The sequence below is a fragment of the Cervus elaphus genome, chromosome 19, assembly GCF_910594005.1.
Source record: "Cervus elaphus chromosome 19, mCerEla1.1, whole genome shotgun sequence".
NCBI lineage: Eukaryota > Metazoa > Chordata > Mammalia > Artiodactyla > Cervidae > Cervus > Cervus elaphus.
The window spans coordinates 89798959-89943137 of NC_057833.1; the positions used below are offsets into that span (position 1 = coordinate 89798959).

Genomic DNA, 144179 nt, shown 5'->3' on the forward strand with positions numbered 1-144179 from the left:
GAGAAATGTAACAGGTAAGAATTGGAGTTGACAGGGAAGAGCTGCTCCGGCATACCTAGGTGTGTTATGTTCTCTGTTTCTCTAAAATCAAATTAAGCTTGGCTTTAGATTTCTCACTCTCCAAGGTTGTGGAAGAGACCCAATAATCATCATTATTGGGTCTCTCAGGGTCTCACAGGCCCAGGAAAGAGGAATATCCTGATTCATAGGCCATGGTGGGTGCCGTGGTTATACCTCTCCTTCTTCTATGCGATGTGCTGCACTTTTTGGTCTTGAGGGACCACAGAGAGGCTTCTTGATGCTACATTCCTCTTTCCACTGACCACAGATATCCGTGAGAACCCCCGTACCCACTGGCTTTCAGGTAACCCCTCATCTGAGTGTCTGCCGGGGTGGTGGGACACTGCCCCCTGCCACTTGGAAACCTGCCCCCCCACCCCATACACATACAAGCACACACAGACTTCTCCATCTCAGGGAAGCCACCGACAAGGCTGGGCTAAATATCCTCTCTTTAAAAAAGCAGCACCTTCTCCGCCATCCTGAAGAATTCTTAATATGTATTAGTTTCCAACCAAAGACCTGAGTCAAGGGGCCTTAACCCGGGGCCTAGAAACTTCTCTGTTTAAGACTCTGAAGCACAAAGGACTATTTCTTTTCCCCCGAGGAAAGGAAGCCCAGAACTTAAAACTCAAGGCCAAGAAGAAAATTATCTTATCATTCTTTTTTGCTGATAAGGGGGCAGCAGTAAAAAAAACAAAAAGGATAAGACACCGATTAATTTCTCCCGTCACTCACTCTTTTCTTGGGTGAACACTGAGCTGTGGGGTGTGTGTTTGTGTGTGTGGTGGGGGTGGGGAGTTGGTGGCTAAAAACATTAACACAGGAGACTTTCACCCCTGATGAAATCTCAAAGGGCAGCTTAGCAGGAGAAGCCGAGGAAAGAAACCCAAGCCACGTGTCTGCAGCATTAACTGTAGCAGGTGCCACTGTGTCCTGTGACCATGTGAAGTGAGGAAACGGCAATTTGCAAAGACTTCCGGTGCAGTCATTGGTCTAGGGCTGGTGTGAGGAGCAGGGCTGATGGCATAGTGGCTCAGGATTCAGGAGGGCCTGAAGACCCCTTTTGCTCCACTCACAGAGCCCTGAATCCTGGTGGGGGTGCTGTGCCTGAAGGGACACCTTTTTCTAACTCATCAAATCTGTGGTCCCCAACCTTTTTGGCACCAGGGATCGGTTTTGTGGAAGACAATCTTTCCACAGACTGGGTGGGGTGGGGGATGGTTTCAGGATAATTCAAGCTCATTACATTTATTGTGCACTTTATTTCTATTATTATTACATCAGCTCCACCTCAGATCATCAGGTATTAGATCTCAGAGGCTGGGGACCCCTGGGTTATAAGACTGATATGACCCTATTTAGGGAGGACAGGGGATAAGGGAATATACGAGGCTTGGGAAAAATCTGCATATTTGATAGACTGTAAAGATTATAAGGGTGGCTCAGTGGTAAAGAATCTGCCTGCCAATGCAGGAGATAGTTTGATCCCTGGGTCAGGAAGATCCTCTGGAGAAGGAAATAGCAACCCACTCCAGTATTCTTGCCTGGAGAATCCCATGGACAGAGGAGTCTGGATGGCTACAGTCCATGGGATCGCAGAGTCGGTCACAACTTAGCAACTAAGCAACAAGAAAGATTATAAAACTCTAACCTGAGACCCAACATTATATTAAAGCAGGGAAACCAACAGCAGAAAAATGAAAAGCATTCATTCAACTGACCCTTGATCAAGGGAGGCCAGGCGGAAGGGAATCAGGACATAGTTGCTCCCCCCATCCACCCCTCCCTTTCTCCTTCACTCCCTGCCCCCCATCTACCCCCCATCTCCCGCACCAGCCCTTGCCCCTGCTCGTAGAGTCAGTCAGTTGGTCCTGCACAATGTTAAGAAATAACCAGGGAATATGGCTGATATCAGTTCAGGCAAACAAAGGAGAATTTTAAAATTAGATTCTCACTTAAAGAGATAGAGTAGGGCTTTTAAAGACAGTATTCCTGACAGACTGTCAGGGTTCCTTATTCAGTTGTAAGCAACAGAAAATTCTCTTTAAAAGTGTGCTCTAGGGGACTTCCCTGGCAATCTGATGGTTAAGATTTGCTTCCAGCTCAGGGGGAATGAGTTTGATCCTTGGTCAGGAAGTTAAGATCCCACATGCCTCCTGGCCAAAAAAAAAAAAAAAAAAAAAGATGAAACAGAAACAATGTAACAAACTTGACAAAGACTTTAAAAATGGTTCACATTTAAAAAAAAAGTGTTCTCTATAAGCCTCTTAGAATGGGGAAACTGGGATAGGAAGGATCTGAGATTCCCTTCATTAGTCATCAAGAATGACTTTTTAAAAGTTGATTGTGGAATTATGAATAATACCTGTTCAGGGCAGAAATAATTAGATCCTACCGAATTGCTCTTTAAAAATTATATGTATTAAAATATATGTATGCAACACTTCTATATGTTTGATCTTTTCTCTATACACCTGACAGTTTTGGGTGGTCTCAATCTTTTCCATGTTGGTCCATCTGACAGGCAAATGACCCTCATGCATTCATTGTCTCCATTTCCCTGATGCTGATGATGTTAAGCATATTTCATATTCTATTTGCTACTTCTATCTTTTCTATGAATCATTTGTTCATATTCTCTGCCCTTTTTTCATGCATTTTTTTAATAGCTAGTACTGATATACATCTTTTAACTAGTATAGCTCTTGAAAATATCTTCTCAGGGTCTGTCATTTGTCTAACTTTTTATGGTGTCTTTTGCCATCCCGAAGGCTTGGGTTTTCATAGAAAGTCATCACTGACTTTCTTCATGGTATCTGGGATTTTACGATTTATATATTTAGAAAGGTCTCCTGCATCTTATGGAGAAGGGAATGGCAACCCACTCCAATATTCTTGCCTGGAGAATCCCATGGACAGAGGCACCTGGCGGGCTTCAGTCCATGGGGTCACAAAGAGTGAGACACGATTGTGTGATTACCACCATCACCACCTGCATCATAGGGTTTATAAAAATATCTTTTTTATTTTTTTTAATTTTTTTCTACTTTCATAGTCTTTAAAAATGTTTGTATCTTCAATCTAGCTTTTATTTATTTGGCATATAACATAGGGGTCACTAATCACCAGACCATTCTTTGACACAGACCACTCATTATAAGCACCTAACTCCATTTTTCTGTGCATCGTGAAGCAAAAGGGAAACCAAGCTCTCTCATCCACCTGAGAGACATCCACTCTGCAAAGGGGGAAACGGATGAGCAGCGTCTATGTCCAGCAAAGATCATCCACTCTAGTGGGAAGACTATTATGGCAATCCCATAATTTAAACTTCCTAAAATGGTCCTGATTTGCAGTATTCTTTCTTTCTTTTTTTTAAAGAGTCTTTATTTATTTTTTATAAAAAAAAAAAATAGTATTGATTGATTTGGCTGTGCTGGATCTTTGTTGCTCCTCGGGCTTTTCTTTAGTCATGATGAGCTGGGGCTGCTCTCTGGTTGCTGTGCTTGACTTTTCATTGCCGTGACTTCTCTTGTCACGGAGCATGGGGCTCCAGAGCGCTCAGGCTTCAGGAGTTGTGGCTCCCAGGCTCTAGAGCACAGGCTCAGTAGTTGTGGCACATGGGTTTAGTTGTGGGCTCTTCCTAGGCCAGAGATCAAACCCATGTTTCCTGCACTGGCAGGCGGATTCTTTACCACTGAGCCACCAGGGAAGCCCGCAGTACACTTTCTTACCAAGAGAGTATTTCCACCCAACTTTTGATTTGGAAACTGTGGTGCTAATACAGTCAGTAAGGTTGTGTGTCCATAAGCCTGGAAATGAGACAGATAAACACCACATGAAGTATATTGAATTCTGTGAATTCAGAGGAGCAAGGGGCATTTCTGCCTGGGAAAATGAGGGAAAACATTTGAACCGGACCTTGAAAGCAAGTTAAACTTTAAGAGACCAGGGTGATGAGAAAGGCTGTTCTAGGCCAAAGGAACACAGGAGAAAAGACAGAGAAGCAGAAAAGCACAGGTCGCTTTTCAGGAACCACTCATGATCTGTTTAATAGTCTAGCTTACATGAAAGTGGCAAAGGATTAAGTTAAACTGTAGTTTGAGCCTGCAGGGTGAAGGGCCTGGAATGCTAGGGTAACGAATTTGTGCTTTATACTCTCTAAGTAATGGATCACTACTAATGGCTGTTTTTTTGTTTTTTTTTTTTTCTAATAGCTTTATTGAGATACAATTCATATACCATACAATTCATCTATTTAAAAATGTATAATTCAGTGGTTTTCAATACATTCACGGATATGTCCAACCAGCATCACAGTCAATTTTAGAACATTTGCATCACTTCAGAAAGAAACCTTAGGGACTTCCCTGGTGGTCCAGTGGTTAAGGCTTCACACTTCCAATGCAAGAGGCACAGGTTTGAACCTTGGTCAGGGAGTCAAGACCCCACAAATCTTGCAATGCGGCAAGAAATAAGAAAAGAAAAAAGAAGAAACATCATACTCTTTGCCTGTCACCTCTTAACCCTCCATCCCCATTCCAGGCCTAAGAAACCACTGATCTCTGTTCTGGACATTTCATATGAAAGGAATCATATAATATGTGGTCTTCAGTAACTGGCTTTTTCTGCTTGGCATTGATGGTTTGAGCCACAGAATTCTCCTATCAAAGTGGCTCTTTAGAGAGAATGTTCTAGATGCAGATAGTGGAAAGGGGCTGGAAGGTCAAGGAGAGCCAATTGAATGAGTAGCTGTTTCTGGGTCATGTGAGCACTCAATAAGGAAATTTTAGCTTCAAGCAGAAGACATGGAGCTATAAACAACTTAAATAACAGGGACATATTATCTTACTCACAGGAAATCTGGAGATGGGTGTTTCTAGATTGGTTCATGGCTTACCAGTGTTGCCAAGGACCCACATTCTTCTATCTTTCTATCATTTTAGAATAGTAGCTTTTATGCTCTGACTTTTCTCCTCATTGTTGCAGGACATCTTGTTGCTTTTCAAGCTATCACTTCTTCATATAGTTGCTTACAGAAGCATGCATTTTGGTTTTTAAAGAGAGCAAACTTTTCCCCTGTAGCCTACCCCACAGACTTTCACTCATGGACCACTGTCAGGACCACAGCACATATCCATGCCTTAGCTTGGTTATGCTGAAAATGTGCTTGTCTGACATTGTCATCTTCTATGATGGGTGGTGGTCTCTGCCATCAAGAAGGAAGAGAGAGGGGGATACTTTGGGGCAGGCAAACAACAATGGTTGCTACAAGGGCCAAAGAAGACTCAGGATGGAACAGCATTCTTAGTCCAACAAAGGACAGTCTTTCCTGAAGATGGCAGTGACCAGGACAGTCAAGTGGCACAGTGAGGTCAAGAAGGACGAAGACCAAGAAAAAGGTGATGGCATTGGTTCTTGGTTACTGAAAGTGAAAAAGTGAAAGTGAAAGTCACTCAGTCGTGTCCAACTCTTTGCAACCCCATGGACTGTAGCCTGCTGGGTTCCTCTGTCCATGGAATTCTCCAGGCAAGAACACTGGAGTGGGTAGCCTATCCCTTCTCCAGGGGATCTTCTTGACCTAGGGATCAAACTGGGGTCTCCTGCATTGCAGGTAGATTCTTTTTTTTTTTTTTTTGCAGGTAGATTCTTTACCAGCTGAGCAACCAGAGAAGCCCTTTAATTATGTCGTATATCTTTAATTATCATCTTCTAGAGAGAGGTCAGAAGAAGGTAGTAGATTGCAGAGCTTTGAGAAAAGAGATAGATGGTAAAAAATAACAAAAGAAAAAGTACAAAACCTTTTAAACAGAAAGCAGGAGAGAGATTGGGCAACAAGATCAAATGAAAAGTGTTCTTCAAGACGCAAAGACTCTTGTGGATAGCAGGATAACTTATTAGATATTCATTTGTGGCTTTTGTTCTCACTACCATAGGTCATAATCATGGAGATTTAAATAATGGAGTAAAAATAATTGAAAATATATTTCAAAATTAGGAGTGCATTTGTTTTTCTGTTTGTTTGTTTCTAATTTTATTTATTTATTCCTGGCTGTGCTGGGTCTTTGTTGCTGTGCACAGGCTTTTCTCTGGTTGCGACGAGTGGGGACTACCCCCCAGTCATGATGCGAGGGCCTCTCGTTGCCGTGGCTTCTCTTGTGGAGCACAGGCTCCACAGCACAGGCTCAGTAGTTGTGGCACATGGGCTTACTTTCTCCACTGCGTGTGGGGTCTTCCTGGATCAGAGATGGAACCCGTGTCTCCTGCATTGGCAGGCAGATTCTTTACCACTGAGCCACCAGGGAAGCCCAGTGGTACATTTGCTTAACATTAAAAATCAAAGAGATCTTAGAGAAGACAAAAAGCACAAAAGCCATAAGAGAAAGCATTTGGTGACAGATTTAAATGTGTTGGATATGTTAAAATACACTACACATAGCATCACAAGATCAATGATAAGGTAGAGAAAAGTATGTATTTGCAACACACAGCTAATATGTGCCTAAAATACCTGATATAAAAGAGCACCTGCAAATTGATAAGAAAAGAACAAATCAACAGAAAAATAGGCAAAGGATACAGAAAGGCAATTCACTAAGGAGACATACAAATGATCAATAAAATTACTAAAAGGTATTCACACTCACCCATAATACTAATACCTATATAGTTATCACTATAATCCAGTCACTGTTCATAGAGCTTTACATCTACTTACTTATGTAATCTTCATAGCAACCCTGTGACGGGTACTTTATCTCCGTTTGACAAATGTGAAAAGAATTAAGAATCTTAGTTAGGGAAATATAGCCATTAAGTGTCAGCATTTTGGCTTCAGACTCTGTGCTCTTAACAACTATACTTAGAGTCAAGAAAACGCGAATTAAAACAAAAACAAGATGCCAAATTTTACCCATCAGATGGGTAAAACCTAAAAAGTGTGATAATACCCAATGATGGCAAAGGCGTGAGAGGATATTTCATCTCATATGTTGCTGGTAGGAGTATGACTTGCTTCAGCTTTTTAAAAAACAATCTGTAAATATCTATTAAACTTAAAAATACACACAAAACATTTGAGTCAACAATCTCATTTGGACAACCTATTCCACAGGAGTAAAAGTATGGCAGTATAAACGGAAGGATATTTATTGCAGCATTGCTCTAGTGGCAAAACAAACAGAAATACCTGGGGGAAAGCTCAGTCTACCAGAATGATTGAGCAACATGTGATTGGCCATACCAAGAATGAGTTAGATTACGCTTTCCCAAGCTTGAACGCACCTCATGCCATTAAAACATTCTTTTAAAAAAAAAATTTATTTATTTATTTGGCTGCGTGGGGTCTTAGTTGTGGCACTCTCATTGCATCATGCTGATCTTTCATTGTAGTTCACAGACTCGGGTGCCATGCACTGGCTTAGTTCCTCCATGGTATGTGGGATTTTAGCTCCCTCACCAGGGATCGAACCCAAGTCCTGCATTGCAAGGTGGATTCCAGTGGACCACCAGAGAAGTCTCTCATTAAAACAATCTTATTTGAGTTGGCTCCGGAAAAATAGAACTAATAGGAGATATATCTGTGTGTGTGTGTATATGTATACACACACACACACACACACACACACGTGTATATATATATACATAGGTGCACACACATATATATACACATATATAGACAGAGAGACAGAAAGAGACAGAGAACCAGACAGAGACAGAGAGGATTTATTATAAGGAATTGGCCACACAATTACAGGGGCCAAGAAGTCCCCTACATCATCTTTAAAGTGTAGCCCAAGGAAAGCCAGTGGCATAGTCCTGAGAACAAGGAGAGCCCCTAATGCACATCTCAGTCCAAGGGCAGGAGAATACTGATGGCTCAACTCAAGCAGGAAGACGAGAGAGGCCAGATTCTCCCTGTCTCCACCCTGATGTAGCAGTCACGCCCTCAACTGATTGACACTCAATCACACTGCCCATGAACCACACCAGGGAAGTCCATCTACTTCACTCAGTCTACCAACTGAAATGCTAATCTCATCTAAAACATACTCGGAGACACACTCGGAAATATTGTTTAGCCAGATATCTGGGCACCCTGGTGATCCAGTCAAGTTGGCATATAAAACTGACCAGTACATTTTGGAATTTGCTAGGAAATAAAGTTTTATTGCACCACAATCAATTGAAAACCAGTATTACCTGCTATAACTAGAAAGTATCTGTAATAATTAATACAACAACAAAAGGACGTTATTTATTTCTAGTTAGATAGCATGTTACAGAAGATCCTAATCCTGAACCAGACTCCACAAGAGTGAACTTGCTACCATCAGAGAGAGATTAAAGCCCTGCCATGTGAGGCAGGGTCATTTTTGTTGTTGTTGTCCAGTCACCCAGTAGAATCCAACTCTTTGTGACTCCATGGACTGCAGCATGCCAGGCTCCCTGTCCCTTACCATCATCTCTTGGAGTTTGCCCAAGTTCATGTCCATTGCATCGGTGATGCCATCCAACTGTCTCATCCTCTGTTATAGGCCATCTAAATTACTTGAATGGGATTTCTCTGATAGCCCAGTTGGTAAAGAATCAGCCTTCAATGCAGGAGATCCTGGTTCGATTCCTGGGTTGGGAAGACCAGTTGGAGAAGGGATAGGCTACCCACTTCAGTATTCTCGGGCTTCTCTTGTGGCTCAGCCGGTAAAGAATCCGCTGCAATGCAGGAGACCTGGGTTCAATCCCTGGGTTGGGAAGATCCCCTGGAAAAGGAAAAGGCTACCCACTCCAATATTCTGGCCTGGAGAATTCTATGGACTGTATAGTCCATGGGGTTGCAAAGAGTCAGACACAACTGAGCGACTTTCACTTTACTTCACTTCAAGTTTCTTGGAGTCCGTGGTTACTCAGCATCCCCAACTTCTGGAAACAAACAGGAGATTATTACAATATATATAATATGACATATACAATAATATATTATAAATGGATTATTTCCATTTACTTATTTTTGTGGTGTGCCACGTGGCATACAGCATCTTAGTTCCCCAACCAGGGATTGAACCTGTGCCCCTTGCAGTGGAAGAGAGGAGTCTTAACCATTGGATGACCAGGGAAGTCTCCAGGAGATCCTTATTTTTGATCTGAAGAGAGATTCAGAATTTACTAAATTACAAAAGCAAGTTGTGAAGCAACCCAGCTTTTGTATACAACAAGCAGATTTAAAAGAATCCTCCGTATGTGGATTGAGGCTTGTCTTGATGAGCACATGGAGAAGTGGATGAATATTAAGTATTACCATAGGACATTGCCATTTTTGTAACTCAGAAGTGATCTGAAGTTGGCATTTTAATATAGTCCCTCCTAATAAACCACCAAGGATGTTAACATTGATTATGTGAAAGAATGATGCAAAGTCTTTTATTACTTTGCTTTTAATTATAAGCGTGTATTGCTCTTGTATTTCTCTCTATTCTAATTTTTAAAATACCTTAAAAAAATGAAAGAGAGCAATTAGCCTAAGCTGCTGAAAACTGTGAATAAACTACAAGTCTTTGTTTACATGTTCAATTATATCTTAATAAAGTGGGGGAAGCTGCAAGTTCTTGGGAGGGTCACACCATATCTCTGATCCACCTCAGCACTACTGACATTTGGGACTAGATGATTCTTTGTTGGGGGAGGTGGGGAGCTGTCCTGTGTATTATAGGATTTTTAGCAGCATCCCTGGCTTCTACATATCCATGACAGTAGCATCCCCCTAACCCCAAACAAAAGACAGCCAAAAACGTCTACAGACGCTGCCGAATGTTTCCTGGGGGCAGAATCACCCCAGTTGAGAACCACTGCTCTAGTCCTCAATTTCTCATCATTGAAGGGAGACCCTGAAACAAGCGCTGTCCATGCTCCCACTAAACACCAGCATTCTCTGATCACAACAAAGTGGAATCTATAAACACGCTTTCCAGCAGCTGTTTTCTCCAGCGCCACTAGAGGGAGCACTCTGCAATTCAAAGGACAAAACGGAGCACACAGGGAAACTTGTTTTCTCCTCGGAGGACTTTGCTGTGTCCCTTCTCAACGCCCCAGTCTCTAATAAATAGCCTTTGATGTCGAGAGTGATAACCCTTAACCACGAGGCATGAAGAGCTATTTGTCTTTTCCTTTGTGCGATAAAAGTCGTGTTGTTAGATATGGTGGAAGAGTGCAAAATGTTCTTTGCTTTTCCCACGTTGTTTGTAAGGCAGTTAGATGAATCACATCACTAAAAAGAAATTATGTGTCTCGGTGAGGAGAGTCTATGGGACAAGGAGACTAAGAGGTGAAAGATCTAGTTCTCTTCCTGGTCCTGCCACTTCCAGGCTGTGTGATGTTGGCCAAGTCTCTTAACCTTTCTGGTTACATGTAAGAAAGCTGAGGAGATAGCCTGAGAAGTGACTTGCTTTAGGTTCCGTACTAAGGTCAAGTATGGATTGGATCTGACCTGCCAACTTCATGGGATGGTTGTAAGAATCGAATGAGATGGAGTAAATGAAAGAGTTTTGAAAATAGAAACACCCATGCAAGTTCAGGGTGTGGATTTGCCCATACTGTGGGAGTGAGAAGAGGTGATGGCTAAGAGGTAGCCTGCTGGGGAGGTAGGTGGTTGCAGGGAAAGAGCCAGGTGACAGCAGGTCACACAGGCTACTGAAGATACTCCTCCACCAAAGTGTCATAAATTACAGGAAAAGGCTTCAAGGTCTCCAAATCCTTTACTGCTGATGGAACATAGGGTTACAATCCCCGTCAAAATGGACAGGCTACTTGGAAGGGTGTTACTTTATGCTCTTAGGAGACAATAAATACCTTCATGAAAGTGAAAGATCTTACTCCAATACTGTTTTAAACTTAAAAAAAAAAAAAAAACCTGAACCACAATAAGAAATACATTTCACAGAGTGACCGAACTCACACACATTATAAAACTGAAACAAAATTCTGATGTGTGATACACTTGGAAATTTTCTGTTTTCTTTCATTCTGTCACTTGAGACCAATGCTAGTTGTGACACAGTAGATAATGCGTCCTGACTTACAGTTTTAGAAATATTACACCAGAAGTTTTCATGGGAGGAGGGGAGGAAACAGAGGGCCCTGGTGCTAGGGGAGGGAGGAAACAGAGAGATGACTCCCAAACATGACTGAGGGAGCCTCAAAGGTGAACTTTTTGCCTTCTCCTAGGGGCTGATTCTTTGAGGAGGAAGGAAAAATGAGCAACAATTTCAAATTCACCTCCATGAGTGAGGATGGGCCCTGGTCCTTAGAGTCCAGGCTGGATTCTCAGAGGTCCTGATCGAAATCCTGCACCATCATCATAAAGTATAGGTGGGCATGATGTAACCTCCACCACAACAAAAAGTAAAAACCCTACGTTTATTGAGCCCTTCTGATACATTAGACTTTGCGCCAAGCACTTCATATGAATGGTGGGACATAAATTAAGCTTAGTGCTCACTGATTTTCCTTTCTTCCCACTCACTAAAAAGAGTTCTGGCTTTGCCTGTCCAGTTTCTTTTCCAGCCCCATCAGAAAGAGAACTGGACAGAAGCAGAGGGACTGGAGGAATGTTGGTTAGGGCCGGAGAAAAAGCTTTGTACGGAGCTTGGGAGAGAGAAGGGGAGGCTGAAGCTGTGTGGTATAAGGGGCTTGAATACAAGGAGAAAAAGGATATTAAGAAGAATTTCAGGGGGATCTGTATGCTGTTAGAGAAATGCAAGTATTGAATATAAATTAATCTAAATTTCTTTGTGGTGACGAGTCTGGATATCTCAGACTCTAACATCATCCTGAGACTGGCCCAGATAGGTAATGGTTTCAGTAGGGTTGCATAAGCATTATCTCTTTTAATCTTCATTAAAGACACATGAGATTTTTTTTTTTCAGATTAGAAAAGGTGGCTGATATAGGCTAAGTAAACTTAAAGGCATGCAGCTAATAAATTTGGACAAATACTCCCCAAATTGATCTATAGGTGGAATATACAGTCTCCATCAAAATCCCAGCTGGATATTTTCCAGAAATTGAGAAGATAATCCTGAAAATTATATGGAAATGCCAAAGATTCAGAATAGCCAAAATCATCACGAAAAAGAACAAAGTTGTAGACTCACACTTACTAATTTCCAAACTTTTTATGAAGCTACAGTAAATAAAACAGTGTGCTGCTGGTGTAAGAATACACATCTAGATCCATGGACTAGAATGAAGAGTCCGGAGATAAACTAATACTTATGGTCAGTTGATTTTTGACAAAGGTCAAGAAAATTCAATGGGGGAAAGAATAGACTATTTTTAAAATAACTTTTTAGAATTTTAGATCAGTTTTAGATGTGCAGAATTCTGGTGATAGTAGTCTTTTCAACAAATGGTTCTGGAACAAATAGACATCCATGTGAAAAGAATGAATTTGGATCTCTACCTTACATAAAAAATAAAGTGAATCATAGATCTAGAGGGCTTCACCGGTGGCTCAGCACTAAAGAATCTGCCCTCCAAGGCAGGAGATGCAGGAGATGTGGGTTCCATCCCTACGTCTGGAAGATTCCCTGGAGGACAGCATGGCAACACACCCCAATATTCTTGCTGGAGAACCCCATGGACAGAGGACCCTGGCGGGCTACTGCCCACAGGGTCGCAAAGAGCTGGACATGACTGAGGCAACCAAGCACATGCATGTGCACATAGACCCAGAGGTAAGAACTAAGACTCTTAGAAAACTCAGGTGTAAATCTTCATGACCTTAGGTTAGACAATAGTTTCTCAGGTATGACATCAAAAGCACAAATGATAAAAGAGTAGATAAGTTAGATCTCATCAAAGTTAAAATATTTTTCTCCTTCAAAGACCATAAAGAAAAAGAAATAACTACAGACAGGGATATGTATTTGTAGAACATATGTCTGATAAAAATTTTGTATCCAGAATATATTAAGAATTCCTATACATAAAATATTAATTAAAAAGACAAATAATTTAATTTAAAAATCAATAAAATATTGGTATAGACAATTCTTCAAAGAAGTTATACAAATGGCCAATAAATTCATGAAAAGATGCTCAACATTATTAGTTATTAGGGTGAGTCAGTCAGTTCAGTCACTCAGTCATGTCTGATTCTTTGCGACTTCATGGCCTGCAGCACGCCAGGCTTCCCTGTCCATCACCAACTCCTGGAGCTTGCTCAAAATCATGTCCATCTAGTCAGTTGATGCCATCCAACCATCTCATCCCCTGTCGTCCCATTCACCTCCTGCCTTCAATCTTTTCAAGCATCAGGGTGTTTTCCAGTCAGTCAGTTCTTCAAATCAGGTGGCCGAAGTACTGAAGTTTCAGCTTCAGCATTAGTCCTTCCAATGAATATTCAGGATTGATTTCCTTTAGGACTGACTGGTTGGATCTCCTTGCTGTCCAAGGGACTCTCAAGAGTCTTCTCCAATACCACATTCCTAAAGCATCAATTCTTTGGTGCTCAGCTTTCTATACAGTCAAACTCTCACATCCATACATGACCACTGGAAAAACCATAGCCTTGACCAGATGGACCTTTGTTGGCAAAGTGATGTCTCTGCTTTTTAATATGCTATCTAGGTTGGTCATAGCTTTTCTTTCAAGGAGCAAGCATCTATTAATTTCATGGCTGCAGTCACCATCTGCAGTGATTTTGGGGCCCCAAAAAATAAAGTTTGTCACTGTTTCCATTGTTTCCCCATCTATCTGCCATGAAGTGATGGGACCGGATGTCATAATCTTTGTTTTCTAAATGTTGAGCTTTAAGCCAGGTTTTTCACGCTCTTCTTTCACTTTCATGAAGAGGCTTTTTAGTTCTTCTTTGCTTTCTGCCATAGCGTGGTATCATCTGCATATCTGAGGTTGTTGATATTTCTCCCATCAATCTTGATTCCAGTTTGTGCTTCATCCAGCCCAGCATTTCGCATGATGTACTCTGCATGTAAGTTAAATAAGCAGGGTGACAATATACAGCTTTGACGTACTCCTTTCCCAATTTGGAACCAGCCTGTTGTTCCATGTCCAGTTCTAACTGTTGCTTCTTGACCTGCACACAGATTTCTCAGGAGGCAGGTAAGGTGGTCTGGTATTGTCATCTCTTTAAGAATTTTCCACACTTTGTTGTGATCCACACAGTCAAAGGCTTTGGTGTAATCAATATAGAAGAAGTAGATGTTTTTTTGGAACTCTCTTGCTTTTTTGATGATCCAACAGATGTTGGTAATTTGATCTCTGGTTCCTCTGCCTTTTCTAAATCCAACTTGAACATCTGGAAGTTCACAGTTCACATACTCTTGAAGACTGGCTTGGAGAATTTTGAGCATTACTTTGCTATCATGTAAATGAGTGCAATTGTGCAGTAGTTTGAATATACTTTGGCCTTTCCTTTCTTTGGGATTGGAATGAAAAGTGACCTTTTCCTGTCCTGTGGCCACTGCTGGGTTTTCCAAATTTGCTGGCATATTGAATGCAACACTTTCACAGCATCATCTTTTAGGATTTGAAATAGCTCAACTGGAATTCCATCATCTCCACTAGCTTTGTTCGTAGTGATGCTTCCTAAGGCCCACTTGACCTCACATTCCAGGATATCTGGCTCTAGGTGATTGATCACACAATCATGGTTATCTGGGCCATGAAGATCTTTTTCTGTATAATTCTTCTGTGTATTCTTGCCACCTCTTCTTAATATCTTCTGCTTCTATTAGGTCCATACCATTTTTGTCCTTTACTGTGCCCATTTTGCATGAAATGTTCCCTTGGTATCTCTAATTTTCTTGAAGAGATCTCATTGTTTTTGTTTCCCATTCTATTGTTTTCCTCTATTTCTTTGCATTGATCACTGAGGAAGGCTTTCTTATCTCTCCTTGCTATTCTTTGGAACTCTACATTCAAATGGTTATATCTTTCCTTTTTTCCTTTGCCTTTAGCTTCTCTTCTTTTCTCAGCTATTTGTAAGGCCTCCTCAGACAACCATTTTGCCTTTTTGCATTTCTTTTTCTTGGGGATGGTCTTGATCACTGCCTCCTGTACAATGTTACGAACCTCCATCCATAGTTCTTCAGGCACTCTGCCTATCAGATCTAATCCCTTGAATCTATTTGTCACTTCCACTGTATAATTGTAAGGGATTTGATTTAGGTCATACCTGAATGGTCTAGTGGTTTTCCATATTTCTTCAATTTAAGTCTGAATTTGGCCATAAGGAGTTCATGATCTGAGCCACAGTCTGCTCCCAATCTTATTTTTGCTGACTGTATAGAGCTTCTCCATCTTTGGCTGCAAAGAATATAATCAATGTGATTTCAGTACTGACCATCTGGTGATGTCCATGTGTAGAGTCTTCTCTTGTATTGTTGGAAGAGGGTGTTTGCTATGATGAGTGCGTTCCCTTGGCAAAACTCTGTTATTAGGGTAATACAAATCAAAACCGAAATGAGATACTACATCATACCTAGTAGGATGGCTAAAATCCAGAAAAAAAGACAATAAGATTTTTGGTGTGGATGTGGAGTAGCAGAGTTCTCACACATCACTGATGGGAATGTTAAATGGTACAGCTCTTTGGGAAACACTTTAACAGTTCCTCAAAATGTTAAACATAGAGTTATCTTATGACTCAGGAATTCTACTCTTTGGTATGCACCCAAGAAACATGAAAACATATATCCACATTAAAACTTGTACTCAGATGTTCTTGGCAACATTATTTGTAACAACTCAAAATGTGTTCATAAGCTGATATATGGATAAACAAAACGTAATGTAATCACACAATGGAATATTATTTGGGCATGAAAAGGAATGGAGTACTGATATAGTCTACAATATGGGCGAACCTCAAGAACACTATGCTGAATGAAAGATGCCAAACACAAAAGGTCACATATTGCATGATTCCATGTGTACAAAATGTCCAGAAGAGACACATCTATAGAGACAGAAGGTTAGTGTTTGCCCAGTGCTGGGATTTGAGGCAGATAAGGAATGACTGCTACTGCGCACAAGTGTTCTTTTGGGGATGATAAAAATGTTCTCAAATGAGGTTATATGGACTTCCCTGGTGGTCCAGTGGCTAAGACTCCATGCTTCCATTGCAGGGGGCCCAGGTTTGATCTCTGGTAAGGAAACTAGATCCCACATGCTGCAACTAAGAGTTTTGGATGCTGCAGCTAAGACCCAGCACAGCCAAGCAAATTAAGTAAATAAATAAATACTTTTAAAAAATGAGGTTATGGATCACACACTTCTGTGAATAGACTAAAATCCATTGATGTGTACACTGTAAGTGGGTTAACTTTTTGACATAAAAATTATACTGTAATCATAAAAAAAATGTTTTTAAAAAGGTATTGAGATGAGAGAAATTGGAGGCAGTAAGTATAGATGAGTCTTCTCAGTCTTTGCTTTTGTTTTTTAATTCCCAGTATATGACTGCATTTATTGCACTGAAGAGGAGGGCTCTCCAGATGGGATAGAGGTTAGGGGTGTCACTGTACTTACACCTCTGTGTCCCCAAATAGATGTTTGGCCCAATTCTCTGATTTAATCCTCACTGTTAGAATCAACCCCCACAGCAAACAATGCAAGCGGCATTTCACTTGGTGCCTACTCATCGTTTCTCCATCTTTGCTTTATCTTTCTCTTCACATTTTCTTGATCCCACAAGGTAGACTGAAAAAATAATCAGTCTCTGTTCATCTAATTAGAGACATAAACACCCGTGTATGTGAATCAAGCACGGCCACTGAGCCTTTGAGGAAACAACAGGGAGGTGCCCAGAGACATTTTCTGTAGAGAAGAAAAGAATCAGCAAACCTGTGCCAAAAAATGACTGGAACTTCCAGCGCTTTCCCCGGCCCAAGGTCAGGCTCTGTGCGGACGCTGACAGTGATCCCGGTCCATTGTTGCTATTCCCTCCATCCAAAGCATGTGGCTTTCTCCCTTCTGAAACTCACTTCTGCTAATTCCACCTGCCTGGGGAGTCAGACTCCGCAGCACAGGTGTAATTCCTCAGAGTGGCAACTGGCAGTGGTTCCAGGAACAAGGTAACAACACAACGTCCCCATCGAACAGAGGCATCGATTTCCTGAGCCCAGGAGAGGGATCCCGTGACTGAATGCCCTGCCCCACGGTGGAAGGAAGAGCCACGGAGTGGCTTTACTGAGGCCACCAGCATCTCCCTGCCCACTGCCCACTGGGCTGAAAAGTCCTGGCTTTTGTCTTCCTCTTGGAATAACGGAAAAGTATAAACCACAGCATTATGAGCCACAGCGGGAGAAGGGACCGCCAAGGTCATTCTTATCCAGGGCCCGGACAGCCCCATCATCAGATGTCCTCCTCTTGCCAGCCCTCCTCGCCCTTGCCCAGCACAGCTCCCAACAGGACTCTCACTCCATCTCCGAAGGGCGGCTGATTCCTGGCAGGGCAGCGCTCAGGGCTGTGACTGCCACTGTCAGATCCAGTTCTGGCTCCTGTCACTCCCATCTCCTGGTGCTTTGAAACCAGATGGCCGTTCCAACACGTTCTCCAAGTCTTGCGGTCTTTGAGAATGCTCTCATGTCTTCCCTTTTCTTTTTTAAATTGGATGCACTGGGTGTTAGTTGTGGCATGCAGGATCTTTAGTTGCAGCATGCAAAAGTTGCGAAACGTAGGATCTAGTTCCCTGACCAGAGATTGAACCTGGACCCCCTGCATTGGGAGCACAGGGTCTTAGCCACTGGACCACCAGGGAAAGCCCTTCCCTGTCCTGACGTCTTCCCCAGGCTCGTGCCTTGAGCTGCACTCACCCCCCCTCCTACACCCATGAGGCCGCAGGGCTATTAAGACAAGTCTGGGACTCGGCTCCTGTCCACTGTGATCTCAGACCCTGCAGTCACCACATGCCACCAAACCTCCTGGCTCCTCACTGCCACTTGGACCTGACTGGACTTACCCCCCTGGCCACGCTGGGTATCCCACCAAGCCTCAGAAGTGGTGTTGACCCATCAGAAGAGGCTGAGGCCTCCTACCGTAGACAGATGGTACCTAATTGTTCCACTATTTCCCTGTAGGATTAGGTTTCAAGCCCCATCATTACTCCCATTTCCCCTCACCTGGACAGGTTGCTCTTGGTCTATATTCCTTCATTTGCTCAGCCACTCAGCATCATGCTTGAGAACACAGGGTTTGAGATCAGACAACCTAGACTCTGCCACCAACTAGCTGTGAGTCTTCAGAGAAGTGTCTTAATCTCTCTGAGCACCTCATTTGTAGAGCTGGGGATAATAACAGTACCTGCCTCATAGTTTTGTCATGAAAACCATAAATGAAATAATCTTTGTAAAAGCACTTAGCCCAGAAGCGCCAACATTCACTACAAGTACACAATACATGTTCTCTACTATTTTATTTTAAAACTATCATTCATGTATTCACCGTGAGTTTACTGCACCCTGTGGCAGGCACTGGAATATAAATCCCCCTCTTAAAGAGAGGAGTCCCCTTGAATCGGGCAGCACCAACTCACGCTGGCACCCAGAGGTCGGGGTGCAGAGGCGCAGAGTCAGGGCACAAAGGCAGAGAAGAGACACCGAGCACTGTGTGCGGTCCAGGGAGGGTGACAGGCACCTTCCACCTTTCCCGCATTCCTTTCGAACCACTGCGATTCCCTGGGTACGGTGGCACCAGAGGGAAGTGGGAGGTGGGGGATGCCGAAGGGTGCAGTGAGAAATCCCCAGAGAAACCCCCTCCCCTGCTTCTTCTTTGGCAGAGAGCGGCCTTGCCTCTGCCATGCAGGAGGGCGATGTCCCCTGAGGAGGCCTTGCTGAATCTGCCTGGGACGGTTCCGGAAGTAGGAAGGGCGGCCGGGGGTGGGGAGGCGGCAGGAATGTTCTGGCCTGCTGCTCGTACAGGCGAGTGTCCCGAGAGGAGGGCCTCTGGACATCAAAGGTTCCTTTTGTCCCCCTCCGAGTGGCAGGGCAGACCGGCCGCTGGCGATGACTCAGGCCTGGCCCTGACGTCACCCACGCCCGGCCACTGGCCTCCCTCTGCAGCCAGGAAACTGGCTGGGGAGTGGCACTCGCAGGCTGCAGCAAATCTCAAAATAAGGAGGCAACTGCCTCTCTCCTCCTCCTCTCCATCGCCCTACAGCACACCTTGCTTTTCTTTTATGCTGCTGCTTTTGTTTTGTTTTGTTTTGTTTTGAAGCCTCACGGAAGGTTTTACTTATAGATCAACTTTCAGAATGTAGGAAGTCAGAATGGGTGACATCATCAGAAAAATATGTGAAGCTGATCTCGACCAGAAGTGAAGAACCCAGAGCAAGAAGGCGGTTAGAACTCCTGAGCCCAGGGAATTGGCAGCGTCTGGGTTTCAGAGGAGCCAGCGCCTCGGAGTAAGTGAAGGCTGCCCCCAGACCCCCTCACACCGCGCCCTTCACTGTGGGGCGCCATCTTGTTCCCTGACACCTGCAGCCTGGCAGGCCCCAGCCCAGGGGGAGGGTGTGGGGACCGCATCTGGGACACCCTCCAAACACGGCACCGAGGGGACGTCTCTGATCTTTCTCTTCTCCACAGGCCCAGACCAGGACGCGTTTCCTCTGAAAAAAAAAAAAAAGACACACACACACACACACACACACACACACACACACACACAGAGTAAGGCCAAATTCTGGTGGAAAGGGCCCACATCGTGCCTTTCCCCGTCACCCCTCTTGTTCTGTTTCCCCTTCGTCCTTCCCCGCTAGTGCTCTGTTTTGGACGGCCAGCATGTTTGTTCAGAGTTCTGAAATGTTTGTTTCCTGGATCTTATACCAAGTCATCAGAAACAAAAATAAACCCCATTCTAGGCAAATATGTGCCCTGTGCTGTCAAGCGGTATTTTTGCACCTAACCTGCTAAAAGTTGGCAGCTCTGGTAAGAAAATGACCGCAACCTGCCATCCATACCCAGCGTGTTTCAGGTTGTCTGTGGTTGTTCCAGTCAGTGCGCCTCCACTGTGTCATCTCCCTGTTTTCAGAGAGCTTGTTTTCATTCCTGCCTGTGCCATTTGCATCTGGGATGATACGAAACACAGAGACTGATGATAATGTATCTTTGATGTCTGTTTTAATTTCACTGAAACAAGCTTAAGTCTTTGTGTAACCTATAATTTTACAAGCTCTGGAAGTTTCTACCCAAGAAAGTTAAGTTCCCACGAGAAAAGTTTTAACATGTTCGTAAGAATTGCAGAGCACACAGACATAGAACTCATACCCAGTTCTCCTGGCATCCAAAGTCATCTCCTGAGTCTTTATCTAGTCTTTGTATAGCTTACTTAGCCAAGTAGAATTGTTCTTTATAAATTCTGTCTTATAACGATGGGGTAAGGGTATGTTAAAATGTATCTTATGTTATAAATGTAATTGAGAAGCTTGTCGCTTACTGGAAAAGAGCGGCAGATTCCTTTGTAAACTGACAACACCCTTTGAAGATTAACCATTGCATGCTAATACATCTGTTTTGTAGATCTTATATTTTAATTTTTATTTTATCTTAATATATCAGGTTGTCTTGAAGTGAGGCTCTGCTAAACCACTCTTCTTCTGGCTATAAGATCTGAACGCTGTGACCATTGATTTGGTGAGTGTCATTTGTCCCTAATGGCTGCTTGCATTTAGTTGACTAAATCTATTCTTTTATTTTGTTGTAAGGTGCAGGGAAAAGGAAGAAGGCACAGGGACTTCTGCACACAACGATAACAGCTGTATCAAAGAGGATAATAGTAATAGTTAAGATAGGCTAATTGCTATAATAGACTGAAAAAGGTATAATCACTCAAACACAATAGAAGTTTATTTCTTGGTCATGGAACAGTAGAGGTCACACATTCATTCAGAGACATAGGTTGAGAGAGGCTCCACCTCCTGCTATATGTTGTTTGAAAGGTCACCTGGGATTGTTTCCACTTCCCAGTGGAGGAGGAAAAAGAGTGTGAAAAAGTGCACATAGAGATTTTTATGGCCCCTGCCTAGAAGTGGCCAGGACACATCTACTCACACTCTATTGGCTAAAATGCTAGTCACGTGACCACATCTAACTGCAAAGGGGTCTGGGAAATGTAGTCCCTGGATGCAGGCAGCCACTTCCCAGTAACACCTCTGGAGTGTTTCTGAAGAAGAGGTTATCCTCTCTGCAAGGCATAATGAGGAACTTAGAGATGCTCAAAGATAGGATAGCAGAATGAAGCAGTGGGGGAAGTAAAAAGAGATCAGATATTTAGAATTATATGAATATAACTGACACTTTTTGGTAAAGAGTGGGCAAAGAGCAGATTTTTCAAGATGCCACTGTCTGTTCTAATGCTGAGCCTTTACATAAGCACCACTAGGCCACCAGTGGCCAGTGAACCACGAAGGGCATTCTTCCCCGGACTTTTTCCCCCTCCAGGGTCCTTTTGATTTAAGACCATTCTGGCTCTGTCATGCTTGTAGGAATTATCCAATAGAATTCTGTTCTCCTAGTGGTCACTAAGAAAGCTCTTTGTGGGTTGTGTTTTTTATGTTTTTTTTTTTTTTAGCTCACAGTTCTGTTTGCTCCTGGGGGCTTTGGGAAGCTACCCTGCTCCAGATCTTGGCATAATTTTTAATATTGGGAGGTAGAGGGGAGAATTCCTGACAAGATGGGATCCTGAAACCAAGTTATAAGAGAACCATGGGAAAGTAGACTAAAAAAGGCTCCAGCTGAGGATATTAATGCTACCCAAAGGATTTGATGTATAGTTCTAGCTTTTTCTTTTCAGGAAAAGTTGCAAAACATTTACTGCAATCATGAGTGGTAAGGTTTTAAGCCCTGTTTGAAGAACCCTGATCTAATTTTATATGTTATGTAGTCTTTTCATCATTGTTGGTCTTGGTGCAGTATCCCCCTTGCTGGAAAATATCAGAAACCATATGGTGGTGCCTTTATGATGGCCACAAGGCATCATAAAGATCTCCAATAAAAATGGACTGCATGTGCTCACTTTAGCAGCACACATACTATAAAAATGGTTTCCAGTCCTTGCCTGAGCTGCCTGGTACCTACTTCTCTAGTTTCATTGTCAATATCTGGCTAGACACTCTGGTTTTGGATTATATTTTACTCCTGGACTTGACATTTCTGGCACTCACGCCCACACCCTGAAGAATACACATTGTCCATTGTGTGGGAAGGCCAGTTACTGACTGACTTAACACAGCTCTCAAAGCCTGGCCTCATCTCCTATTACTGCTGCCTCGCCCCCGCCCAGTCCCCTCACAACAGGAGGAGTGGGATAGAAGAATGAGTTGATTTGTTGCAAAAATGCTTCAACCTTTGAAAGTCCATTTCCTTGGTTTGGTGGGTCCCAAAAGAACCTACTGAGTGGAGAGCTGGCTGGGTTAGAGGAGAAAATTAAAGATAAGACCAGGTTGACTGGGAGAGCCCAGGACCTGCAACTAGGGAGCAGCCACAAGGAGTAAGCTGAGAACAAGTACCAGGTTTCAAAAGCTGGAGTAGAGTGGGAATGATCTGTTGCTACATGTCTAAGCCTAAAGGAGTCTGCCAGGATGGGCGGGGCCAAGACCATGGTCAAGAAGGAAAAGGAGTCAGGGTCTATTCACTGGGGAGACTGTTAGTCACAGGTTGTTAATTTCAACTTCCATGTGAGAATGACTCCTCAAAGCACTTGGTTGCAGGAATTGACATAGGAGTGAGGGAGTGAGCTGGGGTCAACTTGATTTTTAATGTCTAGCTGCCTAGTGTGGCAGAGAGAGGTGTGCCACCACCAAATCAAAATTTCACTGCCATCAACATAAACCCTCCACAGGGTTGGTACAGCATGCTAGGTTAACACTACAGACCCACCAGTGAAGCAGGGGTAATGAGCACACTGTAAATACTTTGATCTTCAACGTTTTAAAAAATGCGTCAAAGTAGATATTATGGGAAAAGTTAGACTTTCTCAAGCTTCCTTAACTTATAATTTTATATTTTATTTTAGTTAAAAATTTTTGTTGAAGTGAGTGAAGTCACTCAGCCACGTCTGACTCTTTGTGACCCCATGGACTGTAGCCCACCTGGCTCCTCCATCCATGGAATTTTCTAGGCAAGAGTGCTGGAGTGGGTTGCCATGAAGTATAGTTGATTTATGCAATGTTGTGTTAGTTTCTGGTGTATAGCAAGGTGATTCAGTTTAATATATATATATAATACGTTTGTTTTTTTTTTCCCATTCTCAAATTCATATGAGGGGTACAATTCAATGTGAGGCTATATAGTCTTTTCAGAGTTTAGGTCATGCCTATTGATTCAGATGGGGGTCTGGGCACAGTTGGCTGATGCAGGCAGTGCTTAGACCAGTTGATTATTTTTAACCCCAGGTTAAAAGTATTATACTTTTCGGGGCATAGAAGTACAGGCCCCCCTCTTGCCCTGGGTCAGCATTATGAATGTTCTGTTACTCCCTTTGGAAGATTTTGCAATCAGGCCACGTCACAGTCACCAAAGCTGAGCATTCATGGTAATGGGGCTTCATGCTTTCTCATGCTGAAATCCCCTGACTTCTTGTCAAGAACGCAGTTGGAAAACACCACACTGAAGACTTCAGGGTTTTGTTTTTAACTCAAGCCTCTGGTTTTCATCAGAACTTTATAGCTTCCTCCCACCTCCGAAATGGTATTTTTAAAAGTGTAAAGCTGAGGTTCTGTCAGAATAAGTAAGGTAATATATGTGAAATGGTTTGGACAACTTAGGAAAATATGTGGCAAGTTAGGTTGATGAAAACAATTACTGTCTTTATGATCAGTATTGGTGTTTGAATTTTGATATTGCTAATAATACTGCAAGTATCATTTTATTTATTTATTGGTCTTTCTAAATTGACTTGCACCTGAAATCCTTAGCACCATTTCCTAACTAGCCAAAGCATGTGGTGTAAAAATTTCAAGGACATTTGGAAAGGTTAGGCCCCCTAGGCCAGGGGCCTAACCAAGAAGCTTCTACTCTTACTCAGGTTTGACCTGGGATTCACTGAGATCCATGAGAGAAGGTAGAGTTGAGCCATCTGTCTGCCAAAAAAAGATTTTTCCTGGCATTCAATGGGGCTCCCAGTGCATTGGCCAGAGGAGGCTTTGAAAGCCTCCATGGAAGGAGGCTGGAAGCTCCATGGAAGCTCTGGCCCTGGGTGTAGTCTCCCAAGCTGGAATGAAGCCAATCATCTGTCCAGAAGCCCCTAAGCAGAGTGCAGTCAGTCTGCGTGGTGTTCTGGGGTGAGGCCACAGGGATTATACACAGAGGCAACAAGCATGAGATCAACCCAAGAGTAGTAAAGATGTTCAAACTGAATTCCCTTCCACGTCCCTGTTCCTATAGTCTGTTATCTTCAAATGTAGCAAGAAAGTAGTATCTAGTGAAAAGGATTTTCTCGTTGACCCAAATTCCTGGGCATTGACTATACCAAGGTATTTTGCAAAAGAGAATGTAGCTTAAAATTCACCCCAGCATCAGACTCAGTCTGTCTTCCAAGTCCTCTTGCAGCAGTAAGGCCATGGCTGGACCAGGCTCCTAAGAGATCTCTCTTCCCTCTCTTTTCATTCCTCATGAATCGAATTCTTTTTCTTTACTTTAAAAAAAAAAATTAGCACTGTTTTTCAAATAAAAAGAGCCATAACTAGTCACTATACAAAATCTGGAAAATAAAGAAAAGTATCAAGAAGAGACCAACAATCTCCAATAATCCAACAACCAAGCAACAATTCAATATTAACATGTTGATGTATTTCTTGTCAGTTTTTTCATATATATTCTTTTCTTCTTTTGAACATTATTGAAATGCTATTTTATATGCCTCTTTTTAAATTTTATATATGTTATAAATATTTTTCCAAGTCACTGAATCATTTCACCCCACTTAACATTATGTTGTAAACATTTTTCCAAGTCACTAAATGATCTTTTGAAATTTTTATTTTTAATGGCTGTGTTTCCATTGCATGGATATATCTTAATTTATCCATTCTTTTTTATGTACATTTTTATTGCCTCTAGTGTTCTGCTATTATAAACGTAAAAACATTCTTATAAATAAATCTTGGTGGACATCTGGGGGAAAATTCCTAGAATTGAATCAGTAGGTCAAATGGCCTATTTTTAAAGTTCCTAATGCATAAATCAACCCCTGAAAAGTTACCAATGTCTATTTCAAAATCTAAGTCCCCTTCAGTTTCTCATGTTAAAATGCATGTTCCCAGGTCCCAGTGGCATGGAAAGCTCTGAAGAGGGGGCCTAGGAATATGTATTTTAATATACTTTCCCAGTCCGTATGCACATTAAGGCCTGAGGACTATTGATAATACTGTGTTCAATTTAATAGACACTCATTTTTCAGCAACACTTGCTAGACAGAAAAGAGTCAAGGAACTGTAAGCTAGTACATCCAAACTAGAATTTACTTAAAGGTGTTTTTTGGCTTCTGAATTTTAGATTTCTCCTTAATCATGATCTGATCCAGTTGAAAGTTTATCAGCTAGGGAGTTTGGAAACTTTACTGTAAATATAAGATAACGGAGCCACAGAATAGTTCATTTACTCCCTTGTGGTTGTTACCCAGAGATCTAGTGGCAGAGGCGCAACTAGAACTTGAGTGATGAAGGGCCTGGATCCACCCAACCCCTGGGTAGCATTACCAAGTCCTAGCTTATACTGCTTACTGCACAACAGGACAATAATAAGAGAGATAAGTTGTTGGGTCAAAGAATCCCAACTTTATTCAGAAAGCCAGCAACCATCTTACCCAAGTTAGAGTTCAGGCTTCTTTTATACTAAAACAGGAACAGATTTGACTGGTTGCTGCAAACATCCCGATGTTGGAATCCTTTGTTCTTGCAGCCTTCCACATAGATCTGGTCACAATGTTCCTATAAACCTCCAGCAAGACAAATGTTATTCTCTATTATGCAACTTTTTATCTCTATATGAATGGAGAAGTGTTACACTTTTAAAGGTCACAGTCTTGAGAATGGGATATCACGTACATTTTGGACTATTGGCAGCATTCTTTTTCACAAAGTGCTAAGCCAGCATGCCTAAGCACGGGCAACAGAGTGCAAGTGTTAGCGCTGGAGGAATAGCTTCAATATGGAGTCAGATTTGTTCTTCTCTGTTACAGTAGTAGAGACAAGGCACTGTGAGAAGACTGATCCCAAAGTGAGCCCCTGGTGCTACCAGAGAATGTTTATCTGCCTTCTGACAGGCAGGGCATATCTCAGGACACGTGTGGGCAGCCCAGACCCTGTGAGGGACACCGTAAGAGACTAACCGGTGCCCTGAGCACCGAGATGATAACACTTAGTCCGAGGAAGACGTAGGGCAGCCATGTGGATCCAAGCCATAAGAGCCAAGTAGGAGGTGGGTTCCAGAGTCAGAAGCCAAGAGAACAGAGCAGGGACAGAGCAAGATTCACACTGTGGGCAAATAGGTCACAGGAGGGCATGAGTGGAAAAACAAAGCCAGAGCTGAGGGGCGCTGCCGTGGTTCAGCCTTAAGGATGGAGTCTCACTACCCAAATTCATGGTCAGGCAAAGTACTGCCCCCATCTCCACCTACCTCATTGTATCTGAAAGGTGCTATGTGCTTGGCTGCCTTCTGATGGGAGGTAAGTAAGAGCACATGACCAAATGGAGCGGTGAGTCAGAGAAGAGGTCCCCAAGAATGGAAACCTGGAAAATGTTCTGTTACACCAGAGAACATAGTGAACAAACAACAACCAAATTCTAAAATTCTCACCACCTTGAAGAGGAAGTGTGGCTATCCATCCCATCTGCATAACGCTTCTCAAAGTCATCAGACTACCATCATTTGGCTTTCAGGTTCAGCCTCAAGTTCAGCCTCCACAGACTGCTCAGCCCCCAACAGTCCCCAGTTCATGATTAGGTTCTGTAAGACACCATCTAGATTCCATCTAGATGCCCAAGTTCACATGCATCTCCTGTGAATGCACCAGATGAAGCACAAGAGCCAGAACCCAGAGGAGCACCTTCACAGCATCCGTCCTCCATACAGAAGCATGAGGGAATCCACCTAGGATCACCAAGCTTCCCTGCTTCTGTGCAGGGTCTCCATTATCTTTTGGCTGTCCTCATGCAGGATCACTGCCCTCCTGATTCTTGATCTCCTGGCCAAATGTGTGGAAGCAGGATCTTGATGGGTATGGGTTCTGGGAAGGCCCACAACCTCCCTTGAATCAGGCGTACAGCAGATGGAGGCTGACTTTCCAGACATGGCTGGGGCAGTTTGAGTTATCCCTATGGGGTTGGCCCTTTTCAAAGCCCATTTCCCTGGTCATCTGAACACCTTCCTTGGCTGAGGCACCTTCTGCTACTCAGATGGAATTCTACTTGCTGGCAGGACCTGGATCCCTAGGTTGGGAAGCTCCCTGTGGTGGTGATAGCATTGCCTCAAATCTAACTCTCGGGAGTTAGAGGAAATCAGAGGTCCATGACATCCAGACAAGGTGTCCACATGCTGCAGGAGAGTCTCGAGCAGTCAACAGAGTAGGAGGTCCAAGGGCAAGAAGTGTTCAGTGGGGCCTCTGACATCCAACAAATGCCACTGGTGGTCCTGTCTTTACCTGTCTGTGCTGCCTCTGTGTCCCACCACCACCCCCCCACCCCATGCTAATAAGGTACTAACTCTGGGAATAAAAAGCACCTACACAGTCTCTGGCTAAAGCTTCTCTGGCTAAAGACCCCAGTCCAGGCAAAGTCTGTCCCGCCCCATGGCTGTTATATCATGGCCTTCATATTACTCCATGGGAGTGAACGTCACTGGTATCAAGTCTGCCTGCTGGGCCAAGAAATACTGCCTTAAAGAAACCCAACACTCCCAGATGATGAAGTCCTACTCCTGATGTCAGGAGCAACTGGACAAACCTGAGGCCTCACCCTCAGGTATCAAGAGCCTCGTTTTCCATCATCAAAATGCCAAACAGCACACATTACTGTGTAAACAGTATTTGGAAAGCTAGAACAGTGAGAGAGACCTGAAGCCACACCAGTCAAGCTCTGAAGGCCCCACAAGTGACTGCCATCTTGACTGGGGACCATCAAAATGAGCCCCGATGAGTCTATCAGGATGGCTAAAATTAAAAAAAATACTGATGTTACCAAATGCTGGCGAGGGTGTAGAGGATCACTCATACATTGCTGGTAGGAGTATAAATGGTGCACTGCTCTGAAAGAGTTTGATAGTTTTTAATAAAGGTTAGCATACACATACCATATATTCCCACTCTTGGATATTTACAGAAGAGAAATGATAACTTCAGTTCAGTTCGGTTCAGTTCAGTCGCTCAGTTGTGTCCGACTCTTTACGACCCCATGAATCACAGCACGCCAGGCCTCCCTGTCCATCACCAACTCCCGGAGTCTACCCAAACCCATGCCCATCGAGTCAGTAGGTTTACACAAATGAACCTAAGTACCTTCGAAAATGGGGCTTCCAGGTGGCACTAATGGTCAAGAACCTGCCTGCCAATGCAGGAGACATGAGACGTGGGTTCGATCCCTGGGTCAGGAAGGTCCCCTGGAGGAGGGCATGGCAACCCACTCCAGTATTCTTGTCTGGAGAATTCAATTGACAGAGGCACCATAGGGTCACAAAGAACTGGACTTCACTGAAGCGACTTAGCAGTCATATGAATATTCATAGCTGTTTTATCTGTTCTAGCTTAAAACTGAATACCCGCCAGATGTCCTTTAGTGGGTGAATGGATAACAAACTGTGATACATTCATATCATGGAATACTATTCAGCAATAAAAAGTCACATCTTCCCATCCAACTTGAATGGCTCATAAGGGAGTTCTGCTGGGTGAGAGAAAGTCAGTCCTAAAGGGTTACAGACTGCAAGATTCCATTTAAATAACATTATCAAAGGGGCAAAATTACAGTGCTGAGAACAGATCAGTGCCAGGGGCTAGGCTTGGGGGAAGGTGTGACTATGGTGGGGTAGTGCAGGGGGTTTCTTTGTGGTGATGGTGTAGTTTTGTATCAGGATTGTGTTGACAGCTACTCCAATCTTCACATGTGATAAAATTTCATGGAACTCTAGACACACACACAAGTGCATGTAAAAACTGCTAAAATCTGAAGTAGTAGTCTGTACCTCAGTTAACAGTGTTGTACCAGTATTAGTATTCCTTTCTTGGTTTAGAGAATGTATTACAGTAGTATTGATACAAGATAAAATCATTCTGAGAAGATAGGTGACATCATACAGCTACTCTACTGTTTTTGCAACTTCTTGTGAATCGTAAACTAGTTCCCCCCAAACTATTAAAGACAACTTTTTAAAAGTTTGTTTAATTAAAGAGGGAGGTTGTTCCTCACCCCCAAAAAAGGGGGATTCAGCCACTGGCTTCTCTTTTGTGAGCAACTCCTATTGTTTATTGCTAATTTATGGTTCAGCTTCTAAGGCGCCGTCCTAGTGGCTTTGGCCTCACCCTCTGCATCTCTGAGTCAATCAGAGTTGGCCCATGTCAGATGCAGTCGAAGCTCAAGTCTTGCAGGGCTACATGTGAAGATCCCCCCTTCCCCCACCCAGAGGCTGTAACTTCAAAGCGAGATGAAGACTCAGATCTAAGAAACGGCCTCACAGTGAAAATCTAGGACGAATCATTCTTCCAGCCCCAGCACAGTAATTTCTTCTCTGGAATGGCTCTTTGTCTTCCCTGCTCTTCATACAGATTATTCTCTTCACCTTCACCAAAGGGCCCCTCCTCTAATGGAAGGAGATTAACCCTTCTCTGCGCCCCCCTCCCACCCGTCTCATTCAGCGGAGGGCTTTCTCTCACCAGCCCCGCTCTCTCCGGGCCTCGTGCCACAGCTGAACGCCCCAGCCTGAGATGGCTGCCTTCCCTCTGAAGCATTTGCGCCTCTGTCAAACACCTTTTTGCCAGACTTGGCCCTGGGAAGACAGTTTTGAAATTAAATTTATCGTGAGCTGCCGGAGTTCGCAGTAGGGAATTGCACAAGTCCCTGGGGCATTTAGGTCAATGGCTCCCCGCTGTGCTCATTCCCTTCAGGGCCTCATCTGAGCGAAATTCTAGCATTATTTACTCACTTGTTTTGTGGAGGGGTCCCCAGCACCATCTGAGATCAAAGCTGTGCCTGTGGGGGCCGCTGTCTACCTGGCATCCTATCCGGATATGACAAGAAACATACACAAGCCACTGTCCCCCCAGGACCGGCCTCAGCCCCTAATTTCCTGTCGCATCTTATTTATTAGGGGCAGTCATCTCAAGAGACCATGGGGAGAGGGGCCTAAGTGTACGTGTCTCGGACCTGGCTATGAGTTGTAATCAGGACGCCGTGCCCGAAAGGGGACTAATTGAGTTGTTGATCTTCAGTAGGCGTTGGTGAATCTTCTAGTTTTGCACCTTTTGGTTTCAAAACCGTACTGAACAACGGAAAATGAAACCTGCAACTTATTTTTAGCTGCTAATGCTAACTCATGAGATTTTTTTTTTTCTTTGCAAACCAAATAGGATAAAGGCTACTTCAGCTGGCTGAGCTTAATCTGATTGACTTAATATAGCAATCAAGTCTGCTTCTCTGATACTTCTCAAATGATACTGGGTCCCAGGTGATATTTTTGCCTAAAATTTACTATTGTTGCTTAAAATTATGTTCTATTGAGCTTTAAAAAAGTTAAATAGCTAAACATTTTCTTCTGGGAGGAACTGGGAAAGAAGTTACAAACCGTCTATACTGCAATCTATTTGTTAACTCACTTATTTTGAGGCATCTGTTTAAGTGAAAGGTGGATTTTTTTTTTTTAATTAGTTGAGCCAGTGTGTTGAACTACAAAGAGCAGAATACTCGTAATTTAGGAATCTGGCTTTTATCCTGGTTGCTGAGGTCTTCAGATATCACACTCCCTGAGTCTGATTTTCTTCTCCCTTCAAGAAAGAGTTTAGATGACATCTTCCCAAGTGCCTTGCCCATCCTGTAATTCCGTGTAACAGGCTCTGCCACTGATAGCGCGGGGAAATGTTGAGGCACATTTTGGAGGCCGTGGTGTTATCATCAGGCCACTCTTAGTTTCTGTCTCCCCTTTCCCTATGCTAGGAGGGACAGATGTAAACATAGCCTGTGGTCTGCTCACCAGACAACTTGTACTCACCCCCCACCTTGGTAAACAAGTAATTAAGAACTTGAAAGACTTCCATAGGTATTTTTAGTCCCCAGATCCGTTCCTTAACTCATGGAAGAAGTTTTCTCATTTTAGGAAGTGGTTTCAGGAGACAAAGCTGAGGATTCCACTGGGAGTGTTGGGAGCAGAGAAAGGACCCCTAATTTGGTCAATTCAGAGCCTACCCGTAGAAGTCCCTCCATCGCGTTAGGCAATACTCTATTTGCTGTGGGAGAGAGACATGAGTAAAGGCAGATAGTTCAATACAACAAAAACGTACTGTGCTTTTATCTTTAGTGCAAAGGAAGTAAAGATTCACTGAGGTTTGTTAAGCTGCTCTGGTGAGAAGAGGTTGATGGTCATGACCTTTCTGAAATACAAAGTCATTTATCTGAGCGAAAAAAAAGCAAATGACTTTGTTCCCAGGTTGTCGTGGAATATTTGTTGCCCAGGATACACATAGATACTAGGAGAGGATTATCCTCTCATATAAGGATAGATTTTCCCCGTCTGTAAGATTTCTTCCTTCTCTATCTTCATGTATATCCCCACCTTCCCTCTTCAACTTAGTTGCCAGTCTCTCTAGAAAGAAGAAATTCAGCCTTCTTGCTGAATGTCTTTGGTCAGTTCAGGATCTAGAAGACCCTGTTGTTCCATTTGCTCTCCATCTGGGGAGTGGCAAACAATGATGACTGCAAACAAATGTGTGACTAAGGATGCAGGAATGCTTTTGGCCTCGGTGGGCAGGCAAAATCCTTTTTAGTGCCACGTTTCCAATACACTGCAGAGTGAAAGCAGGGGCAATCTCCTGCTAGAGCTGAGGTCGTGATATTGAAAATGATGGTGAGCCATGCTGACAGTATTCCCACAGGAGAGTCTGGGCTGGATGAGGGTGAAGTGGGATGTTGTCTACCACAGTCTCCCTGGAAACACAAAGTCAGTCACCACTTTGTCTCAGTCGAAAACCCCATGGTTCACATTCCCTTCTCCCTGCAGCCCTTTCCTTGAGGGTAACCTCAGTTTGGTCCCCAGGGCTTGCTGCCCAGTCCTTGCCATCAAATGTGTGCTCCTTGCTCACATCTTATATAGATGCTGATGGATTAAAGTGAGAAAGCTCATGTCTTGAGCAAACTCCGGGAGATGCTTAAGGACAGGGAAGCCTAGCGTGCTGCCGACGTGGCATCACAAAGAGTCAAACACGACTGAGTGACTCAACAATAGCAACAAAAGAACTGGAGCAGGCTTCTTGGAGCTCAAACTCCTCATGCTCGTCCATTTATCTAACCCTTTGTTCTACTGCCTTCAGAGCGTCAAGAGAGATAATCCTCCTCTTATATTTCTATCCTGAGCAGGCTAGAGCTCATAGAGTTGATTAGAAAGCCCCCTTCGCAAGCTCTCTGGTTGCCATCTAGAATTACTGCCAGTGAGCGAGACAGTCAACTGGCCACATAACTTGAAAGCAGAAGGCTCAGAGTGCAGCTCTTGGACTAACCAACCCAGGAAGCAAGCTAGGCTGGATTTTTTAGAATCCCAAACCTTCAGAGCTGGAAGGGATGTTAAATGGGGGCAAAAGCAGATGTCCACATAAAGAATTAATCGTTAAAATGATGCACTTGAAACACTAAACTTGGTTGAGGAAAATTTCCCATTCAAAAGTTAGACTTTTCAAAAGTTCATTTTAAAAATGTGTTAGGGGAACTTCCCTGGTGGTCCAGTGATTGGGACTTCACCTTCTGATGCAGGGGGTGCAAGTTCAATCCCTGGCCAGGGGTTAAGATCCCACATGCCACACAGTTGAAAAACCAAAACATAAAATGGGAGCAATATTGTAACAAATTCAATAAAGGCTTTAAAAATAGTCTGCATTAAAAAAAAAAATCTTTTAAAAATTAAAAAATAAAATATTTTGGGGGAAGGAACTCATCATACAGACTTAAGTTATCTGTTTAGGACAGAAATACTATTTGTGAGTAGAAACCAGGTCCATCTTGATTGTTATACTGATTTTTCTTTGATAATTTAGATTAGGACCATCTAACAACCAGATAACAGATTTACCCACAAATGCAGGCTTGTAGAAAAATTTTAATACAGGGAATGAGTAAACTCACTTATTAAGTGTGTGATCTTGGGCCAATGACCATATCTCTCATAACCTTGGTTTCCTCATCTGTACCACAGAAAGACAGGACTTCATTATGTGAAGTAGTTTGTTCAGATGGATACATAAGCTTTTCCACTGATTTCGCCTGATAAAACATTTCCAAATGATGACAAATCTCTGACCAAAATTGTTATCCTGGTTTCTACCCTTAATTTTCCAACATGGTCTAGTTAATTCCTCTTCTCTTATTCTTTTCCACTTGCTGGTCCAAACTGTCTGCAGTTGGTACCCACGGTTCCCAGAGCCTGGAGAGTTGAAACTGTTTCATCTAAACAGGGATGATCCTGGCTCCAGGGAGCGGAAGTCTTCTCTACTGCAAGTCTGTGCAGTAACAAGATTCTTACATCAGGGCAGAGTGTGGATGAAGCAGGTTTTATCCTCTTTAGCTTGGTGGAAAGACCCAGACTTTGGAATCAACTGGACTTGGTTTGAATCCTAACTCTGCTGTGTGTGACTGGTAATCTCAATTAGTTCCTCACCTAAAGGTGATGATAACTAATACTCATCTGGCAGGGTTATTGGTTGAGAATTAAATAATATGTGCTGTGCTTAGTTGCTTAGTCATGTCTGACTCTTTGCCACCCCATGCACTGTAGCCCGCCAGGCTCCTCTGTCCATGGGGATTCTCCAGGCAAGAATATTGGAGTGGGTTGCCATGCCCTCCTCAGGTGATCTTCCCAAGCCAGGGATCAAACCCAGGTCTCCCACAGCATGGGCAGATTCTTTACCATCTGAGCCACCAGGGAAACCCATGAATACTGGAGTGAGTAGCCTATCCCTTCTCCAGGGGATCATCCCGACCCAGGAATAGAACCAGGGTCTCCTGCATTGTAGGTGGATTATTTACCAGCTGAGCTACCAGAGATAGCTAAAATATTGAGTACATTATAGGTTTTCAATAAATGGTAGCTACTGTAGACTTAGCTCTGATCAAAGTAGAAAGCAGAAGTTCCCGCCTACATCTTTAGGCAAAAAGTAGATGTTTAAAGTAGCACTGGACTTTCCTAAGAATTTAGGCTAAAATATCATCCAAAGGCATGTTTAGTCACCGGTAAATTGTCACCATGTTGCTTCTGTGAATATCCTACAAACAAAAGTAAAAAGCAACCTCATAAAAATGTTTAAATTCTAAGAACTTAAGCAGAAATGTTACATCTGGTAAACATTTTATTTTTAAAAATTGAGATTAGAATAGCTGAACCTGGTAACAAATTTACCCACAAATGTTGAATATCTATATTAGGTATAAACGGAAACCAGCTGTAGTTTTCAATGCAGTGAGTGGAGCAAAGAAATGTGCAAACCAATCCAAATGTTTATAAACCAAGGATTCCTCTGGGACTCAGTGCCCTGAGTTTATGTTTTGTTTTTTTTTAAACAGAGTCAAACTTTGTTCATACTTGAATTATGTACTTTGCATAAGTCATGCAATTTGACTTGAACCCACAGGACTGAAAATAAAATGAACTCAGACTGTAGAAGGAGACTATAAGCAAGTAAGAGCATTAATCAAAATAAAAGAGGCACCCCTTACTGTTAGCTCTGTCCTTCTCCAGCCTGCTCCTGCCAGATTACTTTGGGTTCCTTGTGCTTGACTCATCAAAGTGGCAAAAACAGGTTAAAATTTTCATCATGGAAAAGGCATTTGCCTGATAAATGAACATTTGTGCCTATGCCCCGAGGAGGTTGACAAGCAGGCAATTTTTAAAAATCATAAGTGAGCGCATACCCTTGCCACTTGTAATCATGACAAAGCTTAAGTAATTTGGGCATGAGCTTGTTGTTTTGTTTTTTTTTTTAAGTGCAAAACAGGATTTACTAGTCGAGAATGTCTGTCTAAACAAGCTCATCCATCTAGGTGCTCTCAACTACAGTTCAGATTTGTTTAATACAAGCAAGTTTGGTAAACGAGCTACATTTGTTCGTTGAAAGTTTTGGAACTTCACAAAATAAACCAATACATGGCTTTTAGACTCGTTTTGACAGAAGACTAGACAGAGAACCCCACAGGGAGGTTTGGAAACCGCTTGCCCTGGCACCTGGCTTCCGAGCAGTAGTCAGGGACCTGCCCATCTTCACCACCCTGCCCCTACAAAGTGGATATAACACTGTGCACTCACCTTGTGGGAGCTGATATGGATTATTGTCCTTGTCACTGTCATTTATTATCTCAGACCAAGGAGGCAGCGACTTCATTTTGTGTGTCCAGAGTAGATTCCATATCGTGTGTATTTAACTTCCATGACAATTTGTGAGTATTTTAATGTGAATGTCTGAGTTATTGCTGAGGAATATCTGGACAGACACCAAGAGCATTAGATGCCTAGGTCTTCGCTTCAACCTCCTCCAACCCCACTCCCAGGACTCTGCTTTATAGATGACCATACATTAAACTGGTAGCTTGTAATTGAGCGCTATAGTCTTTCTAATTCTCATCTGCCATAGTAAAGAAGGAATTAGCCTAAGGACACTCCATTCTAATTTTCTGTCGCTGTCAGTGCTAACCCGAGCTCATAGAGCACTGCCGTGGGGGTGGGGAAGATGGCTCCACCATTGGTATTAGACCAGAAGCTACTGTTTCCGTTAAAGCCACGTTTATTTCTGGAATAGTTGTGGGAGAGAAATGTGCTCCAAAGAGAAGAGGACTCAGTGTGGTTCAGGTATGACCGACCATCTGGCCAGCCCAACTCAGAGACTTTAAAGAGTACAGGTTAGAGGTAGGTTGGGCACTTGCCATACATTGAGCTAAAAATCGCTTGGGTGCTGTGGAAGGAGACAGAATGAGAGTTAGAAACAAAGGATCCGGTTGTGAAACCTAGTACCTAGGTTAAGATGTTCAAATACATTTTCTCCTTTAAAAAAATTACGGGGAACTGGAATGTTTTGCTGATCTGATTATTTGCAGTCAGTCCTTACAGAAAATAGAGGCAACCCCAGAAAAGATGGATTCATTTTTGTACGTGTTGAAATTAATGAGCGTTAGCATATTTAGTGATGCAATAGGCAATTAAAGACTTCTGGAGAAATATGAGGAAGAAAAACATAGTATTATATACTCAAAATCAGTCTCATAGCATTTTATGAAAATGTTGGCTTACATCCAGGATCTAAGGGTGGGGGTGGGTATGGTTTCTTTGTAGCTGAAGAAAGAGTAGAAAAGAATCTGGTCTATTTCCTTAAAAATAAAAGACTTCATGTTTTTTACAGCATGATAAATGAAATGCTTTTCTGATTTTTTACCTGCCGGCAGGATCTGGAGGAAATTTTTCTAGCAGGCTATGCTGTTTTCCTCTCTTTGGGAACATGGTGACACTGGTTTTGTAGCAAAACAGTCTTTGCTTATTAGGCATTTCTTCAAAATCCTGAATAAGCAGCTCTTTCCACATTTTTTGTTCCACATGTTAAACATTTCACTGCAATTTGAGCTTCAATTGTGTGTGTGTGTGTTGATATGAAAGACTGAAAGGGAATGCCTAAGGATTCTTGAAGGTTTTTTCTTTAAAAATTTAATTCCTATGATTATGTATCGGAGCCTCTACAGAAGGTGATTCCAATTTATTACATACAGCCAAAGTAAAGCCCATCAATCTTGAGCAGCGGGGTTAGGGAGGGGATATTGAAGAAGACATGAAATTCGGTGTTTGAGTAGATGAGATTTAATTTTCGGAAAACATCTCACTCATAAAACGGATAGCACCCCAGTGTCAGCTCTGACCTCCATGATGTCAATGTCATCGTGGGAGCTAGCTAAGATAAGCCTCAAAGTAAAACAAAGAAACATCCCGTGTCAGCTCAACACCATTTCTTCCCATACAGTTTGCATGATACATACACACAAAGCCTCTTGGCATTCCTGTGAATGACTTGTTACTTAACAATTTAGCTTTTGGAGGGGGGAAAAAGGAGAAAAATCATTTTGCATTTCCCAGGTTCTGAGCAAGTACAGTATGCTGTTGCAAGACTTAACGTTATTTAGGTCAGTGTCCTAAGGACAGCTTTTATTGTTCGTGATGGTCAGCTAGACATCCAAAGGAACTCAGCATTAATTTATCTTTCTGTAACTGCTTTTATTCTGCTTCTAAGTTTAAGCAAATTCATTCACATTTTCATACCATTCTGATGAAGAGGTATCTGCTGTTCTGCACTGCAGATACATTTAGCAGAATACATTTACACGACTTGTGGTTAGAGGTTATAGCACGGATACAGACAGCTGATCATGCATTCTTCTACAAGCCTGCCGGCACCAGTTAGGATTCTGAAAAATAGTCTAGAAATGCTACACCCTTTATAATACGACTCTTTACTTTGTAATAGCTTTAAAAGGTTTGTTTTTGTTGTTGTTCTTTGCTAGCAATTCTATGAAATCAACAGTCTATAAAATGCATCCCGAGCCAGATACATACTGTATTGAAAGCTTTCTTCAAGAAGAAGATATGACAGTGTTCGTTCCAGCTTATTTTCTTCCTTAGCAAAAAAGGACCGTTTGATTCTCAGAAGCAGAAGGACCCAGTCATTGTGCAGCAGCTCTGCTGAACTGTATGAAATGCCTTCTACTGCCTGGTTGCAGAATTTGGAGTTTGCTAAACAGTGTTTAGTGATTGGGCTCATCTTGCATCACCAGTTGATGACATTTTTCTTTGTTCCCTCCTACTCAGTTGAACCAAGACTCTGAGGCTGATATGCAATGTCACTTACAACATTAATCAGACACCGCATTTAAGGTGAGCTGTCCCCTGCCTCCTCCTTCCCCAGAGCTCGTGTGCTGCATGCAGTGCGTATCTGGCTTCTGTGAGCCTAAGATGGCAGGCAGGATTAGCCGTGCCTGTGCTGTGTGCATGCTGTGTAGAGAATTCATTACACGTTGCCTAGTATTTCAGATGTGAGTATGTAAATGCTCGGGATGCCATATCATCTGGTAGCGAAGACTTGTTTTTGCCTCATTACAGCCTTAGCTATTTCACCATCACCTTTCAGTTCCGATTCATTTGCTTCTGGATGTTTGCTTTTCATCACATTCAAAATAGATTTTTACCTTTTTTTTTTTTTTTTTAACAAAGCCAAAAAAAAAAAACAAACCCTAAAAACAAAAAAACAACAACTAAACTCTGCTACCAGATGGTGTCTCCCCTTTCTTCTTGCATTTGCTGTCTTTTAAATAATGTATGTTGTATTGTTAATTAATGTGAATATCAAATTAAACACTTGAAACTTACATGTTTATTATGCAGGTAGGAGGCAAGGTGGAATCTATTTTTAACTCTGATGCACTCCATGATGTGCAAGCAACTTGGTTCTTGAATTCGTATTTTCAGTGCTTGGTATCAGTGGTTTGATTTTCAGCAAATATGACAGTGGCCTTTGCAGTGGTCAGCTCCGGGCTTTGAACTCTCAGAGGAGGAAGGGAAAAAAATTCAACACACTACCTTCTTGGTTGCAGCCTCAGAGAAACCTTGGATGAGAAACTTGTTTTTTCAAACCTGTTTTCCTGTTGATAAATTCAGTTCTCGTGATCACAGTACATTCAAGCTGTTCTGCGTATGGTTTTGTGTGTGTGTGACAATTGCATCTAAAACTTGAGAGCAAGAAGACGGTGAAATCAGTTGGTCTCCATCGCTTTACATAAAAATGGCTGAGTGTCTTGTCATGCTAGCACTGCATTAAGTGATACAATACAGGTAGGTTGAAATTTGCATGTTTTATAGATTTTTTTTGAGCCATGTAGCAAGAACATTAGATTAAAATATGACTTTTAAAACAAAAATTAAATAAGACAGTTGTAATTGTGGGGTGGGGGTATTCACTTGGATGGCCTTTCCTGTTCAGATTCTATATAAATGTATAACTTTTATAAACTTCTAAGATGATTCTGCTATAAAAGTGAGATGATTCCTTTTAAAAAATCATATATATGATAGGTGTGGCGCCATCAGACAACAAAAGAATTTTTTGAAAAGTCTGTGGATTCAGCTCCATGTTAGCTTGAAACTAAAAATAAATGGGTTTCTGGAGATAATTTTGAACAGCGCAAACAAGCTTAATAAGAAACATTTAAAATATTTAAATTTTAAAAGCGGTCTTTAAACGTGTTATATGAATGATGAAAATAAAACCTAGATGCTTCTAAAGTCAATTTTAAGTGATACACAAGAATAAGTTCATTATTTATATATCTGTTATTTGGGGAGACAAGGAATTAAAATTTTTAAAGGGGGAATTATTAAATATAGATGACTCTGTTAGAAGAAAGAGAGCTTCACTGAATAAAAGAGTCCCTAGAATGGTTCACTGCAGACCAAGCTGTGGTTCTGTAAGTACCAAATTCTGGCACTTTTCAAAATTATTTCATGGGTTCTTTCCTTTGAGTTTAACTTCTCAAATATATTTTGGTTTCAAATTAACACTGGGCCAGAACTTGTTTCCTTAGTAACCACATCTTATTTAAAAATGCAGTAACAGATATGCAAAAGATTGTCTTAAGAAAAACCAAATGTTTCATGAAAATTTTGCAGTTCTTTTCCTCTCTTGGAGAGCCTGAACTGGTTTTAGACGTTTTTAAATGCGGTCTTCAAGCCTTAAAAATTAAGCCATAATTCTGTACATAGAAAGCTTGCACAGTAAGAGCTTTTTCTTTCCTCCTTTGTGCTCAGTACTTTCAAAATTAAGGTTTTTTCTTTGTAATGTGCCACAGAATGCTGGTCAAGGCTTGTGTGCAAAGGTGTAGTTTCATTATCACGAGTTCACCAGCGCCACTGAAACAAAAGGTAACTCAGAAATTCTCAGAATCAGAAAATGCTTATGCTCTTGTTCTGCCTGATCCCTCCATCGGTAACCTCTGAGCTATCGGTAGAGACGGACCCAAACCCGAGCCCACCCCCACAATAAGTGCATACTGAGTCTCTGTGAGAAATAAATGTCTTTGTAGGTGTGTTAGGAGGAAGATGCTGCTAAACCCAAAACCTCCCTGAGGTTTGCTCCAGCGTGTAGAACATTGAGATGCACAACCATCTGTGTAAATAGTAGCTTTATCCTAGCAGTTTGTCTAATATCCCAAAGCACTGTCTGTAAATTCAAACCTCTAATAGACTAAAGATTTGTTGTTGTTGTGTTGTTGTTGTTTTGAGGCCAACTTAAATATCTTGCTTGGAGCTTTTCTATGGTTCAATTGTATTAGAACATGATTCAGCTCACAGTGATTTCGTTCTGTGGGCTTGCCATGAAATATCCTTCCTGTAACACCTTTTTTTCACCTCTTTTTTTTTTTTTTTTTTTTTTTTGCTGTTTGGGAGCCATTTTCCTGCTTGCCTGTGACTTAAAATGACTAAGTACATTTTGCATATAGCATCAATCAGAAAATCGTAAACTGAAGGGAAATGTCAGAGCCCTGATTCCATATTGCCTATTTATTTTAGCATCAGTAGCATTAACAGTTGCAGTAGGACCAGGCTAATTGTCATTCGCTCTTGAGAAAATAATGAGCCTGGCATTTGTAATTAAAACACTATTGCTGTTCAGAAAGATTACAACTCAATGTCTTCTATTTTGATAGGCTGGTACAAATTAATCATTTTGAAACCATTTGAATCTTAATCACAAGATTAGATGGATTCAATGGAATTGTTTTACCCTCCAATTGAATGCCAGAGAGATTCAACAGTGTATTGCTTCTCTGTAAAATGTCGATCCTTTTGTTTTTATCTCAAGCACAGTTGCGTCATCTTGTAGATTTTCATACCTCATGATTTTTTTTTCTGGCATTTTTCATTCTTTTGCTCTTGGTCTCTCCTAAAAGAATTTGAAACACACGTTAAGGAGCTTGAAAGCCAAATAAGACTGATGGGAAGTATACTGTATCATTGTCATTGTAATAAATAGACCAGTGAATGGAAGAATAATTATTATTTATTACTTTGTGTGTTTTGCCTTAATGCTTTGCCTTCATATTTCACAGAAATGTTTACCAGACACAAAGCTTTTCTAAATTTACCCATTTACAATTATCATTGGATTTTCTAAATTAGCCAAAAACACTTCCTGCCAACTGTAGGAAATTGCACTTATTCCTGCTCATTGTTGAAAAGGCAGTGCTTCACCCATTTACACTTTTTGGCTAAGGTGTTAACGCTGGGCAGGCCAAGACAGGTGCGACAGAAAGGATGCGCAAACAACTGCTTGGCTCCCACCAAAACAAAATGGATGAATCTGTGGTTTTCTACCTGAATGATTTGGAGTCTACAATTCTCAAATCTTATAATAATAATAAGATTTGATAATTATTATTATCAAATAATATATTATTATTATTAAATAATAATGATAATATTATTTTAGAGAATAGGATTTTTTTTCCCAAGCCTTAACTCAGTGAGAATACCAAGATTGCATCTCTCGCTACTAGAGTGATGTTGATCTAGGTCAATGATTTCCATGGATTCCCCTCCAGAGGGCCTGGGTACCCAACCACATCTTAGGGCTGGTGGATATGGGGAGATGAATCTAGAAAGTGATCTAGCACTTTTCTCTTTGATACACGAAGCCTTTGAGTTCCTGGTACCATATAGTTCATTCTAGCAGCTCCCTTACATGGGAAATGCTATGCTTCACAGCTTTTTTGGTAATTAAACATTCAACACACATACTGAGTACCTACTACATACCAGTCATATTCCAGAGGCTAGAAATAGAGTAATGAACAAGAGAGATCAGGGCCTGCCTCTCATAGACCCACCCCTAGTGTGGTGAAGGGGTGGGGGGCCAGGGGCACAAAAATAAATATGTAAACAAATAATTATAGAAGACAAGTGCAAGTAAGAAAGAGAAGATAAAATTTACAAAAGCGAGGGTGTCATTTTGGGAGAAGAGCCACTTGAGAAGGGTTGGCCAGGCAAAGCCTTGTAGGAGTGGTATTTAAGGTGGAGACCTAGATGGTGAGATGGATCCAGGCAGGTGAAGATCTGATGGAGAGCATTGCCAGGCAGAGAGGTGTTCATGCTCAGACCGCAGACTTTCCTTCCTAATGAGTTACTGCCGTTGTATCAGAGTCAGGTCTGAGACTTCATGGGTTGAGCCTGGCTTAGGTAAGCTGCCCCTGCAGTGAGACAGTGGCCCAGACCCCCAAATTCCCAGAACTTGGTGCCATCAGAGGCATTGCCTTTGACCCAGCCTCACCCAAGAACTGCTCCAAAGATGCAGTGAAGCTCTGAACATTGCAGTCCTAGGTGTTGTTGAAATTCAGGCCCAGGTTCAGTTTAACCCAAGAAATCCACAAAAGAAAGGAATCCTAGAGCGAGGAAATTTCTGGGAAGCCTCTTGCTTTGTTTTTCTTAAGAACTCCAGAACTTTGACTCATGGCAAAACATTGAGAGAGCCACTTCCTTTAACTTTTTTTTCAAAGGCAAGAAGTGGAAGGGTCTGTCCCATCTTGCCAGTGAATTGCCTTTGTCCTCTAACGCCTCAAACGCTTCTGCAGAACTCTTTGCCTGTTTGTCGGTGGCTTTCTAAAGACCTCGCTGCTTGGACTGATCTTTCTCTATTTGAATAAATAATGCTAAGGAAATTCTTCAGAACCAGAAGTCTTTTGTGCCTTTTAGGTTCATCTGCTAAAGAAGGTCCAAGAACAAAGGGATAGGTTTGCTCTACAAGTTAGAAATAATATGACCCTTCAAAGTCTTCTGAATGTTTCAAAAGCCCCTTCTAAAATTGATTCACAATTTATTGGGCTTTGCTTATCAGAAGTTAGAAGTGGCCTGATTCAGTCCACTTTATTTGGATTTGACCAGCCATGAAACATTCCACTGCATTGAAGAATGTTCTAGCCCTTTAGAGTAGACGATTGTTTGTCAGTGGGGGTGGGGATGGGTGGGAGGGGGCTTCACCAAGTCAGTTCACTTCTTCAAATACTTGTTGAGCATCTCCTGTGTGACAGAGACCACTGCCACCCAAGCAGAATGGAGATGTGACATAAAACTCCTTATGAAGCTCATGTCCAGGTTCGTGTACAAAGCTAGGGCATTGTACGGACAGGTACAATTGTATGTCCTCTCTGTTTCAGAAAGAAATGAATGCATGCTATTCTCTTAGTGGCTTTTTACACTGTTTCCTGAAGGTCAGCCTTCAGTTTGGGGGCATTGCAACCGATGGCAAGGATGGTTCTTCCCCGGGACTCTGTGTCTTATTCTCGGTCACCTCGAAATGTCTTGGCTCCTAATAAGCCACCGTATGTCTGACTGCCCTGCTCCAAGCTGGTCTGCCTGCCTTGCCAGGTGACCTCCATAAGGGCTGCCACTCTTTCGCATTCATGAGCAGATGTTAAGTTGAGAAGCCTTTGAATGCAAAAAATTGAATTTGTGATGCAGGCAAGATGCTTCTGCTTTTTCTACCTTCCCTGACAGGTCGTGGGGGGTCTCCCTGTGGCCCTGTTCTGCTTCTGTGGGAAGCAGGTAAATCAAAGACTAGTTGCCAAAGCCCTTGTCTTTGTTAGGTGAGCCCAGCATGATACTGCCATGCCCCAAACATCTCATTGACCAGAAAATGGCTCTTTTGATCTTGTGATTCATTTTGCATCTTTTCTTTTAATGGTTTTCTTGCTTCTGCAGCTGTTCCAGTTCAGGGTTTGAGACTAGCGTTTGTGTCTATAGTCACTATATTTGGCCTGTGGAGGAAGTTTGTTTTCTGGTTCAATTTTGTTTTTTAAATGCCGGTATAATTTTTTTTTTTTCTGTGTTCATAAAAAGCTGTGAAGTCTTTCATGATTTTCTTTATGTGATTAAATAAACCTCTTCCTTACCCTGTGGTCATTGCTGCCAAATAGATATTTTGAAATTCCTTTTTTTTTTTTTTTTTTGGCCTGCTGAAATCTTCTACCCTGTCTGAGGCCTTGCTCTAATTAAGGCCTCACAGTCCTGCCCATCTTCCCCAGTGCCGAGCGCGACGTGGTGTCCCTGCCCCGAGGGCCTTACAAGCCAGTGAGATGAGAAAACAAAAGCCACCAGCTGAGAATGTGGTTAAATCCCAGAAGGGCAGTGCCCTTGTAATTTTTTTCCCCCCTTTTCTCTTGTTTCTTGAGCTGTGGAAGGGAAGTAGGGGACCTGTAGTAGGGAAACAGAGGGGTTACACTGAAAGATTAGAAAATGCAAGATATTGGGGAAACGATGTGAAAGCGAGTGGGATGGTCATCTGGCCAGCAACGTGGGGAGATGGGACGACTGCCGACCGAGAGGGCAGCTAGGAGGTGGGGAGGGGGTGCAGGAAATCAGGAAGAGGGAACAAAGTGGGCAGTCAGGAGGCAGGCTGCTATGCCGCACCCTGAAGCTGGGGTTGCCGGGAACAGGGGAGAAAGAGACGAGGGGTGGCAAGGAATGAAAAGAGGCTGGGAGAGCCCCTGAGATGCAGGCTGTGTATGGGCTGGGTGCTCCCATGTTCTGTCTGGCTTCAGTCACGATGTTGACCTTGGGACTCCACTGTCCCACCGTGGCTATGGCGAAGAGCCTACCGATTGGCCTCCCTAGGATGATTTCTCCCAGGGTCTAGGAAGTCTCTGTCCCAAGGCTCCTGTTTTCATAGTGGGACCACCCCTAGCCCTGCTGCTGTCACTTGGCTGGATCTGGACTAAATTTTCAATGGGCAGATTTTTACATGTGTTGTGACCAATTGCTTTTCGTTTTCCACAAAGCTCAGCCTGGAGATAGACCCAAAATATGTGTTTTAGGTGGCTTCCCTGGTGGCTCAGATGGTAAAGAATCTGCCTGAAATGTGGGAGACTCAACTTTGAACCTTGGGGTCAGGAAGATCCCCTGGAGAAGGGAAAGGCTATCCACTCCAGGATTCTTGCCTGGAGAATTCCATGGCCATAGATGCATGGAAAATTTTAGAAACTCTTTTGCCCAAATCATGTTGCCCTCAGCAGGCATGCAGCTCAGCTTTTGAAGCTCACAAAGCCTGTCTTTCCTTGCTTTTCACCTGCCTATCCACGCCCTGCTCTGAGTGCCCATTAAGCCATCCGCAGTGGATTCTGATTGTTTGAGTCCCATGGTCTCCAGAAGCACTGCCCATGGCTGGCTCGTCAGCACGTAGAGCTGCCGTCATCCTGTACTTCTTGCTCAGCTCTTATGGGAACATGAACCCCAGACTTCAGTTGCTGTGGGAATGGTATGTTCACTTTATTCTGTCATATTGAGAGAACTGTGGCCCAGAGAAGTTGGGACTTCTTTAGGTCACTCAGAGAGTTAAGTGGCCTCGCTTAACTCCTAGCCCAGTGCTCTTTCTGCTAAATCAAGATGCTTTTAGGTCACATGGGAAACCCGCTTCTAAACTAGAGGTTGGCAGACTTTTTCTGTAAAGGGCCAGATAGTAAATATTTTAGCTCTGTGAGTGGAGGCAAAACTGAGGATGTTATCTGCATATTTACCTAACAACAAAGAAAACAATTTTTCACAAACTATTGATGAAATTAAAAATATACTAATATATAATATGAATTATATATAATGTATATACTGTCATAGATACAAAAATGAATGGCTGTGTCCCAATAAAATTTCACTTATGGGCAGTGAAATTTGATTTTCATGTAACTTTTCATGTCATGAAATATTGTTTTTCTTTTTTTTTCTCAATCATTTAAAGATGTCGAAACAATCCTTAGCTTGTAGGTTATACAAAAACAGTTGGCAGGTGAAATTGGCCTGTAAGATAGAGTTTGTGGACTAATTTTCTAAGTCAAAAGCTGCAAACTGGAGGCCCACTGGTCAGTCCAACCCACATATGTGCTTTGTTTGACTTCTAACAATAGCTTTAATTGAATCCATTGCCAACTTTGTTTTCTGTTTAACAATATTACTCTTTTTCTTCTAATTATAAAAGTAACATATACTTACCTTGAAATAATTTGGAATGTTACCATTTTGACATGCATTCTCTCAGTCCTTTATGTATGCCCAGTGATTATTTTAATAGTTGAGATAATATTTTTATAGACAATTTTGTATCTTTCTATTTACTTACTATACCATAAGCATTGCATATCACTTTAAAGTCTTTCATTAACATAATCTTTTAAAACTTTATTATGAAAATCTTAAACACGTGTACAACATGGAAAAACTACTTCAATGAAATCCTGTATAGTCATGGCTCAGTTTCAACAATTCTCAATAACTGGCCAATCTTGTTTCATGGAAATCCTCATCTGTATTACTTTAAAGCAAATCCCAGATCACATTGCTTTATCTCTAAACATTTTAGTATGAGTCTCTAAAAGATAAAGATACTAAGAGAGAACACTTTTTTAAAGGAAATAAATGCTAAAGTATTTAGGTATAGAAGAGAATAATATTTGCAACTTACAAATGATTCAAGAAAAAAAAATAGATAAAAAGGTAGATATAGGTGTGGTATACATAGGGTTTTTTGTACTGCTCTAGCAAGTCTTCCATAACTTTGAAACAGTTGTAAATGAAAAGTTTTTAAAATGTGGAATACTAAAAAAAACATGAAAAATGTCAACTAGTGAAAAAGAAAAATAACCACAGTATCATTATCATATCAACAAATAACAATAATTCTTTACTAATATCAAATATCACAGTCAGCATTCAAATCTGTCCAGTTAGGTCATTAAAAAAAAGTGTTCAAAGCACAATTCCAAATAAGGTTCATACAGTACAATTAATATTTCCTTAAATTTTATTTAATCAATAGGTTTCCTTCCCTCTCTTCCTGTCATCCTTGCTATCATCATAAAAATTTTGTTGAAGATAAAATTTGTCTGACTCATAGTTTCCCACAGTCAGAAATTTGAGATTGCATTCCTTCATGCTGTTTTACATGTTCCTCTGTCTCAGAGATTTTCTATAAATTAGAGTTACAGCTAAAGGCTTGATAAGATACAAATTCATTTTCTTTTTTTAATGTGGTCAACATTTTATATATTTTATATAAAAATCCTGATTTGGGCTCCATTGGAAAATTCTGCAGATCTGGCATTCTCATCTGACAACAATGAGTCTGGGACTGGGGAGTGACACCCCCATTCCCCACTTAGGTGGGACATGTATGACCCTCTAGGCCCCAGTTCCTACTACTTCCTGCCTGGCTCCCAGGGGTGGGGAGCTGCCACCCCTGTCTACACCCTACCTCTGCAAGGATTTTGGTAGACTTCTCAACATGACATCACAAGAGGCCTCTCAGAAATGTGGCGGGGATTATAGAAGATTTGGACAGGGACTTTCTGAAAATGCTTGAAGGGAAAGAGATAAGTAGCTATAGAAGAGGAAGCCAAGTGACAGAATCTGGTGAGTGCCCAGGAGGAGGGGAAGAGAGAAATAAAACAATAAATTAACAGAGTAGAGGAAGAATGGGAAGCGGAATGACTTCCAGATTCCTAACCCATGATGGAAAACAAAGGAAGCAAGTGGGTTTATGAGACATGCTTTAGACTTTTTATATATGATGAGACTACGGAAACCTTAAAAAAGAGAAAGAAGGGGGGGGGCAGTAAATTGGCCAACAATCTTAAATCAGAAAGCTCAAACAGGCAGTCATAGCAAAATAGAAATCATGCAGGGATTAAACAAAATGAGGTAGAAAACAAGGAAAGCTTCCTACAAAAGGCCACTAGAAAAGGATCAGGAGCCATGCTGGGGAGATACTGAAGAACTACTAAGAGTAGAAATTTAAGACTTTTAAGATTAAAAGTCTTAGGATATTTTTTTATTTGCAAATGCACTGAAATGAAAAGTATTATAAGGATATAAAAATATATCATGCTTAGTTGCTTTGAAAGGAATAAATCTTTATAGAAAAGAATAAATATTATAACAAGTTGGGACGTTCTTGGAAATTTCCAGATAGTTCCCCATACTCAGAAGAATGATTAAGAGAGAGAATATGTAACTGGTTATGAGGAAGGGTGGAAAATTTTGAAGGACAGGATGATTATGTAAGTTTTAGGCTGCAGTGTTTAAAACTGTTGCTGTGATATTTTAGTTATTAATAACAATTTGGGGGAAATCTACTCGCTTCTGGAGAAACATTTGGCCCTAATGAGAAAGAAATGCCACTGTTTGTGAATTCACAAGTGGATGTAAGGAGCCATTCACTTGCTAAGCCTCTTAGGAAAGCCAGAGCTGATTTCACCCTTAACAAGCTGTTGACAGCATCTGATCAAGGTACCACGGGGAACATGTTAGCAGCACAGAAAGTGGACGGTACAGTCAGACCTGTATTTAAATCCCTTTATGTCACTCAGCATGTGACCTTGGCAGCTTACCCACTGAAATTTTCTAGGGTATAGAAGTGGCTTACCACATGGGAACTAAGATTCTTACTGCTTGGATGGTAGAAACTTACAGCTGTGAATACTTGACTTGCAGCACCAATAACCATAATGCAGATGCTTCACACATATTATCCTATTTAACTATCAAAAAGCCCTATGAGTTAAGTGTAATATTAAAATCAGTGCCATTTTACAGATGAGCAAGCTGAGGCTCACGAGGTTAAGTAACTTGCCTAAAGTCAGCGAGTAGCCTTGTAAGTGACAAAGCTAGGCTTTAAACCCAGGCAGGCCAAACTGAATCCAAAGGCCAAACTGCCTCGCTGTGCCACCCTCCCACCTTCCAATCCCAGGAGGGCAGCATGGAGAGCCGTACCTCATACTGGCACTTTCCAACCTGCGGTTCCTAATCCCCATGCCTGGTTTTCCCAAAAGCATCAGTGGAGACACATAAAGTTGCAATCAGACCAGAGATTTCTTCAGTTTGGAGTCCATGATTAACAATGGGTTCGCTCAGGTTTTGAAGTTCTGATGGGCAATGACATACACAAAAACATTCCAGGGTTGTTGTTTTTTTTAAGTGGGAAGATGAACCATTAGTTAATAAATGCAATTTAGTGGAATAGCTCTTTTTGAACGTGACCCACAGAGAAAGAATAAAGGACGCTTGGCTTTGAGGAAGTTAGGAATTGCTAGTGTACATGTGTGTGCACGTTGCCCAACCTATTGGCCTTCAAAACCCTGTCTTTATTTTTAAATTACATGATGCTTTAATTTGACTTTAAGTCAGTATATTTCTCCTTGATTATTAAAATGTTTTACCAACTTTGTATATAATATTGGATTCTACTTTATTCATCAGAATCATCACAATCTTTTCTTCTTTTTGCATTGGGAGTGATTTTTTAAAAATTTTATTGGAGTATAGTTGATTTACAATGTTGTATTAGTTTCAGGGGTACAGCAAAGCAATTTAGTTATACATATATTCATTCTTTTTCCAATTCTCTTCTCTTATAGTTATCACAGAATATTGAGCAGAGTCTCTGTGCTATACAGTAGGTCCATTGTTGCTTATCTGTCTTACAGTAATGTGTGTATATTCATCCCAAGCTCCTGATTTATCCCTGCCGCCCCCACCCCCATGTTTGCCCTTTGGTAACCATAGGTTTTCCGTTAAGAATGTTCACAATCTTAAAACGTGATCAGGAACTAGGTTGCAGAGCGCTGTATTCCAAACTAAAAACAGGATGTTAAGTCATGCAAAGAACAGACTTATCTTTTTAAACTGTAACTTGGGAATGCATCTCTTCAAAAGAAAATTAAAAAAATAAGACTCACACCACCAAAACGCAGACAAGGTGGATGGTTTTGTAGAAAACAAGCAAACAAAACCTGTACAATATAGCTAACTAGGCTGTTAGCTCCTCCAAAAGGCGAGTTTGTGGCAGGCCTCAGTAAATACTTTTTCAATGAGCAGTCCCTGAATCTTTGGAGGAAAGGTCTAGCATAGCAGGCAGTCAGTGCGCTTTATTTCAGGAGGAGGCCTGGGTCTTTTGCGCGAACTAGCTTTCACAGCACTTTGGGAAAGTCTATCTAGGTATCTCCTGTCAGCCATGGGAAAGCGCAGGTGACACTCGATTCCTGATAATTTAAATGAAAACTGCAGTTGACTTTCTCTGAAATCCGCCTCCCTTAAACGGGCAGGGGTTGGATGCTGTCTGGGATCTGGATGCGAACCTGGGGACCCGCCTGCAAACCCAGGCCTGGTTCTGGTACGGACTAGGCTTTGTGGCCGTAGACCCCTAACTGGTTGCCCTTGGGGCGGGTTCTGGGGTCTCCCGAGAGGAGAGAGGCTGAGGCCGCAGCTCCCTTCGTGGCATCTGGGGCCGTTGTGGGCCCCCCCACCTCTCCCCGTCGCGCCCAGGTTGGGTTTGGGGTCTTGCGGGGCCGAGGTGTGTCCCCACCCCCCCCCCCCCCACGTCCCGGGCCTGCCCCTGTCCTCCCGAGGCCTGGTCCTGGGCTCGCTCGTTGGTGCCCCGGAGCCCGGCCCGCGGCTGAGGCCGAGGAGCCCTCTTCCCGGCCGGGTGGCGTCCCCAACCCCGCGCCGGGGGCGGGCCGGGCCGGCCGAGCCGAGCCGCCGGCGTCCATTTTCTGGGCGGTGCTGCGAGACGCCGCGGCCTGAATCGCGGGTCCGGAAGCGCCATGGACCCCCGGGGAACGCGCTCGCGGGGCAGCGGCCGAGCCCTGTAAGTGCCAGCGCAGGGGCCGTGTGCGGGGTGGGCGGGCGAGGCGAGGCCGGCCCGACCCCTGCTCTCCCGGGAAGGAGCCTCAAAACCCGGCCGGGGGACGCTTGCGCGGGACTGGGAGCTCCGCGGACTCTGGAAAGCCGAGGTGTTGCGGGGACCCGGCGCCCGCAGGTGCCCGGACTCCCGGGCCCGCGCCCTGGGAGTCGGGGTCCAACCGCGGAGTCGGGCACGTTGCGCCGCAGCCGTGGCCCATCTGCAAGGCTATGCTGGAGGGCGGGGGTCCGGGGACCAACGCGTACCCAAGGGCGGGGGACGTGACGGGCTCCGGTCCAGCAGGCTCGGGAACGGCGCTGACAGTCGCATCTCCCCTCCCTCGGACCGCGACTGGGACCCCCACCCTGACCCCCCCGGAACCTGAGGATTTCCTTGGTTGAGCACCAAAGCCCCTGGAATTGAATGGGAAGTGCGAAGGCAGGGCCCTGCCCCCCAGGGCTTTGCAATCTCAGCCTCTTACTTCGGCCGTAGTTAGGGCTCCTCTGTTGGTACAACATGACCGCCCGCTGTTAGCCACTTTGCAGGATATATTATAAATCACCTGAGGTTTTAGTCTGTCCGCGGTGCCACTTTATAACTCCTCTCCTATAGGTAAGTGACTAATTCCATTCTGGACTTTGGCCCAAATTAAATATCTCTTCTAAGGATCCATAATGGATGATACGTATTTTGGTGCCTTAGACATATTTTAAAGGTTAGAAACTTTTCTAAGTATGAAGCTCAACTACTCGGTCAGGTTCTCATGGTTAAAAAGCATAGGAGGATTAGGTCCGCGGTTTCTGAGAAACTTCTAGTGAGGTACTATCTCTGAGGGTAGTGTTTTTCCAGCAAGAATGGAGACCCATTAGAGGATTGTGAAATCAGTTTAGTGGGTTGCTACCAGATATTTTTTTAAAGATATAGAATATGTAATGCAATATAAAAAAGAATAGACTAGAAAATATCAGAGTGCATTGCACATAATAAGAGTAAGCGTTGTTTTCAGGCTTTGGACTTTCAGTTTATGTAATATGATTTTTAAAAATGGTGGGTCACTGTCAAAAAGAGTTTTTAAACCCTGACTTACAGGTTAATAACCCAGGATTTGGAATCTGGAGTGAACCTGTGTTTAAGTCCCGGGTCTAACATAGACCTTGAACAGATTTTGTGACCTTGAACAGATTCTGTGACCTTTCAGAGCCTCTTTTGATGCAGCTGTACAATGGGGGGATGTCTCCTGTGTTTTGAGGACTGTATGAGATCACCTATGTCAATTGCTTTACCCAGTGCTGGACTGACAGTAGGTGTTCTGTCCACATGCTTACGGAAGTCACTTTTGTTTCTGATACGTTCAGTTCTGGCACCTAGTCATGAGACGTTATTCTTTTTGTTTTACTTCTTTTTAGATCTAGGTGTGGAGGAAATGGAGGACTCAGAACCAAGGATTTCCAAGTGATTTCTTCCAAAGCTCAAGACACTAACTCTGTTAAAGCTGGTCTGTTCTAACTGAGGTAATCGAATTTGCATCTTTTGTACTCTACTTGAAATAGGCAATGTTTTTTTCTGAGGGACTAAACCGCTCCCAAGGAGCTTATGCTTTGTGGCCAGCAATCCACCAGGTGGGGATTACAAAGTGACAGTGACATTTAGGCAGGCCGTTATTAAGTAGACATGATGTGTGAGGTGCCTGGTGATGAAGGGGGAACGAAAGCCTTCTAGTTCCAGTTCTGCCAGTGACTGTTGTGAGAGCTTCTGTGAGTCTCATCTTCTGGCTTCTTCAGGCCGGAAGGACCCACAGACGTCACCAAGGCCCAGAGAGTTTAAATGACTCTTCAGGGAGACCCAGTGGGCTGGGTTGGGGCAGGCCTGGAGCTTGCATCTCGATTGCTCATTCATGCAGTCAGCTTCTGGGCCTGCTACAGGGGGAGCACTGTGCTAGGCTCTGAGGATACACATACGAAGAGTCCACCCCCAGGAGGCACACTGTTTGCACCGACATGTATTGACAGCCCAGCAGACTAAGCTCCACCTTTGAAACATAGACAGAGCCCCAGATGATGGTGATAACAACTACCATTGACCAAGCACTTTTGTGTGTGAGTGCAAGGCAGTGTGTTAAATGCTTTAAGTGCTGTGTTTTAACTTACTCCTCACAGTACCTCTGCGAAGTAAGGAAGAATAGATGTGAAGGATTGAAAGGTGAAAATGCAGGCAGGTCATGGAGGACTTTGCCTCTCAGACCACGTTTATGATGCACATTCGGTATGCACAGAGCACAGGGCTAGGACCACGAAGTTCAAGGTAGAGTGCTTGCCCTCCAGGAGCTTGAAACCTTAACTCCAGAGAGGCCGAGTCAAGAGGACAGTGCCTGCCAGTAGCCCCCGTCTCCTCCGCCTACTTCTGCAGCAGTTGGAGTGTACCCAGAAGAGACCGGGGTAGTTGATGTATCACAGTTCTGGCCCCTCAATGCAAGTGTTGTTGTTTTTGTTTTTTCAAGTTTAACGTACTTTTCCATCCATCTGTGGAAACTGATGCTTTCAATTTATAAACAATAGTAAGGCCGGCTCTGAATTCATTTATTCATTCAACAAATGTTTATTGAGCTCTTATTTGGGTATTTAAGGCACTTATTTGGGTATTTAAGACCAAACATATTACTCTGTTTTTACAGTCATGATAATGGTCATGTTCATTCTCTTAGTGAGAAATTATTGCTCAACTGTTAGAATTTTTCTGTTACCATGCCAGGATATCAGCTTCCAAGGATGTTGGAGATTGACTTGTAAATAGGATACGGACTGGATAAATAGGAAAAACCGTTTTTAACAATCTTCAGAAAGGAGTTTCTTTTAAATTTTGATTTTGCTGTCACCATCACCTTTATCAGCAGAGAAAAAAGTATTTTGGCAAGGGGGCTCTCTTTGACTTGAAATGCTCTGCTCTTTGAGCTTGTAGGCCACACAAGACACTGAATCTTCAAAAGTAAAGCAATTTAAGAGATGCTTTAATTTACAAGGTTCAAAGTTAGAAGTAGCTCCAGTGGTTGCCTTAAGTAACAGAAATCAGATTGTAAGCCTGGAATGCTACTTGTAATAAACTTAAGCTCCAAATGGAACAAATGAGATGTTGAGTGTGAATGTGCTTTGCAAACTTCTAGGAGTTCTATAAATGTCACAGCAAATATTTATCGAGTACCTACTTTGAAATCAGAAGAAAAGGCAGGGCAGAAACCAGAGACAGGGAGACCAGTTAGAAGGGCACCACAGTCCACCAAGGAAAAGGCAGGGTGGGAGGAACCTGGGGGAGGCTGGAAATGGATGATAGCAGGGAAATGGGAAAGGAACAGACGCAAAGGGAAAAACTGACCCAATCTGACATCTGAGTAGAGAAAAAACAGCTAAAGCTGACACTGAGATTTTCAGAGCAGTGGTACCCATGAAGACAACTTGGAGAAGGGTGAGGCACTGCATTTTCGAGGGCCTGAGTTTGAAGTGTTGAAGTATGAAGTATGATGTCCCCCAGACGATCAGTGGTTTTGCACCCCAGAGGGAGGCCAGGGCTAGTTTAGAATCACTGATATAAAAAAAGTTAAGAGATGAGAGAACAGATTTTCCAGTGAAAAACCGTAGAGAGGCAAAGCTTGAGGAGGGAACCTTCTGAGAAAAGAAGGAGCTCTGGAGGGCCTAGCAAAAAGTCTGACAAGAGAGCAAGGAAGAATGAGAGAACAGGGCTCTGGCTAGCAGTAGAGAGAGTGTGGAGTGTCTGGCTTCTGCTTGGTCGCTTCAGTCACGGTTCCCAGGCAAGAGTACTAGAGTCAGTTGTCAGGCCCTCCTCCAGGGGGTCTTCCCCACTCAGGGAGCGAACCCGGGTCTCCTGCATTGCAGGCAGGTTCTTTACCGCTTGGCCACCAGGGAAGCCCAGATGAAGGAGACAGGGGATATGAGGCCCAAGATGGCCATTGGATTGACAAGTGCTAGATCCCTTATTTGTTGTTTTCCTTTGTAACATGCTGTGACTTGCAGAGTGATATCAAGTGGTTTCATTTCAAAAAAAAAAAATGTGAAGACTCACCACAAAAATTTTATCCTAGCAAGCCCCCAAACACACTTCTGACTACTAAAATTTCAAGATGTTAAATGTGGTTTTGATAGATGTCATCTTCTTTATTCTGTTGTCAACAGACGACCAAAGAATATCCGTTGATAGAAAGTTCTTAAAAACTACATTTCTGTTGATGCAAAGGTTTCTAACAGTAATCAGGTTTGTATTTTGCCTTTTGCCATATGACTGTTGTATGACAGGAGAGAGAGAGAGAGTGTGTGTGTGTGTGTGTGTGTGTGTGTGTGCACGCGCACGCGTGTGTGTATGTGTTTTCATGGGCATATGAGCTTAGTACAATGGAATGAGAAGGCTGGGGTCAGATAAATCTAGTTTCATAACCTAGCTGGGCCATTTTCCAGATTTGTGACTTCAGAAAAGTTATTCTCTAAGCCTAATTTTTTCCATCCATAACTCAAATAGGATTATTTTGGAGATTGAATAATATATAACTTGGTCAGGATCATGCCATAGTAAACAATTAATAAATGCTAATTCCATTCCCCTTACAATTTTTTAGGTATATGTATTTTTGTCTAATATCTGTCTATACCTAAAGGCTTATTTTTATGACTTATTTTAGCATGTTCATTTTGTCATGGCAAGCACATACCTTCCACGATAGCTAGTCTATCCTGTGAGAGTTCAAATGATCTGCAATTTAGTATGGATAAGAATCTACATGGGAAGGAGTTCCCTGGTTGTTCAGTGGTTAAGACTTCACTTTTCAGTGCAGGGGGTGTGGGTTCAATCTGTGGTAGGAGAGAAGATCCCACACACCTCATGGCCAAAAAACCAGAACACTGAATAGAAGCAATATTGTAATAAATATAATAAAGACTTCAAAAATGGTCCACATCAAAAAAAATTTTTTTTTTTTATAAAAGATTACACCTGATGGATTGACTAAAATGTAGGTTCTCAGGTCCTTGGCACAGAGACTCAAATTCAGTAAATTTCAGGCAGACTCCTGAGAATCTTCATTTTAAACAAGTACTGCAGTGATAAAGATTAGCAAACGCCAGTTTTTAGGAAGCAGAGAAAGGAGATAAACCTGAGACTTGTTAGGCTGATTTCAAATCCATAAAGACGTGCCTGTGCTCAAAAGTTTTGTGTTATTCATGTTTGCGAATTATTTTGTAATAAGATAAAGACACATGGATCCCAGATAGTAAAGGAACGGTAGTCTTATCACACCCCACTGTCGCCATCTGCGGTGTATCCATAGCAGTGCTGGGTGACACAGCCCTCATATCAACTTCTTTTCCTGTGGTAACACCCTGTTCCTATGCCCAGAGTTTGCAAAACCAGTGCAACTTTAAATGTTGTTACCAATAATATATTTAATGGCAGTAACAGTGCACAAGCACACCATCAAAATAGTTTGATGCATTTGTCTATCTGACTCTGTCTTCTGGTTGATAAACATCTGTGTCATTATATTTGCTTTTTCTTCACATCTTATAATCATATACTTTTTAGACTAGTTCACATTGTTTCCAACCTCATTTTATAGGTGAGAGAATAATTTATCCTTTTTTCTCCTCCTCTTCCCAGCTCTCTTCTTTATTTATTCACAGGAAAGGATTGAGACATACATACATGTTTGGTGTTAAGCTATTTATGGAGAATATAAAACATATTTGACTCGTGTTTATTAAGTTGCACTTTACATTCCTTGTATGTAATTTAAAAATCAGGTGACTCAATGGGGATATGTTTATTAAAACTCTATTGAGTCATTTTATAACTGTTGTTGGCATTCCACTGATGGCTCACTTCTTTTGGAACAGGATGCCAGTGTCCTGGAACCTTGCTTAGAATTAGGGCTTCTATGTCTAAACCCATAGGCCCTGAGGGGAGAAGACTGAACTGAATTTCGTGAAGACCATTCTGCCTGTTACGTGCATTATCTCAGCCATCTTACTGGAATCTCCAAATAACTGGTGTGGCAGAAATTGAGTCTGAGAGGTTCGGTCTGATGTTGTAGACATGAGTTTTTCACACTCTGGGCTCTTATCTAGCTCCAAAGTCCAGGCTTCTGTCTCCACACCCCAGTAGTTTCCCCAGCCACATACTGAGAGCATGAAATAGCTCATCGTTCCTGATTGTGGCTTAGAGACCCTTGCCCCTGGTATTCCAGTAATCTCAGAATTTTTGACAAGAAGCGAATGGACAGAGGTACTATGCAAACTTGAATTCATTCAACAAATGTGAGCTCGGTGCTAGGTATCATCAGATCAAAACCCTGCCCTTAGGGCCTCCCTATCTTTCTCACCTGTTCTTATCTATCATCCAAGTGCTGCTGCAGGCTTGTCTTTTAAAGAGAAGACACCAGTGGATTGCTGCACTGATAAGGTCAAAGATTTGTGTCTTGCTGTAGCTGTCATTAGACTTCCCTGGTGGCTCAGACGGTAAAGCATCTGCCTATAATGCCGGAGACCCAGGTTTGATCCCTGGGTTGGGAAGATCATCTGGAGAAGGAAATGGCAACCCACTCCAGTACTCTTGCCTGGAAAAATCCCATGGACAGAGGAGCCTGGCAAGCTACAATCCAGGGGTCGCAAAGAGTCAAGACACGACTGAGCGACTTCACTTTCACTTTCACTTTATAGCTGTCACTGTCCCTGTGTGGGACTTTATGTTCCCAGAGTTGCTCTGTCACTTTGAAAGTTTAAAACAGTTCTTCAGGGGATTGCCCTGAGGCCCTAAGGAAGTCTACAGGGGTAAGAACTCAGAGCCCTGCAGTGGGGTTTTGAGGGGGAGGTCAGAGACCATCATGTAAAAGATCAGACTGGAGGCCTTGGACTGGTTCCCGTGACCCACTGTGCTGCCTTGGGAAAGAAAGGCACAGAATTGTGCTGGCTTTATTTCCTCACCTGTAACCTGAGGAAGTTTGGTTCAGTGATGGAAAAGGCTCCTTCCAGCAGTAATTCTACTTCCTCCCTGGTAGAAAAGCAAGCAGATGGTAATTCCACGTCTGAGGTTGGCCAGAGATCCCAGTTGCGAAGCTCCCTCCCACTGTCCTCCAAGGGGTACTTGTACTGGCCAGACCTTGGGTCGGGCCTTTACCCATACACTTTTGAGGAGAGTGCATGGGTTTAAGGGTGGGAGAGATAGTCTGCTCTGGAGGAAATGAGGATTTGTTTCTACTGGTTGGGGAATCAATCAACAGGTGACAAAATGGGAGGTAAGGAATCATGTTTTGAAACTGTATGGCTGGAAAGAACCTGAGAAATAAACTAGCCCAGCCTCTTCATGTTCCAGATAAGAGAATGGAAGTGCAGGGAAGACGTAGGATTTGCTCAGGGTCATACCACTTGTGGCAGACAGGGAACAGAAGCTAGTGTCCCTTGCCTGTCCAGTTTGCTGCAGAAACAGGTAGGTCCTGTCCTAAGGTGGATTATCAGGAGAGCAGGAACGGGCAGTCAGCAAGCCAAGCCTAAGGAAGCACTGGCTCTCTCCAACTGTTCTGTTGATGAGAGCAGCCCGCCATGCCTGCTGGGCTTCTTACAGACGTCACCAGAAAGACACCACAATGCAAACTTCCTGTTCCATCGAAGCTCTTGGATTCTTGTCAATTAAGAGAGTCAAGAAAATTTCCTTTTAATCTAAGAGAGGCAGAAGGCTGTCTCCTATTTTTTAAAGCATTTTTCCTCTCTCATTTAAGTGAAAATTACTAAGGTCTCCAATAATTTAGTTTTGAGAGGAATGTAGCATTTTTTCTAGGAGTATAAAGAGGAAGACCCAGCTCGCACAGACCATGTTGCTGGTCACACTTGTGCGCGTGGTCCTCGTCGCCCCATGGTCCTGAGGAATCCAGTGGCTGTTCAAGTGCTAGAGGAGCATCCTGGGGTTCTTTCGGCCACCCCCTGAAGGCCGGCTTTGTGCCAGGTGAGAACAGATACAAGCTGCCACTTCCTGCTTTGTGCATGGGATGTTGTTTCTAGGTCCCGTTCTGTTTGTGTCATTTTTCCTGTTTGTGTGTTAGAACACTTGTGATTATTTGCAGAGTTGATTATCACTAGATAATAAGACCAGCGATTCAGTAAAAACAGAGCTGAATTTATTATCTCACCAGGCAGAAGACAGAGGCATTTAGAATCCCCAAACGCATAAGCATTTTCATGCAGGCATGGAGATTTCTGATTAGCTCTAATAGAACGCCGATTCACTTCTAGACCAAAGGGAGGATTTTTTTGGTCTCAGAATCTACTCAGCATTCTGATCTGTCCCTGTGTAGACCCGTCTATTCTGGTCCTATAGTCCTTGACCCGAACTCAGAGAGCAGGGATGCCAAGGTCTCGGGTGGTCCTTGGTACTCGTAGGGGAGGCTGTGGCCAGCCTTACTGCATCCCGGGTCCCTGCTGCAAATTTCTTCTGTTGCCTGTTCCACCCTTTCCCTCAGACTAATGCATGTTCCATCTTTGCTTTAAAACGGGAAGGGGTGGGAGGACCACTTTGAGCAAGCCGAAGTCACAGGGATAGACGGAAAAAGGGATGACGTGGCAGTGAAATGAAGCCCCAAATGGGGTTTTACTCAGACATTAGAGAACTGGCCTACCCCGGGTGCTGTGCTAAATCGGGTTTGAAAAAAAAAAGCCTGACCTTTAAGATTTTTTCCTGTCAAGGTCTAGCAATTCTGGAGTTTTCTTTAGCCACTCTACCCTGCAAGTTGACTTTTTTTGCATAGAAGCATTGTAAATTACCTGGGAGAATGTTTTGTTTTTTTCCCTGTAAATGAATATACACTGCAAAGTGAGTTCTGACCTTGTTTGGTTGTTTATTTAAGTCTGAATATTCATTTTTGTTTTTTGACAAGTTTCAGGAAATCACTCAAGAGCTTTGTACCATGTTTGAATGATCTATTTTAAGACTTTCTTTTCTATTGAATGATTGGCATGTCTGATAAGAAGACTGCGCGTCCCTATTTTAGGAAATACTTTTCGAGATCCTTAACTTCTCTTTTTCATGTATGAAGCTTAAACAGGAATCTTACCTCCAATCCTAGCAGCTCCCTTACATTAAAAATGACCTGTTTCCCTCCTATGAGGTTCTCTGGTTCAGAGAGAAAAACAAAAGTCGGGTGATTAGTCATTGTGGCGTTCAGCAAACAAACACTTTGGAGGCCATGTAAATCATGTCGCTGGTGGGGCAAAAAAAAAAACAGGTTATATCTGTCTCTAGCACTGACTCTTGTGAAAGGTAAGTGCCCTGTGTTTCCAGAAGGTCCCCTGAGTGCCCCTGGTTGTTGCGTTCAGGTTTCTGAAACCCGGTGGCCATTTTCTGTGCGTTTGAATCCCTGTGCTAAACCCCTCCCCCTGAGGAGTCCATGAGCATTTGTTTTCTAAAATGAAAGCACAGGCAGAGACTCGAGCCGTTCTACAGAACAGCCTATTTTTAGATTTTTTTTTTTAATCAGTGTATTTAAAGCATAATATTTCTAAACAGTTTATTGTGGGCTTTTATCTACACTGAGTTTAGGTTTGTCTGGGGAATTTTACATTTTTTTTTTTTTAAATGCAGGCAACATATTTATTGATGTAATTGCTCCCTGTTCCCTTCGCCCCCAGATCGTTTCACTCTAAAACAGGTGAGCAGGGGGAACTGTTTGGATACCCACTGCCAGAAACCTTCATTTAGTTTTGATCAGATTTATTTTGAGGGTTAACTTGGCAGAAGCAAACAGGAATTTAGTTCCTTTAATACTTTGCCCTCCCCCCGCCCCACAGTTTTTCCCAGTTTCCTTTGTCTGAACCATTGTGCATCCATGTGTGTGTCTGGCCAGAGTTTTGGTAGCATTTCCGCAATACAGAAAAGCTTCTGAGCCTCTGGTCTTGCGTCAGCCCAGCTGGTGGGCTTGTTTGGGGTCCCTCTAGTCACCCGCACGTCCTGAACTGCAGGGTGAGGTGACAGTCCCACAAGGTCTGTGTCATACCTGGCCTCTTTCCAGAGATTGCGTTATTGCCAGTGGTGGCTTCAAACTGGAAAAATGGAAGGTGGAAGAGAAATGATGGAAAACACTGCGGGGAGAGATTTGTGGAAAACAGAAGAGAAGGCGTGTGTACAAGGAAAGTATCTACGTGGACTCAAATAAATAGCTGACAGCCCAGGGCCATAAAAATCATTTCTGTACATTGGCATTTGGATGCTTAGATTGGTCTCCAGACCAAGGGATTCGCTCTGCACCAGCACCCCCAAAGTCTCTATACCAGGTAGGGTTGCTTCCTTGAAGAGATCGCCACTGTTGCACTGAGAACTCCTCTGAGATTCCCCAAGTGTCTTGCTGGTTAGGCTTTATTGTGTTGACCCTATTGTTTGACATCCGGGCTATGCTTCTCTGATCTAGTTTCTAGAATTGTTGTTGTCTTGGTAATGCAGTGATGGAGCATGATATCAATTCAGAATGCCCTTACCGAGTAAGGAGCTGTGCATCCTCTGTAGTTACTGCTTCCCTTGTTACGTCACCTGCTAATGGTGAATATGGAACCCTCTTTTCCTGGATTTATTTTTTTAGTTAAAAAAATTTTTTTTGGCCATGCTGCATGGGATGCAGGATCTTAGTTTCCCAACAGAGGATCAAACCTGCACCCCCTGCAGTGGAAGCATGGAGTCTTAACCACTGGACCTCCAGGGAAGCCCCTGGAACCCTCTCTAAAAATGGATGCCTCTGAAAGTGTGAGTCTGATTGTGTGGAGGTCTGATGAGGAGTTATCATCCCTTTCTCAGAGCTTGAGCAGACCGTATCGTTAAAATGACTTTAGGGATCATGGTCCAGTGGTTATTACTCTGTCCTTTCACTGCTGGGACCCAGGTTCAATCCCTGGTGAAGGAACTAAGAGCCTGCAAGCTTTGCAGTACAGCCAAAAATAAACAAAAATTTAAAAATAAATAAAATAATTTGAAACAAAGTGGAGAATTTGATATCTACCCTCTTTGTCTCCCAGGACTCATATAGTAGGAGATTTTCCACATGGGAGTGAACAAACTAGAGGGAACCTGAAGAAATATTATGTGACCCAAATATATTCCGGGTTAAGGCTTCTGACCACCTCTTCTTCATTAAAATGGAGTACTTCTGTAGTTTTGAAAGCTTGAATACTGGTATCTCACCATCTAAATTTTAGGAGGCCTGTGAATCACTGTAGGAATCACTGATACGTTACAGGCCTAAGTGATGTATCTCTATGTCATTGTAGTTAGGGTCTAAAATGCTGATATATACAGGGACAGGAAGGTGATACGAATGTTCAGTGTAGGCTGGATTTAAGAAGATAGAATGGTTAGATCATGGCAAACTGGAGGACATGAAAACTTCTAAAGTACTGTAGGGCTGAATGAACCAGGTCTGCAGGCCGATTCAGCCTCTGGACTACTGCTCTGCTCAGCAGTTGTAGAGCTTCACCATCTGACTCAATCCACCAGGCTGGATTTCCTCACTGGCAACCTGCCCAGTCTTTTCCTGCAGAGCGTTGGGCTTGGAGCTCTCCAAGGCCCAGCCCAAGAAAATTTCATGGCCATTGAGCCTTCTCCATGTCACAGCAAAGAAAGGAGCTACTTTGGCTGTGAAGTGTGTCCATCTCATACAGGCAAAGTGATTCGTTGGGAGAACACAGCTTTTGTGTCCAAGGACATCTGGAGAGGCATCAGACAAAGCAGCCTTGATTAAGCCGCTCTGTGCTCAGAGTGCCCATTTCAGGCTGCAACAGGAAGAACCCACCAAAGGAACCCCCATCTTATTTGGCCTTGTCACTCCCAAGGCAGCTAAATGCCAAGGTTGATCTGGATGGTCTTGGGCAATGGGGTGAAAACAGGGGACAGCAGTCATATCTTGATATACCTGGTCTATGATATTGACCTCCTTGGCCCAAGGATGCTTTCTGAAATATCAGGCAGTTAGCTGCTTCCTAACTCATCCTAGGCTGGGACAATGTGAGAGTTGTCCTCCCTTTTTCTGTTGACACTCTATTGACTTTCCGAACATCCTGGAATTTATAATGCCTTCCCTTTTTTCTAAACATCTTTTAATCACTCTCCTTTTCATCAGCTCTCTTGGTGCTAAGTGGGTCATAATGTCTGCAAATAGTCAGCACAAGGCCTGGCATGTAGAAAGTGCTCAGTAAATATTAGTTTTCATCGTCATTGGCACCATCATCATCACCATGATAACTTGTCATCTCGCCAGCAGATATGGAAACTTGGTTTCCTTGAACCTTACACTTGGTTGTGTACCTCCACCATCCCCACCCTGACGTAAAGGAAGGCCCACACATAGATAACCCACTGTGTCAGACATTGCACTTCACATGGTCCTCAGCTGACTCCTGTGTGTTACTGTCCGGGGAGAACCACTCTAGACACCGCAGTGAAGCAGAGACAGCAAATCCTTGTGGATTTGCTAGCTCAGCAGTACTTTGGGACAGTCTCTGGGTGAAGGCTACGGAGAGGTGTGCCTTTTCATATTATGATGGGGTGGTTGTATGATGGGGTGGTTTTGACCACACTGAGAATCTGATCCTGAAGGCTTTGTCCCCTGGCTGCGACTTTAACTTCAGCCAAGTACTGGACTCCTTACTCACCCACCCCCACCACTCACCATCGACCCTCTGGTCATGCGAACCCTGTTGCTGAGAAGGGGAATTCCTTGTTAGAGGGCAGACAGCTTTTGTGCATCAGGGAGCCCATGCAAATAGTAATAATGTAGAACTTTGAAGGTAGAGCATGTATAGATATAAAAATGAGGGCAGTCTGTGAAGATTTTGGGACACTGGTAGGTGATGAGAAGGGAGGTGTAACCAAACCTTCTTCACTGTTGTTGACTGAGAGTATTGCCTGCTCCTTGGAAACACTTTTTTCTTTTTAAGAGTTTTTTGATGTGCACTGTTTTTTAAGGTCTTTATTGAGTTTGTTACATTATTGCTTCTGTGGATTTTTTTTAAATGTTTTTTGGGTTTTTGGCCACAAAGCATATGGGATCTTAGCTCCCCGACCAAGGATCAAACCCGTACCCCCTGACTGCCAGGGAAATCTCTCCTAGGAAATATTTCAGAAAATGGAAAAACTGATGCCATGCTCCCATGGTGACTTATTGTTTGGACTGGAAGTTACTAAGGTGGTGAGGAGAAAATGGCCACAGCATCCTAGAGATGAAATCCTAGCTTCATGTCAAATTCATTTAGTTTAGAAAGTGAATTAAATAAAAGCCTTTTCAGGCCTTCAAAGCGCTCACCTCTATTTTGAGGGTAATGTGGTCTAGTATTTTATCAATTGGTAATTGTGGTGCTTTTTTCTGTTTTCTAAAGTACTTTCAGTTGGAGCCCTGGATACTTAGTGGCCTGGGATCCCTAGGGCTGCACGAGACTTAGAGTGGAGCTGTATACTTAACGGATGACTCTCTCTTGGGTTTTTTTTTTTTTTCCCCCACCTCTTCCTGCTGCTGTTGGAGAACTTAGCTTGGAGTTCTGGACTCCAGTCCTCTCCCTCATCCACCCAGTTGAGTTATTGTCACGGTGTCTGGTAGCCTGCTAGATGATGTTTCTACATCCCCAAAACTGTGAATGTGATCTTTTTTGGGGAAAAAAATGGGTCTTTGCAGATGTAAATTTTTAAGGATCTTGAGATGAATTCATCCTGGATTATCAGGTGGACCCTGAATCCAATGACAAGTGTCCTTATAAAAGACACACAGAAGAGAGATGCAGAAAGGGGAGGGCCATGTGAAGATGAAGGCAGAGATTGGAGTTATGCAGCCACAGGCCAAGGGACCACAGAACCATCACAAGTTGGAAGAGGCAGGAAGGATTCTCCCCCTGGAGGCTTCAGAGAGGGCACGGCCCTGCCTACATCATGGTTTTGGACCTCTGGCCTCCATAGCTGTGAGAGAATAAATCTCTGTTGTTTTAAGTCACCAAGTTTGTGGTAGTTTGTTATGGCAGTGTTAGCAAACTGATACAGTGTCCAGCCTAACCTTGATTCAGAAGTGCCTGGGAACTTAGGAAAAATCAGTTTCTGGGGTCTTACCCCCTGGCTGTTCTGATTCAGTCTGGGGTAGCACCAAGAAACTAAATTTTTAGTAAGAACCTCCAGGTGATCCTGACACATCCAGTCACCTCTCAGTATTGGTATTGATCAAGTTCCTTCTTTTGCCCTATTTCTTTTTCATCTCTCTCATCTGCTTTCCTTGGGCATCATCCATGCTCATGTGTGCAGCCAGCTTATGTGTCAATGCGATGCATGGCTGCATCTTCAGCCCGGCTTCCTCTTAGCATCAAAGTCCATCGTGGATCAAAGTCCACTGTGGAGGCGTCCTGCTTGAAAGTGCCAGCTGCGTCTCCCACGGGCTCCTCAGAGAGCACACTGACTTAATTCTTCTTCTGCCAGACCGTCCCTCTGGTCTGGTTCCCCCTTTCTCTCTCCTTGAGTTTATAACTAGTTGATTCTTCCATTCAAATAGCTTTTACTTATTTCTCTCTTTGCCATCCCCAGCTGTCTCCTTGCCTTCTTTCCAGCCCCCTCCAGACATCCTTCTCATCAGACTACTCCCAGAATGACCTGTCTGCATATTTGTTTAAATGATTCCTGCTTCAGATCTTTTAAAGGACTCACCATTGTCCTGGGTGCACATTAGAATCACCTGGAGAGTTTTTCCTTTTTACCCAAGACCAAATGAATTAGAATCTTGAGATGGAGCCTGAGTGTTTGTGTTCTCAAGTTCCCATAGGTGATTCCAGTATGCAGCGGTAAGGTTTCTCTACCAGGCTAGAGGATCAGATCCAAGGCCCTCCTGATGCTTTCTTCATGACCAGGTCCCTGCCAGTCTCTCTATCTCCATCCCCCGTCCGGCCCTGCCCAGCGTCTGTGGAGCAGACATCCCACCTCTTTGTGTGCTTCGTCACTAAGTCGTGTCTGTCTCTTTGCAACCCACAGGCTGTAGCCCGCCAGGCTCTCTGGCCATAGGATTTCCCAGGCAAGAATACTGGAGTGGGTTGCCATGCGCTTCTCCAGGGGATCTTTCCAATCCAGGGATCCAGCCCGTGTCTCTTGCATCTCCTGCATTGGCAGGCAGATTCGTTAACACTGAGCCGTGTGGGAAACCCCACCTCTTTGCCATTCTCCAAATGTGTCATTCTGTTTCCTGCTCCTTTGCCTTTGCCTGACCTCTTATCAGAATAGCATGCATTTTTTCTTCTTGGATCCCAGAGAAATTCTCCCTGTCTCTCAAGACTCGGTTCCACCTCGTCTTCCCTGACTATCTTTCCCCAAACTCAGTGTAAAGCTGCCTCCTTCAAAGCCCTGGGCGTGCTCATTAGAGCACTTCCGTCATCACGGAGGAGCTGTTTGTCTGCATGTCTGTGTCCTCCATTGGACTGTGGGCTCCAGGAGCTTCCTGAAAAGAAAGAAATGATTAAATAAGGCCAAGGAGACGAAATCATTTTTCTGCTTCTCTGAATCATGGTATCCACACTGCGTTATAGTACATCAGGCACTTTTTAGAAAACAAAAGTCTACTTAAGGGACTTCCCTCGTGGTCCAGTGGCTCAAATTCCACACTCCCAAAGCAGGGGGCCCAAGTTTGATCCCTGGTAAGGAAACTAGATCCCACATTCAGCAACTGAGAGTTCACAGGCCACAACTAAAAAAACCCTGTGTGCCACAAAAAAGGTAGAAGATCCCTAGTGCACAGTCCTGGTGCAACCACATAAATAAATAGTAAAAAAAAAACAAAAAACTCTACTTGGTTTTAGTGAATATAATGAAGTTGTAGCAGTAGAAGCAGTAGTATATAATACCATTAAGTGAAAACCTAGTAAAGGCTAGTCAAATCTAGTCAAAGCTATGGTTTTTCCAGTAGTCATGTATGGATCTGAGAGTTGGACCATAAGGAAGGATGAGTGCCGAAGAATTGATGCTTATGAACTGTGGTGTTGCAGAAGACTCTTGAGTGTCCCTCGGACTGCGAGGAGATCAAACCAGTCAATCCTAAAGGAAATTAGTCCTGAATATTTTTTGGAAGAACTGATGCTGAAGCTGAAACTTCGATATTTTGACCACCTAATGTGAAGAACTGACTCATTGGAAAAGACCCTGATGTTGGGAATGGTTGAAGGCAATAAGAGAAGGGGACGACAGAGGATGAGATGGTTGGATGGCATCACCGACTTGATGGACATGAGTTTGAGTAAGCTTCAGGAGATGGTGATGGACAGGGAAGCTTGGCCTGCTACAGTCCATGGGGTTGCAAAGAGTTGGACACGACTGAGTGACTGAACTGAACTGAAGTGAACACCTGCTAGCTGAGGTCTCTGTAATCATTGCCTCATTTAACTATCAGGATAATCATCTCAGGCATCATTCCTATTTTACAGAATGAATTAAATAAAGCACTATGTGGTCAAGTCATGCAGAATGGCAGAGAATATGAAGTAAAATGCATAAATGATCAGCTAGTCAGCAGTATGTCTGTGGTATATAGGCTGAACAGGAAAAACCAATTTTTTTTGGTAAAAATAGCTAATGATGTGTAGTTTTTTGAATGGCAAGTACACATTTGACACTGAATTTGGCCTACAAAGATACACAGCTACTAAACATATCAATCAGAAGATGAGATGGTGGTTTATATTTACTAATATTTAGAATCACATAAATACAGTCTTCCTTTTAAGTATGCTAGAGGGAATTTGATCCAGAGTCACACAATCAGGGTTGAAAAACCCAACCTTGTCAACTGTAAGCCATGTGGTGTTGTGATTTTGGTTTAATTTTTCTGAGCTTTAACATCATCATCTTTGAAATGAAAATATTATTTCACAGTCCACAGGGGTGTTATGAGAAGGGAGATCAGATGTGTGCAGAAGTGCTTAGTAAAAGTCATTGTTGTTTAGTCGATAAGTCGTGTCCAACTCTTTGCAACCCTATAGACTGTAGCCCCGCCAGACTCCTCTGTTTATGGGATTTCCTAGGGAAGAATACTGGAGTGGGTTGCCATTTCCTTCTCCAGGGGATCTTCCTGACCCAGGGATACAGCCCATGTCTCCTGCTTGGCAGGCAGATTCTTTGCCATTGAGCCACCAGGGAAGCCCACTTTGTAAATGGTAGAGGGCTAAACAGGACTAAGATGAGGTGTTCTTTCTTTTTGTTCTGTGTTTGCTGATCAAGAAAGTTTCGAGAAAGTTGGCATTTGGAAAGACGCAGGATGGGGAAGGCAGTGTTTTTCCGGGTGAGCAGATACGGGCACTGGAACAATTACAGGCTGGCTGTACTCTCCGAAGCAACAGGATCCGAGGATGCTGGGATGGGAGCCCCTGAAAAACAAGTGGCCTGAGCTAGTTAGGATGAGGGAATGAAAAGAATGTTTGGAAAATTAGTCTTGCTGTGCTTGTTGATACAATGGAGCTGCTGCTGCTAAGTCACTTCAGTCGTGTCCGGCTCTGTGCGACCCCATAGACGGCAGCCCACCAGGCTCCCCCGTCCCTGGGATTCTCCAGGCAAGAACACTGGAGTGGGTTGTCATTTCCTTCTCCAATGCATGAAAGGGAAAAGAGAAAGTGAAGTCACTCAGTTGCGTCCGACTCTTAGCGACCCCATGGACTGCAGCCCACCAGACTCGTCCGTCCATGGAATTTTCCAGACAAGAGGACTGGAGTGGGGTGCCAGTGCTTTCTCCAACAATGGAGCTGAGAGAATGCCTATATCCAAGGACCAGCCCGGGACCCACAGATCAGCTCCAGGGCCTTGCCATCTTGTTCTTTAGCTCATAGTCTATTCCCAACAACTTTACCCCCAGCAATTCTGGAGTTTTACAGTCTCAGGGTAAAAGCTCACTTACCCTGAGGTGCCAGTGTCTCCATCCAAACATATTAGTGTATTAACACACCGGAGCTTCTCTTCGCAGAGTCAGGGTCGCTTCCTGATAGCGCGGCTGTAACCTTCCTTCCTCCTTTAGATGAAACTGAGCTTTATCTTTTTTTATTCTAATAAATTGAAGAATATTTTCTAAGTCGTCTTCAGTATAACAGTCCCGATGTTAAAATAAAGTCTGAGTGGGTAAAAAGAATGATCATATTCTGCCAGTCTGGAGGAGAGCAGAGGAGAGCGCCTTTTTTCACAGACTTTATCACCCTAGACTTACCTGGAAGTTTCTGAAGGAGGAGTCAGCATATCGTGTTTAAGGAATCAGTAGGTATATTTTAAGATAGCATTGTCTTTCTGAAATATTCCAACAGACTAGAAATATGGACCAAAGGAACACAATTACATTTCACGAGAATGAGTGAATTTTTGAAAGAAAAGAAAGATAATGCTAAGTCGTATCTGACTCTTGCGACCCCATGAACTGTAGCCCGCCAGGCTCCCTCTGTCCAGGAGATTCTCCAGGCAAGAATACTGGAGTGGGTTGCCATTTCCTTCTCCAGGGGATCTTCCTGACCCAGGAATAGAACTCAGGTCTCCCGCATTGTAGGTAGATTCTTTACTAGCTGAGCTACATGGAAAGCCTACGTGAATTTTTGAGGATCAGTTTAAAAATTCAGCCTTGGAAGTTGGGAAGCCAAGGAAGAAGAAGAACACAAAGGCAGAAAGGAGAACTCCATGCCGAAAAAAGAGTCTGCATATTATAAATAAAATCAATTATCACACACTTACTATTTGCTATGTACTTGCCCTGGCTGGGTGCCTGTGTGTGTGTGTGTGTGTGTGTGTGTGTGAAGTTGCTTCAGTCACAGCTGACGCTTTGCAACCCCATGGACTGTAGCCCACCAGGATCCTCTGTCCATGGCGTTCTCCAGGCAAGAATACTGGAGTGGGTTGCCATTTCCTTCTCCAGGGGATCTTTCCAACTCAGGGATCAAACTCGCATCTCTTACATCTCCTGCGTTGGCAAGTGGGTTCTTTACCACTAGCACCACCTGGTACTCTCATTGAATCCCCCCAGCAGCCCACGAGGTCTGTATGATTTGCTCCAGTTAATATGTGAAGAGACTGAGGCTTGGGGAAGTCAAGTCCTGCGTCAGTGAGCAGGTCTGGTGGCCGCCAGTTGAGGAGTATGGTGATATGCTTAAGGTGTATGGAGCCAGAAATCTGGAAACCTGTTTTAGTGATACCATGAGACCTTACGCAAGTCATTCTACTTCTCTGTGCCTCCATTTTCTCATATCTAAAATGAGAGGGTTGGACCAAACTATCTAAAGTTCCGTGTCTATAAAATTCTCTTTGCGGGGCCCAGTTGAAGGAACTGGAGATGTTTAGCCCTGGGAAGGGACGTGCAAACCGTCCAAGGGCTGTCGCATGCAGAGGTCACAGTTGAGGGTTTCGTGTGAGGACTGCTCCTCTAAGGAGGAAATTCCCACACTGGGTGGGGTGGTCCCCACCCCTGGTCTGAAGAATCTTGAGAATCCATCTGTAGCAAATGAAGAAGGAGTTAGAAGGCATGCTCCACTAAGAAGCTTGTTCTCTACTTTTTGTTATCTAAAACACCCAACGTCTATTTATTTTGAAATGAAATTCTTTCATCTGCCCATTTTGAGAAAGGTTTTGGGGACTGGATCCCCAGTGACTTAGGACCTAAGAGCATCTCTTGGTGTGGACTCAGCACCATCTTGTGGACATGGTACTGGGAACTGGGAATGTAGTCCAATCATCAAGTGGAAAAGAACTTCAGGACACAATCATGAAACAGTTGCTGCCTTGGGAAAGGCTCCTCACGGGTCATGAGGGGCTGATCCCTTAGACAAACTGCCTGCTCTCAGCATGAGGGTCTGCCTTGGGGAATTTACTTTTATGTCTATAACCCTGTTACTATGCCCTTGACACCTGGGAGAGTAGAGTGGGCAGGTTCAGTGACCCAGTAAGCCAGACCTTCCAAGGTGTTGTATACAGCTCCTGGGGTCCTATTTCCTAGCAGGGTAGGAGGCATCAGTACAGAGGCCTCAGGAAGGAGCCCCAGGCCCCTTCCCTCTGGCCTCCCTCTCCCATACCCTGTGTCCAGCCCCACCTCTCCTGGTCCAGGACTCTGCTTTGTCCCCTCTCCTTCTTGCTGGCCTTGATTGCCACTCAGAGCATCACTTGCCCTGTTGTGCTTCAAGGCCCCCTTCTCCACAAGTTGAGGATGGAACAGATTGAAGGTGTATAGGGAACGGAGCACTGGGGCTGAAAAATGCTTTGCCTTCCCCAGCCCTGACTCCTAATAATGGTGAGACTGGCCATCTGGTTGTTCTTGGTATTTCTGTATGTGAAGAAACTGAGTGATAATCTTATTCAGAGCTAAGATGATGGTTGAGAGCAGTGTTGCTCAATGCCTTTACCAGGCTGAAAAGAGCGACCTGTGGCCCTGAAGAGGCCACTCGGCGGGTAGCAGCTCTCCCCGGTTGTTGAGAACCCAACCTCTTTTTCTCTGCTTATTCTTCATAGTTGGGTTGGTAGAAATATGTGTAATAGGCATGCAGGGCTCCCCCAAATAGCAGAATCACTGATTTTGCACCTGTTAACACATAGTTACTGGCTTTATTGATACTATATTATGATACATGTACCTGTTCTTTCAAAGTGTTCTTTTAATTACATTACTATACCCATATTAACAGACTTCCCTGGTGTCTCAGACAGTAAGGAATCTGCCTGTAATGCAGGAGACCCAGGTTCTATCCCTAGGTCAGGAATATCCCCTGGAGAAGGAAATGGCAACCCACTCCAGTATTCTTGCCTGGAGAATTCCATGGACAGAGGAGCCTGGTGGGCTACAGTCCATGGGGTCACAAAGAGTCGGACAAGACTGAGCGACTAACACACAGTATGTTACCCACAGTCCCTTATTTTGCTGAGTATTTATTTTTGTACTTCCTTTCCACAAGTATGTTTTTCTAACTTCCCTACTTTCAGGGTCAGCCTGACCTGAGTCCCATAACTCCTGCCTGTCCGGCCCGCCAGAGCTAAGTTGCCCAGGCTCCCTGGAAGCCCTTGAAGCCGGGGACTCTCCAGGCCACTCATTGCTCCACTTCAGCCCCAGGGAAATCCCCACTTACAAAATGACCCCCTGCTTCCAACACCCTTTCAACCAACAGGCGTTAAATTGGTTGCTATTATCATAATGAGATGAGCTAAAGAAAAGAGTTGCTGGGATTGTTTTGTTTTCTGGAATTTTCATGGAAAATTATCAGGGTGTAAAAGAGCAATAGACTGAGATACTACGGTTTATCTGGATTGTCCCTTCTAATCCTATTAAGAACTAAGTTGCACTATTTTATCCATTTTATAGATTAAAAAAAAAAAAAAAGCCCAAGTCTTGAGATGCTAATTAACTTGTTTAAATTCATGCAGCTACTAAGTGGCAGGACTGGAGTTTGAGCCCAGGAGTGTGTAAGCAGGGGCTCTGCTCTGCCCTCTGAGGATAAAGATGACTCCACAGGAGAAGAAAGGACAGCTCGGGGACCGAGAAAAAGAAAGCTTGGAACAAATGGCTCGTTCTGACAGTTGTCAAAAATTTTAATCAGGGAATTCAATAGCAGCTTGAACCAAAATCCAGAATCAGCACATAAATGTGCAAAACCCCAGATCAAACCCAGATTTTCAAAAAAAATTTCACTGAATCAGCCACAATCTAATGAATCCATTAAACTGAGACATAAACTAAAAAGACTTTTAAATGAAAAATCCAGAACATCAAAATGTTCTCTAAAATAAATCATAACCAAACTGCTGTTATTAGGTTCCTAGTTTAAAGTGAGAGAGAGGAGGTCTTAAGACTTTACCCTTGCAAAAATCCCCTTGGTGTGAGGGCAGAGGAGCAAATGTGGTCTGCCAAGAGACTAAAGAGATAGGAGAGATGATGAAGGGAAGGAAGGCTTTCTTATGAAATAAAAGAATTTCACCATATAAAACAAGCATGTGGGACTTCCCCTACTGTCCAGTGGTTAAAACTCCATGCTTCCACTGCAGGGGATGTGGGTTCAATCCCTGGTTGGAGAACTTAGATCCTATGTGCCAAATGGCCAAGAAATAAAAATAAAACAAGCACATGATCCAATAAACGACCAGTACCAGGCCTTGTTTTTATAGCCAAAAGTTGAGTGGCCTTCTGACTTAAAAAGACAAGTGCACACAAAATAAATGTGTAGATTGTTTGTCTTAAACACATTATTTTAGTTTCCTTCCTATCGAGCTTTTACTAATTGCTAAAAAAAATTGCTAACAGCCAACTTGAATAATTTTTATTTAAGATGCCAATGCTTTCTTCCATAGGTTTAGAAGTGCTAACATATGATGCAACTAAAGAAAAGAAAATCATTTTGATGATACTTGCAACTCAATGCCCACATACGGGCTAAGGCTCAGATGTAATAACTGCTTTTGACATTAGGAAGATGCTTAGTTGATGAGCCCCTCTAGGGTGGTAAGCACTGTGAGGAGGATGGGGGAACTCCGGGTACACAATGAAATAGAGTATTTGTCCCTACCGTTGAAGAATCTCACATTCCCTGTCTTTGGGGCCTGTGGTCAAGACTTGGTAATACTTGTTCCTACTGATATTTACCACTAATAATAATTAATTGGTAATAGTTATACTAATAATAGCTATTGTTTATTAAGCTTGACTTTGTGCCAGACATTAAGCCAACCACTTCATGGTTACTGTCATTTAATCTTCATTTTAACCTGATAAGATGCTATTATTAGCTCCATGTTGCACATGAAGAAGCTGAGGTGCAGAATAAGAAGCTTGCCCAAGGTCATAACCAGAACGTGATGAGAGCCAGACTTGACACTAGAGTTCAGCTTCTTAGCCACATTGCCAGACTGGACATGGTCTGCTGTATCCCACATTATTTTTCAGGAGAACCCTGCTTCATGAGTGGACTAATACAGTGTTCTGGGGTCCCTCAGCTCTCTTAGTCAGTAGCTTTAACTACCCCCCCTATACCCCTTCTGTGCCCACTTCTTGTGGTAGCCGCTTGTGTTATACTCAATAACTGGAGGGTGGTAGACATTTGATAAATATTACCTTGAAATGGAAGTGGACCAAAATGATAATGTTTATTTAATAGTGTCATCTATTACTCTGATGACTTTTTTAAAATGACATTTAAAAAAAAATTTTAAAAATTAAAAAAACTACTTATTTATTTAGCTGCCCCAGGTCTTAGTTGTGACATGCAGGGTCTTTGATCTTTGTGGCAGCATTTGAACTCTTAGTTGCAGCATGTGGGATCTATTTCCCCAAACAGGGATCAAGCCCGGGCCCCCTGCATTGGGAGCATGAGATCTGAGCCACTGGCCCACCAGGGAAGCCCCTGAATCTTACATTATTTAAAGAAAATAAATTAAAAGTAGAAATTTATGGAAAATTCTGAATTACCTGAAGTGTTCACTCCAGGGCCATCTGATAATCTGTATAGAATCATTGTGCATATGGGGGATACAGCCCCTTCTGGCAGGGGGATGGAGCCCTTAGTAGGGTACCTGCCTGGGGCCAAGCAAACTGTGGGCAGGCTATGAGTCCCCCCAAGACCCCCACCCCACAGCATACCATAGGGCATAACCTGTCCCCTTGTAGGTGGTGCCCCGCTCACATCCAGGCTACCAATTGCTAAGCGCCCACACACTGGTTGGTAGGCTGGGGTCATGAGCATAGGAGCTTTTGATACCAGGAAAAGCTAAGTGCTTCATTTTTTGGTGCTCCAAACGTAGAGTGGAGAGTGTAGTTTTTGAGTCATCCTGCTCAGGTTTTAATCCCAGCTTTGCTGCTCACTAACTAAATGACCTTGGTCAAATTACACAGCCTCTCTCATCTCAGTTGTCTCATTTTCAAAATCAGGTTGCTGCGAGGCTTCCTCGGGACGGTGTGTACGGAGTGTGTAGAGCACTGCTGAGCTCAGAGACATGCTCGTGTGGTGTTGGGGGCATAGCACGCGGCTGGCGTGTCTGGGCGAGCTTCCTCCTGTCCCGTGAATGAGTGGGGGACGCTGACACGCGTGTGCTGGAATGTCAATGTCACTTTAAAGCAGCTCTCAGGGAGGCTGCCCAGAGGGCCTCCAACACACACAGGAGGCAGTGACCTGATTCTTCAAAGGGCAGTTAGAAGTCGTGGGCCAGCTTGTGTGCACAACACACCTGGGTAACTTTCAGCAGGATGCAACACCCCCGCCTACCCAGATCCTGTTCCCGAAACAGATTCAGCATCAGCAGTGTCCCCTGGCTCCTGTTCTTTTTGAGATTCCACAGGTGAGTCCGATGGGCAAGTTCTGCATGGGACCACCACTGTAAGCTCACATTATAATGCCCCTTCCGTCTTACTGCTGGTTGCCTGATGGGCAAAGAGGGCTTGTGTATGCCTTTGGGGGTGGGTCACAGATGAGTGTACCAGGAAACACAATCATCCACGGTTATAGGACCCAGAAGCAGGCCACAGACCCAGCTGTGCTTCACTTAGCCCAGACCCTTCTTCTGATCAGCATATCATGAGAGGAGGCTGAGTGAGGGAAGCGACCTTGGAAGGAACTGAAAAGTGGTTACAGAAAGTGGACACCCCTGGGAGTGCTTGCAGGGAGCAGAGATATGGAAATGGAGTCTTTATAAACACCCAACGCTGGACTTTATGCTGCACCCCCGTGTTGATAACTTTCAATTTTTAGCTTTTTTTTTTTTTAAGTTAACTTTTAAAAGTTTGTTGCTAGTTCGTCCAAGCACTCAGGAGACAAAGGCCAAATGCTTAGGGCTTAAAGACAAAATTCAACTGAGTACATTTTAAAGATCTTACTGGCTTTATTTAGTGATTCATGAGTCAGGCAGCATCCAATTTAGCAGACAGAATGGAGCTCCAAAGAGTTACACAAGGTGAGAGGTTTTATTGGCAGAAGGGAACAGAACAAGGAAATTATACTAGGCAAAAAGGTGGGTTGGTTATTGCAAGGTTCCTTTCCTTATAGGGCATGACAGGAATTGTCAGGCAGATTACCTAACTAATGCTTATCAGTCTATTCCAGATTTAAGCTGATATCTAGTTTAGGATTGCATTGCAGAGAGAGCCAAAACTCTTAAGTAAGTTCCAGTTTGATGACATGGGGCATAGCATAAGCAGCTCCATTTTGGGCCTGTTGTTTTGTCTTTAACAGAACAAAGCATGTCATTAGAGCTTAAAGAAATACTCTTTTCCTTTCTTTGAGCCCAAGGAATAATAGTAAGCAGTTTTTTGGTGCTTCAGAGCTGTGTTTCGTTGTTTTAACTTGTGTGAGCAGTAATAACTGTGGCAGTGGACAGCCCTCGCTTGTCTACCCAGCTCCAGTTTTAGACCGGCAGAGTTGATTTTGTGTGTGTGTGTTTTGTTTTTCCTTTTACAGTGTCAGACTTTTTGATTTCTTAATGTTCAACCTTTTAGTATCGGTGACAAGTAGTAGGGCAATTCGTGTTGACCTAACTCTGGATCCAGAAAGCCTGGTTAACAGTGCCAGGTATGATGGGCTCTAGAGAGCTTATTGTCTGGGTGTTTTTTGTTTTTTCATTTACTTCATAAAAGTTTATCAGTGTGTTATATGCTAAATGTGGTGCTGAGAGCTAGAGGAAACTGTGGTAGATAGTGGTAAATAGTTTCAGCCTTCACAGAATTCATACTCTTATGGTAAAGCACACATTTATCAAATAATACATAACTACAACCACAGTGCGTGTGTGCATGCTAAGTCGTTTCAGTCGTGTCTGATTCTTGGTGAGCCTATGTACTGTAGCCCTCCAGGCTCTTCTGTCCATGGGATTCTCCAGGCAAGAATATGGGAGTGGGTTGCCATGCCATCCTCCAGGGGATCTTCCCTACCCAGGGATCAAGAATGTGTTTCCTGCGTTGCAGGAGGATTCTTTACCACTAGCTCCACCTGGGAAGCTTATAACCATAGTATATACTGTGAAAGAAGAGTATGCTGAAGAATATAGCACAGGTAAACCTGATTGAGGGGTAATGGGTTGTTGGATAGAGACCAGGATAGGCTGCTGCCTGGGCTGGAAAGGCATTCTTGGCTTCAGAAGCCGCATGTGCAAAGGCCCCGAGATGGGAAGATCCTCGGCATATTCAAGGAACAGAAGGAGGGCTGGTGAGGGTTAGAGTGGCAGGAAATGAGGTAAAATCACAGAGACCTTCTAAGCCTTGGTAAAGATACTGGAATTTGGGTTCAGGGTTCTAAGGAGCCTCACTAACCGTGTCTCAGCTCCATATTGGCCAGGAGATTCTTTTCACTGTCATGGAAAGGCTCCCTCCCAAAGGCGGCCCATCCCACAGCTTCTCTTCTCCTAACCCTCCCCTGGTGCTTCATCGCCTTGGTTCTCATGCTTTATCCCGACTGACAGGCCGCCAGCCTGAGTCTCATGATCCCTGAGATTGTATCATCCACAGGCCTGTAATGAAAGGATAAGTCTAAATACTCAAGTCGGGGGTGGCGGGAGGCACATGAAAACTCATCTTCCTGATGGATTCAGTCCACATCCTTGGACTGAATTGGCAACAAACTTTTAAAAATCGACTTTTCTTTTTTAATACTAAAAATCTTAAGTTGGCTACATGTGAGTGTGGTGTAACAGCCTTGGCTGTTTAGTAAATTCTGGGCTGGGGGGCAGACACTGACTGATTGTGTGTTCAGCTGGCACCTTGCAGTTGCCTTGTGTCCCATTACAGTACACCCGGGGAAGCCGTGAGAGGTCCCAGGCCTGAGGCTCATCCTCTGGCAATGCGCAGGTTGCCCTGGTAACTCCCATCCATGGTCACGGGTCGGCTTGCCTGAGCTCCAGTCCTCAGCTGGTTTTTCAGGGGACCCCTGTGGCACACTCTGCTTCATGTCAGGCTGCGTTTTTCAGTGACTTCTGGGTGTGGGGCCCAGGCTACCCCCCGAGCAGCCCTAGCTCTTGGAGTCCACCCGGGTCTGTTCCCTGCCTCGGGCTTTTCAGGGGTGAGCCTGCACCACCCGCCTGCAGCTTGGACTTGGTGCAGAGCCATCTTGTGCTCGGAGATGGCGAGTCAGCTGCTCCGACTTCCCTCCGGCTCTGTGCCCATGCGTGATGCAGTAGCCTGCAGAGGGGGGCTGGGCACTGCGCGCATCAGCAGTTACCACTCTGCTGTGAGCAGGGCAGTGCCCTGGGTTCCGTTTCCAATCTGTACCGTGGGCCTGAGATTAGCAGCTTCCGTGTGGTGAGCACTGACTCTGTTCATGCATTTAACCCTGAGTTGGTAGTGGTGTCTCCATTTTATGTGTCTGCCTCACGGGATTATGAAGGGGATTGAATAGATTAATATGTGAAGTGTTTTACAACCTGAAATGTATCAGATGAAAGCAGTTTTATTCAAAATTGATTGGGAAAATTCACGTAGATGAACCTTGTAATTCGAAGTATATACAGTGCCTGTCCATACATAATGCTGATTTAGGACTGTGTAACTGTTTATAGTACAGATCATTCATTTAGTACATGAATATTTTGAGGACTTGTGATGTATCAGGCACTGTTTTAGGTGCCTAAGATACATCAGTGCAGAAAATCAGAGATTTCTGTCCTCATGATGCTTAAATTTCTAGCAGGCGGATGGACAGTCAATAATGAATAAATTCTGCAGTGTATGGGGATGCTGTGAGTGCTGTGGAAAAGAAAAAGCAGAGCAGATAAGTGGGGTCAGGAGTGTAGGTGGCTCTTTCATCAGGGTGAGTCTCTGCTTTCAAATAGTTTCCAAGTGTCCGCCGTGCCCTGTGGCCTGGTGACACAGCCGTGAACGGGACGAACAAGGTCCTTTCCCTCCTGGAGTTTACTTTCTGGCAGACACAGTGGACAGCAAACAAGCAGGCAAATACTTGTGATAATTGTAGGTTGAAGTATATAGCGTGAAGGTGATGTGAGAGCAAGTAGAGGCGGGAGCAGATAGAGAGATGGGGTGGGCCCTCAGAGTTGCCATTTGAGTTGGGCCTAAAGCAGGGGTGAGCCAGCCCCCTGGGCAGGACTGGAATTGGCCTGGGAGAGAGTGGCAGCGAAGGGAGAGTGTGAGCAGAGAGTGGGACCCGTGGACAGTGCAGGGCCTCACAGGCCGCAGCGAGGGATCTTCATTCCACCCGAACATCTGGGGACAGCCACTGAAGGGCTCTAGGCAGGGCCTGACTTGATCTCCTTTGTGCAGTTAAAAGACCACCCTGCGCATTGCATGCCTAAGTGGTTCTGTTCATAGTCACAGGCGCGCAGGACAGGACGTCCCAGCAGAACTGGGACTCAGTCCTCAAGCTGATTCTCACCCGTGTTCTTTGAAGCCCTGCTGTGTGCTGAGCGCTGTGTGTGGTGCTTTTCATGTGCATTACCTGGTTCATTCCTCTCTGCCCAGGTTCTGGTTCATCCAGGAAGAGTCCATGCAAACTGTGATTCATTGTCTTGCAGGAGTCCCTAGAAAGCTGGGGTGCAGGGAGCTAGGGGTGGAGAACAAGGGTGCAATGGCAGGTGGATTTAGATAGTTTTAACACCACGCAACAGTCGGTCTCTGTCCTTTTTTTTAGGATAACCCATCTTGCAATGAGCAGGAAGCTCATTTTTGCTCAGAAGCCAGAATGTATAATAGTTCTTCCCTCCATCCTCCCTGACAGGTCACAGTCAACCGAGAGGAACGGGGCTATTCAATCAGGTAGGCCTTTAAGAAAATGGTATTTGGCTTTTGAAACCAACTGTAGATCATACGCTCACCCGTAAAATGAGAAGTTCCAGGGGATGGGACCCCTGTCCTGGTCATTCTGGTAACTCAGTTCCCACAGCATTCAGAGTTTTAAAATTGCTTTTCACATTAGCACCTCTGAATGTCAGTGGAATTTGGTAGGACAAGAAACGGACACAGCACTTCAGGGCTTTAGAGATAAGAGTCTCCAAGTACATTTGCTAGCTTTCTTAAGCAAACGGGTGTCCGGGCAAGCTCAATCGTGAGAATGAACCCAAGGGCTACCTGCTGTAAACACTGCTGTGTTTCAAAAAGGATTAAAAAAAAAAAAGAAACAAAGGACCTTTTCCCCCTTTCATCTTTCCAAACAAGCAACCTGAAATATTTAACCGGGCACATTGCATCACTCGTTTATCTGATAATACTTGTTCTCACAATCTATATGCACGCAACTACAAGTCTGGAGACCAAATGTTTACCTTTTCACAACAATATATTCAAGAAAGGTGGCTCAAGCCAAGCTTCCTCCCTGTTGAGTGGACTCCAGCAATTCCCTGATGTTACCTTTTCCAACCACCTGAATTTCAGATGAAAAACAAACCTCCCTTGTCATGCTACACCTTCTTGAATCTGATAGCTTAAATGCATGAAAGTCTGATAAATGTCGCTCTTCTCTGCTCCTTTTGGGCTGCATTTAGAAGGCAACGTGAGAGGGTTTTCCTTTTCTTAGACGTAGCTGAACTCCATAAAGGGCTTCTGTTTTGTAATCTGTTTCCGAGATCTGATGCATGTGTTTCTAAGACCCCGTCACGTGAGGAGGTCTGACGTAGTCACCCAACGTGACTGTGAGAAAAGGCACTGCAAAGATGTGTGTGGGATGTGGACCCGGATCACCGAAGTGGTGTCCTTTGTCAGAACACTTTGCGCAGAGAATAGCAGGTCCGTGCAGTAGATTCTACTTCAATATGGGCCTTGCGCTGGCCCCAAATAGACTGTGAATTTGACTTGTGCGTGATTCCAGGTCAGTATCCTAATACAGTGTGTTCTTTTTTTAGTTCGGTTTTATTTCTAAGTGTCTTTTTATAGAAGCACGGCAGTAGAAAGAGGAGAAAGTTGCTCGGTTGATTCAGTTTCATTACTATGTACGTTGGGAATTGAGTGGCCAAGGTGCTGCGAGAGGGCTCCTGGCCTTTTCCTCTGATCAGAAGATACAGAAAAATGGGATTCAGTCTGGCCCTGGAGTGTGGCCTTGAGTAAGTGACTTCAAGTTCTCGCTAAGAATGCAGACTGGACAGGATTACTTCACTCTCCATCTGTGATGTCTTAAAGACTTGCTAATAAAAGTATACCAGATTTTATTAACAAGCTCTATAAAGTTACATAATAGTTACACTGGTTAAACAATTTAAAGAGGTTTTTCAAGATTTTCTTTTTTTTTTGGTTTACGTTGGGAGAGTTAAAATTTTTATGGAAACTCTCATTTTAAGTTTTTGACTTCTCTGTGCCTTAGTAAAATTGCCTTGTCTACCTGGGGAAGGGAAGATTTAATTAGGCTGGAAATACTAGGCTGCTCAGATCATTGCCAAGAATTGTTTTCAAGTTCAAACCCAGAACAGGTATCCAGGATATAATGGGAGGGGGCTAATTTAGTAGATGAATGAATAAACTCTAAGGGCAAACAGAATGCTATGACCAAGCCAGCCTTTGAGACTTGAAGGCAAAGATTCAAGCAATGATAGGTTGTACAAACAATATAGGCAGCAAATCGAGGAGCAGTTTTTACCTGAGTGTAGTGTGAAGGGACTATTGGCCCAACTGCTTTTACAGCCATGCTCACGCTCAAGTGATAGGTAGCAGTCACTTCAGGCTTGGAAAATTAAAGACAGCTGTAAAGCGTGTGTATCTGTGTGACCGTGGGTGTGTCTATCTGTTTCTCTGTGCCTTGGCTTCTCCTGACTCCTGGGTATTTATGCTTTGTATTTTAGCACACTTTGAATCATTTAGTCTTACATGTGATTCATTTTATTGAGTGAAATAATTTCTGAGTCGTCTATTTAAGTATGATTTTGAATATTTTCTTACTGCTTAAAGCAGTGGTTCTCAAACTTTTTATTCCCAGGACCCCCTTACATTCTTATACATCTTTAAGGACCCAAAGAGCTTTTGTTTATCTGAGTTACATTCAAAATTTTAAACGAGAATTTAAAAACTATTTCTTAACTTGCAAAAATTGACTATGGTAAACCCAATTACATGGTAAAATGATACACTTTTATTTTTAAAATAACTATTTTCTAAAGCAAAAATTAGTGAGAAGAGTGGTGTTATTTTTTGCAAATATGGTTGACCCTTGAACAACACAGGAGTTAGATAGAACACAGACTCTGCACTGGGTCAAAAATCCACAAAATCTCCCTTCCTCTATATCCCTTCCTCCAGTTCTGCATCTGTGGGTTCAGCCAACCGTGGATCATGTAGCACTGTAGTACATATTTAGTGGAAAAAATCTGTGTACAAGTGGATCTAAGCAGTTCAAACCTGTACTATTCAAAGGTATACTATATCTTTACTACCTGACTTAATAGAAAGATAGCTGGATTTTCAAATCTGCTTCTGGATTCAGCTGCAATATGTTGTTTTAGGAACTATATGAAAAAAATTCAGCCTCACACAGCTAGGTAATCGGAAAAGGGAAGTTTTTTTTTTTCTTAAATAACCTTTTTAGTTAATTGTGGATATTCTTTGATGCTACTCCAGTATCTACCAGTAGGACCTTCTTAAAGGTTAATTGCAACATGGAATCCATATCAGTGAACTTTCTGTAGTTTTTTACATGTAAATACATGGCTCTCTCTTATACCTTTTAGCTCATGCATGATTTTTTTTTGGTAATATGCATTGGTCATTTGGAAAATATTGGTTACTGAGCCATGTATATCTTCCAAATTCATTACTCAGTATCCAAAAATCATTTTCGTTAACGTCACCACCAACATCATCAGAAAAGTCATTATGTATTGAGGAGTGTTGAGCTCATTGTGGTAGATACAAGTTTTCCAAAATTCTGTTTTTTGCTCCAGTCTGATTTTATTACTGGCAACAAGATGGCTGCTTCCTTGAAATGACAGACTCACTTATTTCATTTTTAAGAAAATGTTTGCCTGAGTACCCATATCTGAATAGCTATGGCTTATCTTATCAGTAATTTTTTTCAAGTAAAAATGATGTTCCATGAAAAAAAATTGGTAAGTTTGACTCAGAGCTCTAGGAAACACCAATGCTTTTTCTCAAGGCAGCCATCATTTTTCATCATGCAGCAGATGTGTTTTGTGTGTCCTTCCGATTTTACACACAGTAATAGAAAGATGTATATTCAAGGGTCCACATTTAATAAAATGATTAATTACTCCTTAATCCGAGTGTTACGGAAGTTTTCCCCATCTTTGGTTTTGTACTGTTAGTGCACATGTTCACACGGTAAAAAAGACACATGACATCTTAGTGTGGTTATGAAAATAGTTTTGACCTCAAGAACTTGCTGAAAGGGTCTTGGGAGACCCAGAGATCCATGAAATATACTTTGAGAACCCTCCAGGTTACAAGGAAGCTAGGGGGAAAAAAAAAAAGAACAGGAATTTATTTTTATTTTCCTAGTAATTTTGCTTTCTCTCGAGTAGAATTTGGGTTCACCCAGGTCTGATTTTTGAAGCTTTAAATCAGGTAGCTTTCTAAGAACAATATGTTATTTAAGCCATTTGCTGCTCGGGGCCTGAGGAGCTAATGCCTCTCTGCTCCCTTACTGTCAGAATCAACAATGCATTGGTACCAAGACTGTCCCTAAACTCAAGGAGCAAATAGGAAAGATAGAAATGTGGACAAATGCACAATATTGCATGCGACAATAAAGACTGGAACCCCAGACTAGAAATTCATGAGGAGGGAGGCTGACCGAAGGAGATGTCACCTGAGATGAGTAAATTATAGGAATTGCCAGGCAGAGGAGCTAAGGGTGAAGACAGAAGAGCCTCAAGAGGAAATGCAGTTTTTCTTCTAAAGCTTCATACAGGCAGAATGTAGAAGTCTTTCTGAGTTATGAGACGAGGACTCATGTAGGGAGTGCGTGAATTGTGTGTGTTGTGCATATACTGGAGTGGAATTGAGGAGCCCAGCGTCGGTGAGGGGCCTTCTGCTTTGTACCTTAATCTGCTTCTGTACTGTTTGCATATTTTACCATCAACATAGATTTTTTTTTTTAAATTTTTTAATACTAGTTAACTCTAAAAGTAAGTGAAGAAGTCATTTTAGGTGGGGTGGGATGAATTGAGAGATTAGAATTAATAGATTTACACTATTGATATTGTGTGTAATATATAGATAACTGATGAGAACCTATTGTACAGCCAGAGAACTCAGGGCTCTGTGGTGACCTAAAGAGGAAGGAAATCCAGAAAAGAGGGGATAAATGTAAACATATAGCTGGTTCACTTTGCTGAATAGTAGAAAGTAGCACAACATTGTAAAGCAACTATACTCCAATAAAAATTAATTTTAAACAAGAAAAGTCATTATTAATCATCAAAAGCATCTTAAGTGCCCATCCTTACGTAATATGAATGTATTATATAAGGTTGGAATAATGCAGGAGACAAAGGCAGCAGCAGATTCTACATATGCTAATTAGGTAGAATTTCCCAATGGCCCTGGTATGAAGTATAATTATTAAGTATGTTTATCATATATTTATAAAATTCTTAAAAGCAATTTAAATACTTATGAAGTATACTTTATCTCAATGTACACATGTAATTATAACTATAATGTAGAATTTTATATTTAGTTTATATAGATATGTATATTTTTTAATATATATAAATAGAGGATGACCCTTCATCCTCCTTTCCCAGGATATAGTCCCCATGTATAGCTGTTTATCTGGCACAGTTATTAGCTGTATCCCCTTCTCTCTCTCAAGTGTCTTCTTGTTTTAGATGCCGAATTATACATTCATCATATTTATTGTGCTTATAAAATCTGTTTCCACTAGCACATGTTCATATATTCATATAATCGTAGATCTATTGGTATGTGCATGTGGATATATATGTATGTGTATTTGTGTGTTTATAAGGTGTATGTTAAAAGCTTTACAGCTAAAAAACAAACTCAAGAAAATAGTAACATAAATCAGATGATCACAGTTATCTAATTACAGATTGATTTATTGGTTTAAAATATTGGCTCACCAAAAATTTTGTAACAATAACATTTTTCATGCTTATTTATTCCATTCTGGTGATACTGCTGAAAATAATGGATATATTATACGAAACTTGCTTTTTAGTACATGTTTCAGAATATTACATATAAATTTAATCTCATCTGCTTTCCAGCTTCTATTTCTTTTTCTGAAGTCTGCTGTGGGCTTTCCATTGGCAAGAACTCCTAAGACTTCTGTTTTCACTTACTCTCGATGAAGAAATATAGCAGAAGAGATCAGTTTATTTTTTTTTTTAAGTCAAAGGATACTATTTTTGGTGGGAATGACTGCCTCCCCCCTGAACTCATTTAAGTCTGAATTCGAGTTTTAGGGATATCCTTAAAGTAAGGATGACTGTTCAAAACTCTGGGTCCAATCACCACCAGACCAGCTGAAGGGGCCAGGCTGGGCTTGGTGCTGAGAGAAGCCGCTTGGCAGGGAGTGCTTGGAAAGGTAGCGGGTGCATGCAGGTGACAGGGACGCAGGGACACGGCTGCTCGGTCGCCAGGCAGGCAGCAGCCCCATTGTTGTCCAGTCTTCCTGTTTCTCAAGAGAAGATACATGGATTTTTATGTTAAATCTTACTGTTCTTTGACATCAGCTTCCCCCCCCCCAAAAAAAACATGGTCCAGATGCCACGTGGGTCAACCACCACTGGTTAGGGACCAGCTGTGTTTGAGGCCCACAGTGGGTCCCCTCTGGTCTTCAGACTTCAAACTCAGTTGCACATTGGACATGTAGAATATGATTTGAAATTGCATCTTCGACAACTGTCACTGCCTTTTCACCTTGCATTGATGGATTTGGTTGCTTTGTTCTAAACTGTGACATGGGCTCCTTGATTACAAGCTTCTTGAGGGCATGAAACTCAACTGTGCCTCATTCCGAGTGAACTTCGTGTTCCTCAGCTTTGTCCCCTTCAGCAGGCAGAGCTGAAGTCAGCGTCACTTGTCCCCGAAAGGGGGTTTGGCGAGGCTTTCCTGCCTTCCCTCACCCCTGCCCCAGGGCCACTCCCCCCTACTCTTTGTCCCAGCACTCCCGATCCTGCACGTTCACTGGGAATCTTGGCTTTACAGCATCATGTGACCACGTCTTACCTTCCCTGCTATACTGCAGACCTTTGGGGGCAGAATTTTTGTTTCTGTAAAAAAACAAAATTGCTGGATTTTGCTGGATTTTAGTGTCAGCTCCCAGACCTGGTTCTGGCTGGTGGATAAAAACCGTGTGAATATCCTCTGAGACGATTTTCCAGTGTTTACTCGTGTGCCTTTCAAATTTGTTATCACAGGGACAAATAGGACGTTCCTTATTCGCTAAATACGGTACAAAAATATATATAGGGTCCAGGGTCTCACCCCAGCTGTTCCAAATGAGAATCTCAGCAGGGGCGGAGTAGGGGGACTCTATAAATTCTGTACTATATTAAAGCTTCCCAGGTGATTCAGATGCATAGCCAGGTTCGAGAACTTCTATCCCAAAGCATAAAGTAGGTATTCAGTAAATCTCTGTTCCAGGGAGAAATGAACTCTTGTCTTCCTATAGCACTCAGCCAATATTCAAGAAATAATGGTCAAGAGAGTAAATTCTGAATTCACATACTAACGCTCCCCATCTCACCTTCTTAGGTGGGGCTGAGGCCATCTACTCCTTCCCAGGTTCTTACACTGTCTGGGGTAGATGGATTAATTCTGACCTGGACTAGAGGACGGTCTGACTAGCTGGTTTGCAACCAGCTGGCCTCCCTCTAATCATCTCCGTGTGCTGAAGCCTCAGTGATCCTGAGTGACTTAACTCAAATCTGATGATAACTTTTAATGATAACTAGTACTTACAATATAAAACTTGCTGTGGGGAGTCCACTAGAGCCTGTTATGATCTGGTCTGACCGTTTCAAGCTTCCCAGGTGGTGCTAGTGGTAAAAAATCCACCTGCCAACGCAGGAGACACAGGGTTTGAGTCCTGGGTCGGGAAGATCCCCTGGAGGAGGAAATAGCAACCCACTCCAGTATTCTTGCCTGAAAAATCCAATGGACAGAGGAGGCTAGCAGGCTGCAATCCATAGGGCCGAAAAGAGTCAGACATGACTGAGCAACTGAGCACACACAACCCTTCCAAACAGGAGAAAAAGATATGAGAAGGGAGAGAAAGTAGATCTCCCAGGGGCCTAGAAAAGAGGGACCTCACGGAAGACCAAAGAGCCACCTGTGAAGTAGGTAGGACATTGATCTGTAAGCCAGTGAAGGATAGACTCTGGCAATCCATTCAGGGATGACCCTTTCTCTCTTCAGGGGTGCAGAGGGGGCCATAAAGATTCCTTTTTATTTAATTTTATTTAAAGACTTAGTCCCCCACATCCCTGGAAAAGATTCATGGAACATTACAGGTAAAGGCAGGTAAAACAAGAGTAGAAGAGCTATCACTAAATAAAGTGAGACAGTGGTCACAGCAGAAACCCAGGCTCACGGTGTCTACAACAGTCGATGGTAAACGTTAGTTCTAAGCTTCCTCATTTCGAGAATTAAGAGAGAAACGTGGTGAGTGCATTGTTCTCATTATCTGGATAATGGAGAATTTGTTAGTAGAAATGCACTTTTTCCAGTGGCTGAATGAAATAAAAGAAGTTATCAAATGGATTCTTGTATAAAGGACACTAACATAATAGGCACAGCTCATAATTGCTTTACAAAAAGGTAAAAGAGAGGCTTTATGTGGCCATCTGGTCTTTCCGACTGAATGAATGCCATGAGCTAAATGTTATACTCCAGTGCTAGGAAGACATGGCCACTGGGGGCTAAAGAGCGGCAAGCTGTATGGGCTTTCTGGACATCACTTGATCAGAGAGACTTGATGAACAGCAGCTGAGTAGTATGTCTTTTAGACCAGAGCGGGTATTTTGGCCAGGGCACTACAGTTAAGTGCAGGAGTGACCTCTTAGTATATAGTAAAATTAGTTTGGTGAGTTGCTGTTAGCATTTTTTAAGTGAAAGATAATAGAACAGGACGGACGGCATCACACCTCTAAAGGGAAGGTTTTAGTTTCACTTTTGTCTCGAGTCCCTATGCACCGTGTATTTTTTACTGTAGGTAGCTATGAAAGCTGGTGCTTTGGACTGTCCCTCACTAGAATAGTAGTGGGTAGGCTCTGGCCAACCCAGGCTCATTATAGAACATAGAGAGTAATAAGACCTGAGTACAACAGGAGTGGGATCCTCAGACCAGAACAAGAGCCACCATGCCTTTAAATTGTGCTAATTTAAGAACCTGTGACTAGACAGTATTATAAACTCAGAAACATACTTCCCTGGTTTTGTGTTTTGTTTCCATTTTGGTTGCCTTTAGTACCTTGCAGAGTTATTTTTGAACATCCCAGTCTACTATGGCTATGATAAAAGGGAAATCAGAGGAATGAGATGAGTCCCCATAAGGGCCAGTAGTGCAGAGGGCAGGGGGCCCCTGGTGGTCAGACTCAGTCATGCAGACCAAGACTTCTCTGAGACCCTTCAGAGCCACAAATGAGGAATGATTCCTCCAGTTCCTTCTTCTTCCCTGAGCAGCCAATAACTTTAGTTACAGATACTGCTTGCTTTGGCTTCCCCAGTGGCTCAGCAGTAAAGCCTCCACCTGCAATGCAGGAGACTCTGGGTGGGGAAGATCCTCTGGAGCAGAAAAGTGCAACCCACTCCAGTATTCTTGCCTGGGAAATCCCATGGACAGAGGAACATGGTGGGCTACAGTCCTTGGGGTCACAAAGAGTCAGACACGACTGAGTGCACACACACACACACTGCTTAGTTAAGGAAAACTTTTAAAAAATAATTTTCTTGCTTCATGAGCTAAATTGAAAATGAAAGTCACTCACTCAGTCGTGTCCGATTCTTTGTGACCCCATGGACTATATAGTCTATGGAATTCTCCAGGCTGGAGTACTGGAATGGGTAGCCTTTCCCTTCTCCAGGGGATCTTCCCAGCACAGGGATAGAACCCAGGTCTCCTGCATTGCAGGCTGTGTTTGGATCAAATCATTAGGGTGGATCATCAGAAATAGACAGGAGTTTTGTGATGGGACCATGACATTGCCTGATTCTAAGAATTCAACACAGCAGCCCTGAGTGATGATGAGACCCTTAACATTTATCGGGGAACCTTCTCCCCCCAAATTTGGACATGTATATGTAGCCTACAACTTTGGAGAAAGTCAGAGAAAAAGTTCTGGGAGGATTTCCAACTATAACAACTATGAGCAATGGTATGAGAAACAGGCTGGGGCAAGATAAAGATTAAGCTTCTAAGGTTGACTCCAAGTCTTTGGAGCAACAACAAGATGAGATTAAAAAGGAACAAAGACCACAAAACCCTGTATTTTCATACAAAAAATAAGTTTTTCAAAGAAATCAAAAATAGCCTATAGACCAAAGAGCTCCTCGTGGAAGGACCTTTATCTCTGACCACTTCTCTCCTCTTCTTTTAGATGACAGTCATGTCCCTTTCCAGGGACCTCAAGGACAATTTACACAGCGATACAGTGCTCTCCATCTTAAATGAACAGCGCATTCGGGGCATTTTGTGTGATGTCACCATCATTGTGGAAGACACCAAGTTTAAAGCCCACAGCAATGTCCTGGCTGCTTCAAGCCTTTATTTCAAAAACATCTTTTGGAGCCATACCATCTGTATTTCCAGCCACGTCCTGGAGCTGGATGATCTCAAAGCTGAAGTGTTTACAGAAATTCTCAATTATATCTACAGCTCCACAGTCGTCGTCAAGAGACAGGAAACTGTCACCGATCTCGCAGCTGCTGGGAAAAAGCTGGGAATATCCTTCTTGGAAGATCTTACTGATCGCAACTTCTCCAGTTCCCCGGGTCCCTATGTATTCTGCATTACCGAAAAGGGAGTGGTCAAGGAAGAAAAAAATGAAAAAAGGCATGAAGAACCAGCCATCACTAACGGGCCAAGGATCACAAATGCATTTTCCATCATTGAAACAGAAAACAGTAATAACATGTTCTCTCCATTGGACTTGAGAGCAAGTTTCAAAAAGGTCTCCGACTCCATGAGAAACACCAGCCTCTGCCTGGAGAGGACTGACGTCTGCCACGAGGTGGAGCCCGTGCGTACCCTCGCCGAGCACTCCTACGCCGTGTCTGCCGTGTCTTCCGTGGCTGAGGCTTACAGAAGCCAGCCTGCCCGGGAACAGGACAGCAGTTCACCTGCAAAAACAGGGAAGGAGAACTCCGAAGCTGTTGCAGCAAAACCGAAAACATGCCGAAAGCCAAAGACACCCTCCGTACCCCAGGAATCAGATTCCACTCCAGAAAATGTACCAGCCCCTCCAGCAAGCAACTTGGAGGTGCCTCAAGAAGAAACTCCACAGCCAGCTGCAGTTCTTTCCCTTTCAAAATCTCCCAGCCACAACGAAGGAGAGGTCCAGTTTCCCAGGGCGGAGGAAAATAAATCCTCGGATGTCCCCGGGCCGCCAGCCGCTGAGGTGCCGCCCCTCGTTTACAACTGCAGCTGTTGTTCCAAATCTTTTGAGAGCAGCACTTTGCTCAGTGCCCACATGCAGCTTCACAAGCCGACCCAGGAGCCCTTGGTGTGCAAACACTGCAACAAGCAGTTCAGCACCCTCAACAGGCTGGACCGGCACGAGCAGATCTGCATGCGGTCAAGCCACATGCCCGTCCCTGGAGGGAATCAGCGCTTCTTAGAAAACTACCCCACCATTGGGCAGAATGGAAGTTCATTCACAGCTCCAGAACCTTTATTAGCTGAGAATAGGATTGGTGACTTTTCCAGTCCCGGGAGCACGCTGCCAGAAACAGAACACATGGTTAAATTTGTTAATGGGCAAATGCTCTATAGCTGCGTGGTGTGCAAACGCAGTTATGTGACTTTATCCAGCCTCCGAAGACATGCAAATGTTCACTCCTGGAGGAGAACATATCCTTGCCATTACTGCAACAAAGTGTTTGCTTTGGCTGAGTACAGGACAAGACATGAGATTTGGCACACAGGGGAAAGGCGGTATCAGTGCATTTTCTGTCTGGAGACGTTCATGACCTACTATATACTCAAAAACCACCAGAAGTCTTTCCATGCCATCGATCATAGACTTTCCATCAGTAAAAAAACGGCAAACGGAGGCTTGAAGCCTAGTGTCTATCCATATAAACTTTACAGGCTCCTGCCCATGAAATGCAAGAGGGCTCCTTACAAGAGCTACCGACATTCTTCCTATGAAAATGCTCGAGAAAACAGTCAGCTGAATGAGCCTGCACCTGGTCCCTATGTTATTCAGAATCCACACAGCTCTGAATTACCTACTCTGAATTTCCAGGACAGTGTAAACACCTTGACCAACAGTCCAGCCATCCCATTGGAAACACCAGCACGTCAGGACGTGCCCACTTCGGCCAGTACACAAAACGCAGAGGGCACCAAATGGGGCGAGAGGGGAGAGTTGAAAGTGGATCTGGACAATAACTTTTATTCCACAGAGGTGTCGGTTTCTTCCACTGAAAACGCTGTCAGTTCGGACCCCCGGGCAGGGGATGTGCCTGCTTTGGCTGTGAGTAGCGGCAGTGAGAACTCCACTTCTGTGATCAGCTACAGTGGCTCGGCCCCCTCGGTCATCGTGCACAGCAGCCAGTTTTCATCGGTGATAATGCACAGCAACGCCGTTGCTGCCATGACCAGCTGCAACCCCAGAGGAGCCCCTTCAGACCAGACTGTCAGTCAGACCCCCAAAGAGGATGGCAAGCCCACTGAGCCAGACAAAGTTGGGAGGGCCATCAGCAGACCCAAGAGCATGAAGGAGAAAAAGAAAGCTGGCCCATGTAACAGGGGAGAAATCCCAGAGGAGTCCAAATTCACTGCTGATCCTGGAGGCTCACTGGGCAAAAGTACAAATACCATGAAAGAAACGAGTAAAATTGAAACCTACATCGCAAAGCCCGCTCTCCCGGGAACCTCCACAAACAGCAACGTCGCGCCCCTTTGTCAAATAACGGTGAAAATCGGGAATGAAGCCATTGTGAAGAGGCACATCCTCGGCTCTAAACTGTTCTATAAGAGAGGGCGGAGACCCAAATACCAAACGCAGGAGGAGACGCTGCCCCAGGAGAGCGACCAGGAAGCCAACGGAGACAACCCTCTCGGGCTCTGCCAGTCCGAGTGCATGGAGATGAATGAGATGTTCGACGATGCCAGTGACCAGGATTCCACGGACAAACCGTGGCGCCCGTACTACAACTACAAACCCAAGAAGAAATCCAGACAGTTGAGAAAAATGAGGAAGGCCAACTGGAGGAAGGAACACGAAAACAGGAGCCCGAGCAGTAAGTGTAGATACCCGGCCGACCTGGACTGTGCGGTGGGCAAGGCTCCGCAGGAGAAGGCCTTCGAGGAAGAGGAAAACAAGGAGATGCCTAAGCTGCAGTGTGAACTCTGCGACGACGGAGACAAAGCCTCGGGGGCCGGGAGCCAAGGGAGGCCCCACCGGCATCTCACGGCCCGGCCTTACGCGTGCGAGCTCTGCGCCAAGCAGTTCCAGAGCCCCTCCACCCTCAAAATGCACATGCGGTGCCACACGGGAGAGAAGCCGTACCAGTGCAAGACCTGTGGCCGGTGCTTCTCTGTGCACGGCAACCTGCAGAAGCATGAGCGCATCCACCTGGGCGTGAAGGAGTTCGTCTGTCAGTACTGCAACAAGGCCTTCACGTTGAACGAGACCCTCAAAATCCACGAAAGGATCCACACGGGAGAAAAACGATACCACTGTCAGTTCTGCTTTCAGAGTTTTTTGTATCTGTCCACGAAAAGGAATCATGAGCAGAGGCATATCAGGGAGCACAATGGGAAGGGCTATGCCTGCTTCCAGTGCCCCAAAATTTGCAAAACAGCTGCTGCCCTGGGAATGCACCAGAAGAAACACTTGTTCAAAAGCCCCAGTCAGCAGGAGAAAGCAGAAGGTGACACAGGCCACGAAAACTCCAGTCCCCTGGAGAATCCACATTTCGTTGATTCAGAAGGCACTGACCAAAAGGATAATGTACAAACCGTTGTTGATAATGTCCTTTGAATGGAGATACTTAGGGAAAAAAAAAAACCTTTGAGAATACAAGTTGGTGGGTTTGTTTTTTTTTTTTTTTTTTTTTTAGTTAGCTGTTTCTTTTGTTTCTGTTTAGTTTTGTTCACTTAACAGTTATGAAGGAGTGAAATGTAACAAAGAAAATCTCTTTTGTTCAAATTCCAGAAGAAGGATCCTAATATCCACTTTGGGTTTTAGCATTAACTTCATGCAAAGTATGCAAAAACAAAATAGCCGAATCTTCCAGTATCCCAAATGTCTTGTGAAAGTTTATGAAGTTCTCAGTTGTGATATTTTTGCCAGTGGGAGAAAAAAAGAGTTTAATTTTAGAGTAATTTAAAACTTTCTGGTGAGTGCTCATAGGAGCTGGCTGCTCAACTGTCTTTAGTAACGAGATATAAGGGTCAGATATCATGAAAATGTCACCTTCATAAATATGTTAAAAGGAAATGAGCTGTGACAGTCATTATTCTCATCCAGCTTCTGCACTATTAAAAATTGTTTAAATTAATGGGTTCATATGAAATAATAGTATAGCTGAAAATACGTGTGAAATGAGTAACCCAAGTAGGACGTTCATATGTTATCTAGAACTACTTTTCTGCAACACAAACCTTGTAAAATACAGATACAAAGCACTATAACTTTTAACTGTCCATGTCCCCTGTAGTGAATTATAATGATGAGCAATAGATCTGCAAATAATGAGAACTGATGTAAAAATCAGTAGGAAGCATTTTGAGTACGACTTCAGAGCATGTGTATGCTTTTAGATGGAATGCTGTTCTCTTGAAGTTATGGCTGAGCTGTTACTAGAACCGGTCTTCTCAAGTCCCAAAAAACATAGGTCATGCCTTATCCACGGGGGAGAACCTTCCCAGAAGTTACTTGTGATTACCTGTACTGTGCTGTGTATTACTTTCTAGTGGCCTCACTTCAGAAATGAAAAAAGGTCAAATTCTTCTGAAACTCCCTGAAGTCTTCCATCCATCACAAGGCCATGGACGTGGAGGTCTTTCCAGATAGATTTAATCATTCTCAAGGGTTCAAGGAAAACCTGGCATCTCCTGTGCCACTGAAGGAGTGTCTTGGAAATTAAGTGCAAGGCGCATGTATGGTGGTGAATTCCCAGGCACTTGAAAGTGACAGAAAGCCTAATCCCTACAGTTGTCAGCCTTCTTGGAAATCATGCAGCCCACGAGCATATACTATTTAAAAAATAAATAAAGGACAACAGAAATACACACACCCCTGTCCCACCCAATAATGACTTGAGTGGGTAGGAAGTGATGACCTTCCTTGCCTCAAATGGAGCTTTGTCTTTGGAGGGTGGAGAGATAGAATGTGGAGTGACAAGGTTCCGTGACTTACTTACATGCTTCAAAAACATATAGAATATATTCACAAGTCAGATGCCTTGTCTTCATGTTTGCAGACAGCTGAGACCCTGGTTCGATTCCTGGGTCGGGAAGATTTGCTGGAGAAGGGATAGGCTACCCATTCCAGTATTCTTGGGCTTCCCTTGTGGCTCAGCTGGTAAAGAATCCACCTGCAATGCAGGAGACCTGGGTTCGATCCCTGGGTTGGGAAGATCCCCCTGGAGAAGGGAAAGGCTACCCACTCCAGTATTCTGGCCTGGAGAATTCCATGGACTGTATAGTCCATGGGGTTGCAGAGTTGGACGTGACTGAGCCACTTTCAGCCCCCTTGCTAAAAACCCACTTCCGTGTTTAATGTTCTTTTTCTTTGACCTGCACCACCAACACGGCCCTCAAAATCTAACCACCCTATAGGATATTCCGTCACATGGACTAGGTTCCTGGGAAGCTGGAAGTCATGATTCTTTAACTTTTTAAGCTGCCAGAATAGGAGGGAGAGAGAAAACATTCTTACCCATTTGATCACCAGAACACCAGTATGAGCAGAGTCTGGAACCCAGTTCAAGGATGACCTGCAGCCATTCATGTTCACAGGATTTGACAGCTGGAAACCCAAGATTACCCAAGGCTGCAAGGATACCATTGTGAAGAAATGGCTTGAAGAACTCCGGGTTCTCTCTTCAAGTGTTGTGATGTCTCCACAAAGAAGACTTCATATGGATTGGGGTGGACCAGAAAGCATCTAAACACCCAGAAAAGGACATAATCAAAGCTGATCTTTTTATACTGTAGTACTTTGCTGTTAAATAACCCTAATATTGTATTTGCATTTATCTTTTGTTCATCTACTTTCACTTACAAACAGTATTATGTAATAGAGGAAAATGGAAAAATGCAAATGAGTTCAACTTTATTTTATACATTGTATATATGTACACCTGAACCATTCATTTGGGTTTTGTTAAAGAGATAGTCACAAAGGGCTTATGCAAATCATTTTGAATTGATAATTAGAAAACTGAATAAGCAATCTTGTGATCTACCAGTTTGTTTTATCTCAATCAGGATTATGAATCAAGAATTACTGTGTATTTCAGTCATTTTGATTTGAAGTAACTCTAAATACAAAATGATTACATGTAATGATGTCTCCCAGCCCTTCCATGTGGATATTTTTTAAGTGGACTTGTATGCTAATAATTCTAGACCAAAGTAAATATGGCAGAATATTTATACATGAAAAAATAATTTTGCAAATATTTTCTATAATTGTATTATTCGTTTAAAATGTTGATAGCTTGTGTTAGTTTCAGGGAGGGGTGTATATTTTGATAAAAAATACTTGACTTTGTAATTCTGTATATTCTATACAATTTATAGCAGAGCCGTTTTAAGACAGCCTTGTCACATTTTTTGTTAATTGTGAAAATTTTATTCGAAGTGATGTTTATGCATTGAGTACATAATGACCAACTAGAGTTAAAGTAAGTGTGAACAGTGAAACATACTGTATGCTGTACAAGATATATTGTAACTTGCTGTTTTAGCATCTGTATTTTGGTTAGGAGATATTATTAAATGCAGATGTTAAGGGTTGGAAAAGTCTAATTTTATTTTTAGAACTAATGGATATAAATTTGTTTTTGCTTGATTAAAATAGCTTATTCTTATGTTGTCTCTTTTTAAACATTTTAGTGTTAATTCTTTTGTGCAGCCAAGCAGCAATTTCATTTGTATGAGTCACAGCGTTGTTTCACATATGATTCATTCAGTATATTTCTGTTTCCTTACTTGTTTACATTCCATGGTACCTGCTTACATGCTTAGGACTCAAATGGAATATGACATTAAAAAAAAAGCAGAATAAAAGAGACTGAAATCTTGTTATCATTTAGTGCTTTCGATAGGCCTGATATTATGATAAACCTGAGTGTTGGAAGTATTCTGCTCCAGTCATCCACAGAAAACAGATTTCACTTATTAACTACCAGATATTTGGCAACGTTCTTGCCACGGTCTATCTCATTCAGTCTTTTCCCAGCGACCCTAGGAAATAGACTTCTTTATCTGCATTTTGTAAGTGACTTTGAGAAGATCCCACAGCCAGACAGCCAGGATCCTAACCCTTGTCTGCCTGACTCCAAAGCCCACGTTTTTGTTCCTTCTCTGCATCTTAGAGGGAAGTGCTTGATGTAAACTGAACAGAGAGTGAGGAAGAGACCTGGCCAAGTAGTGCAGCTTGTGATGATAGCTGTCACATCCTCAGCTGTAAGGAGGCCGGAGTAGGGTCAGCTCCCCGGACTCAACTCTGATTCACTTACTGAGGCCTCAATACTTTGGGCATTTGGTCGCTCTTATATTTGAGGATATTGCTCTATGAAGTCAGTTTGTAAAAGTTTGTAAACTTTTTTTAATGTGGAGTGAAATTATGATTTAATGCTGTTGTAAACTAGCCATTTTTCACATAAAGAAAAAAATCTGTCCTGTCATCACAGATCATACTCCCAACCTCAGCTACTTATCTGCAAATACAGGCAGTTACTCACAATGGGAATTTGACAGGAGAGCCAGAGACTCGGGCAATACAGCCCATCAGCAGCACGGGGAAAATAGCTCAAGTGTCCAGCCCTGATTGCTGGTCCACAGCATCAGTTTTGTGTTTGAATGGCAACCCAAACCAGATTCTCCAAAAATTCTATAACTACTATCTGCTAAAAGGAACTGTCTATCAAAACAGCAGAATTAATATTGAAAGAATTTGTAACAGTTGAGAAACTAGATTAAAACCATAAAAACAAATCACACAAAGCAGTCCTGTTTGTATATATTCTTTTTAAGATTTTTCTTGACATGTACCATTTTTTTAAAATCTATTGAATTTGTTACAGTATTGCTTCTGTTTTATGTTTTGGGTAGTTTTTTTTTTTTTTTTTGCATCGAGGCATGTGAGATCTTAGCTCCGCGACCAGGGATCGAACTCACATGCCCTGCTTTGGAAGGTGAAGTCTTACCACTGAACTGCCAGGGAAGCCCGTTTAATGACTTCAGGTCTCTTTATCCTTATTGCTCACTTCCCTCTTTCTTATCTCCGATTGATTGATTTTGCTTCACTCCCTGTTCCCATCTATTCCTCTTTGCGGGGACAACAGTTCTCCCCATTTCAAGTTCTTTGTATCTGAGAACTCCTCAACTCACACCTGCATTGTGGCCTGTTAATCTAACCCCCTTTAGCTCCTCCTTTTCCTCTTCCCTCCCCAGTTTGCACCCTTTGATCCTGATTATTCAAGCAAGTGAGCAGATGAGTTGGTGTGCAATTTTTAACTAAACTCTCCAAATTTAGATCTGGAAAAACTGTTTATCGCAGAAATGGGATTACGTTTTTATTATTTCCTTCTTGACATCTGAGATACCAACTAATTCTATTTAGTATGTTTTACTGAGAAGTCAAGAGCATCTTTTTCAATAATTTTTAAGGTGATTACTTTCTGTGTAATTATATACTCAGTCATGTCCAACTGTGGCCCTATGAGCTGTAGCCCACCAGGCTCCTCGGTCCATGGAATTTTCCAGGCAAGAATACTGAAGTGAATTGCCACTCCCTTCTCCAGGGTATCTTCCCCCCAGGGATCAAACCTACATCTCCAGCATTGGCAAGATTCTTTACCACTAGCACCACCTGGGAATCATAGGAGTATTTAATTCCAGTTGCAAGACACTTCGTTATATTTAAAAGCTGTAACAGGCTAACTTATGAAGAATTTTATTTCATTTATTCAAAATAAGTTTAATTTTCAGTGTCCAGCATTTTGTCAAGGTTACGGCTACAGAGATATAAGAGGTAACTTGTGACTTCAAGGAATATGAAGCCAGGAAAGGAGGCAATAGATGATTACAAAATAAGCCCTGAGCTCCTAGGGACTCAGAACCAAAGCAGGGAGTGTTGGCACTGAGCTGGGGCTGACAGAGCCTGGGCTTCCTAGTGTGGGCAGGTCCAAGTAGAACTGATTAAAAAGAGCTAAGAGTGAATGTATATTGCCCCAAAAGCCTGGGGTTTGTGGTGGTGAGTCAAGAGAGGCATGCTAAGGGCACATCACTAGGGCCTCATGGGTCTGGTCAGAGTTGTTTGTTTGTTTTTTTCTATCTGAAAGCAGAAGGGCTATGGTGGGGGTTGGAGGAGTCCATGAGGGGCTGAGTGCTAGGAGATGAGGTCAGAGAGATGAATCACAGATCCAAGCAAGATGAGAAGCCATTGCAGGGCTTAAGCGGAGAGGAAACCATCTGATGTGTTTAAAGGCTCCCTCTCCCTGCAGGACAGTGAAGAGACCACAGGACGGGGGTGGGGGTGGGGAGATCAGATGGAGGCTGAGACAGCATACAGGAGAGATGACAGTCTGGACAAGAATGGGAGCAATGAAAACAGACTGGGTCACATTCTGGATAGACATTTTTTAATCTTCAATTTAAAAAATTTCAGACATGCAGAAGTAGATTAGTATGGTGGACTCCCGTGTACCTACCCATCGTCCAGCTCCAACAATCTACCATTCACAGCCAATTTTGTTCTACCTATACCCTCACCTACTTCCCCTCTGTACTGTATTGTTTTGAAGCATATCCCAGACATCATACTATTTTGTCTGTAAATATTTCAGAATATATCCTTTTTTTAAAAAATAAGCATTTCTTATATAACCATACCATTATCACACCTTCAAAAATAATATTCCTAAATATTATCAAATTCATTAAAATTTCTGACTATCTTGTAATTGTCATAATCATTTTTACAAGTTGAATCAGCATCCAAATAAGGTCCCACATTACAATTGGTTGATATAGCTAAGTATCTTTTAATCTTTGGTTCCCCCATCACTTTTCCCCCCTTTGCAATTTATTTATTTTTAACATTTATTTGGTTGCATTGGGTCTTAGTTCTGGTACTCAAGCTGAGTTGCTCTGCAGCATGTGGGATCCTAGTTCCCCAACCAGGGATCAAACCTGAGTTGCCTGCATTGCAAGGTGAATTCTTAAACATTGAACCATAAGGAAAGTCCCTGAAATTTATTTTTGAGGAAATTAGATCCTAAAGAGTTTCTCACTACCTGTGAAGCAGCAAGACAACTTCCTAGACTGTGTTATATTCTTCCATCAGGAGGTTTGTATGGTCCAGCTGAGCTTAGGGATGTACTGAAGATAGGATTTGCAAGTGATTTAAGTCCTAGTGGATGAGGAAAACAGAACAGTCAAGAATGACTCTGAGCTTTGGGCCTGAGCAATTGGAAGGATGGAGTTGCTGAGAGACAACTAGATACACGGATCAGAAGTTCATAGCAGAGGACAGTCTTCAGGTATGTTTCATTCACTTAAAACATATTTGAGCCAAGTAAGGGAATCCAAGAGTGGGCAAAACCAATGGTCCCTGGAGTTTGTGATCTAGTGAAAAACATAAAAAGTTAAATAATTACAACTGCAATAAGTACTGTGAAGGATAGATACATAGTGTTATGGGGACATTTAATGGGGGGACCTAACCAAGTCTGGGAGTTCAAGAGAAGTCATTGAAGTAATTTCTGAGCTGAGCTCTGAGGGATGAATGAGAGTTGAAGTGGGAGAGAGTTTCCAGGTGGAATGCAATACAAAAGTCTGCTTCTAGAGCGAACAGGGTGCCCTGGAACCAGTGGTGGCCAGAAGACAAGAGAGATGGATCTGAGATGAGACTGGAGGACAGAAGCCATGCCATGTGGACTTCCCAGGTCACACTAAGGACTTTGATCTTACACTCAGAGCAGCAGGAAACCACTGATCTATTTCCAGCAGATTGGGACACAAAGAGGTATTGTCATCAGTTTTGTGTTGTGAAAAAGTCACTGTCACTGAAATGTAGAGCACTGGAGGATGGTAGTAAGCAGGAATAGAGCAGTTAGGAAGCTATTGCGGTGGTCCGAGATGGAGATGATGGCATGGATTGCATATAGACAGTAAAGATAGAGAAGGGGAGGAGTTGAGGATTTGAGGGGAGGATTTAGGGACTTCCCTAGTGGCTCAGGTGGTAAAGAATCTGCCTGCAATGCAGGAAACCCAGGTTTGATCCCTGGGTTGGGAAGATCTCAAGGAGAAGGGAGTGGCTACTCACTCCAGTATTCTTGCCTGGGAAATCCCATGGACTGAGGAGCCTGGCAGGCTACAGTCCACGGGGTCTCAAAGAATTGGACACAACTAAGCAACTCACACTTGCATTTAGGTGACAGAATCAGCAGGACTTGTTGGACTGGTCTGGGAGAGAGGGCTAAGAAGGGGATAAGGCTAACCTTTTGAATTCATAATTGTTGAAACTATGGGAATATACGACGTACTCTATACAGCTTCTATAGGAAAAGACAGAATCTCAGAAAACACCAATATTTGAAAGGTGAGTTAAGTAGAGCCTATTATAAGAGGCTGAGGCAAAGATGGTGTCAGAGAAGTCAGAGGAAAGCTGAGGGGAGTGGCAGCTAGGAAGCCAGAGATGAAGAACCTCTAAGAAAGGAGAGCATGGTCAGTTGTGTCGAATGAATATAAAGCCAAGTAGGGGAAGTCTAGGAAGTGCCCTTTCACCCTCAGCAACATGAAGGTGACTGGCAGGGGTGTGCTAGTAAATGGTTAGCCCCAGCTCTTTAGTGGGGAACACTGGATTTATGTGTCAATTTCTGTGGTGTAAATATGCCCACAGTGGATGATTTTAAGCCACCAATATGATGTCACTGGTGGCAGGTATGAGCCTGCTCTAGGGTCTCAACTGGTGATCTTGACATGAGCGGCTCCAGTGTGGTGGCACAGGCAGGAATGAGGGGTGGATGGAGGAATGTGGGTGCAGACAGTGAGTGAGGCTGTTCTGTCAAGATGCTTAGCTCGGGAGGGGAGAAGAAAGACAGGCAAAGGCAACTAAGATTTGGAGGTTGAGACTCCACCTGAGTAGAACAGGGTGGAACAGAGGATGAGGAGGCAAGGGAGTTGAAGGGGCTGGTGAGAGACTGGTTATAGCCAAGAAGAATGGTGGTGGGTCTTATTTAATTGATAAGTCGTGTTTGACTCTTTTGGGACGATAGCATGGACGATAGCATGCCATGGGATTTCCCAGGCAAGAATACCAGAACGGCAAGAATGACATTTCCTTCTCCAAGGCATCTTCCCAACCCAGGGATCAAACCAGCAATTCCTGCATTGGCAGGTGGATTCTTTAACACTGAGCCACCAGGGAAGCCTAGGAACTATGGAGCTGGGGTTTAATCTAAAGAAATACAGACCTCAGTGCCTGATAAACACAAATAGAGAGTCAGACACGAGGTGTCTCAGGAAAGGTTAAAGAATCTATGTTCTACTTAGCGAATGCTTAGAATTGTAAGTTTCCAGGTTCTAATATTTTTCTAGGTGTTTTCTCTGTTTTTTTCACTGCTGTGTCTCCAGTGCTTCGGACATGGTCTAAGACAGTAGATCTTTTTTTTAAGAATTTTTTTCATGTGGACCATTTTAAGTCTTTATTGAATTTATTACAACATTGTTTCTGTTTTATGTTTTGGTTTTTTGACTGTGAGGCATGTGCGGTCTTAGCTCCCCAACCAGGGATTGAAACTTCACCCCTCTGCAATGAAAGGTGAAGTCTTAACCATTGGACTACCACGAAGAAGTCCCAAGAATAGATCTTAAACGTTCTCATCATGAGAAAAAAAATTAACTGTGCATGGAGATGAATGGTAACTAGATTTGTTGTGATGATCATTTTGCAATATGTCCTGTTAGGTGCAGGACAGGCCATCCCAAAATATGCCACAATGACATGTTGATTATTTAGAATTAAAGTTACTTAAGAAACAGCCGAAGCAAGCAGGACATGCTGACCCTTCTCTCTGTCTGCCTGGAAGCAGGAAATAAATCTCTCAAGTGAGAGGTGCACCCCCTGTGTCTGGAGGTAAAATGACAACCTTCTTGCTGGAGACAGGGAACTCCATCCTCGAAGCCTGTGTGTAAGCAAACCTTGTCGCTTCTTAAATTCCCTTCTCCAAGCTGCAACTCCATTTAGATTCTTCACTAACTGAGAACCCAAAGCCCAAGTTTCTTTGTCCTGTATGTAAAAAGTATAAAAGCTGCCGATTTTGGCCATTTCTTTGGTCCTATTTCTATGAGGCCTCTGCGCAGATGAATTGAAATTTGTTTCTTTTTCTCCTATTAATCTTTCTTAGGTCAATTTTATTATCAGTCCTGCCACAAGAACTCAAGAGAGGTGTGTGTGTAGGGGGGGGGAAATTCCCCCTTCCTAATAATATAAATATCTAATAGTTATGTTGTACACCTGAAATTAGTACAATGTTGTACCTCAGTTTAAAATAGAAGGTGACAGTGTTAGTCACTCAGTCGTGTCTGACTCTTTGTGACCCCATGGACTGTAGCCCGTCAGGTTCCTCTGTCCATGGAATTCTCCAGGCAAGAATACTGGAGTGGGTTGCCATTTCCTCCTCCAGTGGATTTTCCCGACCCAGGGATCGAACCCGGGTCTCCTGCATTGCATGCAGATTGTTTACCATCTGAGCCACCAGGGAAGCCCTAAATTAAGGAAGCTGTGGGAACCACTAGCTGAAGATGATGAAGTAAGTTAATTTTAAAAAAGAACAGAGTTTATAGCAAATAACAATGTTTAATAAATATTTGTTGAACAACAGCAAAAAAATCTATGTTGTTCAAAACTCTTTCACAACCATTTTCATATATGTCCTCATATCAGTCCCATTGTGGTAGCTGTGATCACCGTCTTCATTTAAAAGCTGTGGCCGCAGAGGCATAGGGAAAGCCAGCGACTTGTTCAGGCTCCGGGAGACAGGACAAACACTGAGCCCTTGGGCTTTTAAGATACTGTTTACACCATCAACAGACTTGACACTGACTAAGGTATTTTTTGGAAGACCAGGGACTGGAACGGTAACTATTGTGCTTTCCTCAAAAGGGTGTTTATTAGCATGAGACTATAATACATTTCTTCAGGGTCCTATGTCATTCACTTTTTCATTCAGTATGTTCTTATATGGCAATTAGTGTTGCCAGGCACTATTCTGAGCCTCTAACAAATATTAACACATCTAATCCTAATATCCATCCTGTGAGGTAGATGTAATTGTTATTATCTCCATTAATGTTTAGTGTAGTCACTTTTCGCTGCACAGTGCCACCAAACTTAGTGGCTTAAAACAACCATTTATTATAGCCAGTGGAGACAACCCAAATGCCCATCAACAGATGAACAAATAAAGAGCGTGTGGTACATATACAATGGCATATTACTCAGCCATAAAAAAGAATTAAATATGGCCATTTGCAGCACCATGGATGGACCTAGAGATTATCATACTAAGTGAAGTAGGTCAGAGAGAGAAAGACAGATATTATATGATATCACTTTCATGTGGACTCTAAAAATCAAAACAAAACAAAACTATATACAAAATAGAAACAGATTCACATAGGAAACAAACCTATGGTTACCAAAGGGGAAAGGAAGGGATAAATTAGGAGTACGGGATTAATAGATACAAACTACTATACGTAAGGGGTTTCCAAGGTGGCGCTAGTGGTAAAAAAACCTGCCTGCCAATGCAGGAGACATGAGACGCGGGGTTTTTTTTGTTGTTTTTTTTTTTATTTTATTTTTTTATTTTTATTTTTTTTAATTTTTTTATTAGTTGGAGGCTAATTACTTCACAACATTTCAGTGGGTTTTGTCATACATTGACATGAATCAGCCATGGATTTACATGTATTCCCCATCCCGATCCCCCCTCCCACCTCCCTCTCCACCCGATTCCTCTGGGTCTTGCCAGTGCACCAGGCCCGAGCACTTGTCTCATGCATCCCACCTGGGCTGGTGATCTGTTTCACCATAGATAGTATACATGCTGTTCTTTCGAAACATCCCACTCTCACCTTCTCCCACAGAGTCCAAAAGTCTGTTCTGTACATCTGTGTCTCTTTTTCTGTTTTGCATATAGGGTTATCATTACCATCTTTCTAAATTCCCTATATATGTGTTAGTATGCTGTAATGTTCTTTATCTTTCTGGCTTACTTCACTCTGTATAATGGGCTCCAGTTTCATCCATCTCATTAGAACTGACTCAAATGAATTCTTTTTAATGGCTGAGTAATATTCCATGGTGTATATGTACCACTGCTTCCTTATCCATTCGTCTGCTGATGGGCATCTAGGTTGCTTCCATGTCCTGGCTATTATAAACAGTGCTGCGATGAACATTGGGGTGCACGTGAGACGCAGGTTTGATCTCTGCGTCAGTAAGATCTCCTCAAGGAGGGCATGGCAACCCACTCCAGTATTCTTGCCTGGAGAATCGCATGGAGAGAGGAGCCTGGAGGGCTACAGTCCATAAGAGTCAGACACAACTGAAGTGACTTAGCATGCACGCACACACTATATATAAAATAGATAAGCAACAAGTATTTATTATATAACACAGGGAATAATATTCAGTATCTTGCAATAACCTATAGTGGATAATAATCTGAAGAAATATAACTGAATCACTTTGCTATATACCTGAAACTAACACAATATTGTAAATCAACTATACTTCAATTTAAAAAACAACCACTTATTAATGTTTAACATGTTCTGTAGTTTGACTGGGGTCAGCTGAACAGACCTCCCATGCAGTTGTAATCAGATGGTGGTAGGGTGGAGTCAGCTAAGGGCTTGACCTCAGTGGGCATCAAAGAAGTCACAGCCCATCCCAGATCCAAGAGGGTGGAGGACTGGACTCCAGTTCTCAATAGGGAAGTGGCAGTCACGTACAGGGAGGGAAGGAATTGATGGCCCGTGTCTTTAGAGACAAGCTACTGTAAGGGATCATTCCCGGTGAGAAAACCAAGGCACAGAGAAGTTAGATCACTTAGTCAAGGCCGTACAGCTTACCAGCTATGGAGAGACAGTTAGTCCCAGGCAGCTGAATTCCAGAGCCTGCTAGAAGAGGCAAAAGGGGCCCAAGAGCACAGCACAACCTCTCACAAAAAAAGCTGTGGTGGTCAAGAGCACAGAGTTATCCATGGTAGAACCAGAGAGTTCCTGGGGTTCTCTCTCAGGAATTGGGGAGAGAAGAAATTCTAAAAATACTATGAATGGAAAAGAATGAGAGTACAAATTGAGTCAAATTTCAAGGCTCTTTTTATATTGGGGGATGAAAATATGGTCTTGCGTGGCCCAAGGCAAATGGAGGATTTCATACTTCTGCTTGTCTCCCTCTAGTCAGGAAATGGAAATGTGTGTGTGGTGTTTTTCCCTATAAGTAGTTGAAATCTAAAAGTGTTAGATACCAACTCAAAAGAATCAGACATAAAGGGAGCCTACAGCTGGGACCAGAGAGTTAGAATTGAGGTGTAGAGCAGCCAATGCAGGAGACATGAGAGACCCAGATTCAATCCTGGGTCAGGATGATCCCCTGGAGGAGGAAATGGTGACCCACTCCAGTATTCGTGCCTGGGAAATCCCATGGACAGAGGAACCTGGTGGGCTACAGTCCATGGGGTCACAGAGAGTGGGACACAGCTGAGCTTACACACACAGTAGAGGCTTCAGGAAGGCTTCCCGAGCTCCTTCAGCGCCCCCTGCTGTACAATGACGTAGCCCTGAAAATCTGCATCATTGCTTGCTTTAGGTAGGTCGTGGCCCCTCTATGGAAGGACAAGGAAGTGACATCTCTACTTCAAAACGCTTACTCATTTCACTGGAGCAATGGGATGTTGCCAGAGAGAAGCTGATTCGTTCCCAAGTAGCCCGTCTCCCCAGCTCTGACAACCTGAGAGAATGTATTGTTTAGGTCTGTCCTATTAATTTTTAGCTTCTCAGTTTTACTCAGATGGAGAAGGAAATGGCAACCCACTCCAATATTCCTGCCTGGAGAATCCCATGGACGGAGAAGCCCGGCACAAGCCTGGCAGGCTACAGTCCATGGGGTCACAAAGAGTCGGACACAACTGAAGCGACTTCGCTTTCAGTTTTACTTGGTCATAAGGCTAAGTCTGAGACTTCCCTGGCGATCCAGTGGTTAAACTTCTGTGATTCCAATGCAGGGTTCAATCCCTGGTCGGGGAACTAAGATCCCATGTACTGCACAGCACAGCCAAAAAGTAAAAATTAAAAAACAAAAACCGGGTTGTACACATTGACTGGGACATGCTCAGTTCCTGTATACACGTGGTGAGTGGGAAAAGCAGTGGGCCATTTCTTAGGCGTTTTCTGGTATTTTTCCTCCCAAAGACCAAAGGTGAGAATTCCGGGTCACAGTTTCTGTCATCTCTCATCACAGTGGGAACCAGCACAGCTCCTCCTCTGCTGTTGCTCAGGCTGATATGACAACACTCCAGCTACTGGAAAGTGCTCACCATCCCCTCAGCATTGTTCTTATACCAGGCAAGAGGCGCCCTCCCCTTGGGGCAAAGAGGCTGAAGGGCCAGCAGAGATGTGCCAGCCCATAGTCTGAGCCATCCCCCAGACCACACTCTGAACACGCAGGACCTAAGTTTCCCTGTCCCCTCCCAGGATCTGCTCAGGCCTGTTCTCTGCCGATATCACTCACCCAGACCCCAGGGACCAGTAAGGGGCAGCTGTTTGCAGGGCATGTGGACAGAGCTGGGATGTCGTTTCAGGGTCCACATGAGGTCCCCAGCCTTGTGGTAAGGAGCAGAATTGAGGGTAGGAAGCAATGGGAGGAAGACCAGGGCCCAGCCCTTCTTGTGCTGTCTTGTTCCAGCCTGAAACAATAAAGAAACAGGAACTGCAAATTCAAACCTGACCTTTCACGTTGTTAGGAGAGGGTGTTTGTCAAGAGAAGAGAATAGAGTGTATTTAATTAAGTGCTTGTTAGGTTGATTTATAACTTTCAAATATTTTGATATGTAGACCTCCTTTAATTATTTCACAAAGACCCCCTTGAGTCTCTGGTTTCTCTGAAGGACCTTCTGGGGAAGCCAGCTCATCATGCAGCTTCCAGATGCCCTCACAAGGCATTTCATAGAGTCCACTCTAGGAAGCCGTGACAGTCTGACTGAGTTTTCCCAGCCCTCTTCCCGCCCCCAATCCCCATCCCACATCTGTCATTCAAGTGTGGTGGATGGCCTTTCCTGCTGAGTTCTTTTCTGTTTTTAGAGTTAAAGCATCTGAATTTCCTTTAGAAACCACCCCTTAATCCCTCATTCCTCAATCTTGCCTTCAGACCATGGGAGTGGGATGGGGTGGGGGAAGCATGGCCTGGATGGGTGGGAAACACAAGATTTCTGGCACACTGTATTTCTGGACTTCCCAGGTGGTACTGATGGTAAAGAACCTGCCTGCCAATGCAGGAGACGAAAGAGATGTGCACTCAACCACTGGGTCAGGAAGATCCCCTGGAGAAGGGCATGGCAACCCCCTCCAGTATTCTTGCCTGGAGAAGCCCATGGACAGAGGAGCCTGGTGGGCTACAGTAGTCTATAGGGTCTCAAAGAGTTGGACATGACTGAGAGACTTGGCATGCAGGCACACTGTATTTCTATATCTCAACATAAGAACAAGAAAACTGAGTCAACTGCCCTATCCAATTGCCAGTTGGATTTTCTCAATTGCCATAGACAGAATACTTGGCTTTAAGCAAAACTGGATCCAAGGGTTCAAGCGAAATGATATTCTTGCTCTTCCACTCCTCTCACTCTTTCCTCTGTTTCACCCTTTTCTCTCTGCTCTGCCTTCCTCTGACTTTAGTCTCAGGCTGGTTCTCTGTGATTAATGGCAAAGATGTCCATGATGAATGGAATAAGGTTTTCCTCCCCCTAAAAAAGTCTTCAAAAAGAACAAAGGCATTGAGGGGAGAGGGAAGGGGCTGGAGTCGTTTTGAGTACCAGCAAGTTGATATCCATCGAAGCTCCAGGAATTGCCAGCAATCTGGGTTCTCATGTTCTGTGTGGATTCTCATCACTCAGAGAGGTGACAGCTTTGGACTTGGACCTTTCAATTCAGTTCAGTCGCTCAGCCGTGTCTGACTCTTTGCGACCCCATGAACTGCAGCACTCCAGGCCTCCCTGTCCATCACCAACTTCTGGAGTCCACCCAAACCCATGTCCATCGAGTCAGTGATGCCATCCAACCATCTCATCCTCTGTTGTCCCCTTCTCCTCCTGCCCTCAATCTTTCCCAGCATCAGGGTCTTTTCAAATGAGTCAGTTCTTCACGTGAGGTGGCCAAAGTTTTGGAGTTTAAGCTTCAGCATCAGTCCTTTCAATGAACACCCAGGACTGATCTCCTTTAGGATGGACTGGTTGGATCTCCTTGCAGTCCAAGGGACTCTCAAGAGTCTTCTCCAACACCACAGTTCAAAAGCATCAATTCTTCGGTGCTCAGCTTTCTTTATAGTCCAACTTTCACATCCATACGTGACCACTGGAAAAACCATAGCCTTGACTAGACGGACCTTTGTTGGCAAAGTAATGTCTCTGCTTTTTAATATGCTGTCTAGGTTGGTCATAACTTTCCTTCCAAGGAGTAAGTGTCTTTTAATTTCATTGCTGCAATCACTGTCTGCAGAGATTTTGGTGACAGCTTTGGACTTGGACCTTTTGCATCTATTAAACGATGAAAACAATACCTTCTTTTCAGCTTCTTCTGAGGAATAGAGACGAAAGCATATGGCACAGTCACCAGCTCAGTCTTCGCTGAATGCTGTGTGTTTCATGGTCCTTTTGACTGACTCTTCTACAATATGTCCTAGAAGGACGTGCGTAGTCTCTACTAGTAGAGATTGAGTGTCAGCCATGATACTGGAAATTCCTGCTTTGAAACCAAGAGAAGCTACCACAATGAATGCTGACGCACCGCAACTCGAGAGTAGCCCCCACTTGCCACAATCACAGAAAAGGCTGCACAGCAAGAAAAACCCAGGCCAGCCATAAATAAATAAATAAGTAAATAAAATTACTAAAAAAAAAGAGAAGATATTAAAAAATATATATATATACATAATGGAGAAACTTCCATGGTGGGACATACGGGTCTGTCTTTTTTTTTTTATTTTTTTTTATTTTTTTATTTTTTTTATTTTTTTTTTTTGGGTCTGTCTTATTCTTTTAAGGCCTGCATGATACTCTTCCCCTACATGAATCTCTAACCAGTCTCCTGATAGACATTTAAGTTGTTTCCAATCTTTTCTTTACACATGCATTTTAGGCAGATTTTTATAACAAAGGTTGGAGACACACAGAAAAGGAGTTTTTTGCTTACCTCTCATTTACCTGGAAAATCCAATTAATAAGAGACCTCATTCTGTCCTAAGGGTTCCTGGTGGTTTGAATCAACATAATTCAAATTCCAGGCTCTCAAGCAAAAGTTTTCAGAATTATTTTGCTCTGAATTGATTGCAAATTAAACAGAAGTGCACGTGTCTTACAGGTCTTTTGTTGTTCAAACAAAATGGTACGTGGGAGGAAGACAAAGGTATAAGACAGAATTGAAGGGAGGATGGATGAAAACTGTAATCAGGAAGTAGAAGCCTTCTCTCTGCTTGCCGCCCTATATCTGTGCCTGCTTCAGTTCACCTTTATTAAGCCCTCTCTGAGCTGACTGGCCTTCTCTGCCTCTCCCTGCCGGCAGTGGAAGATGCTGGCCATCTATGCAGGACAGGCAGAGTCTCCATCAGAGACTGTCTGCTGTCCCTGTGTTCTAATTGCCAGTTTCTGGAAATGGAAATCTGATTCCAGCCCTCCCCTGCTCCCCACTGAAGGGCTTGGTTCACCTCCTCAGTTAACTTTTGATGGAATGAACTCTGGTTAAAGGGATGGAGTTCTATTAGAAGATGGCTGCAGAGGCCCAACCCTGAGAGCAAACCATGATCCATAGTCAGAGAAAGTGGGTTGACTGGGAGGGGCCCTCAAGTGCCCAGCATGTCCCATGGGGACAAGAGCTGCTTAGTCCATCACTGTATCAGTGTATCTCACAAAAATGTATCATGGGGACCTCCCTGGTGGTCCAGAGGCTAAGACTCCGAGGTCCCAGTGTAAGTGGCCTGGGTTCAATCCTTGGTCAGGGAACTAGACCCTGCATGCCACAACTAAGACCCAGTGCAGCCAAATAAATAAATAATAATTTTTTAAAAAAACTGTCATGATTGCTTCAACTTTGCTGCCCAGCTTTTTTTTTTTTTTGCTAACAATTTTTTGTTGAGATATAATTGCTGTGTAAGATTGTATATGCTTAAGGTATACAATGTGTTAATTTGATGCATTTATATACTGCAATATGATCTTCACTGTAGCATTAGCTAACACCTCTATTATATTATTATATTTCTTTTTTGTGGTGAGAACAACTAAGACCTACTTTCTTGGCAACTTTGAGGTTTCTAATTCAGAATTGTTGATATAATCATTATACTGTGCATTAAATCTCCAGAACTTATCTATTAGTTGAAAGTTTGTACTCTAAACAACATCTCCCCACTTACTACCATCCCAATCCCTGGTGAAACCATTTTACTCTGTTTTTTATGCTAATTTATGAGGCTGCATCAGGTCTTAGCATGCAGCACACAGGCTCGTTATTGCTTTGGATCTTCTGTTGTGGCGCGGATTCTCTACCTGTGGTGCACGGGCTCTGGAGAGCGCGGGCTCGGTAGTTTTAGCATGCAGGCTTAGTTGCTCCGCAGCATGTGAGATTTTAGTTCCCTGACCAGAGATCAGACCTGCATCCCCTGCATCATGAGGCACGTTCTTAACCCCTGGGCCACCAGAGAAGTCCTTCTACTCTCAAGTATGAGTTCTTATGAGTTTGCTGCCCAGCTCTCTACTCCAGTCTTCCAATATAGATATACAGTTATTAAAATGTCAGCCTGGCTAGAGGTAGGCTCAGGCCTCATCCGGCAGTAGCATTTCACAGGTCTTTGTGGGTGAGATGACACATGGCAAGGTGAAGTGAGGGATTGATGGAGGTGTTTGTAAAAAACGCCTTTCTTTACCTAAACAAGTGAACTTATTTTGACAGAGTGTTTTCACCTCACTTTGTCAAATGCAAGCATGTTATTCTTAAGACATTTTATACAGTTTTTAATGTGGAACTTGTGTTTTTAATAGGTTGTTTTGGGGGAAGGTATTTTTTAAAACACTTAACACATCTTTTATTTGTCAATCAATAAGTATGTATGCTACACCAAAATATTTAGACAATCAAGAGTGCATTAGTAATGCATGTGTCTGGTGAATGAAACTGCACCAATTTGAATGTTTTGCAAATAGCATAATCATTGAATAATACACCTTGAATGTACAGCTGTCCCTCATTATGCATGGGGGATTGGTTCCAAGATTTCCCCCGCTCCACCCCTAGGATACCAAAATCTGCGGATGCTCAAGTCCCTTATATAAAATGGTATGGTTTTGCACATAACCTATGCATATCCTCCCATATACTTTAAATCTCTAGATTACTTATAATACGCATTCTCAGTCACATCTGACTCTTTGTGACCCCATGGACTATACAGCCTGCCAGGCTCCACTGTCCCCGAGACTCTCCAGAAAAGAATACTGGAGTGGGGAAAAGTATTTTAAAAAAAGAAAACATACTTGTATCTGGGAAATGAGTTGTGTAAATAAGCCAACCTCATCAGAGAAAGTTGATGGAGGCAGGAATAGGATCTGTGTTTAAATTCCTGACTGTGTCACCTCTGACCCACTAGTAAAAGTTTTAGCATGAAAGCCCAGTCTACCCTACCTACTCTAAGATCAATCTTGCAGCATCACTTTGAACACTGAACCAGACACACAGACCTGAAGGAGATGCTAACACCGTGAGGACCAGAGAGGAAAATCCTACCAGCAGAGGTCACTGATGCTCCAGCTGCGACTCGGCAGGACAGCACACTCCAATAATGCTGTGCCTGCCCCTCCTACAGCCCCTGTCCGTTAACCTGCTCCCTGCTTAGTCTATTGAAGGGAATAAATGTCGCTGGTGTGCCCCAAGTGTGTGCATGCTAACAGCAACTTTTCTCAGTAGTACCTCCCTTGATATCCTGAACCTCAGAGGTTTTAGATTAACATTAATACAGTCTGCTTCCCAGGTGGTGCAGTGGTAAAGAATTCACCTGCCAATGCAGAAGATGCAAGAGATGCAGGTTCGATATCTGAGTCAGGAAGATCCCCTGGAGAAGGAAGTGGCAACCCACACCAGTACTGTTGCCTGGAGAATCCCAGGGACAGAGGAGCCTGGCAGAATGAGACAAACAATAACAGGACATCAGGTTCCGCTTCAACCTTGGGTTGTACTTGACCAAGTGTTTCCCATTCTAGAAACAAGTTATACTTACTTCTCACCTGGAATACTGGGAGGTGACCCCACCGCACACATGCACATACAGACACACACACACACACACACACAGACATACACACACACAGGGTGAGGTTACATGCAAAAACCCCTATAGCAAGGCTAGACGCCATGGTGTGGTATGGCATGGTACTCCCAGAAGGGTAAAACGAGAGGTGTTTGTGGATGGCCTGCAAAGAATGAGAAGCATCTATGAGCCACATGTGGGCCAAAAGCTAGCCATGGACAGTTGCTACAGACCATGGACCAGCTTGCCTGCATTCTTAAGTGGCCACCAACAGAACAAAGAGATCCTACCAAGGTTCATCTACCCATAAAGGGTGGAAAAGCAGAAACTGCATTTGCAGGATCGGGGAGGAAGGAATGTAGCACCTGAAAACCACTGAATTGCTAAACGGTAGAACCTACTTTGCATATTGGGCTTCCCAGGTGGCACTAGAGTTAAAGAACACTGCCTGCCAATGCAGACAATGTAAGAGATGCAAGTTCAATCCCTGGGTCAGGAAGATACCCTGGAAGAAAGCATAGCAACCCACCCCAGTATTCTTGCCTGGAGAATCCAATGGACAGAGGAGCCTGGCCTCCTATGGTCCATAGGGTCACAAAGAATCAGACATGCACGTTGCATACTGGCCAAGGGTAAGATACTGCCAGCCTCTGAGGCCAGGTAAGAATACCAACTTTGTAAGCCATTAGGATATGTGGTCTGTTTCCCATGCAGGCAGTCTGGTAATTGCACCTCACAGTCACTGGGCAATCGATGTGTGATGGTCCCATGAAACCAGAAGGAAATATAGAGGTACCTGTGGCAGTAGGAAGCCTTAAGGGAATGGGAGGAAGCTGTCCATTTGGAAAGAGTTCAAAGGAAGAAGCACATGAGCTAGGCCTACACCAATCAATGCATGGCATTTTCATGGTCACGGTGATTGGATCAGCAATGTGCACACGACCCACTCAGAGCCAATGAGACTTAGTGACTCCTGGAAATGCTGTAAATGAGAAGAGGTGATTCTCTCCTGACTGGACTTGGAGCTGAGGAGATAGAATCTGGAGATACTGCCTCCTCCTGGCCTGGAGCTGAGCGTGGCCACCTTGAGCTCCTGAGATCATGACTGTCTCAATGGAAGAACCTCAAGATGGCGGGAAATTGAGTCCTGATGACATTGATTGAGCCCTGAGTCTAGCCACACCTGAAGTCAGTGCTACTCCTGGGTTTCCAGCGAGGTAATAAACTCCCCTTGTACCCATTAGGACTGCACTCCTGTTTCTCCTGGTGTGGGAAAGAGGAGACGGGTGTTCTCTGAGCAAGTTCAGACATCTAAGGATTCCTGATATGCAGGTGGAACTGAGATAAATCCAGGCGGCTGAGGCAAGCTGTTCAGCCTCGAAAAGTCACCGGAAGTTGTTCTCTTACAAACATCCATGCCATTCTCAATCTTGATCAATATCCCTGACCCCAGAGTGGGAGCCAACAACTTCCAGGTATGAATTTGAACTCTAAGATCAACACCAAGATACCAGCATTTCTATTGAGTATCTCCCACAGAAAACAGCATATATTTAGAAGCATCTCACTGAAACTGAAATGGAAACTTCAGCTCAAGATTTAGAAGAGCTTCCAGCTGGAGACAAATGATAAATTAATTGGCTCACTCCCATGATTACTAATTTAAATGTGTAAAGTCTCTCACATTTAAAAAAATGTGTGAGGGAAAGTCTCTGGTTTTCCCTTTATTCAAAATTCTGCCTTTATCCCTTTCTTTGAGTGGTGGTTTAAAAAAATACATATGGAGGGTCATTTTTTTCTTCTGTTCTTTTCTGCTTTTTTTTTTTTTTTAAGAAAAAACATACACAAACTAAAGTGCAAATTTCAAGTGTACAGTAGCTTGATGGATTTAACATGTAAAACAAGCAACTCCTCCTCTCTTGGTCTGTGTCCTCTTCTACCAAGAAAGTGAGGGAGTATTTCCTAAGTCTCTCCTCAGAGACCTCTTCCAAGCCAGTGACACCCATTCTCTATGCAACAGCACCTCTATCTTGACGGCAGTATGTCTTTCACCCCACACCTGATGCAGGGGCCCTGTGTGATTGGCCCCAGATAAATCTCTGTTAGGGTGAGGTCCCCCCAAGAGCCACCTTGACACTCCCTCCAGAAGGGCCCAGCTTCAGGAGCAGGAGCCTGTTGACCTAAAAGGCCTTGGCCCATAGGACTGCCACACTTGTCATAGTGCACACAGCGCCTGGCTAAAGGGGGCCAGGCACCCCAGTCACAGCCATGCTAGCAAATGCTCACACACGGATTTAATAGATAATTACCAGGTGGATGGATGAATCTCTGTTCCAAATCCTTCAGGGAGAGGAAAAGGACTAAACAAAGAAGAAAGACCATCCTGAGGTAAGCAGGCTGTTGTCTTGATAGGAAATGGATTCCCTAGCCATCTCACCTGATGTTTACTTTCAAATCAATTTCCAGTTCCTCTGCAGTTTGTAACTGTGCAATCAAACTCCCTGGAAATTCTCTGGAGTCCAGCATCTTGCTTTAAGCCATAATGAAACCAGAGTGTTTATAAATTGTTTGCTGAAGGGTTTGCTTTATGCCTAATAATGTTGGCTCCCTTGTGGTGGGGGGATATATGTCAGTTAAGATGCTTTGGAAAGCTATCTACAGAAAAACCAACTCAACAAGAAATTCTGAAACTTGGTTGTGTCAACAAGGACTCAGGCCTTGATTCACATCTGTCGGCACTGTAGTGTGTACCCTCACAGAGAGAAGATGGCCAAAGCCAGTGCAAGCATCGGGCCCTTACACCAAGAGCCAGAGAAAGGGCAGCGTGATAGGGCCTTTCTCCCTTCTTCCAAGTCTCTCAGTAGTGCACAAGTTAGACTAATCCTTGGTAAAGAGGAAACAGATGGTTGTGATAAGTGTTATCCTGCAAACTGGGCTCATGGTCACCAAATGGCTGCAGGAAACCTGAGCTCTTTGAGCACAGAAGGAGAAGAAATGAGTTATGAGTGAGCAACCAACCTGTTTGCCACAGCACAGCCACATGGGCAGTTGTTGGCGATCATCCAGATCAAGCCAAATAGAACTAAATAAATTATTTTTTAACTTTAAATAATCCATTTCCATAGTAAAATTGGATGACAGCCAATGGACCAGGCAGCCAAGGGCTCTGTGCAAAATGCCCTGGTGGCTTCTGAAGGCCTTCAGTGACAATGAGGGCCTTCTTGCTCTGTTTACCACAGATCATCTCCAGCAAATGCAGAGACTCAGTAAGTGTGCTTGGCCTCTTCCTGGGTAAAGGTCACAGCTCTGGGAGAAAGCCGCTCATTGTATGGCCTCACAGAACACTCATCATTTGTTCCTTCTCAGTGAAACTCAGCAGCCTGGGAACAGAGCGGAGCGCCCTTCAACTTCCCTGGCGAGCTCTGCCTCAAGAGCACACCCACAGGAGCCGGGATAAATGGCCCCATGAAGGAGGCATGGGGGTGGGGTGGGCAATGACCCTGGGAGGGCCAGAGGTTGAGGGCAAGGGGTGATTTCCCAGGAAGTACCCAAAATGTCACCTAAGAGGCTCATGTAATAACAATTCGCCTTTTATTTCCACCGTTTCTCTGCAGTTATGGAGGCAGGACCAAGGCTACTCTGACTGCAGTGTGTGTGTGTGTGTGTGTGTATGTGTGTGTGTCTTAGAGATCAGGAGCTGGGTATGTGTGTGTGAGTGGGAGGGAGGTAAGCAGGACCAGAGGGCCAGAGAGCAAGTGGCACCTGTTGTAATTAACCCACCCCACCCACTGGGATCACCCTGGGTCCACAGGGTACCACACTTTATCCTGCTTCCCAGGGTTGGGAGGAGCCCATGAGATCATCTGGGCAGAAGAACAGGTACATGCAGGATCATGGATCATTGTCGTGTGATCTCTGTGCCTCTTTTTAAACTTCGTCCACTTCCTGCTTCTACTCTCATCCTTTCTCCTTGTTTCTAGACATGGCTGCAGAAGTCAGGAGCCCACTTCCTCCAAAAACAGGATATAACCACTAGAGGCACCCAAGATTTTTCAGGATAAATGAACATTTTGTGGTTTAATAGACATGCATTTGTAAAACGTTTTCAGTCAGTTCAGTCACTCATTCATGTCTGACTCTTCACGATGCCAGGCTTCCCAGTCCATCACCAACTCCCAGAGCTTGCTCAAACTCATGTCCATCGAGTTGATGATGCCATCCAACCATCTCATCTGTCATCCCCTTCTCCTCCTGCCTTCAATCTTTCCCAGCATCAGGGTCTTTTCCAAGGAGTCAGTTCTTTGCGTCAGGTGGCCAACGTATTGGAGCTTCAGCTTCAGCATCAGTCCTTCCAATGAATATTCAGGACTGATTTTCTTTAGGATTGATTGGTTTGATCTCCTTGCAGTCCAAGGGACTCTCCAGAGTCTTCTCCAACACCTCAGTTCAAAAGCGTCAATTCTTCAGCACTCAGCTTTCTTTATGGTCCAACTCTCACATCCATACATGACCACTGGTGATGGGCCTCTGTCGGCAAAGTAAAAACTAAAACTTTTTACTACAAAAAAAATTGTGAGTTGTATGGTGGTCATGAGATTTCCTTTGGTTCTTGAATTATTCCTTCAGGAAAAGAATGTTGAACTCCCCGTAGTGCTAGAGGAAAATGAGGCCTGGATGGAGGGAATTTGAATGGATGGCATCTTGGAAATAAAAGTAGTGATTTCAGTATTAAAAAATCAAGTCTTCGGGCTCCTCCACATCATATCCCTATTACATATATGTCTCATCTGGAGCACTTTCTCTTTGTACATTAACAAAAATCCTCCTGTAAATTACTCAATGGAAATAGCTGCTTTTTAGGGAACAATATAGGGTGTTGATAATTTTTTGATTGTACCCTGATTTCTTTTTTTTTTTTAATCTCTCAAGTTTTTATAAAATGTGCAAAATACAAGCCTCATTTGCCCACAGGCACAACTTACACCTGTTATTCACCGTTGCTGAGAGAGAAGAGATCTATACCCTACATACTCACGCACACGTGCACTCGTACACAAGCGTACCCTGATTTCTAATTCTACTTTCATCTAAGTCTTTTAATAAACCTCTAAATATCTTTCTTTTTATTTCTTCATCTAGGAAATTATAGACCATTTCTGATGTTTCAGTGAGTGTTTAGTTAAGAATTTTAAAGGTAATGACTATAGTCTTTCAAGGGCTTCTCTGGTGGCTCAATAGCAAAGAATCTGCCTGCCAAGCAGGAGACATGAGTTCGATCCCTAGGTTGGGAAGATCACCTGGAGAAGGAAATGGCAGCCCACTCTAGTATTCTTGCCTGGGAAATGCCATGGACAGAGGAGCCTAGAGGGCTACAGTCTATGGGGTCGCAAGAGTTGGACATGACTTAGCAACTAAACAATAGCAATATAGTCTTTCAAAGAAAGTTTAACTGAAATTAAATTTCAGTACCCTAGAGGCTTCGCTGGTGGTTCAGTGGTTACTGCTCCACACTTCCATTGCCGAGGGCATGGGTTCAATCCCTGGTCGTGGGAACTAAGATCCCACATGACATGTGGCCAAAAAAATTTTAGTACCCCAAATAAGAAGCTGCTTCATATACAAGATTACATAGCTCACATTTCTGTGCCATTCTTTTTAATAAATTCTTCTTTTCTTGCTACAGACTCAATGTAACTGAGACATCTACTGTCCAATCCTAAGAAAAAACAAATTTCAACTGATTTTTGGTTTAAAGAATTCACCTAGTCAGTTTTATACCTGTGAATAAAACTGTTTTTCCCCTACCCTGCCCTAATCTTGGAAAATCTCTTCATGGTGCTTCCTGGACTTAATACTTTCCCAGATGAAAAATATTTTCATATCACAGAAGCTCAAGAAATGTTTCCCACATTTAGTGTTCTTATTCTAGTGAGTATTGCCATCTCCTCAGTCCCACTTCATCGTCCTCCCGCTTTTAGGACAAATGTCTCAGATAGAAAATGCCTCTCGGGTGTTCCCTGGCAGTCCAGTAAGGACTCTTCCACTGTCGTGGTCCTGGGGCCTGGGTTCAATCCCTGGTCAGGGAAATAAGATCCCATAAGCCTCATGGCTCAGCCTTTAAAAAAAAAAAAAAAAAAACTAGAAAGAGACAAAGGAGAGAAAATGCCTATCTTCTTCAATGGAATTTGAACCTAGGGTTACATCTTGTTTTCTGGACCTCCAGTCACTAAGAACGTGCATATAAGCTTAAGGTATTTAAATTACTGTACACAAACATACAAAACTAACATCTGTTTTCATATCATGATAACTTTTTAAAATGAACTATATCTTAAATAGGAGAGCAAAAGCAACAAAGGAGAAAAATAGATAAATTGGACATTATCAAAATGAAAAACTTTTTGCTTCAAAGGACATCATTTGAAAATGAAATACACCCCTCAAAATGGTAGAAAGCATTTGAAAATCATTTATCTGATAACAGACTTATATCCAGAATATATAAAATACAATGGTAACTCAATAATAAAAAGATAAATAACCCAATTTAAAAATAGAAAAATGATCTAAATAGACATTTTCTCAAAGAAGGCACACAAATGGCTGGCAAGTACCTGAAAAGATGCTCAATACCATTAATCATCAGGGAAATGCAAATCAAAACCACAATACAGTACCACTTCACACCCAGTAGAGTAGCTATTATAAAGAAAGAAAGATAACAGCAAGTGTTAGGAAGAAGGATGAGAAACTGGAACCCCCATACACAGTTTGTGACAGTGTGGAATGTTGCAGCCTCTTTGAAAGCAATCTGGCAATTCCTCAAAAGATTAAACACAGAATAACTATACAACCCAGTGATTCCACTCCTAGGTATGTACCCAAAGAAATGAAAGTATATGTCTACATAGACTTGTACACAAGTGTTCATAGCAGCATCTGGCCATTCATAATGTCCACAAGGTATAAACAACCTAAATACCCATCAACTGATGAAAGGATAACTAAAATGTGGTATATCCACACTGCGGAATATTATTTGGCCATAAGGAGGAATGAAGTACTAATACATACTACAACATGTATGAACCTTAAAAACATACTAATAAGTTTAAAAAAATCCAGACACAGAAGATCCCATGCCGCATGACTCCATTTATATAAAATTTCCAGAATAGGCAAATCTATAAAGATGTAGATTATCCATAATCACCGAGGGCTGGCTGGAGGGAAGTGGAGAGTGACTCCTCATAGGCTTGGAGCTTCTTTTTGGGGTGAGGAAAACATGGTAAAATTAATTATGATGATGGTTGTATGAGTCTGTGAATATATTAGAAACCATTGAGATGTACACTTTCAATGAGTGAGTGGTATGATGTGTGAATTTCACTGTTACTAAAAAGTGAATTATAAGTAGTGACACATTTTAAATAATCAGTGAAAAGATTTTCCCCTCTTTACAGCTGCCTTAATTGTCTTGTGTTCAAGTATTCTGAAAGACCTTGATGAATAATATGAAAGGAGATACTCTTTAAAATATTTAAAGCATCTTGCAAACATAAGGAAGTACACACAAATGTTGATGCCATTGTTATTTCGCCAATATGTATCAGTTCCTTCATATCAATGCTCAATAAATACTTGTTGAATAAGATGGAAAGGGGTGAATCAAAGTTCTAAAGTTGTATTTGGGGAAAGAGCAAGATCATTTGAATAGTTCATTTGGAAGAGAAAACAAGAATAGGTAATCACAATTCCACAGGGAATAGTAATAAAGAAGATTTAGATGTTGAAAGTTATTAGTTATTGGGAGTTAAATATGTGTGGTATTGACATAATAATTGACAAACTGCTTGAAGAAACAGAAATAAGTCACAAACTGATTTTTACCCATAAGATTATGCAGTTTATAATAAAAGAAGGAACAGAAACCAATGAAAAGAAATTGGCCTGTTAAACAAATGGTGTTGAGATTACTGCCTATTTGGAAGAAATATGTAAAACTTGGCTCAAACGATACACTCAATGTCAAATGAATTAAGGAGTGCAATGGAAAATATAAAATCAGAAAAAACAGAGCATCCCTGGTGGCTCAGTGGTAAAGAATCTGCCTGCCGATGCAGGAGACATGGGTTTGATTCTTGGTCCAGGAAGACCCCATATGCCATGGAGCAACTAAGCCCATGTGCCACCACTACTGACGTCTGCATGCCCTAGAGCCTGTGCTCCACAACAGGAGAAGCCACTGCGATCAGAAGCCCGCGCACCGCAACTAGTGAGTAGCCCCTGCTCGCTGCAACTAGAGAAAACCTGCGCACAGCAACGACAACCCAGCACAATCAAAAATAAATAAATAAAAAATTTTTAAAAATAAATAAAATCAGAAAAAAAACAAAAACTAAATGCATATATATCTAGTCTCTGGACAGAAAAGATATTCTGAGCACAAAAGTGGTGATAAAAATTATCACAAAGGAAAAGATTGAATTTGGATCCATAAAAATTGACAATTTCTGTGAAAATATTACAGAGAAGGCTATACACGCACTCATACACACAAACACACACACACAGACTGGGAGAAAATAGCAGCACATCACATATACATATAAACGGTTCGTATCGTGGCAGTCCAAGCATTGGTTGGAAAAGAATTTCCAGACACAGAGTATTTCAGAAAGGGGTGAGTTTATTAAGAGCAGGGAGCAGAGATAATGAGGGCACTGCAAATGCAGCGGGCTGACCTCCTGATAGGCCGGGGAGAGCCAACCATTAAAACAGCAGGCTGGCTTAAGGGAGAGCCAGCCCCTTTTGTGTGTTTGTAGCCAATTTTTATAGCCTCCAGACAAAGAAAATCACTGCTGAAAGGATGGCATCAGGTGATTGGTTAGGGTGCTGTATGGTGAGTACCTGGGTGGGCATTTTTGCCCAATTTACGGTCAGGAAACTGGCTGGTAAGGGTTGAGGGGCTTTTGGCCACAGTTACAATGGGGCTCAATCAGTTCCAGAGGTGACTGGGCTCTTCATCTGTGGCCTTGGTACAAGGGCTCACACCTGTGACCTTGGGATAGGACTCCACAGTTCTGTTGTATACATAGTTCAGATCTGTTGTATATAACTATTTTCTAGAAATCAGTGAGAAGAAAACATGCTTCTCCTCCCACCTCCCCAAATAAAAGAATCATAAAGAGGTTCCACGTCTGATATGGAACCTGGAATCAGGAAAGCAAATAAAAGATAAAAGGCTGTTGTTCAGTTGCTCAGTCACGTCTGACTCTTTGCAGCCCCACAGACTGCAGCATGCCAAGCTTCTCTGTCCATCACCAACTCCCAGAGCTTGCTCAAACTCATGTCCATTGAGGTGGTGATGCCATTCAACCATCTCATCCTCTGTTATCCCCTTCTCCTCCTGCCTTCAATCTTTCCCGGCATCAGGGGACTTTTCCAATGAGTCAGCTCTTCACATCAGAGGGCCAAAGTATTGGAGCTTTGACTTCAGCATCAGTCTTCCCAGTGAATATCAGGGTTGATTTTCTTTAGAATTGACTGATTTGATCTCCTTGCAGACCAAGGGACTCTCAAGAGTCTTCTCCAGCACTAGTTCAAAGGCATCAGCTCTTTGGTGCTCAGCCTCTTTTATTGTCCAGCTCTCACATCCATACATGACTACTGGAAAAACTTTGACTAGACAGACTTTTGTAGGAAAAGTAATGTCTCTGCTTTTTAATACACTGTCTAGGTTTAATACACTAATACAATGTCTAATACATTGCTTTCCTTCCAAGGAGCATCTTTTGATTTCATGGCTTCAGTCATCATCCACAGTGGTTTTGGAGCCCAAGAAAATAAAGTCTGTCATTGTTTCCATTGTTTCCCCATCTATTTGCCATGAAGTGATGGGACCAGATGTCATGATCTTTGTTTTTTGAATGTTGAGTTTTAAGCTAGCTTTTTCAGTCTCCTCTTTCACCTTCATCAAGAGGCTCTTTAATTCCTCTTTAGTTTCTGCCATAAGTGTGATGTCATCTGCATACCTGAGGTTATTGATATTTCTCCCCACAAGTTTGATTCCAGTTTGTGCTCGGTCCATGGGAGAAGGGAATGGCAAAATATTTCAGCATTCTTCCCTTGAGAACCCTGTGAAAAAGCAAAAGAAAAAGATAAAATATCAAATACCAAAACACTGGACTTTAAAAGAGAGTTAGGATATCTGTCCAGACTGGCAAGTGAACATTTCCTCTTCAACACTGATGTGATAAAACCACTGACAGGAGACCCTGGGAACGCAGCATCATTTAAGTCATACATTTCTCCTAAAACGGACAAATAGGCCAAGATGTGCACATGTGTTTGACATATAATGTTTGAAAATATATGTGTCCCTGTAAAGTATAATTAGTTACATCTTTGTCTGGAATTCAGTTAACTATTATGTTTGTGCTGTTCCAGTTTAATAACAGGTGTTTATAATAATGACCAAGGCACTGCATGTTTTTGAAGTTTCCTTTCAATAATCCTTCATCAACAAAAGTGCTGTCACACCATTGTTCTAGAATGTATTGCTATCACAGATATCTGTGTCTTAAAGTCACTAATGCATGCACTGTTTTTTCTACTATACACTCCTTATGTGTAGTGGAAATTTTACTATTTACTATAGAAGATTTCTTGCTCTGAAATGTGGTGAATGGAATTAAACAAAGCTACTATTTAATAGAGAAAGAGTTAAAAATGGCGAGTTTTGCTGAGGAAATGAAGCCAAATTTCTTAAATGTATAAGAAGAAAATGTGAATGACAGAGAAGATCCTCAATCAGCAATAATTAGATGAGACTTCAATGTGTTTATTTTAAAGAAATAAAATGATTGAGCAAAAAACTAGACTTTTTGTTTTCTCCAACAGGTGGCGCTATTCTAGCACCCCGCCGCCTGAACGCAGGCTGGGGAAAGGCCACCAGAAACCACCAAGCCCATTTCCGGTAGGGCGATCATGGGATCCATTATTTACGTTTGACTGTGGCCCTCAAGAACCTCCGTCTGTCACAAAGCATAACCTAGCACAGGCCCACACATAGAAAGGCACTTCGTAAGTGTATTTGTGTATTTGTGGAGGATGATTCCAATCATTCTTCCTAAATTCACTCATTTGTTCACTCATTTACAAAGTCAATAAATATTTATTGTGTGCCTCTCAAATATCAGGTGGGCCCTATGCTTAGGGCTGGAGATATAATTATGAAGAAAATACATGGACCCTATTCCTATGGTTTCGTGGAGGACACGGACATTACTGAAACGCTCACTTTAATGAAATCATCGCAAATTATGATAAGTGATCCAAAGGAAAAGTACAAGTCATATAACAGTACAGACACCAGAATAAGATGAATTAAGGCAGAAAGGCTGCACAAATATGGATGAAATTCTGTACAGAATGAAACAGGAATTGTTTAAAATGTTCAAATCTATCCTGTGATGATCTATTAAGTTATATGAGTATAAATAGCATTCTTCAGAATCATCCACCACCCTTGCCATGGTAACCAGTAGACACAATAACCAACAGGCACAGAAAACTGTCCTGTTCATCTCCCACTAAAGACTGCACTTCAGCCAAAGTCTGGGATAGTTCCATATCAGTATCAGTTCAGTCGCTCAGTCGTGTCTGACTCTTTACAACCCCATGAACCACAGCACCCCAGGCCTCCCTGTCCATCACAAACTCCCGGAGTCTACCCAAACCCATGTCCATCGAGTCAGTGATGCCATCCAACCATCTCATCCTCTGTTGTCCCCTTCTCCTCCTGCCCTCAATCTTTCCCAGCATCAGGGTCTTTTCAAATGAGTTAGCTCTTCACATCAGGTGGCCAAAGTATTGGAGTTTCAGCTTCAGCATCAGTCCTACCAATGAACACCCAGGACTGATCTCCTTTAGGATGGACTGGTTGGATCTCCTTGCAGTCCAAGGGACTCTCAAGAGTCTTCTCCAGCACCACAGTTCAAAAGCATCAATTCCTCAGCGCTCAGCTTTCTTTATAGTCCAACACTCACATCCATACATGACCACTGGAAAAACCATAGCCTTGACTAGATGGACCTTTGTTGGCAAAGTAATGTCTCTGCTTTTTAATATGCTGTCTAGGTTGGTCATAACTTTCCTTCCAAGGAGTGTCTTTTAATTTCATTGTTGCAATCACCAACTGCAGTGATTTTGGAGCCCAGAAAAATAAAGTCAGCCACTGTTTCCACTGTTTCCCCATCTATTTGCCATAAAGTGATGGGACCAGATGCCACGATCTTAGTTTTCTGAGTGTTGAGCTTTAAGCCAATTTTTTCATTCTCCTCTTTCACTTTCATCAAGAGGCTCTTTAGTTCTTCTTCACCTTCTGCCATAAGGGTGGTATCATCTGCATATCTGAGGTTATTGATATTTCTCCCGGCAATCTTGATTCCAGCTTGTGCTTCCTCCAGCTCAACATTTCTCATGAGTTCCATATGTTCTCTCCTAAATGGCTTTCCTTCCTCTAGCTTCTCTCCCTTTAAATATAGTAATTCCATCAGAGGCTACGCATAACCTACAACTTAAATTTCCCCAACATGGTTTTCTTAATATTGGTTCTCTTCTCATGAAAGAGTCAAAAGCTCTGACTCCCTCAAAGCTGACATTCCAGTTTCTCATCACTTCACAGAAGAATCTCCATGACATTCTCTAACTTCCCATTGGTCTGCTTCCCACTGGTCCCTCTACAAATCTTGTGGGCATTTCTTAGTATACCTATCACTGTGGAATAGACATTGCCTCTCTCTGTCCCCCACCTCTGTTCCATGCCTTTGCTCCATACCATGCCAGGCATCTCTGTAGTTTTCTTTCTTATCGATAAATGATGTCTTCCTTAAAATAAAACCACCAGCTTTTTAGGTGTTGAAAGTCCTTTTTAAAAAGAAATAAATAGACATTGGAGTAGAAAATGGCAACCCACTCCAATATTCTTGCCTGGAAAATTACATGGACAAAAGAGCCTGGTGGGCTACAGTCCGTGGGGTCACAAAGAGTCAAACACAACTTGGCAAGCACACAATGTACAGTATATAATTTTTACTGTTGTATAAAGCAAATAAAGATCTTTCTCAAAATATTATAACTTAATACAAAATCTTGAACACACACACACACAAAGAAAGAAGGAAGCATGATGATAGGAATAGGGGGTTTGTTTTAAACATACTTGCTTGGCAAAGAACAAGTTGATAACTCACATTGGAATCTAAATATGACACAAACAAACCTATCTATAAAACAGAAACAGACTTACAGATATAAAGAACAGAATTATGGTTGCCAAAGGGGAGGCAGAGAGGAAAGGGATGGATTGCAAGTTTGGGGTTAGCAGATGTAAATTTTTATATTCAAGATGGATAAACAACAAGATCCTACTGTATAACACAGGGAACTATATTCAATATCCTGTGATAAACAATAATGGAAAAGAACTTGAAAAAGAATGTGTATATATGTATACCTGAGTCACTTTGCTATACAGTAGAAATTAACCCAACATAATAAATCAACTATATTTCAACAAATATATTTTTTTTAAGTGGTAACTCTATGCTAGTCGTCTCATTAAAAATATTTTATTACACTGATCTTTTGAATTGTAGAGTCTGGGAAGCACAGCCCTATAAAGAAGTCTCCCTTGGCAGGCTCTGGCCCGATTTCATTTGGGAGAGAAAATTATCTCACACATGAGGCCCTGTGATTCCAGGCCAGGAGAACTTACGGATGGTAAACAGATCTCCTTTCTGTTAAGATTTGCCCTCAGAGTTCTGGTTTCCTGTCTGAGGACCTACATCTTCTTCCAGCCACTCACTGGACAGACGCGGTCTACCCACAGGCTGCGGTCTTGGCCTTACAGGCCTCTATGGAACAACCACATTAGAACATGACATGTGATAGAAAAAATTATCAAGTTCATAATGGTGATAATTCCATTTTGAAATATCCAAATATACTGATTCTTTTTTTTAAATTTCCTTACGCTGCCCTTCCTCCTGCCTCATATTTCCAGTGGTTTGTACTTGCCTTAGGGAGGTTTAGGGTTGTTACAGGAGAGAACAAAGAGAAAGAGAGAGGAAAAAAAAAAAAATTAAGTATCAGCTTCCAAATAGGATTTTAGGATTTTTCCACCAGATAATCTTGAAAGCTAGGTTTCATAAGAGAAAGAAAAGATGTTCTAGATTCCTTGATTTCTCTTGTTGGCATAGCTTGCAAGGCCTCCTCTGTCCGTGTAGGCTCTGGGGTCCTGAGAGCCACCTATCCCAAAGCCTTCTTGGGAATCAGCCCTGGGCCCCCCTGCCTGAGATGGGAATTCGCCAGTGCTGGTGGAGGCTGCGTATTGAAGCTCTCAGGTGAAGAGAACAGATCTGTGCTGGTGTAGACAGTGCTAAAGCTCTCAGATTGAGAGCACATCTGAGGAAATGACCACTGTTGGCTGTTCAGATAGCACAGAGGAGACAGGAGTGAGGGGCTCCATGGCCAGGAATACCCCTAGAGGAAGCATGGTCTGCCTAGGAAATGAGGTTCCAGTGCTGAGTGACACACAAGGAGGGGGCCACCCCCACCCCTACACACCAGACCCTGCCTCCACAGGCTCTGGAAGGGGACTCCCACCAGAGCAAGCAAGCTCCAGTTTGCTCCAACTGCCTGCGGCTCTCTGCTGCCTCAGACGCTTTGTGCATACCCCAGTGTGGCCACCGTACCCCTCCCTGGCCTGAGTGAGCAAGTGTGTCCCAATCGGCCACTTCTTTTACTCCCTCTCGCCTGGGCAGAGAACAGATGCCTGAGGGTGGCACACACACAGAAGTGGGGTTGAAACCAAAGCTGAGCCCCAGGGGCAGTGCAACTAGGGAAGAGGAATGGAAATCTCTCTGTGCAGCTGCACACGCCGTGGATTAAATCCCCGCCATCAGCATTCTAAGTCCTGCGTCTGGAATATCTGAATAGACAGCAAGCATTCCCACAACTGAGAATGGTCTAGCTTCAGCAGGAGTGGACTTTGTGAGCAAGTACACACAGGAGCTGGACCAGCTCAGAGTCTGATCTGGCCCCACAGTGCCCACATCAGGTCCAGATACCTACCTTGAGGGTCTTCTGGGGAGGCAGGGGTTGGCTGTGACTCACTGTGGGAGCATGGACCCTGATAGCAGAGGCCCCAGGAAAATACTCTTATTACAATTCTTTTTGTTCTGTTTTGCTTTGCTTTCTTCAATTGTTAGTGTTGTTTTTATTATTTTGCTTTTATTTTTTAAATATTTTTTATTTTTCTATTTTAACTTTACTTTATGGTTGTTTTTTGTTTTTATTCTTGCTTTTGTACTTTTTATTATTATTTTTATGAGTTTGTATTATGTTTTGTTTGATTTTTTTTTTTTTTTTTGGTTTGCTTTCTGCTTTTGTTCTCTTTTTCATTTTTGTGTTTTTATTAGTTTCGTCCTTATTGATTATTTCCATTTTTTAAATTCTTTGTTCTAGTGTTTTTCCTTTTTTAAATTTTCTTTGTGTGTTTTTGTTGTTTATTGTTTTTGCTATTTGTCTTGGGTTTTATTTGTTTGGGTTTTTTTCCCTCTTTTTTCCTTTTTTCTCTGGCTGCACTGTGTAGGCTCTTGATTCCCCAGCCAGAAAGAGGTCAGGCCTGGGCCACTGGAGGGGGAGTGCCAAGTCCAGGACATTGGACTGCCAGAGAACTCCTAGATCCAGGGAATATTAACTGATGTGCACATTCCTGGAGGTATTCATCTCAGCACCAAGAACTGGCTCCTCCAAACTGACTACAGGCTCCAATGTGGGACATCCCATACCAAACAACTAGCAAGATAGGAATACAGCCCCATCATCAGCACAGAGGCTGCCTAAAGTCATACTAAGCTCACAGACACCCCAGAACACCCCATCTGACACAGCCCTGCCCATCAGAAGGAAGACTCAGCTCTACCCACCAGAGCACAGGCACCAGGCCCTCTCACCAGAAATCCTACACAAGGCCCTGGACCAAATTCACTCACCAGGGGATAGACAACAAAAGCAAGAGGAACCACAGTTCCTGCAGCCTGGGAAAGGAGATCATAAGCACAGTGAATTAGACAAAATGAGATGAAAGAACTATGCTGCAGATGAAGGAGCAAGGTGAAAAAAAAAAACACAGAAGACCAAATGAAAAGCAAATAGGCCAAACTACCTGAAAATAATTCAGAGTAATGTTAGTAAAGATGATCCAAGATCTTGGAAATAGAATGGAGGCATAGACTGAGAAGATACAAGAAATGTGTAACAAGGACGTGGAAGAACTAAAGAACAAACAAGGAGTGATGGACAGCACACTAACTGGACTGAAAAACACCCTAGAAGAAACCAACAGCGGAATAACAGAGGCAGAAGAATGGATAAGTGAGCTAAAAGATAGAATGGTGGAAATAAATGCTGTGGAGCAGAATAAAGGGAAAAGAATTAAAAAAAAAAAAAAAGAGGACAACCCCAGAGGCCTCTGGGGCAACATTAATGGTACCAATGCTCAAATTACAGAGGTCCCAGAAGCAGAAGGAGAACAAGAGGAAGGGGTCTGAGAAAAAATTTGAAGAGATTATAGTTGAAAATTCCTCTAATATGGGAAAGGAAATAGTCAACCAAATCCAGGAAGTGCATAGTCCCATACAGGATACACACAAGAAGAAGCATGCCAAGACACATGTTAATCAAACTAACAAAAATTGAATACAAAGAGAAATATTAAAAAACAAAGGGAAAAGCAACAAATAATATAAAAGGGAATCCCCACAGGGTTATCTGCTGATTTTTCAGCAGAAACTCTGCATGCCAGAAGGAAGTGGCAGGATATATTTAAAATGATGAAAGGGGGAAACCTACAACCAAGATGACTCTTGCAAGGATTTCATTCAGATTTGACAGATAAATCAAAAGCCTTACAGAAAAGCAAAAGCTGAGAGAATTCAGCATCACCAAATCAGCTTTACAACAAATGCAAAGGGAATTTTTCTAGGCAGGAAGCACAAGAGAAGAAAAAGAAGTAAAAAAACAAACTCAAAACAATTCAACTGGTAATAGGACATAACATATCAATAGTTACCTTAAATGTAAATGGATTGAATGTTCCAACCAAAAGACATAGACTGACTGAATGGATACAAAAACAATAACTTACATATGCTGCCTACCTAGGACACATACAGAATGAAAATGAAGGGATGGAAAAAGATACTTCATGCAGATGTAAATCAAAATAAAGCTGGAGCAGCAATAATTACATCAGACAAAATAGACTTAAAATAAACAAGAGACAAAGAAGGACACAACATATAATGATCAAGGGAGCAATCCAAGAAGAAGACACAACAATTGTAAATATTTATGCACCCAACATAGGAGGACCTGAATATGTAAGGTAAATGCTAACACCTGTAAAAGGGGAAATCAATAGTAACACAATAACACTCCACTTATACCAATGTATAAATAATCAAAAGAGAAAATTAATAAGGAAACACAAGCCTTAAGTGACACATTGAACCAGAGAGACTTAATTGATATTTATAGGATATTCCATCTGAAAGCAACAGAATACACTTTCTTCTCAAGTGTACATAGAACATTCTCCAGGGTAGATCACATCTTTGGCCACAAATCAAACCTTGATAAATTTAAGAAAATTAAAATCATATCAAACATCTTTTCTGACCACAATGCTAAGAGGTTAGGCATCAGTTACAGGGGGAAAAAAACTGTGAAAAAAAAAAACCCACAAACACATGGAGGCTAAAAAATATGCTATTAAATAACCAACTGATTACTGAAGAAATCAGCATGGAAATTTTAAAAAAACCTAGAGACAAATGACAATGAAAACACAATGACCAAAAACCTATGGGATGCAGCAAAAGCAGTTCTAAAAGGGAACTTTATAGCAATAGAATCCTACCTTAAGAAACAAGAAAAATCTCAAACAAAGAGCCTCATCTTACACCTAAAGCAAATAGAGAAAGAACAAAGAAAATGCCAAAGTTAGTAGGAGGAAAGAACTCATAAACATCAGAGCAGAAATAAATGAAATAGAAACGAAGAAAACAATAGCAAAGATCAGTGAAACTAAAAGCTGGTTCTTCAAGAAACTAAAATTGATAGACCTTTAGCCAGATTCATCAAGGAAAGAAGGAAGATGATTCAAATCAATAAAATTAAAAAGAAGTCACAACAGACATTGCAGAAATACAAAGGATCATAAGGAACTACTACAACTATATGCCAGGAAAACCTGGAAGTACAGACTCAGAAAAGCACAAACTTCCAATACCGAACCAAGATGAAACAGAAAACATGAAGAGACCGATCAAAGTAATGAAACTGAAATACAAAACTCCCATCAAACAAAAGTCCAGGACCAAATAGCTTCACAGGTGAAGTCTATCAAACATTTAGTGAAGAGCTAACACCTATCCTTCTCAAGCTCTTCCAAAAACCTGCAGAAGGAGGAACACTTCCAAGCTTATTTTAAGAGGCTACCATTACCTTGACATCAAAACCAAACAAAGATACCACAAAAAAAGAAAATTACAGGCCAATATCACTGATGAAAATAGACACAAATATCCTCAACAAAATACCAGCAAACTGAATCCAGCAATACCTTAAAAGGATTATAATCAAGTGGGATTTATCCCAGGATTTATGCCAGGATTCTTCAATACATGCAAATCAGTCAATGTGATAGAACAAATTGAAGAATAAAAACCATATGATTGGGTCTTCCCTCGTGGTTCAGTGGTAGAGAATCCACCTGCCAGTGCAGGGGACATGGGTTCAATCACTGGTCCAGGAAGATCCCACATGCCATGAAGCAACTAAGCCCATGTACCACAAGTACTGAGCCTGTGCTCTAAAGCCCAGAAGCCACAACTACTGAAGGCCATGTGTGGAGCCCATGCCCTGCAAAAGAGAGGCCACTGAAATGAGAAGCCCACATACCCCAGTTAGAGAGTAGCCTCCACTGACTCCAACTAGAGAAAAGCCTACACAACAACTAAGACCCAGCACAGCCAAAAATATAAGGTAAATTATTTTTTTAAGTGTATCTGTTTAAAAAACCGTATGATCATCTCAGTAGATGCAGAAAAGCTTTTAACAAAATTCAACACCCATTTATGGTAAAAAACAAACAAACAAACAAACAAAAAAACCCTCTCCAAAAAATGGGCACAGAGTATAATAAAGGTCATATATGACAAACCTACAGCAAATATCATTTTCAATGGTGAAAAACTGAAAGCATTTACTCTAAGATCAGGAGCAAGACAAGAGTGTCCTCTCTTAGCACTATTATTCAACATAGTTTCGGAAGTCCTTGCCATGGTAATCAGAGAAGAAAAAGAAATAAAAGGAATCCAAATTGGAAAAGAAGTAAAGCTGTCACTGTTTTCAGATGACATGATACTATACATTGAAAATCCTAAAGAGGCCACCAGAAAACTAATCGATGAATTTAGTAAAGTTTCAGGATACAAAATTAATATACAGGAATCTCTTGCATTCTTATGCACTAACAACAAAAGATCAGAAAGAGAAATTAAGGAAACAATCTCATCTACCATTGCAACAAAAGGATAAAATACCTAGGAATAAACCTGTCTGAGGAAAAAGACCGGTATGCAGAAAACTATAAGCTGCTGATGAAAGAAAATAAAGACAACACAAACAGATGGAGAGATACACCATGTTCTTGGTTTGGAAGAATCAATATTGTGAAAATGACTATATTACCAAAAGCAATCTACAGACTCAATGCAATCCCTAACAAATTACCTATGGCATTTTTCACAAAGCTAGAACAAAAATTATACAATTTGTATGAAAACACAAAAGACCCTGAATAGCCAAAGCAATCTTGAGAAAGAAAAATGGAGCTGGAGGAAACAAGTTCCCTGGCTTCCAAATATACTACAAAGCTACAGTAATCAAGACAGTATGGTACTGGCACAAATATAGAAATATAGATCAATGGAGCAGGATAGAAAGCTCTGAGATGAACCTGCTCACCTGTGGGCACCTAGTCTATGACAAAGGAGGCAAGAATATACAACGGAGAAGAGACAGTCTCTTCATTAAGAGGCATTGGGAAAACTGGATAGCTACATGTAAAAGAATGAAATTAGAACACTCCCTAAGACCATACACAAAAATAAACTTGAAATGGATTAAAGACCTAAATGTAAGGCCAGACACTATAAAACCCTTAAAGGAAAAGATAGGCAGAACACTCTTTAACATACATTGTAGCAAGATCCCTTTTTACCCACTTTCTAGATTAATGAATATAAAAACAAAAATAAACAAATGGGACCTAATTAAACTTAAAAACTTTTGCACAGCAAAAGAAACCATAAACAATATAAGACAATTCTCAGAATGGGGGAAAATATTTGCAAACAAAATCACTGATAAAAAGTTAGTCTCCAAAATATACAAACAGTCCATGCAGCTCAATATCAAAGAAGCAAATAACCTAATCAAAAATGGGTGGAAGACCTAAATAGACATTTGTCCAAAGAATTTATACAGATGGCCAATGAACATAGGAAAAGATGCTCAACATCACTAATTACCAAAGAAATGCAAATCAAAACTATAATGAGGTAATGCCTCACCCCAGTCAGAATGGCCATTATAAAAAAATCTACAAACAATAAATACTGGAGAGGGTGTGGAGAAAAGGGAACCCTCTTACACTGTTGATGGGAATGTAAATTGATACAGTCACTATGGAGAACAGTATGGAGGTTCCTTAAAAAATTAAAAATAGAACTACCATATGACCCAACAATTCCACTACTGGATATATGCCCAGTGAAAGTGAAAGTGAAAGTTGCTCAGTCGTGTCTGACTCTTTGCGACCCCATAGACTGAATAGTCCATGGAATTCTCCAGGCCAGAATACTGGAGTGGATAGCCTTTCCCTTTTCCAGGGGATCTTCCAAATCCTGGGATTGAACCCAGGTCATCTGCATTGCAGGCAGATTCTTTACCAACTGAGCTATGAGGGAAGCCCAGAGTAAACAATAATTCAAAAAGATACATGCACCCCAATGTTTATTGCAGCACCATTTACAACAGCCAGGACATGGAAGCAACCAAAATGTCCATTAACAAAGGAATGGATAAAGAAGATGTGGTGCATATATACAATGGAACATTACTCAGCCATAAAAAGGGACAAAATTGTGTCATTTGCAGAGAAATGGATGGACCTAGAGACTGTCATACAGAGTAAAGTAAGTCAGAAAGAGAAAAACAAATAACCATATATTAGCTCAGTTGGTAAAGAATCTGCCTGCAATGCAGGAGACCCCAGTTCGATTCCTGGTTCAGGAAGATCTGCTGGAGAAGAGATCGGCTACCCACTTCCATATTCTTGGGCTTCCCTTGTGGCTCAGCTGGTAAAGAATCCACCTGCAATGTGAGAGACCTGGTTTCAATCCCTGGGTTGGGAAGATCCCCTGGAGAAGGGAAAGGCTACCCATTCTAATATTCTGGCCTGGAGAAATCCATGGAGAGTCACGAAGAGTCAGACACAACTGAGCAACTTTCACTTTCACTTCCACTTTTCAATGCATGACTAATGTATTAATCTAGAAATCTAGAAAAATGTGGAATCTAGAAAAATGGTAAAGATGATCTTATTTGCAAAGCAGAAATAGAGACACAGAGGTAGAGAACAAACGTATGGATACCAAGTGGGAAAGTGTTGGGGGAATGAATTGGGAGATTGGAATCGACATATATACTACTATGGGGATTCCCAGGTGGTGAGTGGTAAAGAATCTGCCTGCCAATGTGGGAGATGCAGAAGACACGGGTTTGATCCCTGGGTCACGAAGATTCCCTAGAATGGCAAACAGCAATCCACTCCAGTATTCTAGTCTGGAAAATTCCATGGGCAGAGGAGCCTGGTGGGCTACTCGGGGTCGAAAAGAATCAGACACAACTGAGCACACACACATATGTAGAACAGATAACCAGTGAGAACCTACTGTGGAGCACAGGGAACTCTGCTCGCTGCTCTGTGGTGGCCTACATGGGAAGGAACAAAAAAAGGTGATACATGCATATGCATAGCTGATTCACTGCTGTGAATCAGAAATTGACACAACAGTGTAAAGCAACTATACTCCAATAAAAAAAAAAAACAAAGAAAAGTAAAGGGGACATGCCTCATTCCCTAGAAGATCATACAAAATCAAATTGGTCAAATAAATAGGAATAGGCACAGAAAAAATGTGCTCTGATGCTTCACACATAACATGCCCAACTTTTTTGTACTTTGCATATTTCCTCTAGTGACATGGTGGCTTATTCCTTTAGCACATTTTTCTCTTGGAGTTTTGAATCTGTAAGTGACTGATACCATAAAGATATGTTTTTGTCTACCAGCTTAAAAAACAAATAGACTTGTGGTTGTCAAGGGGGAGGGAGATGGGGGAGGGATAGATAGGGACAGATTAGGAATCGGGAATTAGCAGATGCAAACTATTACATATAGAATGGATAAACAAGGTCCCACAGGGAACTATATTCAATACCCTATGATAAACCATAATGGAAAAGAATATGAAAAAGAAAAAAATATATATATGTAAAACTGAGTCACTTTGCTATGTAACAGAAACTAACACAACATTGTAAATCAACTTATACTTCATTAAAATAAATTAAATAAAACAAAAACAAAAGTCAACTTGATCACAGAGCTTTACTCGTGGAAGTAGAGAAGGAAAAGAAAGAGGAACCCCTACCTCCCCACCCTCCACCCCATCAGTACTAGGTTGTCAGAGATGACTCTAATCTCCCTTTCCCTGATTTCACCCAAAGTGGGCAGTTTTGTTAAGTAGGTGGGGGAAAGGCTGGGGGCATCTGAAGTCTTCCTCTTTGGGGCCCTGGGAGGGGCTCACCTTGCAGGTTGGCTGGCACCAACCTGGGAGAGGCTACATCCCAACTGAACTCAGTAGCATGGCATGATTCTGCAGGGAGAGAGGCAGAATCTAATTTCCTGGGCTGCCCCCAGGAATAAATTGGGTGAAGGAGCTTCCATCTGGTCCAGGGAAGAGGCCTGGGGAGTAACTGAGTTGAGAGCCAAGAGACCACACCTCAACCCTCATGAAGCGAAGGTGAGTCAGCAGCAAGACCCAGGGTGAACATTCTCAGCAAGAGCCAGGTGGAGGATGAGGGGTCTGCAGCAGCAGCAGCGGCCAGAGCAGAGACAGAGTCATCAGTGAGCTTCCAAGCCAGGAGGATTCAGACCACCGCTACTGTAAACACAGCCTCAGCAGCAAGTCCTCACTGAACTCCCAGGGATGGGTTAGATACAACCCAGGAAAGTCCAGACCCCTGCCCCGCACAACGGAAATCAGCAAGGAAGCAGAAGATGCTACATGGGTCTGAGGTTTCCATGTTCTTCTCTCTGTCTCTCCAGGGTTGTCAGCCATAATTCTACCCAAAACCCAGACACCATCTCAAAAAGAGAAAAAGGAAGATGCAGTTGCCTGAGAGACATGGCATTTTTTAATACCTAAAAAGATGATAATACCTGTAGGTAAATACCATGTACCTAAAATGTCGATTTAAATTGTGCCAGAATATTTCTCCTTCTATTTAGTGGTTGGAAGCTCGTAGGAAAGATGAGAACAATTTTGGAGAAATGAAATGCTACATCTTCTTTGCACATTTGTGAGTAGGGTGAAAAACTCTGCAACTCTTCACACGTGTGCGTCCAGCCAGCTCTCCCTCTCCTCCTGGCTGCTAAATTTGGTACAGCCTGAGCCGCTCAGTCCCTCCCATCCACCCACATCCAACTGTGGAGACGAGCTGGGAAGGTCCGGATTAGATCACTGGAGAATCAGGGGAAAGGCAGAGGGATAGAGTACAAGTCACAGGGGTAGATTCTAAGGGGGGATGGAGAGTGGGGGCATGACTGTTTATCAGAAGCAACAAGTGGAAGTGGGCGGGGGCCGCAGGCAGACGTAGAGAGAGAACGGGTGGGTGACAGCTGCTAATCTGGGGAGAGAGAGTGAGGAATGGAGAGTTGGATATTAGAGAAAAAGAAAGATATTTTAATAAAACTGCTCTAGATTCCATACTGGGGCCTCATTTATATTCCTTGCGATAGGGGCCTCCTTGGTGGGACAGTGGATAAGCATCCACCTGCCCATGCAGGAGACACAGATTTGATCCCTGATTGGGGAAGATACCACATGCTGCGGAGGAACTAAGCCCGTGTGCCTCAAGTACTGAGCCCACACTCTAAAGCCAGGGGGCTGCAACTACAGAGCTCACACACGGCACCTACTGAAGGCTTGGTGCCCTAGAGCTCTTGCTGGGCAACAAGATAAGCCACATAAGCAATGAGAAAACTGCGTGCCACAATTAGAGAAAAAGGCTGCACAGTAACAAAGACCTCACACAGTCATAAATATGAATACGTGTATATTTTATATATATATGTATATATATATATGTATGTATTGCTTAGTCGCTCAGTTGTTTCCCACTCTTTGCGACCCCATGGACTGCAGCCTGCCAGTCTCCTCTATACATGGGGATTTTCCAGGCAAGAATACTGGAGTGGGTTGCTGTGCCCTCCTCCAGGGAATCTTCCCAACCAAGGGATCAAACCCAGGTCTCCTGCACTGCAAGCAGATTCTTTCCTGTCTGAGCCACCAGGACTTATATATATATATATATATATATGTTCCTTGAGATGAAATGTGCAATTCCTATCAGGACTTTGCTTCTTGGAACCCCACGCACTTAGGGCCTAGACCATGTGGATCTCAGTTTTGACAGGTCTCTGACTTACACACACAGTGACCCTGCTACTATATAAAAGACGCATTAATATAGAGCAGAGGATGATTTTTGCCTCCCAAATGACATTTGGTGACGTCTGAAGACATTTTTGACAGTCACAACTGAGAAGATGCTAGTGGCATCGAGCCACACATGCCATTAAATATCCTACAATGTGCAGGACAGTGCCCCCCTCTGCCAGCAAAAAATGCTCTCAGCCAAAATGTCAATAGAGCCACAGCTGAAAAAACCCAATACAGAAAAATGGAGGAAAGGGGCCATTGTTTCCTTTCCTCTTCTCTTCCCAAAGACCAAGTGAAAGACAGCTTTTCTTTTTCATTTTAAACATTTTGTGATATTAATTATTAAAATTCACTATTTACTCACAGTTATACCAGCCAAATCATAGAATTCAGGTTTATGAAACATTTAGGATGGGAGAGGGTCCACTGAAGAATTTCACACCCTATGAAAAAATACAGTTGAATATAAAGGTTTCTAGAAAGTTCATGAAAAGTCTTTATACATTTTTTATTTTTTATATAAAAATATAAAACTAGCACACCAGATTAAATAACTATCACATTTTAGATGTGATCAATATGAGTAGTCATGGTTACTCTCCATCTTTTGCTCACTACTAGTGAATCCTAAAGGAAATCAACCCTGAATATTCACTGGAAGGACTATTGCTGAAGCTGAAGCTCCAATACTTTGGCCACCTGATGGGAAGAGCCGACTCATTGGAAAAGACCCTGATGCTGGGAAAGTCTGAAAGCAAAAGGAGAAGGGGGTGGCAGAGGATGAGATGGTTAGACAGCATCACTATTCAATGGACCTGAATTTGAGCAAACTCTGGGAGACAGTGGAGGACAGAGGAGCCCAGCATGCTATAGTCCATGAGGTCACAAAGAGTCAGACATGATTTAGTGACTGAACAACAACAAAATTGAATCCTCAGAATCTAGCTCTTCTCCCATCCCTCCCCTCTGGACACTCACAGAGATCCTAATAAATTTATTTTATGTCATTGTGGATAAGACATCTATTAAAATGGATTATTGGGGGTAAGGAGGTAATCACAAGCTGATAAAGCCTTCTGGAGATCTGACCATAGTAACCAAGTAGGAAAACAACTTGAAACTTTGAAATTAATTTTCCAGCTTCTACAACAATCCACAAAAAATAGAAGATGGTTAGATCTAGCCCACTACTAGACAACAGTTCATGACCCATGAGCTTCTGCTCTCCTCTGCTACCTCTACCAAAAATGAAAAAGTTAGCTGCTTGTGAAATACACAGCCTCAGCTCAGGGGAAGGATTGCAAACCCCAGACCCTACCTCCTTCCCTTCTGCCTTCCTCATCTGACTTCTGAGATGTTGCCTTTTCTTTGTACCTAAGCTCTCTGCAAAGCTGTTCAGCCCAGCATGGTTATGTGGTCTGATTGGTTTCCTTTGTGGGCTTTAAATTCAGAATTTTAAGCTCATTTGTTAACAGCTTCTCTGAAAAGACTATCTCATTCATTTGCTCATTCATTCATTCATTCAGCAATCATTGAATAACTGCCTTCGGTGTTGTACCATGTTTTCTATGTTTAAAAGAGGCAAAGACAAGTGAAATATTGTCCAGTCGTAATAGGAAAAAACAAATCTGACTCAATATTGGAACAGTTTCTTTAACTTTAACCTTTTTATTCTGTGTTCTTATAGTCTGAAATATACAGGATGGCCTATCGTCAAGGCTCTGACCTTTAACAGTGTAACATCTTTCTATTCATACAGAGATGAACGGTTGCAGAGCAGAGAATCACCTTTGTGTTGTTGCAGGTTTACAGGCACATCCTAGCCTAACCTCTGGTGGACAGCTGCAAGAACAAAGGAGACTGACACCAAAAAGTTTGCAACAACCAACTACACCTCCTCCCCTCTTAGTATAAAAGAAGCCTGAATTCAAACTCCAGTAATATGATTCTTTGGGACATTAGTCCACCGTATTCTCTGTCTGCTGGCTTTCTGAATAAAGTTGTTATTCCTTGCCCCAAACTTAGATGTGGTAACACACACACACAAACTTAGATGTGGTAACACAAGTCTTTGAGAATCTTACATAGAGGTGAACAAATAGGAAAGGTCAATGTGTTTTGGGCATTACAGTGAATGTACACACAGTGTACTACAGTGGAACCAAGAAAGAAGAGGCCAGTTCTACAGGGCAAGCCAGATGAATCCCAGGTGTCTATGTATTACAGAAATATTTTCAGTTGAACCTATTATTGAAAGATAAGTAGGTATGTTGGTATGATGCACAGAACTGGCTGCCTGTTCTGAGCCTATTTTTCCTCCTTTTTTTTCACAACACTGATTTTGTTTAGGTCTCGGGTCTCGGGCAGAAATGAACTTCGGGAAGGAGAATCCATCTCTAGATTCAGGGATATTACTGTTGACTAGACTAAGACAGTTATACATTCATCATGAGATATTGAGAGAAGAAACCTGGTCAGGGTCTGAGGGAGTATGGTGGGGATGACTTTCAAAAACAAAAAAAAATCTAGGAAGCGTTTTCCCCTCTAATAAAAAATAAAAATTACACTTTAGGAGAAAATCCTCATTCCTGTCATTGGTTATGAGATTATCTGGGGCTGCCGCAGTCATCTTGTGCCCATGAGCTGAAAGTAAGAAAAAGGCAAAGAAGATAACTAAGAACCTTGACATTGTTGTGTTGATAAATTAATCATCCCGGGGCTGTGTACCTGACTATCCCCCACCCCAATTTTTATTGTAGTAAAATACACATAACATAAAATTTACCATAGATTTGATTGTACAATTCAGTGCTTTAAGTATAGTCACACTGATGTGCAACCGTCACCTCTATCCATCTCCCGAACTCCTTTCACCTTGCAAAACTGAAACTCTGTACCCATCAAACAATGACTCTCCATATCTCTCTCCCCTCAGTCCTTGGCAACCACCATTCTACTTTACGTCTCTAGGATTTTGACTATTCTTGGTTCCACATAAAAGTGGAATCATACAGTTTATGTATTCTTATGACCAGCTTATTTCACTTCACATAACAGCCTCAAGGTTCAGCCATGTTGTAACATGTCAGATTTATCTTCCTTTTTAAGACTGAATAGTATTCCATTATCTGTATATACCACATTTTGTTTATTCATTCACCAAATGTCCATTCATCAGCAGACATTTAGGTTGCTTCCACCTTTTCACTATTGTGACTAATGCTGCCATGAACATGGGTATACAAATCTCTTTGAGACTCTGCTTTCAGTTCTTTGGGGTATATACCCAGAAGTGAAATTGCTGGATCATGTAGTAATTCTCTTTTAAAATTTTTGAGGACCCATAGGACTCCTTTTTTATGGATAAAATAACCTGTAATTGTCTAAGCCATTTTCTGACAGTTATTCTGTTACTTGCAGCCAAACACCTCCTACTTAGTCTGATGGAAGGAGGGAGGGAATATTGGACAAAGAGTGCAGTTGAGTACAGCAGATCTGCACAGAACCACCTGGCACATTTAGGAAATGGCAAAGAGTTTGACATAACAGCACATAAAGTGCAGGACTGTGTCAGTTTCATTTGTTGTAGAAAAAAACAGAGCCCACCCTAGCTACTTTAAGCAGGAAACAAATGCATTGAAAGTACCTGGTAACTAAGAATCTCCTGCAGGGTCAAAGAGTCAAGTTGGAAAGCTTTTCACCTAATCACTCAGTACCCAGCTAATCACAATCCCCAAGTCACACATCTGGTAAACACAAACAGGCACTGTGGTTTGCATGGGATGCAGTCACCCAGGCTTCTACCTTTACTGCCTGAGGTCTTTTGCCACCTTCATCAGCAATGTCCTCTTCTTCCTCATATTTCTCTCCTCTGAATTAAATTCTCTCATGGCTAAAGCCTGGAGAAGGAAATGGCAAACCACTCCAGTATTCTTGCCTGGGGAATTCCATGGGCAGAGGAACCTGGCAGGCTACAGTCCATGGGGTCACAAAGAGGGTTGGACAAGACTAAATGACTAACACACATGGCTAAAGCTCCCTGAGAGAAACTGCATCCCAGTTTCAAAGGAGACTTTGACTTTGAGAAGGTGGGACACAATGTTCTGAGACTCATTCAAATTCAGTAGGAAAGAGGGACTTCCCCGGTGGTCCAGTGGTTAAGACTCCACACTTCTACCTCAGGGAGCACAGGTTTGACCCCTGGTGGGGGAATTACAATCCCACAGGTCCCACAGGGCAGCCAAAATAACCCTCAACCAACAAAACAAAGAAACCAAAACACCAAATTCTATAGGAAAGAGTGCTCTGAATGAGTATGCCATGGGTATGAGAAAGGGAAATATGGGAGCTTACTATGGACTGAGAGTTTCCCAGGTGGCACAGTGGTAAAGAATCTGCCTGCCAATTCAGGAGACGCAAGAGATGCAGATTCGGTCCCTGGGTCAGGAAGATCCCCTAGAGAAGGAAATGGCAACCCACTCCAATACTTTTGCTTGGAAAATCCCATGGACAGAGGAGCCCAGTGGGCTACAGTCTATGGGGTTGCAAAGAGTCAGACGCAATTAGCACACACATGCACATATGGATGGAACATCTGTGTCTCCCTGAAATATTGAAGCCCTAACATATATATGATGGAGTGTGGCTATGTTTGGAGATGGGGCCTTTAAGGAAGTAATTAAGGTCAAATGAGGTCATAAGAGAAGGGTCCTGATCCAATAGGATTTGTGACTTCTAACAAGAAGGGACACCAGAAAGCTCATTCTCCTTCTCCATGTGCAAGCATCAAAGAAAGGGTATGTGAGGGCAGAGCAAGAAGGCACCATCTGAAAGCCAGGAAGAGTGCTCTTGACAGAAATAGAGTTGACCACAATCTTGATCTTGAACTTCTGGCCTCCAGAACTGTGAGAAAATAAATTTGTGCTATTTAAGCCACCCAGTCTGTGGTATTTTGTTATGGTACAGAGTTGCAGTACATGTGTCACATGGTTCCCACCAATGCCTGAAAACCTCCAGTTTGCAAGTACTTCATTGAGGATTTTTAAGTAGGAAAATGCAAATTGGCATTTTTGAAAGACAGCTCTGGTGGTAAAGCAGGTAGGATGGGAGAGGGATAGGAAGTAAAGAGCCTACTTAGGGGTGTCTCAGTAACTGAAGGGAAAGATGATGAGAAGCTGAGCTAAACAGCAGCAGTGGAAATAGAGAAGACTACCAATTTGAAAGTAATTAAAGGGGCAGCTTCTACAGAATCTGGTTACTGAATACAAAAGACAAGGAAGAAGAAAGTGATGACTGTCTAGTTTCTAGCTTGGGCAGTTGGCCAAGTGAAGATGTAATTCATCCAAGCAGAATATGTAAGGAGGACTACGTGTGTGGAGAAAAAGAAATTCACTTTTATTGAATCTCAAGTATCAACCCACAAGATACTTATTCATGACATGGAAACAGAGTGTCTCACAGAGGACAAACCTGGCAGACACCACCTTAACCAAGAGATCAAAAAGTTAATGTCACCAGTAGTGGGATGGGTAGTCACCAGGAGCTTCCCAAAAAGATGTACTGAAAAGAACTCAGCATTGCTTATGTAGTATTCCTGCCAAAAATGCATAACACAACCCGGGGGAATAGTCTGTAAAGTAACTGACTGGCCTGTATTAATAAAAAATGTCAAGGTTGTGAAAGACAAAGTAAAATCAAAAAACCTTCCCAGATTAAAGACATGTAACAGTTGAGTGCAACTTGTGATCCAGGATTTTCTTTTTCTATAAAGATCATCATTGGGACAGTTGGTGAAATTTGAATGCGTTAGTCACTCAGTCGTGTCCGACTGTTTGTGACCCCATGGACTTTAGCCCACCAGGCTCCTATGTCCTTGGAATTCTCCAAGCAAGAATACTGGAGTGGGTTGCCATTTCCTTCTCCAATAACTTATATGTGTGTGTGTGTGTGTGTGTGTGTGTGTGTGTATGTGTGTGTGTGTGTATGGTATTGTTAATTTCCTGACTTTGATCATTGCACTAACTCATATAAGAGAACCCTTGTGTTTTAGGGTATATACATGCAAATATTTAGGGGTAGAGGCACTACACATACTCCAAAATGGTTGCAAAAGATGGGGAAGAGGGAGGGAGGGATAGAAGAGAGGTGGGGAGAGAGAGATTCAGAGAGAATGGCAAAGCTAAAAAGCATATATTTTTAAATGGCTGGCCTGTATTAATATTAACAGTATTAACATTTGGATGTATGCCCAGGTGGCTCAAGTCATAAAGAATCCTGTTGCCAATGAAGGAGAGGCAGGCAGGAGACACAGGTTCAATCCCTGGGTCGGGAAGACCCCCTGGAGAAGGGAATGACTACCCACTCCAGTATTCTTGCCTGGAGAATTCCATG

At 42.8% G+C, this 144179-nt stretch overlaps 1 protein-coding gene and 1 long non-coding RNA gene across 17 annotated transcripts; one reads left to right on the plus strand and one right to left on the minus strand.

Annotated features, from left to right (window-relative positions):
• Positions 1-18818: 18818 nt before the first annotated feature.
• Positions 18819-96358, plus strand: ZBTB38 (zinc finger and BTB domain containing 38). 16 transcript variants are annotated; one of them, XM_043874800.1, is made up of 6 exons: positions 18819-19480; positions 20634-20708; positions 38100-38165; positions 52404-52508; positions 58825-58989; positions 89476-96358. In XM_043874800.1, the coding sequence occupies exon 6, from the start codon at positions 89476-89478 to the stop codon at positions 93085-93087; it is 3612 nt and encodes a 1203-aa protein (XP_043730735.1). In that variant the 5' UTR covers positions 18819-19480; positions 20634-20708; positions 38100-38165; positions 52404-52508; positions 58825-58989; the 3' UTR covers positions 93088-96358. The 16 variants fall into 16 exon arrangements, with proteins under 16 accessions (XP_043730735.1, XP_043730731.1, XP_043730729.1 ...); XM_043874796.1 differs by lacking the exon at positions 58825-58989 and adding an exon at positions 79599-79723; XM_043874794.1 differs by lacking the exon at positions 58825-58989 and adding an exon at positions 79686-79723.
• LOC122675747 lies at positions 34391-37980 on the minus strand. Its single transcript, XR_006335332.1, has 3 exons — positions 37848-37980; positions 35562-35736; positions 34391-34525 (listed from the first exon to the last, which is right to left on the minus strand). It is a non-coding gene; the product is annotated as an uncharacterized LOC122675747 (long non-coding RNA).
• Positions 96359-144179: the final 47821 nt, after the last annotated feature.

Excerpts from the sequence above, each read along its gene's own strand:
- ZBTB38 (XM_043874800.1), top strand. The coding sequence starts at position 89,476 with ATGACAGTCATGTCCCTTTCCAGGGACCTCAAGGACAATTTACACAGC.